This window comes from Aristolochia californica, unplaced genomic scaffold (genome assembly GCF_029961685.1).
Source record: "Aristolochia californica isolate CCGP_79_NKW_82.1479 unplaced genomic scaffold, dmAriCali1.0.hap1 SCAF_3, whole genome shotgun sequence".
Lineage (NCBI taxonomy): Eukaryota > Viridiplantae > Streptophyta > Magnoliopsida > Piperales > Aristolochiaceae > Aristolochia > Aristolochia californica.
This window is the reverse complement of record NW_027181992.1, coordinates 43,526,788-43,670,966: the sequence shown is the minus strand read 5'-3', so window position 1 is coordinate 43,670,966 and position 144,179 is coordinate 43,526,788. Positions and strand designations below refer to the sequence as shown.

The 144,179-nt window shown below is 37.2% G+C and overlaps 6 protein-coding genes and 1 non-coding gene across 13 annotated transcripts; 3 read left to right on the top strand and 4 right to left on the bottom strand.

Moving 5' to 3' along the window:
• The first annotated feature begins 11,042 nt into the window (after positions 1–11,042).
• On the top strand, positions 11,043–12,710 carry LOC137959590 (CASP-like protein 1E2). Its single transcript, XM_068806951.1, has 2 exons — positions 11,043–11,302; positions 12,371–12,710. The coding sequence occupies exons 1-2, from the start codon at positions 11,043–11,045 to the stop codon at positions 12,708–12,710; spliced, it is 600 nt and encodes a 199-aa protein (XP_068663052.1).
• Positions 12,711–38,673: 25,963 nt separating this feature from the next.
• Positions 38,674–41,169, bottom strand: LOC137960368 (zinc finger protein CONSTANS-LIKE 13-like). Of its 2 annotated transcripts, none has more exons than XM_068807971.1 (4): positions 40,436–41,169; positions 39,600–39,827; positions 39,102–39,379; positions 38,674–38,959 (listed from the first exon to the last, which is right to left on the bottom strand). In XM_068807971.1, exons 1-4 carry the CDS (start codon positions 40,988–40,990, stop codon positions 38,833–38,835), a joined length of 1,188 nt encoding a protein of 395 aa, XP_068664072.1. In that variant the 5' UTR covers positions 40,991–41,169; the 3' UTR covers positions 38,674–38,832. The 2 variants fall into 2 exon arrangements, with proteins under 2 accessions (XP_068664072.1, XP_068664073.1); XM_068807972.1 differs by having other exon boundaries at positions 39,603–39,827.
• Positions 41,170–44,118: 2,949 nt separating this feature from the next.
• LOC137958892 (uncharacterized) lies at positions 44,119–66,406 on the bottom strand. 3 transcript variants are annotated; one of them, XM_068806093.1, is made up of 20 exons: positions 66,291–66,406; positions 65,795–65,852; positions 64,315–64,424; positions 64,023–64,181; positions 63,048–63,110; positions 62,861–62,950; positions 62,418–62,726; positions 62,157–62,254; positions 62,000–62,035; positions 61,764–61,884; positions 61,455–61,691; positions 56,656–56,751; positions 56,490–56,555; positions 56,271–56,309; positions 56,051–56,185; positions 55,526–55,893; positions 46,032–46,125; positions 45,126–45,302; positions 44,810–44,954; positions 44,119–44,686 (listed from the first exon to the last, which is right to left on the bottom strand). In XM_068806093.1, the coding sequence occupies exons 3-19, from the start codon at positions 64,411–64,413 to the stop codon at positions 44,856–44,858; spliced, it is 2,286 nt and encodes a 761-aa protein (XP_068662194.1). In that variant the 5' UTR covers positions 64,414–64,424; positions 65,795–65,852; positions 66,291–66,406; the 3' UTR covers positions 44,119–44,686; positions 44,810–44,855. The 3 variants fall into 3 exon arrangements, 2 of the variants coding, with proteins under 2 accessions (XP_068662194.1, XP_068662193.1); XR_011114018.1 differs by lacking the exons at positions 65,795–65,852; positions 66,291–66,406 and having other exon boundaries at positions 44,119–44,564; positions 44,640–44,686; positions 64,315–64,437; XM_068806092.1 differs by lacking the exons at positions 65,795–65,852; positions 66,291–66,406 and having other exon boundaries at positions 64,315–64,437.
• Positions 66,407–83,856: 17,450 nt separating this feature from the next.
• On the bottom strand, positions 83,857–88,883 carry LOC137959745 (protein MAEA homolog). Its single transcript, XM_068807083.1, has 7 exons — positions 88,331–88,883; positions 87,918–88,112; positions 85,840–85,962; positions 84,894–85,079; positions 84,620–84,753; positions 84,273–84,459; positions 83,857–84,150 (listed from the first exon to the last, which is right to left on the bottom strand). The coding sequence occupies exons 1-7, from the start codon at positions 88,610–88,612 to the stop codon at positions 84,049–84,051; spliced, it is 1,209 nt and encodes a 402-aa protein (XP_068663184.1). The 5' UTR covers positions 88,613–88,883; the 3' UTR covers positions 83,857–84,048.
• Positions 88,884–110,738: 21,855 nt separating this feature from the next.
• LOC137959589 (early nodulin-like protein 21) lies at positions 110,739–111,437 on the top strand. The gene is made up of 2 exons (XM_068806950.1): positions 110,739–110,874; positions 110,992–111,437. The coding sequence occupies exons 1-2, from the start codon at positions 110,739–110,741 to the stop codon at positions 111,435–111,437; spliced, it is 582 nt and encodes a 193-aa protein (XP_068663051.1).
• A 6,224-nt stretch (positions 111,438–117,661) lies between these two features.
• LOC137959284 (protein TRANSPORT INHIBITOR RESPONSE 1-like) lies at positions 117,662–123,051 on the bottom strand. 4 transcript variants are annotated; one of them, XR_011114063.1, is made up of 5 exons: positions 122,509–123,051; positions 120,172–120,664; positions 119,263–120,061; positions 118,074–118,182; positions 117,662–117,995 (listed from the first exon to the last, which is right to left on the bottom strand). XR_011114063.1 is itself a non-coding variant. In XM_068806683.1 (4 exons), exons 1-3 carry the CDS (start codon positions 122,994–122,996, stop codon positions 119,291–119,293), a joined length of 1,752 nt encoding a protein of 583 aa, XP_068662784.1. In that variant the 5' UTR covers positions 122,997–123,051; the 3' UTR covers positions 117,662–118,182; positions 119,263–119,290. The 4 variants fall into 4 exon arrangements, 3 of the variants coding, with proteins under 3 accessions (XP_068662784.1, XP_068662783.1, XP_068662782.1); XM_068806683.1 differs by having other exon boundaries at positions 117,662–118,182; XM_068806682.1 differs by lacking the exons at positions 117,662–117,995; positions 118,074–118,182 and adding an exon at positions 118,925–119,142.
• A 4,391-nt stretch (positions 123,052–127,442) lies between these two features.
• On the top strand, positions 127,443–127,522 carry LOC137960724 (small nucleolar RNA Z221/R21b). The gene has a single exon (XR_011114272.1). It is a non-coding gene; the product is annotated as a small nucleolar RNA Z221/R21b (small nucleolar RNA).
• The last annotated feature ends 16,657 nt before the right edge of the window (positions 127,523–144,179 follow it).

Below are 144,179 nucleotides of genomic sequence, written 5' to 3'. Positions count from 1 at the left end.
TTTGCATTGTCTGCATTCTCTATCATTTGAATTGACACACTTGTCTATTTTGGAGGAATGTCTTACCTTGTGATTGGCACACTTGTCTATTTTGGAGGAATGTCTTTTTACTACCCCTTTACCACGATGTTGTTGTTTTGAGTCCTACAATTTGCCTCAAGTTGCTCATCGCAGATATGCATACCATTAATAATACATTTTGAAGAACTATTGCTTGATATAGGAGCCATAGGTGGTAGATATCATTGTTTAATACAAGTTTGCATGACCCACTAAAATTTTGACTTACAATAGATTAGATGACATTAGCAACATTAACATGGAATAAGTCTTGTACTTGAGCCCATATGAACTTAATGGACATGACTGACCTTGTTTTTAAACCAATCAACAAACTTTTATTCGTGTTATTGGTCCATGTTCATCGTATGATTGTTGGAAAACATGTTTATCTTCATTGTTAACGTAAATAATGAATGACAAAAATAATATATTCTATAACTAAACTAACAATAAGAAATCAAAAAATTATTACAAGAGATATTTGTAGATCTTGTTGTAGTACAACCACGATGAATTCAGTACAATCCACAATATTGTTTTATACAAGTTCGGATCAGGAATGAATTTTTTTCCTCCACTTAGTCACGGGTAGTGTGCGCAAAAATTGACATTTTGTCTTTAATACAATCGACATCTCCATCATAATTTCAATCAATCTAGTTAAATATTGTTTCAACTCTATCTAATTCCATAGAGCAAACTGGCAACGATTTATTATCAATATATTCCTCAATAATTGAATCTTTAGGATGAGCTTTATTTATACTAATATTTTCAATTCCAAAGATACCTCTCAATTGGGTACATCGATTGACATAGTATTGGACTACATCATAGTTCTTAATAGGTAGATGAACTGCCAAATAGACTATCACATAAAAAATTATGGTAAAAAAATCTTGTCCAACGTACGCAAGATAACCATGATGTCACCTTGTAATTTCTTTAATAGATCCATTTTGAGTTTTTTTAGCATAACTCTCTAAAAAATAATACCAGCTCAATAATAGGGGTGGATATGCCAATTCCAAAAATTAATGTTGAAAAGCCAAGCACAAAATATTTTTTTCTCTTGATGAGACATTTCTTTCTTCCATGTTTCAACCTCATGAAATCTGTCTGATCTATACATGTTGGGCATGCCAATTTTCTTTTAGTATTTCAACCAAAAAGTGATCCATAAGTCTGAAAATCATTTATGGTCACATCAATACAACTTGCATTTTAAAAACCTCTCTTGTATAGGTATCATAAGTGTGTACACTCTCTTTTCACAACTTTTTCAAATCATCAACCAAGTGGGGCATATAGACATCAATATCATTCCTTGGAGACTTTAGACTTGGAATAAGTGTGATAAAATCCAAATTTGTGTAAAAAAAAACAACACATGTAACAAGCTAGGGTACAGGTACAAATTATAATTTGGGGAGACATTTATTTTTATAAAAGCATAAGGGGGCACTACCTTAAGGGTAAAAGCGGCAATTTGATTTTATTTTCCATAAAATTTAGGGTGCACTACTTTGGACATGTGAAGATGAATTCCTTCTATGATTCTTCGACTTTCAACCTTGAGGACATGGTTGATACTCAAGAAGGGTTGAATGATAGAGACCCAAAATTAACTCCAACAAAGAAGAAAAGAAGAAGAGGAAAAGGAAGAAGAAACAAGAGAAAAAAAGTTGGCACAAATGTGGACCCATGCACAGGCATGAAGGGGTGTAGGAGCTCAAGGGCAAAAGAGGAAAATGATACTCCATAGCAAAAGTGAAAATAAGTTAAAAATCAAGGGTAAATATAGGAGTCCTACCTTCCTTCTTTTGATGGATCCCTAACATTTCTATTGTTCGTTTAAAAAATCTCTAGAAGATAAGATTGTAATTAATTTAGAAGTTATCTAGATCCTCTCTTTTGATTAACGTAATTAGGGAGCCTAATTGATTGAGGAGTGTAATTAGGGAACCTAATTGATTAAGGAGTTTCCCTAAAATGAATCAAGCCTATTCCTCAAGTCTCTCTTGTCTTGTTTTCCTCTCCTTCTCCTAAAGCTCATCTCCCTCTCTCCCATTTTCACCCATTCTCTCTCTCTCTCTCTCTCTCTCTCTCTCTCTCTCTCTCTCTCTCTCTCTTTCTCTCTCACTCTCTCTCTCTCTCTCTCTCTCTCTCTCTCTCTCTCTCTCTCTCTCTCTCTCTCTCTCTCTCTCTCTCTCTCTCTCCCCTTTGTCTAAAAGAGTCATAATTCTTTCTTTGGAAGCTAAGAAGATAAGACCTTAATGAGGTTCTTATCAAAGTGAACTTATCATATAATATTGATCTCTCATTCATTTCCATGGGGGCAAATTATACAACATCAACACTAGTAGCTATATGCGATAAGATGTACTCATATTGGCAAATGGGTTGAAGCAGTCACCTGCTAGGTCTAAACGTACATTTGTGAGTTTGCAATAAACCACGGGTACTCTTTATAAAATGCACACGGAAGTTATGAATTTGTTGCATGTCGATGTGCCACCTCATATCCTTAGTAGTTGTTTTGATCTAAATAGCGGCTAAAGTCATGGCTTGATGTGAAAATATTGTAAGATCTTGTGCAACACTGGTTTCCATTTATTGCTTGATCATACATTCTTCGGTTTGTGACATTGTAGGCATTTATGTTTCTTTTCATATTCCTTAAAAAAAACAAGACACAATAATTTTTTCATGTATCTTCTCATAATGGAATTCCTACTCATGCAAGATATGTTAGCCTCAAAATTTCTGCAAGTCAGTGACTTGTTGAGAGGAAATGCTTCTTTCATAAGTGAAAGTATATTATTCTTACCTTTATTACTCATGTAGCAAGACGTTTTGATATAGCGCAAACAAATGAGAAATTTTGACTTAGAGAAGCTTTAACAACTAGGATATAACGCTCTATTGGCATCCATGAACAAGTGAAAATTTTGTTAAACTCACTTGGTGTAAGTCATGAATATTCGACATGGTTATTATTCCCTGGTTGACTCTCATTGAGAAAGGTCCGCTCAACTTGTACATCATGGATGAGTTCATAGATTCTACTATGCAAACCACCTTCACTTCCCGTTCAAGTCTTTGCCTCGGTAGTAGAATGTTGCCTCATATGAGTTCCCTCATATCTATCAATTTGTTCTCCATAAAATGTCCATTAGGTATAAATTGGTAACATCCCTTAATATATAGGTGGTCCTCTACTTAGCATGTATTTGAAAAAAATCTTATTAGCATACACTCTACAAGGACAACACATTTTGTTATCTAATCCTTTCGCCAATTCGGTTTATGCCATATGAATGAAAGCATGTACCCCTTTTTATATTCTCCACTCAAGAGTCTATTGTGAACTATCTTCATCCAATTCTTATCCATTTCTTGATTAATACCAAAAAATTTCAACACAAATTAGCAATTGATAACAAACATCTACGTGAGACCACATACACATCCAACTTCATTTTTCACTTAAGTTTGTGACTCAACCTTACCTATTTAGGATTCAAAATTGTATACTATTATATATTTTATAACTTGAGACGCTAGTCAAAATTTTGACAACGTCTCTCTACATTCCTCATGATTTATTGGCATAATTTGTTGGCATGCATGCACATACTCTGTCACCAAAGCACAATGCATACTAGTCAAGAAAGTATGCCACATAACACTTGAGAAAATCAAGGAGATGTATCCCAAATGCACTGACAATTCTCTCAAAATTTAACTCCAACTATAATAAATAATTTTTCGAGTCCTGATTTATCCTATAGTATAATTCAAGAGTTGTACGAATATATTTTGTACTTGTGTAATTTGTTTGTAAGATTGGGCATTCCATACACTGCACAAAATTAAAATATATGTTTCAATCTCTTCAATAGGCAATCACATTGTAATCATACAATTTAAATGGATAACATGTGTTGAATTTATGAAAAAGAGAAAAACTTCATTGACTTGATATAGAGGAAAGTAGTAGAGTCCAATTACAATTAAACTACCCTTATCCCAATTCCACCCAAACTCTAACACTTAAAGATAAGTCCTAGCTTAATTAAATAACCCAACCTAAATAGAAGACTAACATAACTAAAACACCTTTAAACTAAAACTCTTCTATGAGACCTCCTTCCATAATAATTGTGGCTCTGTAAGACTTCTTATTGTGAGAGTCATGTAAGACTCTTCCACATTTGCTCTTCAACAATATGATATAGGATTTCACAAATGAAAATTTATTACTATGAAAAACAAAAAAAATCATGTTTGATATCAAGATGGTAAGACATTAAGGATTTTTTCGATCAACCCTATCTTTTACACTAATGTGACTCTCTATCCTAACTCCTCAAAAATTATGCTAACGTTCAACTGACCATTTCATATATTACACATCATATTGTGAATTATTACTTGTTGCAATTATCATTTAGTTAAATTATATTTTCATATTATATACATCATTTGTTTCATTTTATAGGTCAGATTAGGGTGGCATCAAATTGAGCCGGTTTGCAAGCGGCTCGAGTTCAGCTCAGTTCGATTCGATTTACCTAGATCTCAAACCGAGTTCGAGATCTGGGATATGGCTCAGTTAAGTTAATGAGTTGAGCTCGACTGAACTATGATTCATTTCAAAAGCTCGCGAGCAGGCTCGTTAACTTAACAAGCGGCCCGAGATTCAAGGGAGACGGGAACTCAGGAGAAGGGTGCCGCAGGAGCAAGGGTTTCATCCTCTCTTTCAGTTTGTCTCTGGCTTAGGTAACACGCTTTTCTCTCAGGAACCATGGATTAGGGAACAGAAATGTCGTTCGTCAGGCGGCGATTCATCGAAAATGGGGGGTTTTGGTCTTCTTACCCCTCATTCTCCCTCTTCGATTCCTCTCTCTCTGTCTTAGCCATCTTCGATATCTTCATTTCTTATCTTCTTCCTCTTCGATTTCTTCATCCTATGCTCTTCCTCGCCAACGAAAGTACTGGTCCGATGGAAAGAGGTAAGTTGTTTTATCTTAGTCTTCTATCTTTTTTTTTCATCACCGACCTAACACTTGATTTTTTTTTTCATTTTTATCTTATGTATTCCATTATTTATCTTCGATCAGATGAATGCCTCCTATTGATGCTATTTTAGGAGCTCCTTAGATTCATTTTAAGTGTTTTGTATTAATGTTTTAACTCACCTCTCTTTTGCTCCTTAGATTCGACATTGTGCATGTTTCACTCGACCTTTTTCCAGCAAATTAAAAGGTTCAAAGAGCTCTTTCTTGAATCGTATTGTTTGAAGCTAAGATCCATCAAGACTTCGGTACGAAACTCTCCCTTCTGTCTGAATTTTCCTTTTATTCTTATACTTTGGACTCTACCTTGTTTGAAAATTTCTAAAGTCAGTATCAAACTCATGAACTTTCTATATTAACCCTATGAAATCCTATTACTCTTTTTGAGAAGAGAAGACTAAGAGAAAAAGTGAGATTGAGAAGAAAGAAGAGTAAAAGGAGAAGTGTGTACGTGAGAGAGATCAGAAAGGTAGATCACGCATAATGAGATATTTGTCCCTAATTCACTATTAAAAGGTAGTGACTATAATGAACTAAAATATCTAGACTTACTCACTTAAAGGTAAAAACAGTCATTGAAAAATAAATCATCCAAAACTAACAGAATAATGACTACCTGATATGATTTTTTTTTAGAGATATAAGAATGTAAAGGTTAGGGGTGTTTGGGTAATTGGATTTTAGGATATTGTGTTATGAAGTTATAGTTAATGTAGAAACCTCTTTAAGGAGGTACATACAAGTTCCTACTTAAGCATTTTTGATAATCTGGCTTTGTCTTTTCCAATCATTGTCATTAAAGTGTTCCCCCTAGAACTGCTGATCTTTGTAGGCATTGTTCTCCTTAGTGCTGATAAGTATCTTAAATTATGTGTAAGATCTTTGTTATTTGGATTTTTTTTTTCTTTATGTTTTTAATTTGTAATTTATTTTTGGGAAGTAAGAATGTCAACACCTACTCCTCAATTGACATCAATAATTAACACTAGTTCTAATGTGGCCATAAATAGTGACTCAACTCCACCAGAGTCACTACACTCTAGAACTATTAATGTAATAGAAGTGAGCCCAGATGAAGGTACCTAAATGAGGATGAAGGTGACTCGACCCATACTTCAAAAACACAAAAACAAGGTCTCATTTGTGGTTGGAATTCAAAGAAGTCTCAATTAATGTTCATTGTAAAACAAATTTGAGTGTTATTAGTAGTGGAGTGACCACACATATGAGTCGATATTTGAAATACTGTCCAGGTAGAAAAGTGGCAATGAGAAAACAAAAAACCATAAACTTTCAACCAGTGGGATCTAATGTTGGTTAGAGTCCATCTAGACTTCCTTTTTTGGATTTTGGAGGCAAATATGATCAAGATAAAATGAGAGTACTCATTGCTTATTAGTTTCTTATGCATGAGCATCCATTCATTATAGTAAAAGAGGTGGGATATAATTTAGTAATGAAGATGGCAAATGTGAATTATGAGAAAATATTTTGTAAGACCAGTAAGAAGGAATGTATTGAGATGAATAAGGTAGAGAAAAAGAAATTAAAAATTTTATTAAAAAATATTAACAATATTAGTCTTACCACGGATCTTTGGAAGTCCCAAAATCAAAATATTGAATACATGGTTATTACTGGCCATTTTATTAACAATAATTGGAAGCTAAAAAATGAGTATTGAGTTTTGTGCATGTTCCTCCTCCTCGTCGTAGCGTTGACATAGCATATGCTATTTACTAGTGTTTAAAAGATTGGGAAATCAAAAATAAAATATTTAGTGTCTTAGTTGAAAATGTTGCATATAATAATGTTTGTCGGAGAGTTTTGAAAGAAAATTTTTCAAGAAAAAAGAAATTAGTTTGTGGTGAAAAGTTATTTCATGTGGGTTGTTGTGCTCATATTTTGAACTTATTAGTCTAAGATGGTCTTATTCAGATTAAGGATATCATTGAGAATGTGCGTGAGAGTATCAAATTCATAAATATGTCTAAGGCTAGTATCAAATTCTGAAATTGTACAACGACTAGAACTAGGTGAAAAGAGGTTGGTTATTGATTGTCCAACTCGTTGGAATACCACTGACATGTTGTCTTCTGCATTAAGATTCATAGATGCATTCCCTAGATTTCAAGTTAGAGAACCAACTTATGATTGTTTGTCAAGTCTTGATGAATGAAAAAGGGTTGAAATGGTGTATGAGATTCTAGAAGTTTTTAATGTAGTTACTAATATAATTTCTAGGAGTGACTACCCTACTTCTAATTTGTACCTTAGTGAGGTATATAGGGTAAAAGAAGTTCTGAAGTTTCATTCTACAAATAAAAATATTTTTATTAAGACAATGGTTAGTAGAATGAAAGAGAAATTTGAGAAGTATTGTGGTGAATGTAATTTGTTGATGGTAGTTGCTTCAGTTTTGGATCCAAGGGTCAAATTAAGGTTGATCAAAATATGTTTTCCAAAGATATACTATGAGGAGGAAGCTACAATGAATATAAACTTAGTTCAACACACCTTATATGAGATTTACGATGAATATATATCCTTATATAATGTGGATATTAGAAATGAAGGGATTTCTTCAAGTACTAGCTCTATGGGTGTTTCCACAGTTGTATGTCATATTCTTCATCAAGTTTAGGTTGGTCAAAGTTATTGACTTATGTGAAACAAGTGGAAGTAAATTCACCAAGGTCAGAATTGGAAAATTATCTTAAAGAAGGTGTGTATATTTGTGATAAAACTTCACAATATGATTTTGATGTTTTAGAATAGTGGAAAGTGAATCATATGAAATTTTGGGTATTATCTAAGATGGCAACAGACATCCTTATAATCCCTATATCCACGGTAGCTTTCGAGTTTACCTTTAGTGCTGGTGGTAGAGTAATAGACTCATATCGTTCTTACTTGGCACCAAATATAGTTCAAACTTTGTTTTAGAATGGTGAAAAGTAAATCATATGAAATTTTAGGTATTATCTAAGATGGCAACAAACATCCTTATAGTTCCCATATCCACGGTAGCTTCCGAGTCTACCTTTAGTGTTGGTGGTAGAGTAATAGACTCATATAATTCTTACTTGGCACCAAATACAGTTCAAACTTTGATTTGTGGCAGTGATTGGGTTCAGGTTCTTCACGTTGTCAAGAAAATTGAAAGGTGAATTTCTTTTGAATAATTCTTTATTATGATATTTTTTAGTATATTTTTTATTTTTATTTATTAAAATTTTGTTTCATGATTAGTGTCTGAGAAGAAGATTGTGGAGATAATGCTACCAGTTACATGATTTTTCATGTTTTTTTCATCATGGTAATTTTAATATTTTTAACTACATTAAATAACTAGTAGTAGAGGATTATTTTTTTTATCTGACAATAATAAGTTTTTTTTTTTTTTTTTTTGTCATAGGTGGAGATTTTGCTCATGCGGGGTCTTAGTATAAGCTACAATTTATAATGGATTTATAGTTTTTATTTGGGTGATTGCAAATTGATATTGATATTTCATTTAATTTTTTGTGTTTGATTATTGTATGGAGTTTATTCATAATATTATGCAGTGTTTATGGAGTGTATAGACAATTTTATGTAGGTATTATGCACATAGGTTATGCCCAAATTTAAGTAGAGGTCATGCCCAATTTTATACACGTATTATATATATAAGTCATGCCCAATTTTATGCAGGTATTATATATATAGGTTGTGCCCAATTTTAAGTAGAGGTCATGCCCAATTTTTTGTAAATTGTATAAAATATATGCATAATTTTATATACAATTTATTTGTTATATATTTTTTGAAAAGTTTTAAATGTATGTTGGAAAAGTGCTTACAATGAATACAATACCCTTAGGGTATATGTTTCAAAAGTAAAAATATATAAGATGACATACACAACCTTGCATACTTACAATTCTATGTCAACTCTATGAAAAAAAATTATTTATTAATCATATCACCCATACTCTTCTTTTTACTCCATTTTCATGAACTAAAAGTTGTTGCCAATTTGTGGAGCTTTGTGATAACCTATCTTTCCATAGTTAAAACATGCACCAATGGGTTTATTTTGGCAAGGTCTTGAAACTAGGATTGAGGAGACTAAGGTGAGCTTTTAGGATGTGGATAATGGAAGGGTTGTATTAGGTGGTGGATAATGTCTTGTGGATAAATTGGATAAGTGACATGAATTTGGAGACCTACAAGAGGAGGTTTTATCATTGTCTTTTACATATTGAGTTTTTGTTAAAGGCTACTGAGACAAAAGTATGGGTAAGCATACGTAATTTCCAAGATATTGATGGTTTTAGTGAAACCAGGTGATCATGAGCTGCTCACAACCAATTCCTAGCTAGTAATTTATAGAACTCTTCAGTGTATTGGAAAACAAAATTCATAGCTTGTATGAGTTTATGAAGTAGTTAGTACACGACTTGATGGTATTTGAAGAACATAAACTCTTTTCCTATTATTTTTTCATCTATTGCCTGTAACAAACTCGGGCTCAAAAAGTTGGTTTCAATGACATGTCGTGGCTTGCCACTATACAGTAGCTCATCCCTCTGTCATAGAACCACCAAAACAACTCGTATCAGTTAGGACCTCCTTGGACTTAAAAATCTGTTCAACGATAGTTACCCAATCAAGAATCTTCAACATCTAGGCTCTCAACCTCAATTTTAATTCTACTCTCCCATTGGTTATTGTATGTAGGTGAAAGATTATCTAGTAGGTATATAGGATGTTGATTTGAGGTCTTGCAACAAAGCCAAACCTTTGCGATGAAGTTACCATGAAAACTTTATGTTCTTTATAATTCCCAAGTCTCACATTGCCTACTCCCTTATTAGCAATTGAACTCGTAGTGGTTTGTGACAGTGGTTCTATGAGATTCTCACAATTTCTTATGATGTTAGCCTTAAACTCCTTAAAGTCGGATTTTGACATGCTCTCCAAGTTTTTTTTAGGATCTAAATTTTTTACATTAGCGTTGATTAGATGCTAGCTTTGATACCAAAATAAAGATGATAGAGAAAGCTGGGAAGATAGGTAACCCAACTTCTATCTTCTTAACTCTATAAAATTTTCAGTTTTCAAGTTATAGGGAAAGAAGTCGACAATTTAGGTGTTGTTTTGCAGCTAGTAGGAGCTAGCACAAGAGAAAAATACACTAATAATTATTCTCAACAACAAAAAGAAAAAACATTGGTCCTCCACTACTTATTTTTTAACAACTTGTGAAAGTTACAGGCATATCTCCCTATTTATAACCCTAAAACTATTATATCCTAGGCCCCATCACTTTGGTAGAATTTTCATAATAATTGAATTGTTACTAAATTAAAACCTAATTGCTTGAAAAGAATTCCAGTAACGAAGAACACTTTATGACTTTTCTAAATTAGGTCCTGATCATTCCAGAAAATGCCAGATTCCAACCCTCGTATGGACAAAATTTCGTCCTCTTTCACTGTTTGGTGCAAACACGTAACGGTAGTTCTTCTGAGCGTTTTCTCTGAATGTGAAAAGCTTCATAGATTTCCCTTCGGTCCTCTTGGAATGTCCGCACAGTCGACATTACTCCAAAAAACCGTGAAGAGTGCTAATAAGTCTCACTTTCATTCCAAAATCATTAACGCCAAATTACTCATCACTCGCCAAATCAACATTGAGCTTTCCTTTCTTCATAACCATTCAAATTCACTGCCTTTATCTGTATTTAAGTGCTTCCTCTCTTCTCCAGTTCTCCGCTTCTCTCGGGTTTAATTCTCTCTGCTGCTGCTCTTCTTCTGGTGTGCAGATGCTTTGGAGGTTGCAGAAGGAGAGGGTATAAAACTCGTAGTTCAGGTGTTTTGAGGGTGGTAGGGATTTGTTTAGGAGGATATAATGGAAAGCCAGTTAACGGCGAAGGAGGAAGGGGCCCGAAGCACGCCGGGCCAGGAGATTACCGTCAAGGTTGTGAACCAGAAAAGCATCTGGCCTTCAGATTTCCTGCTGCGTCTCCTCGCGGTGCTGACCACTGTTACTGCTTCTATTGTCATGGGCGTCGACAAGGAGACTCGGATGATTCCTTTCTCTTTGAGTCCAAATTTGCCGCCGCTGGAGTTTCCAGTTCCGGCCAGGTGGCACTACGTTTCTGCTCTCAAGTAATTCCTCTTTCTCGCACGAATCTGTTTTAATTTCCTTCTTCATGCACACCAGATCTCTCATTTCCATGGTTTGTTTGTGTTTTCGTCATTACGATCGAGTTACTATTCAGCTCCTGGCATTCATTTTAACCATCCATTTCTCACTAGTATCTAAGTGACATATCAAGATCATGAAGAGGGTATTTTTACGTGGGAATTTCTCACAGCTAAATAGCTTTAACATCGATATGTTTGATCTGAACACTTTGAATTCAAGCTCAGCCTCTAGCCTAAAATTATAATCAAACTCTAGTCTAAAAATTTTAACTGAGTTTGAACCCAAACTTGAACCATGTTCAAACTCCAACTTACATTTAAAATTATAAAAATAATTAAAGAGAATATTATGATAAATTTAGTATCGTTGAATTTCAAACTATCAAGAGGAGTCCAAAACTTTGCAATAGGGTAAAAAGATCATCTTTGAGGTAAATAAGAGTAACTATCAATCAACTAAAAAAGAAAATTGGCAAAAATAATTAGAATCAAAGGATATTTTCATTAAAAAAAACCTATGTTAACTGCTCACAAATTAATAAGTCCTACTTGAAAATTTTAGATTTTGAGCCCCTCTGACCTGTTTTCATGTGCGTGTCACTGTCATAATAATCAGACCTCCAATATCTATATAGTTTCAATCACTAACTACCACGAATTTGATTTGCTTCGTTGTATTCGATCTGGAACACAGAACCATAAAACTGAATATTGGTGGGTATAATTAAGAAACGACAACTTCTAGGAGGAAGATTCAGAATGGCCATTCTGTGCTTACAACAACGACGATTGATCCAACACCGCCATTGTTTCTTTAATAAAAGCTGACAAAGTTGTGTTGTCCTTTCGACACATTCCAATCGTTTGTCAGTGACGTCTTTTTCATTCATTTCGTTAGCAGATTTTTTTTTCCAGTAAATTATTACTACCTTGACTACAACAGTCATCGTCTTCTCCTTGATTGAATGCTCTCAACTAACTAGGCAATGGACGGGTACTGGTACTGTTCTAATTTATCTTCTTGTTCAGATTCTTCGTGGGGGTGAATGCCATAGCATGTGCTTACTCTGCGCTGTCGCTTCTAGTTTCGGTGGCGGGTAAGGCTGGGAAGGGCAGCTTAGAGGTGTCTCTGCTCGTCCTCGACCTGATCGTTCGGGTGCTACTCTCCACCGCCACCGGTGCCGCGGCCGCTGTTGCACTCCTAGCAGTTGACGGCAATTCGTACTTGAACTGGCACAAAATCTGCAACATCTATACTAAATTCTGCAGGCAGGCGGCAGCTGCCATTGTTGTCTCTATTCTCGGCATGCTCGTGTTTATGATCGAGATCTTGTTCTCTGTGTTGAAACTCCGCCGCCGATCTCGTTGATGACAAGACTCGCAATCTTTGGTTCTCGGTATCAGGATCATATAGACCATATAATTGGGATATCTGAACAACGAATAAATGTGTCACGTTGTCACTTTTTTTTTTTATCTGTTTGTCATTTGTGTCTAACTTATCCTTAAATATTATTAATTTGTTGTAGACTTGAAATTATCTCTTTATCGGAGAGAAATGTAGAGTTTGGATCATAAGTGACATTAATGTTCAGATATCCAAACAATAAACAAATACGTGTGAAGTACATTCTCTTTCACATGCCATATGAAATTAGTTTACTCCCCGAATTTCTACTCAAGGGGAGAAAAGGAGAGGGGTGGGGGGGTTAAAAATGTGGACCCCAAGGGAGACAAAGAGGAGGGGGAGGATTAAAGGGAAATATTAGACAAGCACATTGGAGGAGAGAGGGAAAAAGACTTAGGAGAGGGGGAGGGGGTGAGAATAAATGGATAGAAGAAGAGAATAAAGGGGTAGAGGGAGATTGTTGAAATGTATAGTTGTATAGCGTGATCGGAGGAAACTGTATAGCGTGATTGTTTCCTCCGATCCCGTGATTATATTCTTGATTCTATTCCTTAATTTTAGGATCTAAATTGATCCTAAAATCAACTTGTAATGTATTATAAATAGCCTCCTAACGGAGAAGAATAAAATCATCGAAAAACCATTCGTTCAATCTCTGTTATTATTTTTGGTTCTCTCTGTTTTACATGGTATCAGAGCAGGAGAATTATCCTCTCTTTTCCGTCGCAGAAATTCGGAGCTAAGTCTTCCTGTAATCGCCGAAGGAGGAGGCCGGAGGAAGGAAAAAAATCTGTCGGAGTTGCAGAAAAAAAAACAGAGTTCTGCAACTCCATATTCCGGTTGTCCCGATGCCAAAAGAACGTCGCCGACGGCACCACCACCTATTCCGGTTGAAGCCGATGCTCTGCTGCCGTTGCCGACGACGAAGGCTGCCGTTGCCGAAGATGAAGGTTGTCGTTGCAGAAGACGAAGTGATTTATGTAGTCGGAATCACGTCGCTGACGAGTGCCGACGATCGCCGACGACGGCACCACCACCCTGTTCCGACTGAAGCCGATGCTCCGCTGCCGTTGCCGAAGACGACAATATTTTTTTTAAACTTAGTAACTGTTCCTTTATTTTCTTGCCGACCCAGACCGGCGGGTCGACCGAATTGGACCGAACCGGATCGGACCAACACTGGAGCGGACCAGAATTGAATCCGCCCAAATCGTACCGAACCGGACCGGCCTGAACCGAACCGGACCGGATTAGAAAAAGAAAAAAAATTTTAGATCGATGGCCACCACTACAGGCGCATCTACCGAACTTATCCCATCACCACAGATTATAGTCCACCAAGATAATTATGCGTTTCCAACTGGAATTATCCTCGATAAGACCAATTATTCATTATGGTCCCAACTCATGGAGATGCGAATTGGCGCATGCAACAAAGCTGGATACCTCACCGGCGAAACAAAAAAACCAGCATCTGGTGATGCTAATCTTGGAGCATGGATTACTGAAAATCAAAGAGTCAAAAGTTGGCTTATTGACTCCATGAGTCCATTGCTCATGCAGCGATTTATTCACCTCTCCACTGCCAAAGAGATATGGGAAGCAGTATCAAAAACATTCTATGATGGATCCGATGAAACTTGTATATTTGATCTGAACCAGAGATCTTTTTCTACCAAACAAAATGGTAGACTGTTATCCACGTACTACAATGAACTGGTTGCTATTTTCCAAGAGATTGATCATAGAACTATATCTCAGGAAGGAACAGTCGAAGGGCTAATCCAGTTGCACTCTGCAATGGCTAGGCTTTGGGTTCATATTTTTCTCAGTGGGCTTGACTCCGAATTTGATCAATTTCGTGGAGAAATTTTGCGAAAAGATCTTAAACTTGATTTGGAGAGTACATATGCATATGTCAGACGCGAATATCAACAGAGACAGACAATGGGGAGCTATCGCCCAGTCTCCGAGAACTCGGCGATGTTGGTCAACCAAAACCGACAAGGATCATCAAGCAGTCGGAACCCTCAATCCTCTGGAAAAGGTAACAATCGTGTATGTATTCACTACGGAAAAAAAAGGACATTCACAACACCGGTGTTATGAAATTATTGGCTATCCGGAGTGGTGGGATTTCTCAAAAAATCCCCGTAACAAGACTGCTGGGAAAGCTATGGTGACATCCATGGAAGAGAATCAGGAGCTACCTACTGCAAATGTTGCCCATCCAGGTATTTTCGATAATGCATTAGTATTTTCTGTACATTCTAAGAATAGACCTTGGATTATTGATACAGGTGCATCTGATCACATGACAAGGGATCCCAGTCAGTTACAATCCATCCTACCTTCCCCACAATCTGTTATTTTAACAGTCAATGGTAGTACCTCTCCTATTACTGGGGAAGGATCTGTTATATTATCCAATAATCTGACATTAGATACTGTCCTTGTGGTTCCCTCTCTTGAATATAACCTTTTGTCTGTTAGCCAAATTACTTCCACTCTTGCTTGTACTGTAACTTTTTGGCCCTCATTTTGTGTCTTTTAGGACATTCTAACCTGGAAGATTCTTGGTTATGGTATTAGACGGGGCAAACTCTACTATTTGGAGTTGAAAGAGAACGGGGGATCGAAAATCAGTCAGACAAATCGAGCTAGCAGTGAAGATAATACTCAAACAACTGTATGGTTATGGCACCGACGATTAGGCCACCTTTCCTTTGGTTATCCTAAGAAACTGCGACCTCAACTTTTTTCAGGTTTGACTGATGTGCATTTTCATTGTGACACATGTGAATTGGCTAAAAGCCACCGTATTGCTTATTTCCCGAGTTTGAATAAAAGTTTCGAACCTTTTGCGGTTATTCATTCTGATGTTTGGGGTCCAGCCAAGATTCCTCTATTTCTAGAGCTCGTTACTTTGTAACATTTATTGATGAATGCACTAGAATGACTTGGGGTCTCTCTACTTATCCACAAAAGTGATGTGTGTCTAGCATTTCAGAAATTCCATACAATGATACATACTCAATACCAAAAGCAGATTTGTGTTTTGCAATCTGACAATGGTACTGAGTTTGTTAATGCTTCTCTCGAAACGTTTCTGACCACTCATGGAATTCGTCACCTGACTTCTTGCACCTATACTCCCCAACAGAATGGATTGGCAAAAAGAAAGAATAGACAACTTTTGGAAGTAGTGTGTGCCTCTCTCTTTGGCATGAACATGCCTCGATTTTATTGGGGTGAAGCTATCACATCTGCTGCCTACCTCATCAATCGAACACCTTCTAGAGTACTTGATTTTCAAACTCCTCTACATAAGCTGCAATCCCTGATTTTAATTCCCCATCTTCTGAATCTTGAACCCCGAATTTTTGGGTGTACTGCTTATGTTCATATCCCAAAGATCTTGCGAAATAAACTTGATCCATGTGCCAAGCGATGTATATTTGTTGGCTACTCTGATCTTCAAAAAAGATATCGGTGTTATGATCCACACACCAACAAGCTCCATGTGACTTTAGATGTCTCCTTCCATTAATCAGTCCCTTATTATTCAGGGGGAGTTTCTTGGACATCTCTTCAGGGGGAGAGTTCAAATGAAGAGAATGTTCCACATGAAACTAGCGGAGATGTTGAAAGAGGTGCCGAATTTATTAAGTTAGAAGCGGTGAATGAATTTTTTAAGTGTCATGATGTGCAACAAGACTGTGATTCAGTAATTTCACCTGAAGAACCCCCAGAGTTGCCCCCATCTGCACCAACAACTGAAGAATCAACCCAGAATGTTCCTCCTCAGGTAAATACAAATCTTGTGTTTGATGCGTCTAATGAAACATGTCTTCCTACAGAAAACATAACCTCTAGATATCCACAAAGATTGAATAGGGGAGTTCCAAAAAAACAGTATGAACCTGATCTTGAAGCCAAGACCAAATACTCAATCAATAACTATGTGTCCTCCCATAGGTTGACTAAATCATATGCATTTACTGTTGATCAATTATCCAGGGTTTCTATTCCTAGTAATGTGCATGATGCATTAGCTGATCCAAAATGGAAAAAAACGATGAACGAAGAGATGGAGGCTCTACAAAAAAATGTCACTTGGGAACTTGTTCCCCAACCTAAATGTGTAAAAACAATTGGATGTCGATGGGTGTTCACATTGAAACTCAAACCGAATGGAAGCATTAACAGATATAAAGTTCGGCTAGTTGCAAAAGGTTATACGCAAAGGTATGGGATAGACTATCAGGATACTTTTGCACCAGTAGCTAAGATCAATACAATTCGTATTCTTATAACTATAGCAGCAAATCGAGACTGGCCTCTGCAACAATTTGACGTTAAAAATGCCTTCCTCAATGGAGACTTAGAAGAAGAAGTCTACATGGAACTACCACCAGGTGTAAAAAGTGGTTCTTTGTCTCAAGGTAAACTTTGTAAATTGAAGAAGTCATTGCATGGGCTGAAACAGTCACCTAGAGCATGGTTTGGGAGATTCTTGGATACAATGAAGGAGTTTGGTTATAAACAAAGTAACTCAGATCATACTTTGTTTATAAAATACAAAGAAGAAAAGGTAACAGCATTAATTGTATATGTTGATGATATGGTCGTGACAGGAGATAACCTAGGTGAAATGCAAGCTTTACAGGAGTATTTAGCTACTAAATTCGAAATGAAGGATCTCGGATAACTTAAATATTTTTTGGGGATTGAAGTTGCAAGATCGAAACATGGAGTCTTCCTTCACAACGAAAATATGTGTTGGATCTTCTAGCCGAAACCGGAATGCTTGACTATAAACCAATAGAGACGCCCATGGAAATGCATCATAAACTCGGAATTCTTCCAGATCAAATTCCAACAGACAAAGGGCGTTATCAGCGATTAGTTGGAAGATTAATCTACCTATCACACACAAGGCCCGATGTAGCATATGCAGTAAGCGTTGTGAGCCAGTTCATGCATGCACCAAGTGAAGAACATATGGAAGCAGTCTATCAGATCTTGAGATACTTAAAGAGTGCTCCAGGAAAAGGTTTGTTATTCTCAAAAAATGGTATCTCTAGGATTGAAGGGTATACAGACTCTGATTGGGCAGGTGATCAGAAAACTAGAAGATCCACGTCGGGTTACTTTACTTTTATGGAAGGGAATCTTGTCACTTGGAAAAGCAAAAAACAGAAGGTAGTATCAAGATCAAGTGCTAAAGCTGAATTTCGAGGTATGGCTCATGGTGTATGCGAGTTGTTATGGATACGGATATTACTGAGAGACTTAGGGATTGAATACGACAAACCTATGAAACTTCACTGTGATAACAAGGCAGCTATCGCAATTGCACAAGATCTAGTTCAACATGATCGCACTAAACATGTTGAAGTTGATCATCATTTCATCGAAGAGAGCCTTGATGCAAAGATTATACAATTCCCCTTTATTCAATCTACAAGTCAAATGGCTAATATGCTCACGAAGGAAGTATCAGGGAAAATATTTCATGGTATAATTGACAAGTTGGGTTTGACTGATATCTATGCACCAACTTGAGGGGGAGTGTTGAAATGTATAGCTGTATAGCGTGATCGGAGGAAACTGTATAGAGTGATTGTTTCCTCCGATCCCGTGATTATATTCTTGATTCTATTCCTTGATTTTAGGATCTAAATTGATCCTAAAATCAACTTGTAATGTATTATAAATAGCCTCCTAACGGAGAAGAATAAAATCATCGGAAAATCATTCGTTCAATCTCTGTTATTATTTTCGGTTCTCTCTGTTTTACAGAGATAACGTTGGGGCCTCAAGGGGAGAAAAACGAGGGGGAGATAGGGGTTGCTCGGGAGAGGGGGTGGAGAGGGGAGGGAAGCTATGAGAGGGGCAGTAGGAAAAGGGAAGGGAGATGAGGATGGAATGATGGGAGATCCATGGGGAAAGAGGAGATAGAGAGGAGGGGTAGGGGGAAGGGGGAGAGAAGGGCTAGCCATGAGAGAGAGGGGAAAGGGGAAAGGGGAAAGAGAATAGGGGCACTTGAGGGAGAAAGAAGGAGAGGGAATAGGTAGGAAGAGAGGAGGGAGGAAGGAAGGAAGATGATATCGCAAAGTGTGGGGATGGACTATGGACTCAAACTTTATGCTACAGTCTTGAAGTGTTTGTTTCATCAAAAGAAGTTGAGTACAACAAAATGCAACTGACATGTCTTCTTCTTCTGTTGTTGATAATGCAACACAGTTACGCTTCTTAGAGAACCATGAGACTAAACATCCTCCTAGGAATTGACAAGGGCCTGAAGTGCTCTTTCTGTCATCTAGATTTCTATAAAATCAAAATTGAAATATCTTATCCAATAAACAATCACTAGTCATTGGATAAAAAATCTCATGATGTAGTGTACCTCTCAAATATCTTAAAATTAATTTTAATGTCACTACATGGGATTCTTATGGATAAATTTGAAACTTCTCAAATAGGCACACAACAAATTGAATGTTTGGTCTACTAGCTGTGAGGTGAGGAAGCTCTCTATCATTCGTCTATACCTAGTTCAACCTACACTCTTTCCAACCTCATCTTTGCTAAGTTTGGAAGTTGAACTAAGTAGGGTTGCCACACTCCTTGTATCTTCTATTTTGTATTTCTTAAGGAGCTCTCTTATGTATTTTGTTTGGGATATGTAAATTCATTCACTTTTTTTTTTCTTAATTTGCAACCCAAGGGAAAATTTTAACACCCCTATCATACTTATTTTAAACTCACTTTGTGTTAGGTATGAAAATTCTTTGCAAATATCGTCATTCAAAGAACCTATGCCATCCTCATAAATTTGAACATTTAAGATCTAAGAATTTTTGTTTCTTGTGTATAGGTTGGTGTCTATCTTTCCTTGAGTGAAACCATGAGGAAATTGGTTAATTCCTAGAATTTGGAAAGTATGGATTCTTCTACAATTAGAGTTATTTTATTGAATATTTTATGAGTTTTGCTTCTAGTAAAGCATCCTAGAATAATACCTTCATCAGATCTAGAATCCAACTAATCTAAGTGATCTTTTGTGTTTAAGACATAACACTTACATCCAAACACTTTGAAGTGTACTATGGTTTGTGACTTTCCCTTCCATAATTCATATGGGTTTGTTTGGTCTCTAGTAGACTCGGTTAATAATATGGTAGCTTGTATTTAATGATTTTGCCACAAAAAAAAAAAAACACTTACCTAAACTAATTGATTCAACATTGTCCTATACATCTCATAGAGGGTCCTATTTTTCCTCAGGTACCCCATTTTGTTAAAGAGTTATAGGTAAAGATTGATGTTTATAGCCTTTATTTTTCACAAAACTTGTCAACTCCTAGAAACTCACCTCCTTTTTCAATCCTTATTATAGTGATCTTACACTCAATTTCATGAATTCCTTTAGTGCATCACTTTTTCTAGTAAGGAATATGATAAATGCAAACCTAGTGTAGCCATTTTACTATGACAAAGACGTAATTTTTTCCACCTAAGCTTGTTGTTTTCAAGTCCCCATAGAGATCTATATGAATGAACTATAGGGGTTTAGAGATGGAAATTAATTTTCAGCATTAAAACAACATTTTAAATGTTTCCTTCTCATGCTTCACAATTTGTTTTTTTCAAATTTAAGCTCAAATAATCCTAGAACATGATTATTTGAGGAAAGATTTTTCAAGCATGTCTTGCTAACATGTCCTAACCTCCTATGCCATAAAGTAGTGTCATCAAAATTAGCCATTCAGTATGCTGCTTTATTCTTGAGTAAATTTTGTAGCCTTAAGACTTACATGTTCACTTTTCTACATGCATAAAAGACTGGGTTTGAATTCAAAGACACTTGACATCCTTTTTGCCCAAACTTAACTTTGAATCCATTGTCACACAATTGACTTATATTGAACATTTGATATGCCCTTGACCATTTTCAAACTTGACCACTCCCTCCTTGGTCTAGATTAGTGAAGAAGATTTTGTTTCCAGTCACATGCCTTGAACATCCATTGTCTAGGAACCAGGTTCCTCCTCTTCCTTGGTGTTTTTCTTGCATTCATAAATGTCTTCTATTGGTGTGGTCCCCTTTGAAAGAGTTCATAATAGTTAGTCTTTTTCTTTAGCCAAGCATGCTCGCTTTGCCCTTTTCTATACCAACAATCTACATTAGCATGCCCCTTTTGACCACAATAAAATTATGTAATCCTTTTAGAGGTAATAGATTCTCTAGCCTTACCCTTTTCAATTTGGCTAGACATCTTTTTTGACTGAGGTGTTAGGTTGATCTTTTGTAGGATGTGTTTCAACTACGCTAGACTTGACAAAGTTATCTCTTAAATTTTCTAGACTTTCACTGTAACTTAGTCATTTTCTATCATATGCAACTCTTTGAGTTCAATTTGTCCTGACTTCAAAGAAAACTTTCTAGATAATTATTTCAAGCAGAATCTTTCTTTCAACAAGGATGTATTTGTTAATAATTTATGTTCTACTAAAGTTATACATGCATCATTCTCTTTCACATGCTTCTCTAACTTATCAACTACTTCAACATACATGGAATTGATTTTCTCCTTTTCATGAATCTCTGGGCGCCATTGTTTTATTAATTTCTAGTTCTTAACCAACAATTATTCATATTTTTCTAGAAAAATTTCAATATTACATTCATCATCATCAAGTTCAAAGAATACCTCATTTTCTAATGCCCTAAGTGCTAAGTTTGCTACTTCTTCTTGATTTTCAGCTTTTGATCCGGAGATAGTTTTATGCCAAGTTTTAGCTCTCCAAGCTTTCTTCTTGGATGCTTCCCTCTCCTTATTATTCATAAGACATTCAACAATGAAGTAACCTCTACTTCCACACTTGAAACATTTATCCTTTTGAGTTGGTTGGCCTCCTTTTTGTCATTTCTCTTTCATAAACCTAGACAATCTTTTAAATCTTTTGACAAACAAGGCAATCTCATCATCCGGATAGTTTTAGTGAAACTCTTTTAAACTTATTTTATATGTAAGAAGATTTCCATAAGTTCATCAAGAGTAACAACCTTAATTGACCTTGTTTTATTGATGGTTGTTACCTTGGGCATCCACCCCTAGGAAGGCTTTCAAGGACTTTATTTACCTTTTATTTTTCACTATAGGTAGTATCTGACAAGGTTACATTGTTGATAATATCATTGAACCTTTCGTTCATGCCTATTTATTGTCTCTCCTGCTCTCATTTGCAATTTTTATACTTATTTGTGAGTATGTTGACTTTTGCCTCTTTGACTTTAGTTGTCCCTTCATAGGTGGCTTCAACTTTGTCCCAGACTTCTTCCTATTACTCTAGAGTGCTCGGTGACACTTAGCGACAATAACAACAAGTTTAGAGCTCTATAACTAAAAGAGATTTTCTTCTTTTCTTCTATGGTGTGCTCTCTAAGAAACTTTTGTACTTCTATCACCTTCCCATTTCATGAGAGCATAGAAACCTTGAGTATCTCCTATAGATCAAACTCAAAACCTAAAAGTAAGTGTTTCATCCTATACTGCCAATAAGAATATTTTAATGTATTTAAACTCACACGGTTAAGAACATTATACTTAAAATATTCTGATTCAATTGATGATCTCATAAATTGAAGTAAGACATGGGCAACCAATTCAAGCCAAGCTTTTGCATCTCATAGGTTTTAACCAAGTTGATCCTATAGCATGTATGGCCCAAATTCGAATTCACATCAATTTTTTGATACTCTAAAACAAGTTTTTTCTAATATTTTCTTGGAAATTATGCTAATACTATTAGAAAAATCTTATGAAATTCCTAACCAATTTCCTATAAGAGCAATAATAAGATTTTAAATTGAAGAGTTCTAAAAAAATTACACCTAAAAAGAGTATGTCTAGCTTCTTTCCAGATATAATTCCTAGCCAAGAATACTAATGAGGCCTTAAACAAAAATAGGGTGGAAACCATCTGGGCCCCTTTGTTTGACTCCAGGACAAATAGGGTTGAAACACTGTCATTTTTGTGATGGACCTCGACAGTATCTAGTTGTCTTCCTATAAGGCCCACTTATAAATGTCTTCGTATAGGGCTTAGGTCTTTCCTGAGTCTCAAGGTTACTCGATTCTATGAGCTCCTTTAAATAATTTACTGCCTCAAGAAAGGTGTCTTTCAGACTAGTGGCTTGCCCTTTTGACATTATTAATTGTGTTTTTTTAGCCTTTCTCACTACTGTGAAGGCATAGAAGATCAATGCTTGTCGAATTCTAATATCTTAATCCATGAAATTAGTCGGAGAATCATGTAAAGGAAAACAAGTAAGAAAAGGAAAAAAGGATAACTAAAGAAAAAAGAGAGAGACAAGAGAATAAAAGAATGAAAGGAAATTTTTGTCATCCTCTCCTTTGTGATAACCAAAGAAAGTAAAAATTACATGTATAAGACCAATACCCCCTTACAGCTACATAAGTGGAGTTGAAGGAGGAAAAAAACCCAACTCAAATACAAAGCACTTCCCTATGAGATTGATCATCCTGCTTCATTCAAGGTACTCAAGTCACATGGCCTTAAACCTCAATGGTTGGTTTCTTCCATTTTTCCTAGTTTTTTTTTTTTTTGTACTTCTTGACCAATTCCTATTGCACTTGAATGAGAATTTGTTACTAGAACTTCTCCAATATCTTTTTTCCTTAAAATATACAACAAATAGGCTATTTTTGGCATCCACTGTAACCAGATATTCTTCTATTTTTCTACTTTATCAAAGAGTTTGCAGTAAAGACATGTAAGAAGAAAGAGAAATAAGGGGGTTGTTCGATCCATTAGTGGAGCTACATGTTTTCTAACTTTTAAGTTTGTCTAATTAGCCAATTAATTTTAATAAAATAAAACAATTAAGATAATTATCAAAACACCCAATCTCAACAATCAAATGCTGCATTGAAATGGTTAATTTGACACATAATTCTTTAATCATAGAAAAACCTCTGTTTTTCTTTTCGTTTTTCTTTTCTTTTCAGTGGAAGCTACAGAGAACTGGAACTCAACTTCTCACTAGACATTCTATTTATGAATGTGAATTGTAAACTCACTAAAAACTTAAAAAAGGGTTGCGTTCTTGCAATCAGGCACGAATTCTCATTACCTGAACTTTTTTATGTGACGACTTCGATTGTGGCTTCTACAGCAGAAAAAAGGGTCTCTTGACCTCGTCGTTGCCCTTTTTTACCCCCTTCAACGTAACAAGGAACCTCCACTTTTTTTGTACTTAGGTGATTCTTCCGTAACTTCCTCTTTCTCTGATGAAAAATATCACTCATATTGTCTTTAATTTCTCTCTACTTTTCCTATTGCCGTCATCTATACAATTCCTGTTAGATTATCATGAATTTTTAAACGGAAACCCAAAAACTTACCTCCCTATGTACGATCAAATTCCCTAAAATTCACCGGAGTGCTCTGCGTCTGTTTGGCTCTTCTACTCTCTAATCACTCTCAGTGATGGTGTAATCTGAAGGTTTGAATGAGTGAACTAAATTAGGACCAAATACTCTACTTATAAGTCAAACTTCTATCAAGAGTATCGGCTTTTGTAACTGCTGATGGGAGGGATGTTCATAACCTTCCGAGACGGAACCATGTTCTCCATGAAAGACGTTGGCCCATTGCTTCTGAAACTGAAAGTAAATTGGACCAACCAATACTTCCGAACTGAAACGAAGCAACAATTAACAATTCTTCCAACATTTTTTTCCCTCACACAAACAGACTGATTTTGTCATCCAATCTTGAAATTGTTATGTTTCAGTGTTTCATATTACATCAAAGAGTTGCAAAGAGAAAGGGAGAAGAGAGAAGGGTAGAGTTGGAATTAGAAGGAAAAAGAAGTAAAAAAATGGTCAGAAAAAAATCTATTCGCAATGATGAATTGAACATTTCACCTTCCTTTTTCTGTAGACTCTCGACAACAGAATTGGTACAGTTTCCTTAACAGAAACATCGTTAAGAGTACGTACCTCCGCATACCAGAAGAATTTCTTTTATAAACCAGATCTCATTACTCTGATTCTTGGACGAGAGGGGCTGTAACAAAATAATGGACGAAGACGTTGCTGTGGAGGGCTATGGTCGCTGTGCGGTTCCTCCTCCGATGCGCCTTCCTCTTTCTCAGAAACAAATGGCAGAGGAAGCTTCCAAAGCAGCAATGGCGAATGCTAAAGAAAAGGCAAACGTCAGAGACAAATGCAGCGGGATGTCGAGGAAAGTAGTACGAGATGAGAGAGAGAAGAGAAATAAGATGGCGGAGCTCTACACAAAGCTACGAATTATGGTTCCCCATGTTTTACCCAAGGTAAGGTAGCAAAATTGATCGTTATAAGACCTTTGGATCTTTTTCAATATGATTCAGCCGTTTCTGATGTACAGGAAAGCAGAAACCTAGTTTTTTATTTACTTTCTCATTTCCATCTTCTTCCTCGATTGCTGCACTTCGTTTTCGATTTTTCTTTCTTTTTAGTCTCTAAAAGAGATATGGAGGTCGCCCTTCACAGTTATGCTTGTTGCAGCTTGCACCACTGTTTCCGGTTCTTTGCCTCTTCTTCGTGCAGGAACCAAGAGAAAGGATAATCAGCGGGACGATCTCCTACATAAAGGACCTCGAGCAATGCATCAAAGATCTTGAAGCTCAGAAGGAGAAGAAGATCAGAGAGGAGCACGCCGCAAAGTCCAGAACCACCGTACCCTTACATACTACTCGAAGCACCGTCAATGCCACACTTACCGGCAATACGCTATTCTTCGGGATCCAATCCGCAGCAATACCTGGTCTGGCGAGTCAGATTCTGCAAGTGTTCGAGACGCCGAATGCGAACACGCAGGTTTTGGCGTCTAGCACATCGTGTATGGAGCACACTCTGACGGTGGCGGTCACTGCAGTGATTGGAGATGCCGGAGATGCGGAGAGGACGATTGAACAGCTAAAGGCCGATCTCCAGAAATGCTTACCTTGACTCTACTCTACTAACCGCTGCTATATTGTTCTCTACAAACTACACAGAAAGTAAACACTAGCAAAGAAGATTTCCAGATCTGAAATGTTTTACTCGTTAAGAACTGAAAGAGATTTAGATAGTGAACAGGAAATTCTAAAAATGACAGAGAAAGTAAATGATTGAGTATATTGCTCACGAATTCGCCTGCTACTCTTCAATGCTCACAATAAGTTTGCAATTTACGACTTCATTATCAATGGTCGAAGTCGAAGAAGAAGAAAGAAAAGCGAGGAGGAAATGACCTGCCGCGGTTTGACGTACGGCCTGTTACTGTCATAGCTTCGTGGATTTTGCGGCGCGTGATCTTCGTACAGGGCGGGGGTTTCCACTCTTCTGTGCAAAGCGACTCTGCAGTCTGCGTTTCTGCAATTACGGGTCTTTCACACTCAAAGATATTGCATTGAACTAAACGGAGTCTTAATCTCTCTTTTTTTCTTTTTTTTTCTATCTTGATAATTGACAGAAGTTAGGAACAAGATATAACCATGGTTTGGCGACTCGGCATCGGGACCCGATTCGCGGTCGGGCGATCCCGAGTCGCCTCGACAATTGTATAGGGTGACTCGGTTAAAAAAAGTCCAACAAATTAAAAATAAGAAAAAATCTTCAAAATAGTATATAAATTACCTAATAATAATTTTTAGTGCATAAATTTAGTACTTTGTGGACCCTTCATTTGATTTTCACTAAGTACTTGTTTGCCAAAAGAAGAAAGAAACATAAGTATAAATCCTATAGTGTAAAATTGACTCAGCCAAAAATATATTTGAAAGAAAGATAAATAAATAAAAACTAGTATAAAAATTCTCAAAATTTCATATATAATATTAAACCTATTAATGATTTATTGTATGGTAAGGAGCAACGTATTAACCAAAATACATAAAGTCGGGTATGTGTCGTCCTCCAAGTAGGGGTAGCATCGAGTCGAGTCGAGCCCAAACCTGCCTATATTTGATTTAAGTATTTCGAACTCGAGCACGAGCCGAGTCGAGCTTGATTTAAATATTTCGTATTCGAGCATGAGCACGAGCCTAGCCTCGAGCCTAAAATTTTAATCGAGCTCGATTCCAATAATTTTAACCGAGTTCGAGCTCCAAACTATATTTAAAACTTTGTATAAAATACAAGTCAAATGAATTGTATATAAAATTATGCATATATTTTACATAAAATTGGGCATAACCTCTACTTAAAACTGGACATAACCTCTGTATATTAACCCTGCATAAAATTAACTATACACTATGCATAAAATTATTCATAAAAATGCATAATTATGTATAAATTTTATTCGATAATCAAATACAAAAACATTCATTTGAAAAACAACGCTAGTTTTGTCCATTTGTACTCAATCAAATTGTTCTAATTCAAGGACTAGAAAACCAGATCATGGAGATAGAGAAAAAATTTAAGAAAAATAGTTTTGGATGACTTCATCATATGCCCATTTTTGTTTTTTCTTCGGAGCATGGATTCATACAACAACAGTTCTGAAATATTACCAATGTGTTCTTCTAAAAAACTTGAGTGGAGTTAGCATTAAAAGAGTACTTCAGACAATTTGAGACTCTTCAAAGGCCATGAGGAAGAGACAGTCGAAGTTCAAGAAATAGTTTTTTTTTCACACATGTGCGAAATCACATGAGGTTTTCACGCACGCAAGGGGGGGGGGGGGGGGAATTATTTCTCCCCTAACTTAAGTCTTTGGTTTTTCCCCGAGATGACGCGGGGGGCAGGGGGGTCTAGCGGCATATGCGAGGAGTTGTCATTGGGGCTGACGGCTGTGATGGACCGTCAACGACAATGGAAACGGTGGTGAAGGCAAACAAGGGGAGGAAGAAATCGAACCGAGCAGCGGCGAAGGCAGCCAACGAGTAACTGTCGACGACAATGGAGGCAGCCACAACAGCGGATGGGAGGGGCTCGACGGTGATAAGGATCAGCAACGGTAGATGAGGGGAGGAAGAAATCGGAGAGGACTCCCGTTCGATCCCGGCTCTTAGCTCCCGAGCCTAGTTAACGAGCCGACTCGCGAGCTTTCGAACCAAACCATGGTTTGGTCGAGTTCGACTTGTTAACTCAAACAAGCCTTATCTGAATCTCAAACTCATATCGAGATCCAGATAAATTGAATTGAATCGAGCCAGAACTGAGTTGAGCTCAAGTCACTCGTGAACTGGCTCAGTTCAATGCCACCCCTACCTCCAAGTGTAGGTTACATGTATGTTGTCTTTTGGGGGGCTTGGAGTCATTTAAGCAATGAAAACATCCCATGATACTTTGGGAGCTACAAATTAATAATTTTAAGGGTTTTTTAAACCCTAAACCCTCACAATTCATAGTAATTCAAAAAAATTAGATAATTTATGACTAAATAAATAATATGCTCCAATTTTTAACTTAATCACTTATTGAATAATTTTTTTAACTCTTCTATTATTTAATAACTAACTGAATTAAATTATTGAATTATTAATAATAAGTCATTTTAGTTAACCACTACTATAAATCATTATTACTCTAAATTATCTATTACAAATAAATTAATAATTAGTAATTATTTTAACATCTACATTAATTATAATAGTTAGTAATTATTGTTATACACAATTATTATTACTCTATTAGTGCTTAGTAATTAATTATTAATTAGTTATTGTTTTATAGATAGTGTAATATTAGTTCACATACCCCGCTCACATAACCAAACTACCCAAGTTGCATTGCCCAGGGTAGTTCGGGTATGCATGGTGCTTCTGCCTAGGGGTGGCATCGAGCCGAGTCGAGCCTGAACCTACCTATGTTCGAACCGAGCCTGAACCTACTTATGTTCGAGTCGAGCCTAGCCTTGAGCCTAAAATTGTTATCGAGCTCGATCCGAGTTCGAGTTCCAATATACATTTAAAACTTTTCAAAAAATACATGTCTTGAATTCAAACTCCAACATACATTTAAAGCTTTTAAAAAAACACATGTCACATAAATTGTATATAAAATTATGCATACATTTTACATAAAATTGGGCATGACCTCTACTTAAAATTAGGCATGACCTCTACTTAAAATTGGGCATGACCTATGTCCATAAACACTGCATAAAATTGTCTATATACTTGATAAACACTACATAAAATTGTCTATACATTTCATAAACAATGCATAATATTATGAATAAACTTTATTCAATAATCAAACACAAAAACATCATTGAAATATCAATATCAATATCAATTTGCTATCACCCAAATAAAAACTATACATCCAGTATAAATTTATAAACTCTAGCTATTTCTTTTCGTACTAAGGAAACAATATACGAAGTCGCCTTCGCATGAGTAAAATCTCCACCTATTACAAAAAAAAAAAGAATAAAAGTTATTATTGTTTGATAAAAAATACTCTTCCACTACAAATTACTTAATGTAGTTAAAAATATTAAAATTACCAAGATGAGAAAAACATGAAAAATCATGTAACCGGTAGCATTATCTCTACAATCATCTCATCAGGTTGTAATCATAAAACAAAATTTTAATAAATAAAACTAAAAAATATCATAATAAATAATTATTCAAAAGAAGTTCAACTTTTGATTTTTCTTATCACTGTGAAGAGCCCGAACCTATATGTTAATTGTTATATATAATTTAAGGGGTAGTTTGGTTATTTTATAGAGTTTGTATATTTTAGTGAAAGTGTCATTAGATTTAGTATGCTTATATTAGTCTATGGTCCAAGTTTCATAGTGTTTGGACATGTAATTATGAAGATGTAAGGAGATGCATATAAGAGGCATAGAGAAATTATTTTCTCTCTATACACTTAAATGAATAAAAGAGAGATGGGGCTTGTAAGTTTTCCCTATCAAGAGCAGCTCACACTCTCTTCACAACCCTTTCTCCTCCTTCCGTCTTTCTTCTCCTCTCTCCCATACTCCTTTTCTTCATTAATTTACATTAATAAATGATAGAACAGATGCAATAGTCACATGGTCATCATCCTTAATGTGGAAATAGAGGAAAATGTTTATTGCACTGAATCCTTACCGAGAAATTGTAAAAATTGATAACATGTTGACTATTTTGAACCTATGATGGAGGTTAGCTATGTTGAGGAATGACAGAGTTCCATCTTCAAACCATTCTTCAATACCTTCCCTTCTCTTTACAAAGTCAATATTAGCAACTGATGTAGCAACAGTACCTTAGAATGTCAAAATTTATGAAGCAATATTAGCTTCCAAATGAAATAAGTCATACTTTTATGGTACCACTAAAATATATCTTCTTTATGGGGGGTTAGTCCACTATGAACTTGAAATGAAGTGAAGAAATCAATTCATTTTAAATGAATTGATTCAACTTCAACTCATCCTTGGGTGTTAGTATAGACGAGTTTAAGTGCACTGGAAAACAGATTCAAGTATTAGTACCCCCAAAGGAAAAGTATGATATAAACAAGAGAATGAGTAACCTTTTATAATATACTTAAATAGAACATATACCTCAATAGATAATTAACCAAAATAAACACGATTACTACACTTATAAGTGATTTAATGTGTAGTATTAAAATATATTAATATCCTAATTAATAAAAAACTATATTATATTACTTAATGATTATAGTTTATTATAAATTAATACAATAATTACTTGTGTGACTAGAATAAATAAATAAAAAATAATAATAATTAGTGAATATAATAAATAAATAAATTATTTTTTAATAACATAAGATATGTTTTAACATTAAAAAATACTAATTTAATACAATAATAAAAAATAATAATAATATATATATTTATCAATAACATAATATATATTTTTATGTATTATTAATTAATAATATATTGCCATAAAATTTTAAACCATTGGTTTAATTAATTATAGCAATGGGATAATTAAAAAAAACAATTTATCAAATATTTATTTTAACAATATTTTAATTATGACTATTAAATCACTAATTTAATATAGTAATTATAAAATGAATATATTACATAAATAAAAATAAGTATTTTATAAATAAAAAATATAAAGTATTATTTTTATGACGATGGTTTAATTTTTCCTAACTTAGGAAAAATCAAACCATTGTCTTCCTCATGGCGCGCATCATCTTCATCAACGACAGGAGACTACGGCGGGTCAGCGGGCAACGGCGACGGAGGCGGCACTCCGACGGTACGTCGAGAGGGAGAAGAGAAGGAGGCCGAGAGGCTCGACCTCCCGTGCTCTACGATGGAGGTCGAGAGGGAGAGGAAAAGGAGGCCTAGAGGGGGGAAGGCCGACGGAGGGGGGGGAGGCGGGTTGAAGGAGCAACGCACTTCAAGTGATTGATTCGAAAAACAAGTCCGAATCTAAATTCCCCATTTTTTGCCTGAGTGAATGAATTGACATGATTCACTTGAAGTGGAATTCATTCTACACTAACCCCTTAATCTAATTAACTAAGTAATGCAGGAGTAATTCATCTCACTTCATTTCGGACTAACCCCCCTTTTGTGATTGCACAAAGAAAACCATTATAAAAATATGTGCTACTCAATAAACCCAAAAAAGTTACACATAGATTAATTAGAATAGGAAGTGGAAACGGTACTAATGTGTGTACTATTTCGAACAACAAGAGCACCAGTCTAGTAGGATAACCAAATATCTAACCAAGAAAACAAGATGATAAATGGTCACTCTGCCATAAGTAAAATTGTTAGAGCAAAACCATCGCCAAGAAGTACCTTGTGAAAAGAAATAACCACAAAATCAGCCGGAAAATGAGTCAGATTAGGTGGCTGGGTTTTGCATCCTTTCGTAGCATCTATCAAAATCATCCACTGACCCCTGCCTTTCAAACAGTTCAAGAATGTAGAATTTAGGATCTCATGAAAGGAACTTTAGATCAACAAGAAAGAAGAGAGAAGGAGAAGAGAAGAAGAAGAACGTGGAAGAAGAGAGTTTGGATTAAGGGAGAAGAGGGTTGCGTCAAAAAGAAAAATGAGGGCTGGACGAATTTGTGGAAAGAGAGGAGAGTGCTTCAATGCCCTACCTCTTAGCCAATGCCTTTATTTATAGTTTTACAATACCCTTAGGGCTACAACTTGATAAAACAAAAGACATAAAAGGAACACATATTTACACTTCTATGCCATCTTTATGGAAAGTACTATATTTTACATATATGTCACTCCTTTGACGTGTGGGCTTCTTGTCTTGAGCTTGTGGGCTTGAGCCCATCTTCCAACACTCCCCTTCAAGCTGGAGGAGAAAAGACATCATAAATATCCAGTTTGCCACATATAAACGATAGGATTTTAGATGTAACGGGTTTAGTGAGAATATCAACCACTTGCTCTTGAGATGACACATGTTTGAGAGAGATTATTCCTGCTTGAAACTTCTCCCATATAAAATGACAATCCACCTCAATGTGTTTAGTTCTTTCATGAAAAACTGGATTTGAAGTGATATGAATGGCTGCTTGATTATCACAATGCAGATTCATGGACCCCTTTTTATAAAAACCTAGTTCGGTAAGAAGGGTCCTAATCCATAAAAGTTCACTAACGGTATGGGCCATAGCTTTGTATTCTGCTTCGGCACTAGATCTTGCAACCATATTTTGCTTCTTACTTTTCCATGTAACCAAGTTTCCCCCAACCAAAGTACAATATCCTGATGTAGATTTTCTATCATCAGGAGATCCAGCCCAATCTGCATCTGAGAAGCCTTCTATGTTGAAGTGCCCATGTTTTTTATACAACAATCCTCTTCTTGGAGCTCCTTTTAGATAACGTAATATTCTCTTTAAAGCCTGCCAATGGGTAATTTGTGGTTTGTGCATGAATTGACTCACCACACTTACAGCATATGATATGTCTGGCCTAGTTACCATGAGATAAATCAGTTTTCCCACGAGTCTTTGGTATTTGCCAATATCAATATCTTCTTCATTTGTGGCACATAATTTTACATTTGTATCCATAGGTGTGTCAACTGGTCTACAACCCTTCATTCCTGTTTCTTCAAGGAGATCCAAGACATATTTCCTTTGAGACAATATTATCCCATGTTTGGATTGAAGAACTTCTATACCCAAAAAATATTTAAGCATACCAAGGTCTTTAGTCTTGAATTCCTGACATATCATCTGTTTCAACTCTTGTATGCTCAAAGCATCATCACCGGTTAAGATAATATCATCCACATATATGGCCAATAATATTTTCCCTTTGACCGTATCTTTATAATATACGGAATGATCAACTAAGGACCGATGAAAACCAAACTGAAGGAGTGTTTGACTAAATTTATCAAACCATGCCTGAGGGGACTACTTAAGCCCATATAAAGACTTTTTTAACCGGTATACTGACTCCCCCTCAACCACTTAACCAGGTGGTTGAACCATATAAATTTCCTCACTGATATCACCATTTAAAAAAGCATTTTTAACATCCAACTGATAGACGGGCCATGAGGAGTTAGCAGTAATAGATAAGATGATGCGTACCGAACTCAATTTTGCAACAGGAGAGAAGGTCTCCTCATAATCTATCCCATAGCACTGCGTATAGCCCTTAGCAACCAGTCGAGCTTTAAGACGAGCAACCGATCCATCCAGATTATGTTTCACCGAAAAAACCCATCGACAACCAATAGGTCTTTTACCTTTCGGGAGTGATGTTAAGTACCAGGTTTGGTTTTCGTATAAGGCGTGCATTTCTTCATCCATAGCCGCCTTCCATCCTGGATGTCTCAAGGCCTCCTGATACGACTGCGGAACGGAAGTAGAAGAAAGGGATGCAAGAAACTGAAAACAATCAGAAGACAAGCGATGGTGAGACATAAAATTTGAGATAGGATGCGAAGTAGTACAGGAGCGACGTTCTTTTCTTAAAGCAATAGGCCGAGTATCAAATTCAGGCCCATACATAGGAGGAAAGAATTCTGACCCGTCCTACCACCTCTATTTTTAGTCCCTCTCATAGTTTGACCCCCTCTCATATTTCTGCCCTGTCCTCGGAATGAGGAAGATGTTCCCCGATTGCCAGAGAACATCACCGATGGAGCATCAATAGGAGAAGGAGGGGATGGATCTGGTATCCTAAGTAATGTAGCACTAATATCATCAAATGATGGAAGAGCAGAAGAACTTAGAAGTTGAATTTTGGCCACCTCAAGGTATGGTTTAATATTCGATAAGCAAATGGCTGCTGCCAAAGCTTCTCTTTGTCGTTCTTGAACGACAATATCAGTGGAATATGGCTGAGCTAGTTTCCATTCTTGAAGAAGACTGCGAAATCGTGCCAAAAATTCATGAATATTATCTCCATGTTTCGTATGCAGCATGTTTTGTAAGACATCATATTTTTTTGTAATGAAGCAGTGGTTGAGTAAAGCTTGGCACAAGTGTCCCATATGTTCTTGGCGGTTTCCAAGTGGACCACATTGTTGGCCACCTGCTCTTCCATGCTATTAATGAGCCAACTTATCACCATGTTATCATCCTTAACCCACTTGTGGTAGGACACATCTTCTTCATCAATCGGAGGAAAGTTAACAACGTGGCTCAAGAGGTCACGAGTAATAAGAACCCTCTTAACCGATTGTGACCAGCTCATGTAATTGGAGAGACATCTAAGTGGAATTGTAGTAATACGGAGTATATCACTCTTATTACTATTGTATCCAATCTCCATAATGAGGCAAGTAAAATATGGAGGTCAAGGGAAAAAGGCCTTCTTCAACGAACAATTACTCTATGTAATTTTAAGAACCCGTAGACCAAATCAATCACCAACAAAAGAGAACAAGAACCAATTTCTTTCACACGGGCAAACACCAAATTATCAAAAAAATTGTGCCTTTAGAAAGTGATAATAACATCCAACCATCACTCAACTTCTTTTGTATTCATAAGAAAGAGAAGAAAGTAGATGCAACCGATTAGGCCTTAATCCAAACTCCAACACAAACGAGCAATAGACAAAAATTTAGAGAAGATTTAACGACAAACCAAGACACTTGGAAGAGATTTATCTTCAGCTCATGGGAGACTTCAACGTAAGAAAAAATTCAATTGTTGAAGTTAAAAAAAAAAACGGAACTACAAAGGGTAAATGGCTGTTGGCATTTCATCAAACATATAATGGGCATCCAACAACATAACACAAACCCATGAGCAACCTTAAGTAGGAGAAGATACAGCAACATGTGCTAAAATTCTACCTCAAATGAGATGGATCCAAATTACATAAAGGTAATTGAATTTCACCCATCAATCTTAATAAGATGCAAACAGCAAATGATCTTGATCACTCTTGTAATTGATTTACAAGGAGTCAAGGTTATAACATCAATTTAGTCATAGAAATAATCTTTACAACATATAAAGATTTATCTTGACTTGATGTGACTCAAAATTCAGGAAGTAAAGAAAAACAATAAAAGGAGTATGTAGATAAGAAAAGGAAGCAAAAAAAAAACGTAAATAAGAAGATGATGAACTTATCTCTTTATGACTGAACTCTTTTTACAACTTCTTGAACAGATTTCATAATAACTCCATGAAGAGATCCTAAACTCCATGCTCTGATACCATGTAGAATTTAGGATCTCATGAAAGGAACTTTAGATCAATAAGAAAGAAGAACAAGAAAAAGAGAGAAGGAGAAGAGAAGAAGAAGAAGAGAGAAGGAGAAGAGAAGAAGAAGAACGTGGAAGAAGAGAGTTTGGATTAAGGGAGAAGAGGGTTGCGTCAAAAAGAAAAATGAGGGCTGGACGAATTTGTGGAAAGAGAGGAGAGTGCTTCAATGCCCTACCTCTTAGCCAATGCCTTTATTTATAGTTTTACAATACCCTTAGGGCTACAACTTGATAAAACAAAAGACATAAAAGGAACACATATTTACACTTCTTTGCCATCTTTATGTAAAATACCATATTTTACACATATGCCACTCCTTTGACGTGTGGGCTTCTTGTCTTGAGCTTGTGGGCTTGAGCCCATCTTCCAACAAAGAACAAGGCTTAGGATTGACACATTTATAGAATTGAAGTTTTCAAAAGAAAAAAACCAGTCATTCATTCACCAGTAAGAGAACCAACTGCTAGAGTACTTGATTTATATACCAATTCAACATAATGGTTATGAGATCAAAGTAATGAACTACCAGTCAAGTGGAAGACTCTAACTAGTAGACCTAGTTTTGAGAATTCAATGTGAAAAAATGGCATCTTTGACTCTTGCGTAGTAGAATTATTCTATTGGATCCAATTAGCATGTATGGGAAGGAATAATGATGAAAAATTCAATAGTTATGATGCTAAAGTGAAATTACAAAGAAACCATAGCAAGAACTCATATAACTTTTATATACCTACAATAAGGTGAACCTTCCAAAACTCTTCCAGGATATTTCTTGATAACATTCACCAAATTGAGGTCAAATTTCGTGCCAAAGAAATTGCATTATGAAGGAAAGGCAAATGAGTTATATATAGTACCTGCACAAGAAATTTCATTAAAAAAACCCTGTGAAAATATAGCCTCTATACAATAACTAATGTTTCAATTTAAAAGTATAATAACAAGGGCATTTTCTAGTTACGGTGACCTAGGAAGCAAAAATATGCGGTGACCTAAAACAATAAAAATCAACAGTAGGGTGAGAAGCTGAGAGCCATTTGAGAAAAGAGTAGGAAGGAGCTCCTAAAACAGCATCAACATGAGGCATTCGTCTGATCGAAGATAAATAATGGAATACAAAAGATAAAATGAAAAAAAATCAAGTGCTAGGTCGGTGACCAAAAAAAACCTAGAAGAATAAGATAAAACAACTTACCTCTTTTTGTCACTTCCATCGGTGAGGAAGAACTTCGGATGAAGAAATAGAAGAGGAAGAAATCACAAATGAAGATATTGAAGAGGAAAAAATCTGCAACTGAGACAAGGAGTGAGGAATAAGAAAAAAAAAACCCATTTTCACTGAATCGCTATTTCTGATCCCATGATTCCTGTTGAGAGAACGAGCGCAGAGTGCCAATGCCAGAGACAAAAATGGAAGAGAGAAGGCTGAAATCCTACAATGCTCTTCTCCCGACTCCCCGAGTCCCGTCTCCCGACCCGGAATCCGAGCCCACATTAAGTTAACGAGCCGGTTCGCGAGCTTTCGTACCGAACCATGGTTCGGTCGAGCTCGGCTCATTAACTCAAACGAGCCTTACCTAGATCTCGAACTCGGTTCGAGATCCAGGTAAATTGAATTGAACCGAGCCGGAACTGAGCAGAGCTTGAACCATTCGCGAATCGGCTCGGTTCAATGCCACCCCTAGTTCTGCCCTACCATCTCAACTTGCCACTATAAAAATCTAGGTCGAGTTGCTCAAGTTACGAGTCAACCTGATGAATCAACTCAAAAGTGAGTCCTCATCCAATTCCTTGTGGCACCAAGCCAAATCGTTTGAGCTCAGCTCAAAAAAAGTTCAACTCAATTCAGTTTTTACTTGAGTTTTATTCGAGTTCAAACTTGAAATAAGACTCGTTAAGTATAACAAACCAAGCTCGAGATTTTCCAAGTTCGGCTTGTTAGCTCATGAGCAGATTCATTAGCATAAATTTTTTAATGAAAATATCATTTACTATAATTGCTCTCGTCAATTCCCTCTTTAGTTGGTTGATAGTTGTTCTTATTTACCTCAAACCTCAAAGATGAAACCTTTTGGATCCCTCTGTCGGAGTGGTTCCGTCCACTCTTGTTAGAGTTTGTGTTCTGAGTTAGATACTTGGCTTTCCGCACCTTAAACGGCTAGTCTTTTCGGGTTGTATTGGCTATGTATCTGACTCAGAATTTCGTAGTTAAGCGAGCCTGGGCGAGAGTAATTCTAGGATGGGTGACCTCCTGGGAAGTATTCTTGCCTAGGACTTTGAAATGGTATCAGAGCTAGGCACGCCATGGCCAGCGTTCGTATCCCGTGAGAAGCGGCTCCAGAATGGGCGGGGTGGGTGTCAGAGTGGTTCCATCCACTCTTGTTAGAGTTTGTGGTCTGAGTTAGGTACTTGGCTTTCTGCACCTTAAACGGTTAGTTTTTTTGAGTTGTATTGGCTAGGTATCTGACTCAGAATTTTGTAGTTAAGCGAGCCTGGGCGAGAGTAATTCTAGGATGGGTGACCTCCTGGGAAGTATTTTTGCCTAGGATTTTGAAATGGTATCAGAGCTAGGCACGCCACGGCCCGCGTTCGTATCCCGTGAGAAACGGCTCCAGAATGGGCGGGGTGGGTGTCAGAGTGGTTCCGTCTACTCTTGTTAGAGTTTGTGTTCTGAGTTAGATACTTGGCTTTCCGTACCTTAAATGGTTAGTTTTTTCGGGTTGTATTGGCTAGGTATCTGACTCAGAACTTCGTAGTTAAACGAGCCTGGGCGAGAGTAATTCTAGGATGGGTGACCTCTTGGGAAATACTCTTGCCTAGGACTTTGATACCCTCAACATCTAATATTGTTCTTTGTCAAGAGAATATACACTATTGATGAGGGAATTTGAACTTTCTTTTAAGTCTATTAAACTTATTATTATACATTAATATGCTCCATTACAAAGTCTTGGACTTCATTGCGATAGCTTATAATTCAATGGTACTCACAATATTCTCTTTATTTATTTTTGTATTTTTATATTTTTATATTTTAAATATAGGTTAAAACTCGAACCCGGTTAAAAATTTTGGGCTTAAACTCGATTCCAATTTTAGGTTAGAGGCTAGAACTTGAATTCGAATTATTCAAATCAAACCAAAGGTTAAAGGCTAGAACTTGTATTCGAATTATTCAAATCAAACCAAGATGCCACCCCTAGATACAACCAAGCAAAATAATAATAAACATTTATTTCTCTTCTGCCATATGGAATTATAGCCCACATTCCCAATATCATTCGCATTTGAACAGGTTTACAAGTTCTGTATATCCCAGACAATATTAACAAGATATTCACCTCCTGCAGAAGTCATCTGCGGTTCAGAGATGTACCCTCGCCTTGATCCTCCTGAACCGCCTTCGCAAAGCGGCCCCTCACCCGAGCTCTGCTATCTGCTCTAGTTTTCCTTGATTCATACCGGATCTGTTTATCGTACCTGCATCGATTTCCGACCAAATATGTCATCATTATATATTATTACATCCATCGACAACAATCCACAACCACAGAGACTCCTCAGGAAGAAAGAACTAGCAGCGACTCAACAGAAATGGCGGAAAGCAATGGAGATGGTTTACCTCCTGGTTTTCTTCTTCTCCTTGTACCTTGAGATTACTAAATCTCTGTCTTGGGCTAGTAACTCATACACGCTTTTAGGTGGCAAAGATGTGATCTCTCTAATAACTGGTTGTTGGAGGATTCCCTTCTCAACACTGCTATTAATTTCACTAACTCTACCATTCTGTCCATCAATCACCTGTGAAGTGGAGGTTCCTGATAAATGTTCACCAGAAGAAGCAACTTTTTTTTTATTGGTAACCTCACAACCACCACCATTCCATTTGAGAGAATTTTCCTGCACAAAGATAAGTATATTATGAATTAGTTGAGGTTTTGCATCAGGCAGAGCTGCAGAATGACAAAATAAAACAGCAGCAGCAATGAGAGGATTGCTCTGCAATGTTCTTCCTGAAAGTCTTATAAAACTACCTTAAAACTAAAACCTTTTATCCCCAAGGACAAGGATTGCTCTCCAATCAGATGATAAAGAAATTATACAGGAGGCAAGAAACTACCACCTTAGAACCAGGTGTAACAACTGAAGCAGAATCAGGTTCCACATTTATCGAACTGATATTTTGAAAGAAATCATTTTGATCTGGGCCCTCTGGTTGTAAGAAATGTAAGACTCGACTAGATTCAAATTCAAAGTAATCGTTATTCAGGACGGATTCTGACTTGAACAGATCGCGAAGCTGCTCGATGATTTCTTCCTTGTTTCTCCCACAGGCTACGTTCCGGTGCTGATGCAAAGACAACATCCCAGAAAAGTTTAGCTAAGCAAACTAGAACATTATAGACACCTAAAAGCAGCAAGCTGCAACCTTATTTTGAAAGTTTACTTTGAACAAGAAAATCAAAAGAGAAGACACTTCTGAAAGTCTAAGCGTCTACAGAGAAATATTATGCAATTGAAAGAGAATAACCAAAAGCTATTGTCACAACAGTACAAAAGTTTAAACTGAAAAGCCACCAGCAAAGACTCTAAAACCCAAAAAAAAAAAAAAAGCGAAAAGGAATAATAAAAGAAAAAAATTGTACTAGGAAACAGACAAGATCTCAACTTAGGAAGCTTGACGACAACAACCATGGTAGTCCAGAAGGAGATAATTTCTACTTTCTATTTGGAAAACCTGTCTAGACTGGCAAGATCAAGCAAAAACGCACAAACTGAAAAGTAACAGTGGAGAAGCACAGTTGAAGGTCCAGGTCAAGCAGAGGGCATGGAGACAAAGCTATTAACGAGAGAAACAAAAAAGAAAATTTAGGAGAAATCATATTTTCAAACACTAAATTCGACCGACAAAGTGAAGGAGAACGAGAGGGGTGACATAACAAGAATTCTTCTCACCTTCGGCGGTGGCGGAACGCTAAAGGCCTGAAAATCCCAACCACAACCAGACCCATCCCTTGCCTCCACCGGCACAATAAGATCTTGCATAGAAAGGACAGATGGCGCCTCCCATACCAACTCACTCCACAATCCCTCATCTGATCCACCCGAATTATCATCACTCCTCAACCACAGAGACTTGTCGTCATCGAATCCGAATAGGGACGAGAGCTCGGTGGCAGAGGGACAGCCAGAGAAGGGCTCAAGGGGGCGGCGGTTGTGCTGGTGTGCCTCAAGGGAAGGTAGGTGCGCGTCGAAGTCACAGTTGGAGCAAAGGAGTTGTTGGTGGGAAGCACATAGAATCGAAGCCGGCTGGTCTCGGCAGATATTGCAGAGGTGAGCTCTGAAGTGTTTGGAGAAGATGGCATTGGCGGAGTGTACTTGACGGTCGCAGGAGATGCAAAGCTTGGCAGAGTCGGCTCGACAGTAGAGTAAGGCTTTTTTCTCGTTGCAATGGTCACAGAATTGGCTGTTGCTCTCTGGGTGGTCTTCATCCTGGGCATTTGCCGCCATTTTTTAGCCAATCCTGCCGTAAAGCTTCGGTTCAGCCTCGGATCTCCTTTTGTAGTTCCTAGCTACCTTTCTCCTCTCTCTTCCTCTTTCTCAGTTGCCTTCTCTGCTGAGTTGCAGAGAACAGCCTACAGCAAACAGATTACATAAATAAAAACTAAAATCTTTATCAACAAATTAAATCAAGAGTTCTCAACCAAAAAAATTAAACCAAGAGCACTAGTTGTTGGCGGTGAGTTGAGAACTTTTCGGACAGAAAAAGGAGGAGAGAGAAGACAAGATAAAATAGAAGCTTTGAGAAGTATCTCCCCTGATTTTTTTCCAGCAAGGAAGATTTTTCAAAGTGGGTCCAAAATGTATCTTTCAAAATAAATAAGGAACAAGAAGAGATTAAGAAAACAGTGGAGAAACACGACGAACACTCATCTTAGACTCAGGAAATCAAATTTTACTTTTTTCCTGCCAAAACCAATGAGGGAGATGGGTGACTGTTTAGGATTTAAAACTTTTTAATCGTTCGTTAATGCTAGCTGGGGGATGTTTAAGCTGCAGACGAGTGTCATATAGAGCTTTCAGGTGTCTTTCAGAAACTACGACAACACGTCCCTACATAGCACAGCAAAAAAGGGAATTAAAATGGCAACGATGGACGAAGGCAACCCACCTACTTGGGACGCGAAAGTGAGTTCAGCGAGAATTGCTTGTCAACAACCCATTTTTCTAGAAAGTGGCAGCTAGCAGCGAAGCCCGCTGTATGATAACTCTTTAACAGGTTGTCTCCAATCTCTATTCTGGCCAAAGCCTACAGATACTGTTTTTTAAAGGTACCAATCTTCTTTCTTGATCACCATTCCAATGTCTAAACTGGATTAACAGATACAAAGTTATATAACCCAGAAGAACTGTTGTGAATTATATGTTGCCATTGTTGCTGAGAGCTGGTTTTTGATAAACAGATGATGGTTTGTTTTCGTTTCAAGAAAGATGGAAGAAGGGAGTTTGTAACAACTCTGGAGCCCCTCTAGAAACTGGAGCTTGACAGGAGTGGATCCACTCTAGAATTTGATTAAGCTATCCAGTATATGCTCTTCTTGGACAAGTCTTCTTAATCTTCCAGAAGGAGTAGGTCCACATTCTTTTACATTATTTGTGCAAATCAACACTTTATCAAGCGAAAAGGGTAGATAGAGATTGGTGCAAAAGTAGCAAGGAGAACAACTTCAGAAATATTTTAATGTGATATTCTTTTTGTTATTTTTTCATCCTGACCATTTGAGTGCAACTCTTCAAGAAACTAAATTATTTGCTTGCCAAGATTCTGCTTTATCCTTGGGTCATCTTTGTCTTTGCGATTGTGGGAAAGAAAAAGATGTAAAATTTTGTTTGTGTTAAAAATGGAAGTGAAAGTGAATCATTTTTTTATGTTAGTTTAATCAATAGAAAGTATAGTGTAAAATATTTTCTTGTGTTAGTATGCATAATAGAAATGTAGTCGAAAGTGGAGAATGAGTTTATTAATAAAATACTCGATAGATTTAATTTTATTAAGATAGTTTTATTTAAATTTTTAATTAATAAATTAAATTAAATAATTTTAAAATTAAAAATTAAATATTATTTTAATTAAATATAAAAAATGATATTCCTTAACAAACATGATCACTTTTATAATGTCTAGAAATTGTGACTTTTAAAATTTCTTAATTATCACTCTTAAATTATTAATTTAATATAATATTAAAAGTCGGTAATATAATAAATAATTAAATAGGGTATAAAATAATATAGATTTTAGTTTAGTCTAAATTAATACAATAACTACAAGTTAAATAAAATTATTAATTTAATTAATTATAAAATATAATAAATAAAAATATTTACTTTTATAATGTCTAGATACTTTGATCATATTCTTATTTTACAATATCTTAATTATCATTTTTAAATTATTAATTTAATATAATATTAAAAATCATAAATATAATAAATAAAAAATAAATAATTTTATTAATAACATAAGATAAATTTTAGTGTAGTATAAATTAATAAAATAATTAAAAAATAAAATAAAATTATTACATAGAAAGTAAGGTTAAGGCTGAGAAGAAAGTGTCATGGGTGATGGCAAGGATGAGCAACGGTGGCATGGCCGAGTGAGAGGGAAGCAACACGGCGAGAGGCGGAGAAGAAGGCTTCGAAGCTCACCAGTTGTCGGTGAGAGGAGCTTCGAGAGAGACGAGGGTTGAGAGGGAAGTAGAGAGAGGAGCATCGAGAGAGCTGAGGGTTAAGAGGGATGTAGAAAAAAAAATCTTTTTTAAAAAATGTAGGACGAAATGCAAGAAGAGTGAACGGCATCAATCACCCCATTGGACTCCCCATTATGAGAAAGTCCCTGAAGGGTCAAGCTCACCTGTTTCACAATTGAAATTGGATGCATATAGATGAGATAGGGAGATCAGCCTTACTCATCTTTTCTATCAGAAACGAGGTAAGAGCCAATATGACTTTTTTCTCTTTCCCCACTGTTTTTTTCTCTGTGAGCGTATCATACGCAAGAGTAAGCATAAAGTAATGAAAATATGTATTCTATTAGGCCCATTTTTTTTTATTTTGTCTCTGTGTTAGCTCGAAATAAGCGTTCAATCACTTCAGAGAGGACAGTAAGGGACACACCTTCCTTGCGAGAGGAGGTATACAAGGTGGACCTCCAACTCCACCTAACAAAAATGGAGGGGAGGCCATGACAATCACATAGACTGAAGACTCTTTTTCCTCTCTCAATTCGTTCCATTGCTTTCTGATCATTTTAGATATGAGATAAGCCATCGAACAAACTCTGTGCACTGTGCAAAGAAGTGATTGGATGACGCTCCTTTTTTTAAATCTAGAGGGAGAATCATGTGACCGGAGACGAGACGTTTTAAAGGAGACAGATGGTGAGCAACAGCAACCTGCACTGATCGATCACATGATATCCTTGATTCCTTTGGATGAGTAGTGAGGAACTCATAAATTTGTCTTGTTCTTAGAGAAAGAGGAAAAAGATTAAAACAGGACCAAAGCAGAAGCCATACCAAGGCCTCTAATGAAACTCTTCTACATGCATATATTTAGCAAGAAAAATATTCAGCTGCATACTCAATTTTACTGCATTAATTTCTGAAATAACATTCAGCTGTATGAAACAATAACCAAGTCACTATTTTGAATGCAAAATTGGCCAGTAATTCACAAAAAAAAAAAAAAGCAAAAAAAACTAAAACAAAATTTCAGAAACCGATAAGACTGAAACTATTTTATTTCATTGGCAAATTACTTCCTATAGCAGTAAGATACCAGAATTTCACATCTACAACATTCTTTCGACATTATCTCTCAGCTCCCCGACAGCAGATTGCTCTTACTGCCCTCCCAGATACAGCCAGCACTGACTTCTATTTGAGCTCCTTCAGACTGCCACAGATACCCTTCACAAGGGCTGGAAAATAACCTACACCCCCCCTTGTGAACATGTCCAACTGAAATCGGGAAGCAACCTCCAAAGAATATAAGCTTCACTGAAAGATAGAACTTCCGACTTTACAAGAGAAGTACGCAAGAATCAGTAGCAAACTAGCTATTATACATATCAAGCCGAAGACCGAGAGCCCACCTGCTTTAGCTCCGTCACTTGCCCGCTGACCAAGCCAACATTCAGATCTACACACACACACACACACAAAAAAAAAAAAAAAAAATTTAAAGGTAAAGAAAAGAGAATCTCTATTGTAACTTGGAGACACCAAAACAAGGAAAAATAACTCTTTCAATCTAAATTCACACCTAGTAGTTTTGATGGGCAGTTACATATCAAGGTAGTGTCCATGTATCATCTGCTTGGCACCACTCTGTAATTGAGGATCAAGTCATCTGGCTTTTTCCATATATATGCCCGAACTGTGGCCAAGCTCATATCTGGGGATAGGACCTGCAAGAAGTTACATGGATTCTGGTATAAGATAATAAATGTGACAGTTTAAAGAACATGTAGTCCAACATCATTCCAGAATTTACCAAGGACTATTAGAATTAACTCCGGACTTGGAGGAAAGTGCATCACAAAAGCCACACTAACTCAGAAGGGTATAAAAGTACTCGCCTGGTTATTACACAAAATCTCTATGTGAGGCTTTAGCTTCCAAGTCTTCAAGCCAGACCGAAAAGCACCGTCTCCAAGGGATGGAAGTTGTGATTGTCCCGAAGTAAACTGGCCATCTGAGTTTCCCCCATCTACTGTTTTATCCAGAACCATCTTTTCTATAACATAGTTGACAACCTGTAGACCCCACAGTATTGCCACAACAGAACCAGAAAGAAAGTGAACACATGCTGTCAGAGTTTCTCATATACCCACAAAAAAAGAATAATGTCTAATAACATAGATGAAACATGCAGCAAAACTTAACTTGCTAATTTAGTAAAACATAATACAGAGCAAAAGCAAAAAGTGGCAGTCCTAGTTAATACTTCGATGCACCAGTTAAATAGTTTGACCAAATAGCAACAAAACATAAAGCAGGAGATTCTCTATGCTTTATATCCTCCAAACTGATAAGTTTACTAATTTATACAAGAAAACACCCCTACGGATGTAAGTGCTCTACTTGCTTGGCACCAAGAGAAGATCTCCTCCTCTTTCTCTTATTTCTGCAGTACTTCTGGACCAGTGCAATATACTTACATCTCCATACAACTCCACAATGCTCTTTGTAATGGCTGGAACATGAAGATTATTTGCCTCAAATGTCAGAAGATTTTTTTGCCTCAAACATCAGAACATCATTTGCTCAAAAAAATTTCAGTAAAACTTTCACAATTGCAAAGACTATGATTTTCCTCATCTTCTAGATTTAGGATCAAAAGGATCCTCTATCTGCTCCTTTCATGAAACTTATGCTAGTCATTCCAAAAAAGTAGCCAGTGCATGAAAAACTCAGAAAATTGATATAGAATAAGATTTTCAAGGAATTAAGTGCCAGTAAGAATAAAGGCACAGAAGTATTACTTTGTGTATTCTCAATATTCGTGGGGCACTCAATTTTCCTTGTGTGAGGACTTGAACTGTAGAACCTTCACATGGATGCAAATAGAAGCTGCACCTGCAGGAAAGCAAGATTCATTGTGAAAACTGTTTTGCAGATATGTTGAAGTAAATGAACAAAGCTATTGCCGTGAAAGTCCAGCACTAATAAAGCCAGGGAATTCACATTAGTCACCAAGAATCCAACTTGCTAGGGTCGGGCAGAATTACTATTCATCACACTACTGTCTGACAAGACTCAGAACACATGGCTTTCTAGTAAATAGAATTTCTATTTTACTTGGACCCATGACTCCTGTCTACAGATTGGCACCAATTTAAAATGCAATTTTCAATCCCTTAGTGGACATAGCAAAGTTCAACCTGAGACAGCTATATGATCTTGGTTTTGCAAAGAACTGCTAGATCATCAATCACCATAAATATATATTTATGACTTCTGCTAGTGCTGATATTTGTTAGTGGTTGGCAGACCACAGCATGAGTCCAGTATTATTGTTTTTACCCAACATGATTCCTTTTCTTTGATAACTATGAGAAGGAGATATTATAGAATGCTGGTAGAGGAGAAAGTGACCAGGGCTTTTTTCAGGACTGTATATGTCAGGACCCAAACTTTGTCTTCAATAATTTCATTCCAGGACAAAACTTTTTTTTTTTTTTTCTGAAAAAGATTTATATATTTTTTTTTTTAATAATGCTGATTTTTATTAAGGCAAAAGCTCAAGAGAGCATATTACAAAGGAGGGAAACCTTCCCAAACAATGAGAGATTGCTGGGAAGTTCCGAATTTTGCCAATTTATCACCTAAAGAGTTGGTTGATCTAGGAATGAGATTCCAATTACAATGTGTAGAAGATACAATTTCAGTAATACTATCATTGATGGGCTAGTGGTGCCAAGGGGAGAGGTTGTCTTTGGAACACCAACTAATAATTGTCTTCGAGTCACCTTCAATGATTAACTTGTCATGGAGACGATCCCTGAAGATTTGGAGGCTGAACAACAGAGCACTAACTTCAGCAATATTAGAATCGGCAATGCCCATCGAACCAGCATAAGAAAGAATAGGGTCTCCATTGTGACCTCTAAACACACCACCTGCTCCTACTGGCCCAAGACATCCAATAGCACTACCATCAAAATTTAGTTTTATGCAGTCGCAAAGGAGAGGATCCCAGATAGCCATACTCGGAGCTCTGTTGGGGCTAGACATATGAGCAATCAAATTCCAATTTTCCTGAAGGGAAACCCCTGATAGAGTGGCAAAATCCTTCTTTGTATGAAGCCAACTCGAGATGAGGCCAATGGCATGAGAAGCCGTGTTGTCTGGGGTGCTAGCTTTGGAGTTGAATCTTCAGTATTTCCGCTCGAGCCAAATGCACCATGGAACATGCGCAAAACACGCTGAAAGAATTAACTTGCCCAGCCGAGGAAGGAGAATCCCTTGAACCATCTCAAAGGTGCCAAAGAGGTCCTGATGTAGCCCCAATTGGAGCCCAATTTTCTAAAAGATCTTCATCCAAACTTGCCATGAAAATCCAGTGTAAGAGGACATGCTGGACTCTCTTCGCACTCACCGCAAAGGGGACAAGAAAGATCGGGAGCAGTGAAGCCTCTTCTATGAAGGTTGTCTGAAGTAAGAATTTGTTCTCTGATGGCTGACCACACGAAAATTTTGATTTTGCTTGGCGCTGAGAGTTTCCAAGCCAGATTCACCTTGTGCTCATGAGTACTGTAGTCTTGCTTTCTGATATGAGAGTAAGCCGAAGTGACAGTGAATCGGCCATTATTATTGGGCTTCCAAATCAGCTTATCAAGTAAGTGCTCCCGGATAATAGTACTGCTGAGTTTGGTAAGGAGAGAACAAAAAGCCAACGATTCCTCATCATTTAATCCCTGACGGAACGGGAGACTCCACGAGTGATCACTCCATGAATCAGCCACAGAGCAAGAGAGGTCACTTGCCACCCTATGCAGCCCCAGGAAGTCCTCCGAGAGAGATTGGTGGCAACACCATTCGTCCAACCAGAAGAGAAGGGTCTTTCCATTGCCCGTGTGAAACGAGGTAGCATCTCTGAATACTGGAAGAAGCTTGAAAATTGATTTCCATATTAGGGATAGGAGGCAAGCAGCGCCGCCCTCTCTCCACTAGGCACCCGAAAACTGAAGGTAGAATTTCACCATATTCCTCCATAAACTGTTATGCTTGTTGTTGAAATTCCAAATCCATTTGAGCATAAGAGCTTTGTTCATTTCTCTTGTAGGTCGGATGCCCAATCCTCCCCTATTATGAGGCATGCAAATATCCTCAACTGACCAGTTGGTATCTGAATGTGTCTTCTGATCCTCTCCATAGAAATCGTCGACGGATGGCATCAATTTTGGAGCAAACAGAGGATGAACAGTGCATGAATGATAACAGATAATTTGGCAGCCCCGCCAGACAAGACTTGAGGAGAGTGAGACGCCCCGCTGTTGATAAGAGTTTACCCCTCCAAGTGGCTAGCCTCTTTTCAAATTTCTCAATGAGGGGGGACCATAGTGACGCCGAAGGCCGAGAATCAAAAAGTGGGAGCCCAAGATATGTAGTTGACATATTTCCCACAGAGCATCCCAAGTAGTCCGCCATATCCCGAAGCCCAACTGCATCAATGTGATAGCCAAGAAGAGTGGTTTTTCCCCAGTTTATGTTCTGACCAGAAGCCAATTCAAATAAATCCCAGCACGGCACGCAATTTTCTGATCTGATCCATAGTACTAACCCCGAAGCAAATAGTATCATCCGCAAACTGGAGAATCGGAATATCAAAGGTTGTGCAATCAGTCGTGGAAAGGAGCCATCCCATGTTCTTGGCCGAGTAGAACAAGGAGGATAGATATTCTGGCACCACGTTGAAGAGCAGGGGGTCTCCCTATCTGATTCCCCTGGTTCGCTTAAAATACCCACAAATTGTTTCGTTGAGAAGGACGGAGTAGCTTGCATAGGAGATGCAGCTTTGGATCCAGAAGCCCCATTTTTCTCCGAATCCCATCTTCTCCAACAGGGTGTCCAGAAACTTCCAGTTAACTTTGTCAAATGCCTTTTCGAAGTCAAGCTTGAAGATGAATCTAGGGAGCTTTCGGACCTTGAAATGATGACTAAGTTCATGACATGCCATGGCTGAATCAAGAATGTTTCTTCCCTTAATAAAAGCACTTTGGCCATGGTGAATGGCAATAGGAAGGATTGCCCAGAGACGACTAGCAAGGAGGCGCGCAATCACCTTATATGCACTGGTAGTGAGACCGATCGGTCGGAAGTCGGATGGGAGCTTTGCCCCATCTTTTTTAAGGATGAGGGCAATGAAAGAGGCTCTGATACTCCTATATCTAACGTCATGCTGATAAAAGGAGTAGGCCATGCTGGAAATGTTTTCTCTGATGAAGGGCCAGCAACGACGATAAAATTCCCCATTGAATCCATCTGGGCCCGGAGCACGATCCAAAGGAAGACCAAGGGATGCAATTTCAATTTCCCGACTAGAGAAGGGGAGCTCGATGAGACTAGCTGCAGCTGATAGAATAACCTGGAGGTTAACCCTTTGGAAGAAGGGCCGGAATGGCTGGTGATCAGAGTATAAATCTGCAAAAATATTCACCAGTGAGTCGAAAATAATGGCTCGGACCGAAGTGGCCTCACCGTTGACACTAAGCATGGCAATGCGGTTGGCCCTTCTTCGTGCAAAGGCGACTGCAAGGAAGAATTTAGTATTAGCATCCCCATTGGAGAGCCATTTGAATCTTGCACGTTGCTTCCAATGCACTAACTCGTTGTGGGCGAAGGACTGCAATTGCCCTTGAAGGGCATACCTCTGAGAGACTTCCGGAGAAGAGAGACCTCTGACTTCCTCCTCAAAGTCGAAAGCGGCTATCTGAGCAAGGGCATTGGTTCTCACAGCCGAGAAAGAGGCCTTCTTTACGGAGGCCCAAGACCTCAGCAGTGGTTTCAACATCTTGAGCTTGATAGGTCCACCCGCTCAGGCCAGCAACGATCATAATCTTCCAAAAGGATTTGAGAGATAGATCAAAAGAGGGGTCTGCCATCCAATTATTGTTGAATCTGAAAGGGGGGAGGGGCCCCAACTGCCAAAATGGGTATCAACCATAATCGGCCAATGATCAGAGACGACTCTATTGAGCACTTTGTCGAAGACATTGCTGTAGAGCTGAAGCCAATCATTGTTGGCTAAGAATTGGTCCAGCTTTGAGAGGACGGGGCTATCTTCCCAGATAGGGTAATCTCATCAAGGTCCCAGCTGCCAATAAAATGAGCAAATAATCTCATTGAGGTTGTGATTCTCCGGGACGGCGGGGATTTCTCATGGCAGAAGCGAGTGACATTGAAGTCACCCACAAGCATCAAAGTAATAGGCCACATCTGACAAGTCCTTAATAGATCCTCCCAAAATAGGTGGCGCTCATGGTGTCTGGTAGGGCCGTAGACACCAACTAGGCACCAAATGTTCCCCGAACCTTTGTCTCGCAGCTTGATGACAAGGGAGTAAGAGCCGCAGCAACGATCAAGCACCTCAATAGTACCGGTGTCCCACATAGTAGGATACCGCCTGCCGATCCCACTGCATCCACTGAAGCTCAGCTGGGCTCCTTTGGGTCCCACAACTCACGGATGTATCCAAGGGGTAGAGAAGCCACCTTGGTTTCTTGGAGAACAACAACATTTGCCTTAGTAGAGGCAAGGAGGTCCCGAATGGAGGAGCGGCGATGCAAGGACCCAATTCCTTGGACATTCCAGGAGAGGATAATCATTGATCATTATGCATCTTCTTTGATTTCTCATATGGGTGGTTATCTCCCGGGAGAGGTTCCGTGAAGACGGTTCCCATCACCTTGGCAATTGCCACTATCTGGGCCCAGGTTTTTGGGTCGTATTTGTGTTGTTCTGACTGGAGAGCTGCCACAAACACTTGAGCTCGTTCACCCAGCTCTGGAATGATGAAATCTCTCGTCTCTGAGTTGCAGGGGTATCAAGTGGTGGCACTAGGTCCTCCCTGTAGAAGTTGTCTCTGCTGACCTCTAGCTCGGCGCTGGTAGGATACAACGGGAGGGGGAGAATTGTTTTGCATGTGGGCACGAGGAGCGCGCTCACTACTTTCGGACTCTGTATCGGAAGGGTAATTTTCGCATTGGTTGGCTGTGTGATTTCCCGAGGTTTGATTGTGCTTTCGGGGCCCACATCTCTAAAATCATCCATCGCAGCGATGCTGATACAGATCCAATATCGCGCTTTATCCACCATAACGCATCTGAAGTGTTGCCCTTCACATGGGTGAAGAGGATTGATGAGGATCCGGGCCTCATCCAGACAGTGTCAGTGCTCCGTGAGTTGGTCCAAAGCAATGATAGAGCCAAACTCAGATACGACTCTCGAAAAGACCACGTTCTGCCATAGCTCAATAGCCCTGTAACTATGACCCATTGGCCGTACTGGCTGGAGGGTGCCGAGGGGAGCCACTCTGTGACCCCGATGATGCCAGATCTGGTGTGGGGTATGATGGCAAGAGCCGTAGAAGACTCCTCCTAGGTTCCGAAATGAACAAGCCAAGTTTGGGGACTGAGATAGGAGATTCTGGGAGTGTAAGGGAGGTGAAGTTCATCAATCAGCTAGTGAAGAATGCTGGATTTGATGATGTCGGGGGATGTTTGGACAAGAATGGAGCGAGTCAAAATTTAGTGCCTGTCATGGAGAAGGGTTTGGTGGGATTTGGATGATTTTGGGTGTTTTTGTGGGAGCAGGGGGGACTGAGGTATGTTTTTGGGGCAAATCAGGAATTTTCTGGGAGGAGGGGGTGCTGTTAGGAGCAGGAGGGGATGTCGGGAGGGTGTTCTGGTGGCGTTGGGTTTCTGGGAGGAGAGGTGGAAATCTTACTCTGGCATCACCGGGGCGGATTGGCGCTTCTGCTATGGCTAGCACCAGGGAGAGGCTTTGGAGTGCAGCGGCTAGCTCATTCCAGCCAAAACCCGAGTTTGTGGCCTCGGGTATGAATAATCAGGCTAAAATGGAAGTTCCTCTTCTGTGGGTGATCCGACATTCCCGGTGACCACGGAAGGTAGTCACCGAGAAGAGAAAAATTGAGTCACGTGACCAGAGTTCACGGGATTTCTCAATTTCCGTGGTAGCTCTCTGGAACTGAAGCATGAAGTTGTGGATCGCTTCTACTGGGACACAGATGAATAAAAGTTTTAACCCGTCGGCTGAAGAGATAAGGATCACCGGACCTGATTTTCGGACGACTCTCTCGACGATAACTCTGCATTTTCCGTAGCTGAAGCGGAAAAGACTATTTCGTTTCTTCCGGCGAGAGACTGTCGTCCAGCGAGCTTCGTCTTCCTCCGTCAGAGCCTCAGAAAGCTCGTCGGAGCGGTGGTTGGACGGATCCGACCGTTTGTGAGTTTTTCTTCCTCATCGTGAAGAGACATTTCCTTTGTTTCTTCTCGTCGCAGCATCGTCGAGCCTTCTCTCGGCGTCGGAAAGGCTCGCGGTAGCCTTGCCTGGGTAGCGGTGGTCTAGTCACCGGCCGTAGGGACGGTGACCGTCGGGAGAGCTCTCTCTCTCTCTCATTTGGGGTTTTTGGTGCATGATACGATCGCTAACGGCGCAGGTTAAGCGAAAATTCACCCCAAATCACCTAAGTCGCTCCACTCCTCTCTCGTTTTAAAAAAATGTATATAATAACAAAGAGAATTACAAAGAATCGAGGAGCAAATCCCTAACAACAAGAGATTGAAGGGTTGTTCCCAACTTGACTAACACATCTACTACCGAGTTAGCAGATCTCGGAATGTGAGACCAAATACAAGAAAATTGAGAGGCAATTTCAAGAATCTCCCAAAAAGAGTCCCAATGACGCCACAAGCGCGCGGAGGGGGGGGGGGGGGGGGGGGGGGGGGGGTGCTAGGGGATGTGCGCATTTGCACCAACCAATTACCACCTTTGAGTCCCCCTCAATGTGAAGGGGACCACTACAATTATCTCTGAAAACGTGGAGCCCATTGAGAAGACCTTGAAGTTCAGCCGTCGTTGAGTCAACAATGCCTAACGGGCCAGTATACGAGAAGCACTGATTTTTTAAGGGATCCGAGATAACTCCACCAAAGCCAACAATTCCAGGATTGCCGAAAGAAGAACCATCAAAATTTAACTTCAGGAAACCATGCTTTGGGGGGTCCATTCCTACATGATAGGGATCTTGGTTCTAAACTGCATTTTTGCTATGTTGTTCCAATTATCACGAATAGAGGAACCAGCAAAGGAGGAGAAGGGCTTCTTGGTGAGGAGCCAAGCTGAAATCTGGCCCACCACACGATCAGCGACCCTTACTGCAGAGTCACTTCTAGCATCAAAACGCCTGCAGTTGCGCTCATTCCAAAGCACCCACGAGATAAAACTAGTGCAAACAGATATCATAAGCTTTCCAAGCCAAGGAAAGGGAGTACAATGAGCAACTTGCTAAAAGAGGTCAAATCTGCTGGCATACATAATTGCAGCCCCATCTTACTGAGGATGGAAATCCACACATTCCACGAGAAAGAACACTGAAGCAAGATGTAACTAACAGTTTCTACCTCAGAGTTGTAGAAAGGCCAGAGAGGGTCAATAGCTGGGTGTCCTCTTCTTCTGATCACGTTTGCCGTGAGTATCTTTCCTTGGCAAGCGCTCCATAATAAAAAAAAAATTCTTTGGCAGGGCACAAAGACGCCATGTAAAGAAAATCTCATGATCCCTTTCATTTAAGTGCCAGCCATTGATAAATTTGTAAGCAGAGGACAGAGAAAATTCCGCTTTTGTCAGGTCACGGAATCAGCTTGTCTACTGCTGAAGATCTCAATCTGAAAGAGTGCAAAGATTCCATCCACCTGCTTGCCTCCAAAGCCTCAGTATCAGAAAGACCTCTTCTGGGGTGCAAGTTCAAACCATCCCCCTCGAAAGCCTCTGCAACTGATATCTCCCTTCGTAATGATAGGAGGAAAAGATTCCTGAACGATGACTATAAAGGCTCCTGACCCTCCCACCAATCCTCCCAAAATTTTATAGATCTGTCGTTTCCAACAAAGAATCTAACGGCTGAGGAGAATTTGGGGATAAGTAGATATAGTGATCTCCAAATTGAAGATAGACATCTTCGACTGCCTCCTGAAGTCCACCATGGAGAAGGACAACCAAGGTTAACAGTAACCATTTCCTTCCAAAGATTAGAAGAAACTGTGTTGAATTTCCAAATCCATTTTAAGAGCATAACTTGGTTCATATCCTTCAATTTCCGAATCCCTAACCTCCCATATTTTTTGGCAAATAGACTTCCTCCCAATTGATCAAATGGTACTTAAAAAGTATCACTTGATCCTCTCCATAGAAATCTTCTTTTTAACTTATCAATGGCATTAAATATGGAAGCGGGCAAACCATAAAGGACAAATCATAGTTCAGGATGCCTGCAATACAAGATTTTAGGAGAATGAGCCTTCCTACTTTGTTGAGAAAAAGGCCCTTACAAGTTGCCAGACAAGTCTCGATCTTCTCCACCACAAGGTTCCATAGACTTTGGTTCATGCGGTCATTGAAGAGGGGGGGGGGGGGGGACCAAGGTAGGTGGACGGGATGCTAGATGTATTACATCCAAAGATATTCGCCATCTCATCTAGTAACACATGATTGACATTGAAACCCATGAAAGAAGTTTTCCCTCAGTTAACGTTCTGCTCTAAGGCTAGTTCAAATAGTCCCAAGACAACTTTGATCCTTCTAGTTCCTTCCACATTACCGATCCCAAAAATGATGGTATCATCCGCATATTGAAGAATGGAGATATTAAAAACCTGATATGCACATTAGTAAATGAGAGCACTGAGGCAAGCGCCATTAGACCTTGACTAACTAATATGGACATTGATAATGTTCATACATAACATCCAAAAAAGGCAACTTATACCCACAGTGAGGATTGTGGTTTTCTAGTACTAAAAATAGTCAAATAATGCAAGCTAATCAAGTAATAAGGTAACAAAGTTTATCTCACCCAGTAGCCTTATCAAACTAGGAAAAACTCCCTAAACATGCTATTTTGCAAGTGAATTACAAATCAGGTGCTTTGTCTATTTTCCATTTCCCAATCTTTGCAATCTCAGAAGTACACATTAATTACCTATAAACATGAGTGAAACAATAGTCTTGAAAAATTTGACAATACAACGATGCAATAACACATAAGAAAATTATGAAATAGATAGTGACTGCAAGAAAAAGAAAATCAGATTAGAGAGCATCAAAATTAGCTTCTCTTGATGACGTTTGACAACGAAAGTATTATCAACCAACACAAAGAAAGGATAAATATGGAATACATAAAGAATAAAAGCAACAGTTCCAAAAGCAGAAAATGCATAAAAACTGATCTTACTTGGAATTTTCTCTCGGTGGCATTCGGCCATTCAATACACAATCCAGACACCACCATGGAAGATCCTTTTCATCTTCAGTCCCATCCAATTCAGTGATTTTCTTTCTCCAGGGACCACCCTGAGAACCCTCAGTAATGATGGAAGGAGGAGAGACCGTAGAAAACTCAAAAGAAGGGAGCACCAGACCACTGTGGTTATCAGCACCATCCTCCACCTCAGTTCTTGAATGGGAATGACTTCGAATAGGAATGTCTTTTCCTATTGAGGGAATATCACCATTAGCAGAAGCTTGAGATCCACTTTTCTGTCTTCTTTTGGCTAACCAATGAACCAGTAAACCACGAAGAGTCTCCTGGGCTAGATTAATCTGCACAATTAACTCATGCTGCAGTAAATGCCAATAGTAATTTAAGCAAAACAAATAATTATCTTCTATCATTTGTCACCTCATATAACCATACTTCTTTTCATTTCAGCGAACAAATTGATCCAACTTGTACTGGCAAATGAAAACAGAAAATTACCTTGACTTCCTCAGACGCCCCTGTAATGTTTAAGTCAACAGCATACATTTCTGCTGAAAAGCACTGAGGGGTATCCAAATGCACAGACAAGCTCCCAAGCCGTGTGTCCATGGTAAACCATGCCGGAATGCTAACCTGAATAGTTAGGCAGTGGGATATTTTCAGCAAGAGGAGCAAATATGCAAACATACAGATTATGATACAGTTCAAACCAAGATACCATTTCGAACAGTTCTTCCTTCTTCTCTTCAAATGAAACCTATAAGATCCATTTAAAAAGAGATAATTATGGTCTCTTCACAGAAAATAAAGATAGATCCAAATAAAAAAAGCTTATAAACTATTAAAATACCATGTAATAAGTAAATAAATCCTAAAAGTTCAAAATAATCAAAAATAATAATTGAAAGCGCATAAAAAAAAAATTGAAACATTTTACTTTGCCATAGTCCTCAACCACAGCACCCCTAGTGATCTCCCACAGTTTTACCGTGCCAGCAGCATCCTATTGAAGACATCATCAAAATCATTCAGGATAATCGTTCAAAAAATAGAAAAAATAATTACAGAAAATAGTATAAAGCAGTGGCAGCTAGAATACTCACTTTAGTAAGGACCTGCCTTCTATTGTTCAAGATCTCATGTTGAACTATGGCTGGAGTTCCAGGAATAGTTAATAATGGTTCATTATAAACGGGAACCTGCAGTAATGTAATGGTTCAGTAAATGGACCTGTCAATCAAATAAAAGCAACCATAAAAAAATACAAGGTCTATAGAAACCACAACCAGCTTATAGCTCAATGAGGGGTAAAAGTAGTCTCAGACTCCTAAAGTCCAAATTTAACAAAAGCACATTTTAATTTTTTATTAAAACCATGTTCAAAAATTTTTTTTACTAAAATTTATATTACAATTATTGAATGAACTAATAGAATTTATTTTATAATAATTTCACATATACAGCACAATGTTTCTTCGGGAGGATAACATATAGTTCTATCAGCCACCTTCTCCTATCATGCCCCTTCTCTTGGTCAGTTTGGATGAGTACTCTCAGTCAGGTGGGCCTTCAATTATATTTGCCTTGGGATCTCCTGTCGGTCTGCAGCATCTTTTTTGGGGTCTCTCTCCCCAAATTGGGAAAGATGCTCATATCTGTTTGTATTGCGTTCATACCTCAGGGTATCTGGAAGGAGGGCAACAATAGGCAATTCAATGTTAAATGTCTCTTTTCGGAAAGGGTCACCTCCTCTATCATTGGCTTCATCTCCTCATGGCTTCATTCTAGGAAGGAGTTTTCATCTCTCATGAGTCGCCCTCTCAAAGACAGTTGGCGTGCCCTTGCTCAAATGGGCTCCCCAACTAGGCCTCCCACTATGCAGGAGTGGCAAACCCCTCAGCCGTGCTACATCAAACTAAATTTTGATGGCAATTCTCTTGGCAACCCCGACATGGCCGGCTTTGGTGATGTTTTTAGAGATTCAGGCAGTAACCAGCTCATGCCATACTCTGGCCCTGTGGGCATCTCTTACTCCACTTCTATCGAGCTTCAAGCCCTCCTGAGCAGCCTCACCATCTTCCTTGATCATCTTTCCAGTTCGCTCCATATTGAGGGAGACTCTGCTGTGATTATTATTGGATGGTTCTCCTCTTCCTCCACCCCGTCGTGGTGAAATTGGGATACTTTCTATGCTATTATGAACATTCTACCCCGCATTACTTGTATTTGGTCTCATGTTCCTAGATCTGCCAATTATGTAGTTGATGCTCTTGCTAAATAGGGAGTCTCCTCTCGGTGAAACTCAAGCTTCTCAATCCCCTTTTGCGTTCTGCGGTCCTTGAGCATCAATCCACCCGTGCAGCGGAGAAAGCTTCCGCCCTTGCTCAGGTGGCCATCATTGACACTGATAAGGAGTCTAGAAAAGCTTGACCTCTACTAAATCGGCTTGGCATTATGCTCTCAAGGGGCAACTGCAAGCCTTCGATCATCGCTAGGTTGTACATTGGAAGCAGAGAGCCCTATTCAATTGGCTTTCAGAGGGAGATGCCAATACTAAATTTTTTCATATCGTGGCCACTGCCAAGAGAAGAGCCAATCGCATCATATCACTCTATGTCAATGGTGATATTACCTCAGACAGAGGCTTTATTTCTAACAATCTGGTGAGATTTTTTGCAGATCTCTACACTGAAGGTCAGTCAATTTGGCCCTTCTTTCAACGAGTTAATCTTATGGTTATCCCTACTGCAGCCGCCAATCTTATTGAGCTCCCCTTCTCTAGTTGAGAAATCGAGAAAGCAACTATGGGGCTCCCTCTAGATTGTGCTTCGGGCCCGGACGAATTCAATGGTGAATTCTATCAACACTGCTGGCCTCTCATTGGTGAAGACATAGCCCACATGGTTCACTCGTTCTACCATTGTGACATTGCTTTGAAGAGTATAGGGGCTTCAGTCATCGCCCTTATTCCCAAAAAATACAGGCAAAGCTTCCTTCAGAATTTTGGCCTATCAGCCTCACCACCAGCACCTATAAAGTAATTGCACGTCTCTTTGCCAATCATCTCCGAGCAGTTCTTTTGATTACTATCCACAAGGGGCAGAATGCCTTCATCAAAAGGAGGAATATCCTAGACTCAGCTATGGGTTGTCATGAGCTTCTTCATCATTTCAAGACCTTGAAGCTTCCCAGATTTATTCTCAAACTAGATTTTGAAAAGGCAATCAATAGTCAATTGGAAGCTTCTTGATATTCTTCTGGAAAAAAAAGGGATTAGGTGATAAGTGGAGGTTCTGGATTCAAAGTTGTATCTCCTTGGCCAATTATTCGGTGCTTCTGAATGGTACGATGTGTGGATATTTTAAAGACACTCGAGGCATCCGTCAGGGGGACCTCCTGTCCCCTTTACTTTTCAATGTGGTGGCGAAATATCTTTCCTCTCTGATTTATTCACTTAAGGGCTTTGGGTGGCTTCTCCCCACAGCGGATACAACAGCTTTTGATATTCCAATTCTTCAGTTTGCGAATGATAACATTTGTTTCGGTGTGGGCACTATGGATCAGATCAAGAAGTTGAGAGTTGTTCTTGGTCTATTTGAGTTGGCTTCGGGTCAAAATATAAATTGGAGGAAAACCACTCCTGGGATACTACATTGATGGAGTTGAGCTTAGAGATATGGCTGATTTCCTAGGATGCACTCTGGAGAACACGCCAACTACATATTTGGGTCTTCCCCTTTTTTATTCTTGACCCACGACTGGGCTCTGGTCCCCTCTAATCGAGAAATTGGAAAACTTGCAACTTGGCGGGGCAAGCTCCTATCCACAGCAGGTCGACTCACTCAGTTAAAATTTTGCTTGGTTGGCTTGCCAAATTACCTCCTGTCTTTTATTAAGTGTCCAGCCTCCGTGTGATCAAAGATTGATGTTATTTGTTGTCGCTTCCTTTGGAGAGGTCCAGAAGACACGTTCAGATATCATTTGGTCAGTTGGAAGGAGATTTGTCAGCCTCATGATAGGGGTGGGATGGGCATAAGACCTATAATGGATATGAATAATGCCCACCTGCTTAAGTGGATTTGGAACCTTTATGCCAACCATAGAAATTCGTGGAGAAATATGGTATACTACTATCTTCAGATTCCAGGGCGTTAGTGGAGAAAGGTAGGCGCTCCCCGCCGTCTATTCCTGATATAGAAATCCGTTTATATGTTGCTTCCAACCTTCAAGGCCACAACCTCCTTCTACCCAGAAAATGGGAGGACTCTCTTGTTCTGGCCCGATGAGTGGTGCGGTTCCCAACCCCATTCTAAAGAGTACTCGGGGCTTTCCAGGATTTCTATGGACCTATCATGCTCAGTAGCAGAATCTTGGAGTAATCATTCGAGTCTTCTCTTCCGTCAAAGCTTGAATGATGATGAAGCTATAGCCTTCTCGCTTCTATCCAGTCTCAGTAGTACCATCATCCAAGAGCGAGTGCCAGATAAATTGATTAGGAAGCCTAGCATCAGTGGTATATTCATAGTCGCTTCAACCTATTCCCGCATCAAGGAAGATGTCCCCAGTCTGCCAGAGCAAAAGGCGAATCTCACCTGGAGACTTTTAGCTTCCAACAAAATAAAATTCTTTATTTTGACAGCCATCAAAGAGTAAATCCTCACTGGAGACAACCTTCACAGGAGAGGCTTCACTGCCCCCAGATAGTACCTGCCCCCTCTGTGGCATATGTGAGGAGTGAATTCAACATGTTCATCTACGCTATGGTGGAGAGTTTGGATGGCAGTCTGCCAAAAAATTGGTATTCAAGTGGGCCTCCATCAAGATCTATTCGGCACTTTTCAGATGGTGTTGGGGAACTCACATGCCTAAAATTGGCAAGCTACTGCTCTCTACATGCTTTGCTCACACCCCTTGGTGTCTATGGCTCGAGAGAAATAATCGGAGATTCAATTCCAAATTCAGCAATCTGGATAGTACGGTCTCTTGCGCCGAGGGTATGGTTTCCAATTGGCTCCACACCAAAAAGGAATTTGCTTCCCAGGCTGGTGTCCCCCTTCGATGGAATTGGTATCTTCTAGAGGGTCCCCAATCATGGCAAAGTGGGAGCCTCCCCCTAGTGATTTCATTAAGTTGAACTTAGAGGTGAATGCTCTTCATTTTGGTTTGAAGATTTTCAAAGACTGTCTCAAGGGAAGTTGATGATTGAAGGGGACTCTAAAGTGGTCATCAGCACACACCCCCCCCCCCCCCTGGCAGCATTGGCCAATTATTTCATCTATGTAGATATTGTATCTTCAATTACTTGTACTTGGAATCACATTCCTAGGTCAACCAATTTTTTGGCTGATAGGCTAGCTAAATTTGGAACTTCCCACAAATCTCTCATTGTTTGGGACGGTTCCCCTTGCTTTTAATATAAGTCAGCACTATTTTTAAAAAAAAAGGCTTAAGAAAAAGATCATTCCGTTACATACTTGCCAAGAATGGTCATTGTGAAGTACACAAGCTTTAAAATCAAGTTAGCATTTCAAATAGAATTACACAGGAAGAAGAAAGTCAACAGACACTGAATTCATGATATCAGTTGACAAGGCAATGCCTAGGAAACTTGACGAACAGCTACCTTTTAATGAGAGAGAACTTGTTTATGATGTCATTAAACCAGGACACCATATCAACAAACATAAAATGTGGCCACTTGCTCCATGTCCCAACCTCAGATTCATGATTTCCTTTCCTTTCTTATAATTTTTTTAAAGTGCTTTTATTTTAAATTTGAATGATAAAAAATAAATTTACAAGACAGAAAAAGATTGTACAGCTGAAATGAAATTCGACCTAGAGGCTTTAAATGTACCACTGACACCTCATAACATTTAGGATTCTTTAGATATACACTTACTGGAGTAGATCCTTCTAAGCAAGCCCTTGCTCTTGTAAAAGACAAGTTGCCAGCTAAAAATGAACCACCCTTTTGAAAAACCTTCTGAGGATTCTGCCCTTCGGCTGGCCACTTATGCACAGATGTATCAGTAGTTGCAACCCATATGCTATCATCTTGCAGGGCTATCTGCAAGATAGGATGTTCTTTGGTGCAAAGCAAAATACTCTCTCTCGTTGCCAAGTCAGTAAGGTACAACTGAGACAACAAAGTACAGCAGGCTATCAGATGCCAGAACATTGTGGCAACACAAAATACAAGAAAACTTACAGAGAGGTCCCTGCCACCACTATAAACATGGCTAAATGAGGGAGTGCTAGCAAGTGCCCAGACAGAGTCTGTATGAACAGCATAAGAGTGTATACATCGCTGTTGACCAAGATCCCATAGGCTACATATGGAAATGAAAATAAAAAAATTAGAAGAAAATACAATGCAGCCACTAGAACACACTGAGATCAAGAATTGACAGTCTCACTGCTGACAAAAATGATAAACTAACTTACCGAATCATAGAATCTGAAGATCCTGATAAACAATATCTGCATTCAAAAGAAAGTAAGGCAAAACTCAGATTAATCAAGCTCATAAACAGTTTCTTTTTTTTAACTGTTAGAATTTTATGTAATGCACAACAAAGAGTGAGAGGCAAAGCCAACCAACCTGCCAGTAGAATCCAGAAGGAGAGCCCTAATATTATCAGTATGACCTCTAAGCTTCATATTCTTTGAACCAGTTCTAGGATCCCAAACACGCACAACCTATGGAAAAAGGAAGTGATTAAAATAATCAAATACTGTGTGTTCCATGAGTACAAGAGAAAAGAAGCAGAGTAATATACAATTGTTTCAGAGTTCTATAGAGATCCACATCATAAAAGAGATACCAAAAAAAAAGGCACCAACAGAGAGCATAATAACTCACCTTCTCGGTTCCACCTGAAACAAGTAGGGTTCCACTATCATTCATCGCTAAGGCATAAACTGAATCTTTATGGCCTTTGGCAGCAATTGGGCTGTAAGCATGTGACTGCACCGTATGCACAGAAATGCTACTATTAGAACTAATGGATCGCAAACTCGCGATAGGAAGCCCAGAGTTTCCTGAAGCAACTATTCCATTAGAACTTTCATCTTCTACTGGCTCGCTTGACTTTGCAATTGGAAGAAGAGCTGCCTCGATGTCCCATATAAAAACTTCTCCTCCAAGGCCCCCAGAGGTAACAATATTGCTCTAAAATGCAAGTCACTACAAAAAGATCAGAGATTCAAAGTAACCAATAACAGAAAGCATCCAACATAAAATACTCATTCTTTAAATAATCAGAGAGAGAGAAAGAGAGAGGGAGACAGAATGAGAGAAATTACATTTTTTTCAGCAGCAGCAAGGCATGTAATGTAATCAGAATGTTGCCGTAAAGTTCTGGTACAAATCCCATCAGAAAAGCAGTTCCATGTCTGGGAGTCACCCAATAGATCAGTAGCTAAAATGTCATATAATACTCAATGCAACAGAGTTTAAACAACAAAGATGAAAAACTAAAACTTGACAAACCTTGAGGGTGGTATCTGACGAACAGGAGACAAGAGTCTCACCAGCAAAAACAACATCATTAACCTGTGTGGAACAAGGTGGAAATTCAACAATCTATTCCAAATTTAAACTAATCCATCAAGATGAAGCACTGGGAGTTCATCATTTTAGACATAAAATAGCCGGAAATAACTGAACAGGCTCTTATGGATGAAGCATCAACAAAGATCACTAGAGTTTTCAATGCTGTTACAAATATTAAAAGAGATCTCCTTTATCTAAATAAGACTTGTAAAGTTGGGTCCAAGACCCATCCCAAAATGACTAGCCAATTTAGGAAACCTCTTTCCTAAGTAATAAACTCAAGATCTTTGTAATCACTAATCCATGTGGGACTATTCCTTAACACTCCCCCTCACGTGTAGGCCATTTTATGTGACTCTACAAGTGGATAGTTTAGGTGTAGGCCTCTTTAGTGGCTCTACAGGTGAATAATTTTAGGTGTAGGCCCTCTTTTGTGGCTCTAAAAGTGGATAGTTTAGGTGTAGGCCCTCTTTTGTGGCTCTACAAGCGAATAGTTTAGGTGTAGGTCCTCTTTTGTGGCTCTACAAGTGTATAGTTTAGGTGTAGGCCCACATATGAGTACCTGCTCTGATACCATGTAAAGTTGGGTCCAAGACCCATCCCAAAATGACTAGCCAATTTAAGAAACTTCTTTTCCAACTAATAAACTCAAGATCTGTGTACTCACTAATCTATGTGGGACTATTCTTTAACAAGCCTTACCATCATTTTCTGATTCACAGCCTAGAACTAAAAGGTCTTATAAAACAATGCCTGCATTGAAGTGTTTAAGTATTGGTAAAATTGCAGTCAAGACGAATCTCACACAGTTGAATTACCAAATTCAAAAAACCCAGGGTTGTTATCTATGTTAATTCATGTACATTCCTCCACAGTTTTGTACAACACAAAAAATTGGCACAAGGCAAATACCCAATCAACATGTGACTCAAATGTTGCAGAGCAAGTTGCTGCATCCTCAGAAAGGGCCCATCTCTTTAGTGTACCGTCTCGGCTTCCAGTAAAGAGATAATCGCAACTATCAGGTCCAGATGACTTTAGAACAGAAAGGCAATTGATGCCCGCACAATGCTGAAAACAATGTAAACAACAGAATCTTATACATAACTGTTTAAACCTATAGAAAATCTGGACAAAAAAATAACAACACTAGAAGGAAGCAGATGAGAAGAAAGACCACAAAAGATGAAGGCTTGCCTCCAACCTTAGTGTCATCTGCATCATTCAGCACATAAGTTAACCGCTTCTCTTTGCGAGGACGGGTTGAATTGCTGGTGTTCCCTGCACTGCCCACTCGGTGCATTGCAGATGTTCCTGAAACAGTCATCAAACATATAACACAATAAGCCACTAATTCATTCCATTTTTGCTTTCCTGCCAAGGCATTGCTAAAGCATTAGCATTCCTAGCAATAAAATATAACCCACAAGAAATATTCCCTCCCTAACTCACAGACTTCCATCCGGTTCAACTTAAAATTTTCAAAGCCACAACTCTAATATCTAGAGAAACAAAAATATTCAATCAACAGTTGGAAGACATCACCTAATTGTGCAAACTTGAAAAATTGTAAGAAATTATAATGGTCTTCTTGAATGACTATTCCAAGTGACTGTTGATTCTTCTAATGTTATTTTTCATAATATTCCAGACAGAAGGAAAGACAAGAGAAGATAACATGCCTGATTTCTTGATCTAAATAAATGATAGAAAAGCTCCCAAAGCATCAATGTCCCCTCAAATTATCATAGGACTCGTATTTACAGATTTCAAACTCAAAGCATTAGTTGTCTTTGCTCTAATAAAGTTCCTAACACCACCAATGATTGAAGTTCCTAAAGTTCTTAGGCTAGAAACTTCAAACAAAGCAACGGGTAAACGATAAGCAAGCCAAATATGCCATTTGCCAAAAAGAATCCCTTTTGACTGTTATGTTTTGAGAGTTCTTCCATTGTCTCCCAAAACTAACTTTTAAATTCTCGCTAGATAAACGATGCAATTATCACTGAGAAGCAGATAACAAAAGTCAATGATTTTCTCGATTTAGTAATGTGGATATAAATACATGTAAACTTTTTCTTCCCCAGAACATGGTTTCTTGTCCCCTTCCCCTTTGGCAAGACATAGTTTGTTGTTCACTTTCCTCCTTGGGAATACATGGTTTCTCATCCTCTTAAGAGCCAAAAGCTATCAACTCGTCGCCCAGAAACCAAGCCCACCGCAAGAATGGAATCACCGGTTCCAAAGAGGCCAAAAATCAGCAACAGATTACAATTATCACAGACACTAAAAACAAATCTGGACTCTGAAGCACATTTTACTACATAATCAAAATCCTAAGAGTAAGCAATCTCCACCAAATAAAATATAACAGGCCGCTTTAGTTCTAAACAAAACCAAGAATGGTATACGAGGCCTAATGAAAAAACATCTTTGTGCTTTCATAAAACCAACAACTAAACCATATGCATATGCATTTGCGACATGAGGCCTATTGCTAAAGCATTTTCGTTCTTTCAAAAAGCCAAAAACTTACGCATATGCTTATGCATTTGCACAATGCATTAAATGACAAAGCTCGTTAGTGACATCTTGTTTCCAATGAAGGATCCTCTCCCTCGTCAAATATCAATAAGGATAAAATAACAAAACCAAATTTCAATTTCACAGAGAAAATTTCCTACCTGGAGATAATACCACTTTAGATCACCTTGTTCAGGAACAAAAACAGATGAAATGGCTCTGCATATAAAATAAAAACGCAAATTTTGTCAGAAATTGTACTAAACCACAGTCAGATACTTCAGTTAAACGAATACAGCCCCCCACAACCTCCGGTCAAAACAAAATCTCGAGACTGCTGCCACAGAAGTCAAACAGCAATAACAAAGCAGTACAAATGGAAGAAAGAAATAGGAAAATTCACTGCTAATAAAATAATCTTTAATCAATTCCATCAACACAAAGCGACTCGATAGAAACAAAGAAAGACAGACTCTCCAACCAATTGCACTTGATCCAACACCCTCGAAGTTCGAAAAAAAATCCAAACAATCGACAGATATAAAAAAAGAACAGAAGCTATCCGGGGGAAAAAAAAGCCCACCGATTTCAAAACGGAAGCAACAGAACTTAGGGTTAAGATATCGGCAGCGGGGGGAATCGAAACTCGAAACTAACCTGAGAAAACGGACTTGCGAACAGATTAAATCGTCCGCTACAGTCAGTATCTACGGACGTCAATTCTGAGAATTGCCGGACGACGAGGATGAAGTTCGGAAGCAAAACCAGGACATCTCTCCAGCTTGGCTTCTGAGATAGATAGAGAAGGAAGAGGAGATTTTATTTAGATGACCAGTTTTAGCAGAAATCGTTCAGAAGCACCCGCGAGATCTGATCCCTACACGTAGTAGTTCGGCGTAACTAAAAATGATCTCGACCATCAAGTGACACAGAAGTTATAGTTGGACGAGCAGGTGAGGGGATAGAAAGGTTGAAATGAGAAAAGGCGAGGAACAGACCGAGTTCCAAAATTAAGCAGGGTGGCAGGTGGGCCACAGCGAATGTAGAGTCAACTGATCAGCCCACAAAAGTTTAAGGGACTCGATTATTCCAATTGGTTTGAGGGAAAAATGGAGGTCCGAATTAGCAGTGGCGCATCCGACTAAATGGAAAAATGGGGGCTGTGCACTAACCTCCGCTGGCTTTTGGTGGATTAATTTTGTAAGGATAATTTTTAAATATAAAGTCAAACAAATATTGTACCTATTCTTAAATATACCTAGTTTTAAAATTTTATTACACTCATGTCTTTCAAGGTAGTGGAATAGGGGTGGCATCGAACCGAGCCAGTTTGCGAATAGCTCGAACTTGGCTCGGATCCGACTCAGTTTAGTTCGAATAAATCCGGTCTCAAAATCTGACTCATTTAAGTAAACAAGCCAAACTCGAACAAGCAGTGGTTCAGTTCGCGAGCTCGTGAACCGGCTCATTTAATTAAACTAGTCTGTAGTATTTCTTCGAAAATATGGGTCAAGAGTCGGGAGTCAAGATCGAAGGACAAAACCTCTCTTGTTTCCAGAATATGTGGGTTTTCGACTTCAAACATATCCTGCAGAGTCGTTTTTTCGAGACAAAAGAGTAGGTGATTCTGATCTAGAATGCGATTTTCTGTCTATAGCAACCAGAAATCTTGGTGTGTTTCCTATTTCAACCGCCATGTTGATCTTCAACTCCTTTAGTCTCTTACTCATTTTGCCGGATTTGGGTATTATTGACCTAGACATTGCCTACGGAAGCCATGGAAAAGACCATACCCACAGTAAGTCATCTTTCCCAAGTTGATTCTTTCATCTTTATTCTTTACCCGTTTCTTCTCAATTTTTTGTTGTCTATATTCATAATTTCTGCCCTAAATGCAAATTGCGAAATTTATAGAAGTTATGTGAGTTGTTCAAAAAAGTAATTTCTCCATGATTAGCAAAGGGGAGAAATGGCAAAAGGGAGAAATAGCCCTTTGTTCAAAATTTTCTCCATTCACCATTTCTCCCTTTCTACGAGTTGTGAAAAAATTGGTATCGTTTGGTATTGCGATGTCTCCATTGAGTGCTAAATATCATCTTTGTTATTATTTTTTCTATTTTTATATTAGAATTTATTTTTTTACCTAATTTCTTCTTAATATTTGGGAGGGAGGCTCAATCATCTATGCTACTGCCTTGTTTAAATATATATGACCTCCAATGAATTTGCTTTTCTAGTGTTTGATATTACCTTTTGCCTTCAATCATCATTTGTCTATTTGTGCTCTAACGTTTGCTAGTTACCTAGCTAGATTTACTCTACTTTAGGTATTTCCTCACTCCTTCAACCCGTGCTAGAGCCTCTATTTTTTCACAGCCCTCTCAACTAGCACCAACAAAACTTGTTCAACGGGCCACTATCATACTATTTGATTAATTTGCATGGAAAACCAAATGTTACTCGTTTACATCTAGTGATCTGCTAAGTTATTGCACATTTCTTAGTCTTCATTTCTTATTTCCCTTTCTGATGCTCTGTCATGCATAAAGTTCTTCAATTTAGTGAGTTTGTTTCTTAAAACCGTAAGTGAACTAGCTAAAGCCATTTAATTGTATGGACAATATGCCACATTAGTAATGAGAGTAAAATTATGAGGTATCATTAATGTTTAGGGTTCTACTTGAGATTCGCCTGAGACATAAACTTGAAACAAGAGTAAACGAAAATATGTTATACTGATGGGAAAGAAGGATAGGGTTGTAGTCTTGGTTGCGGCATATGATGTATATCCCTTATGCCAAATAGTGTTAAATAGTGTCTATTGAAGTTTGAATTAATTTAGGTGCATTCATTTCAACTTGTGGGCGATGATTTATTTGCTTTTGTTTACCCTTTCATCTATTTGTCTACATTTATTAGTTAATCTTTATTTTTTTGGATTTATTGTTTAAATTATTTTTTTCTTTATGCTTTTAATTTGTAATTTTTTTTTTATAGAAGTAAGAATGTCAGCACCTCTTGCTCAATTGACATCAGTAGTTAACACTAGTTCTATTGTGCCTATAATCAACTCCACCAGAGTCAAGTGCCCCTAAAATTACTAATGTAACAGAAGTGAGCTTAGATGAAAGAACCCTAAATGAGGAAGAAGGTGATTCTATCCAAAGTTCAAAAAGACAAAAAATGTCTCATGTGTGGTTAGAATTCAAAGAAATCTCACTTATAGATGGTACAAAAAAGGCTCAATGTGTTCAATGTAAAACTAATTTGAGTATTATTAGTAGTGGAGTGACCTCACATATGAGTCAACATTTGAAACATTGTCCTAGTAAAAAAGTGGCAATGAGAAAACAAAAAACCATAAATTTTCAACCAGTCGGATCTAATTTTGATCAAAGTCCATTTGACCTTCCTTTTATGGATTTTAGAGGCAGATATGATCAAGCTAGAATGAGAGTACTCATTGCTCATTGGATTCTTATGCATGAACATTAATTCAAGATAATAGAAGATGAGGGATTTAATTTTGTATTGAAGATGGCAAATGTGAATTATGAAAAAATATCCCATAAGACCATTAAGAAGGAGTGTAAGGAGTACGAGGCAAAGAAAAAGAAATTGAAAATTTTATTAAAAGAGATTAAAAAGATTAGTCTTACCATGGATCTTTGAAATTCCCAAAATCAAAAGATTTAATACATAGTTATTACTGGGCATTTTATTGATAGAAATTGGAAGTTACAAAAATGAGTCTTGAGTTTTGTGCATGTTCCTCCTCTTCGTCGTGGTGTTGACATAACAGATGCTATTTACAAATGTTTCAAAGATTGGAAAATAAAAAATAAAATATTTAGTATCTCAGTTGATAATGCTACATATAATAATGTTTGTCTGAGAATTTTAAAAGATGATTTTTCAAGAAATAGGAAAATTAGTTTTGTCATGGGAAGTTATGTCATGTATGTTGTTGTGCTCATAATCTGAACTTATTAGTCCAAGATAGTCTTGTTCAAATTAAGGATATCATTGAGAATGTGCGTGATAGTGTCAAATTCATAAATTTATTGATGCTAGACTTCACACTTTTTTTGAAATTGTGCAACAACTACAACAAGGTGCAAAAAGGTTGGCTACTGATTGTACAACTCATTGGAACTCTGTTTATGACATGTTGTCTTCTGCATTAAAATTCAAAGATGCATTTCCTAGATTTCAAGATAGAGATTCAACTTATTGTTTACCAAGTCTTGATGAATGGAAAAAGGATGAAATGGTGTGGGGGATTCTAGAAGTTTTTAATGTAGTCACTAATATAATTTTTTGGAGTGACTACCATACTTCCAATTTGTACCTTAGTGAGATATATAGGGTAAAAGAAGTTTTGAATTTTTATTCTACAAATGAAAATGTTTTCATTTGGACAATGGTTAGTAGAATGCAAGAGAAGTTTGAGAAGTACTGGGGGTGAATGCATTTTGTTGATGGTTGTTATTTCATTTTTGGATACAAAGGTCAAATTAAGATTGATCGAGATTTGTTTTCCAGAGATATATTTTGAGGTGGAAGCTAGAATGAATATAAACTTAGTTCGACGAACCTTATGTGAGTTTTATGATGAATAAATGTGCATATATAATGTGGATATTAGTAATAAAGGCATTGTTTCAAATATTAGTTCCACAGGTGTTTCCACAAGTCGTAGGTCACATTCTTCATCAAGTTCAAGTTGGTCAAAGTTAATGACTTATGTGAAACAAGTGGAAGTAGTGAATTCACTAAAGTCATAATTGGAAAAGTATCTTGAAGAAGCTGCGTATATTTGTAAGGAAACTTCACAATATGATTTTGATGTTTTAGAATGGTGGAAAGTGAATAATTTAAAATTTTGGATATTATCTAAGATGGCAGTAAACATCGTTGTAATTCCTTTATCTACAGTAACCTTAGAGTCTACCTTTAGTGCTGGTGTTAGAGTAATATACAAATACAGTTCAAGTTTTGATTTGTAGCAATGATTGGGTTCGAGCTCTTCATGGTGTCAAGAAAAATCAAAAGGTGAACTACTTTTGAATAATTATTTATTATGATATTTTTGAGTAAATTTTGAAGTTTTATTTATTAAATTTTTGTCTTATGATTACAACCTATGGAAAAACTGTGAGATAACGCTACCAATTATTAGGCTCCAGCTCAGTTCCAATTTTAGGCTCGAGGCTAGGTTCGGCTCAAGCTCGAGTTCAAAGTATTTAAATCTAGCCCAACACGAGCATATGCAGGTTCAAGCTCAACTTGACTTGATGCCAGTCCTATATTGGAGGAATGTTTTCTTAATTAAGCAGATATAACTGTTACCAAAGTTGTAGGGAAAGCTAGAGAGCGGTTCATTTCTAAAATCCAATTCATTTCATTTGCAATAATCACTTACAACCACTTACCACCTCCATTTGAACCACATGATAGCATAAAGCGACCATCTTTTTAGAGCATCATGGTGTTGAATCTCTTGAACCCCTCCTTTTCTAAACTTCAAATAATGACTTGCAAGTTTAGACACTACTCTATAAGACCACACCCTCCTCTATGATACACACAAGAAAAACTGATATCTAATATTTATACAAAAAAAAAACTCCAAATAATAAACTCTCCAACATAAGTATTAAACTTAATATCAATCCAGATACATCAAAGAAAACATCATGTAAATTCATAGCATGTGATCTTTTAAAAGTAAGAAAAAATCATGAAAAGTTTCCACTCATGCATTGCATACCAATTGTAATAGATGGCATAGGACAATAGCAAGGGCCCAAAGAAACCATTTATAAGAAGAACCAAAAAAACCTATACATATATATACATGGATGATCTAATACAAAAATCCATTTGGTGCGAAACATGCAAAACGGCTATCTCAACTGTCTGATCATGATCGGACAACTGAGATAGTCGTTGATTGGACTATTGAGATAACCATTGATCATGATCATATGGGTGGGGTAGTGTTTCACATGTTTCGTACAAAATAGTTTTTCGTATTGGATAAGCTCTTTATATATATAGGCACACACACACAAAAAGGCATTTGGTGCGAAGCATGTGAAATGGCTATCTCAGCTGTCCGAGATGAGATAGTTGTTGATCATGATCAAACGGCTGAGATAGCCGTTTCTCACCAAATGGATTTTCGTATCGGATCAACCATCTATATATGTTATTTATTTATGATCAAATTTACTAATAATATATAATAAAAACTAACATTAATTACGAATGAGTGTCAAACAAGTAAAATGCATTTTAATAGGAAAACACATTGGCTCATAAGTGATAAGTCTCTTTTCATTGTTTGTACTAAAATAATTATATATATATATATATATATATATATATATATATATAGTAATCATGGCTATTCCTATAGAATCTTTTTAGAATTTTATTAATTTTTAACTAGAAAGTTTTGAGTCCTCTTTAAAAAAAATTATGTAAACCTATTACCAAATATTTAAATTATTCATTTTATTAAGTATAAATTTTTGTACCTACTTTTTTTTATATAGAATTGATTTCCTTTCTTTGTTATTAATCATTCTTGTATTTCTTTTTCATTTATTAATGTTTTATAATTTTTTAATCCAAGGACAGGCTCATCTAAGCTTATTTTATCGATACGCTATAAGAACTAGTTCAGACAGTTCAATATCAAAACATTCGGGGTGGGCATCATGTCGGGTTTCACAGGGAACCCAATGCGACTCGACCTGAAACCCCGTATTTAGGTTTCGGGTTTCACCCTTTGGGTTAGGGACAGGGCAGGAAAAAAAACCCATTGGGTTTAAACCCATCCCCGACCTGTGGGAATGAGGCAAGGGTATAAAATGGAGTAGGTGTAGGTCAGGTTTACAGGAATGGGTGGGGTTTATGGGGATAGGGAAGAGATGGGTTGGGTTTATGTTAAAGTCGGTGTTTGTGGGAATGGTGATCAAGGTGGGATGGGTTTGACATTTTGAGTTTTTTTTTTTTTTGGTTTTTTTTGTGTTTGGGTTTTGGGTTTTGGGACCCTACTCAGATTCATCATAACTAACCCCCATCTTGGGCTGCAATAAGTAGATCAATAGGTCATTCTGCCCCATCATAACTTTTCATTGATTCATCAACTCTTTCTGTAGCTTTTTTAAAACAATAAAAAAAGGACTATTTTGGCTAGGATATATAAGCTCCCAAATTCATAGAGGAGAGTTTATTGAGTATTAATTGGCATATAAAAGTTTTCATTAAATATTTTAGATTGAAATTCTGATTTTACCCCTTTTGAGAGAAAAAAGGCTAAATCTGCCTCTATTCTTCAAAAACTCTCAAATTTCTTCACACTCCTAGTTTAATCAATGTTCCACATATTTTATTCACTTGATCTTGAGATTAGAAACTTGGATCTCACTAGGAGAAGGCTCTCACCAAAAGGGTGTAATTTTTTCATTTTTCTTTTGTATTTTCACATAAAAGAGGTTTTCTAGAACCTTAAATCTAAAAGGAGAGTGTTTACTACAACTAGAATCTACTTTTAAGAAGTTCTCTTCGGGAGAGAGTGGATAAATATAATTTGGTATTAGGATTGACTTAAAGAGAGTTAGTTAATCTCTGTAATTTTTGCTACTAGAGCAAAATTAGTGAATTTCTGGAAAAGAGAAAAAATTTCACTAACTTGTTATAATTTGAGTACAATGAGCCTTTATTTATAATAGAGGAAACATATAGAATCCAATTATAGTTAAACTACCTTTATCTTAGTTACACCCAAAGTTAAACACTAAAAGATAAGTCCTAGAACAATTGAACAAAAATAGGAAACTAACATAACTAAAACACCTTTAACATAAACTCTTTTGAGAGACCTACTATGAGACTCATATAAGACTCCACCATAATAATTATGGTTCAATGAGACTTCTTACTGTGAGTGTCACATAATACTCTTCCATATATGCTCTTCAACACTCCCCCTCAAGTTGGAATTTATAACTTCAACTTGCAATGAAAATGATTCTTAGTATTCAATTTTCTTTTGCAAAAAACAATTCTTCATAAATGCAGGAACTCCATCTTTATGCAAAAACTTCATCTTTTGTGCTCCCCCTTTCTTGAAAATTTTGGTCGCATAAAAATTATCACAATATGTGAAACAAAATACCTCTTTATTATACTTCTTCTTCTACTTGTCCCCCTCAAGTTAGGGATGAAAAGGACATAGAGACCCAACTTTGACAAACACAATATGGGAGAAGAAAATCACTCATAGTCGTACAACAAAGCACCATACATAAGTGAAAAGTGGTCATAGTCTAAAACACATTCTACTCAATTTTAAAGGTAGAAAAATAACCCAACTTTAGGGCACAACAAAGACACTACTCACTTTTTAAGGATAACTCAAATACAAATCACCTCTTGGGTAAAAAACAAAAGACTTGACTCAAGCTGAATAGTGGACACCCTCCTATACTTTTTAGGTAGTGGGTATAAGTATTGCTTTGAAGTGATAAAAATACAAGATGATAAACTCAAGAAATACTAGAGGAAAACAATTTTAACTGGAAGGAGGCGACTATGCAAGACTCATAATTCCAAAATAACTTTAAAAAAAAAAACTATGGGAGACTATAATGGTAGAACTTAGTAAAATTGACTATAATTTTTTGAAGTTTACAAAGTGGAAAATACACAACCAAGTAACAAAAACCCAAAACTTGAAAACAACATCGAAGCAAGATATTGCATATCTAATGAGTATATCATAGAGTGATTAAGTCTGACCAAAAATCTCTAATTAGAAGATTTTTTGGCGAAAAAACTCATATTTTAGCACAAAAAGAAACTCATATTTTAGCACAAAAAGAAACTCAATTCACGTCAATACATGGAGAGATAATAGGAGAGAAAATAGGAAAAATTGAGAAATATTTGACAGAATGGACCTTTGATACATCTGATATCAATATCTCCAAAAATATAGCTCAAAATCACAAACTGTTGGTTTTTTTTAAATAGACTCAAATATATTTAAATTGATACTTAATTTAACATAAAAACCTTTGGTTTTTATCTTTTATGACCTGTTGATTTTCTTCGTTCTGTAGCTTGACCCTTGTCGACTACAATGCTAATATCTCCTTAAATATAAATCAGATGACATGAAATTTTCTCTTTTTAAAACTAGACTCAGATAACTTTCATCTAAGTATAAATTTTATTCATAAAAATATAATTATTTTGAAAGAAAGAATCTGATATATTTCAGACTCTTTAATTTGACCGAACTGAATACTCTTTCTTCTTTGGCCAACATGACCATTAACTCTTCCGAGATTGATATCTCTCTCTAGAAAACTCAGATTGAGAATTGGTTAGATAGATAAGAAAATAGACTGAAGTATATTTCTATTAATATAAAATTCGGCATATAAAGCCTCGTTCTTGATGGTATAAGACAACTCGACAATTGAATCTTTTTGACCTCTCTTGCAGTCTGATATTTGCTGCTTCAAATATCAATTTCTCTTTGTAGAAAACTTTGATTCCAAATTTTGTTTTGCGTTGAAAAGTAGACTTGAAGATATTTCATTCAAAATATAATTTTAAATATTAACATTTCAGTACGAAGGTGCCAATTCCAAGAAAACAACAGGTACTCGGACAAGAAAGAAAAAAAAAGATAGAATACGAACCTAAACTACTAGAGATGATAGGTTAGAAATGATTATATTATCTTTGTGGGTTGACCGAGTCAACTCATAAAACCTGCGCTGGTACCATGTTTAATTTGTAGAAAAGAGGAAAAGTTCACTAACTTATTGTAATTTGAGTACAATGAACCTCTATTTATAATAGAGAAAACAAGTATAATCCAATTACAATAAAACTACCCTTGTCCGAGTTATATCCAAAGTTATACACTAAAAGATAAATCCCAAAATAATTGAATAACTAAACATAAGTAGAAGACTAATATAACTAAAATACCTTTAACTGAGACTCTGTGAAACCTCCTCCTGTAAGAATTCACCATATTATTTCTGGCTTTATGAGACTTCTTACTATGAGAGTCACGTAAGACTCTTTCATATATTCTCTTCAACATTACTGGAGAAAAATTAGTAAATTTTTTCCAACTTGGGTGTTGATTACCACTAGAGGAGCATCGATAACAAAAACTCTTGGCCTCCTCATGGTTGTGCATTTGATCATATTTTTACTTAATTGCTTACTTTGAATTGCACTACAAACTCTTAAATTTTAATTTTATATTCAATTCTCCCCCTCTTGAGACATCACTTAGGCCCACACTACCACCCTACCTTTTTCTCTCCCTTATCTTCTTTGTCTACTCTTAACTAGCTTTACATGCAAAGGAAGAGAGACATGTGGCAAAACTCATTCCTCTTCTAATGAGAGTATGACATCTCATGCATTTTGAAATACCACTTATGACCCTTAAGTGGAGCTTTCCTACTACGCCATATATCATCCATGTGCCACTTCCTTTGTTTGGGTGGAACCATCTTGGGATACCATGTGGCACCCATTTGCCAACTCCTTTGCTTATATGGCATAAAGGTGGTACTTAGATGGGCTCCTTCTTTAATTTTTTCTTGGTGATCATTGATTAGGATTTGATCACAGTAATTGATTCCAATTTTGACTAAAACTCTATGTTTGACAATTGGTAAACTATTTAACAAACTCTCAATGCTTTGTTAGACAAGAAGTTTGATTTTAACCTTTGGTCAATTGATGATTAGGTTTCTGTAATCTTGATTGTTGATCACCGTTGATTGGGGTTCTAATTTTGACGATTAAATTTTGATGTCTATAGATGCCCCCCTTCAATACTTTGCTTATCAGGTGGGCAGACAGGGTTTGAAGTACCCTTTTTAATGCCTCGATTACCCATTTATGTAAGTTTAGGCTAAGAATGGATACATCTTCGTACCACAATCTTCTTCCACCGCTTTTGACTAAGCTCCTACTAATATTCCATCAATAAGGTACTTGTGTTAGGAGTTTGGCTGACTAAACTAAACATAGACCTACTGAACAAATTGGGCTCCATGCAAGTTTTAATAGGTAGAGAGTTGATGCATCTTGAGACAATGTGGAGCTCTTCTGCATTAGTAGGACACTTCTGCCATCTAAATTTTTTGAAAGAAAGCAAGTAGAGGGAAATCTGATAAGTCCCATGAAGGTCAGATGTAGAGAAAGGATAACTGTTCAGGTGGAGAGTGATTGATCCTCGATAGAAGTTCGAATTAAACTCCGAGACGACATATCCTCAACAGTTTCTATATTCCATGCAAGGTTGTCGCCCACGAGGGACTCTTGACTTCCCTTTCCAAGCAACGATCATTCCTATCTCCATTAACAACTTCGTTGTTTATCGAATCTTTTGCGACAACCAGTGTTGTAAGCTGCTATTCGTCCATTCGAGAGAGTTGTTCTTGTCGAGAGTTCAAGTTTGTCGGGTTCCTGAGTTGCGGAGGAACACCGCCATGAACTGTTGCTATCGGGAGTTCAAGTTTGCTGGTTCTAAGTTCTTGATATGTTGTTTCATGAGAAAGTTAGAGGTTCAGCTCGTGTCTGGTTGAAACCTTTCTTCATTGACTCGTTCGTGGCTATTCAGAGCTCTAACAGTCGAGTAAACTTTTTTTTTTCTTTTCTTCTCTTCTCTTAGGTCAGTGGTTGACATAGAGCCGCTTGAATACTTTTTGGTGGAGGAATAGTCGTTGCTCCTCCTCTTTTTTTCCCTTCAATTTCATCTTCTTCCATTTTCGTTTTCTTTTTTTCTTTTTTGGGTATTCCAGTGGTTGGACTTGATTCCACAGCCGCCAGACCTCCATCCAGAGGCCGCTTCACTGGCGGGAAGGCCACCGCAGGAGAAATGGAAGACGAGCCAGAAGGCTTGCGCGCGGGAGGTGTGAACGGGTTCGGATCCATTTTTCGGACACTTAACCTGATTAGGTTGCTCCAGCTATCACGTGTGCCTAACTCCGCAGCCTTGGTTTTGGGGTCCACACTAGTGCGGGTGGGACCCAATTCTACGTCTGGGTTTGATTTCTGGGTCCACGTTAGTTTTATTTTCCTCCTTTTTTCCTTTATCTCTTTTTTCTACATTTTCTTTTTCATGATGCCTAAACCCAAGGATTTTTCTTTTCTTTTCCACCGGTATCTTTTTTTTTTTGTTTTATTGTGGTTGAGTTGTAAGCACAAAACTTCGTTCTTGAATTTGTTATGACTGTTTGATTTGTTTCATTGTGTACATGACCCTTGTTAACTCCAATGAGAATATCTTCTTACATATAGATTAGATCAGATTGACATTAAAGATACTTCTTTTGAAACTAGACTTTGATATCTTTCATTTAAGTATAATTTTCATCATGAAATATATTTCATTTAAGAAAAATATTCATGAATATAAATTTTTTGTAATCTGGCTGAATTGGGTACTCTTTCTTCTTTGGCCAGTATAACCATGGACTCTTCCATTATTGATATTACCCTCTAGAAAACTCATATTTGGAATTGGTTTGATAGGTAAAAAAATAGATTTACAAATATTTTGTTTGACATATAATTCTTCATATTAAGTCTCGTTCGTGATGGCATAAAATCTTAAAATATTGAAACTTTCGGTTACTGCTTGAACCTCTCTTATAATCCGACCTTTGCTGCTACAAATATTAATTTCTCTTTGTAAAAAAATTTGATTGCCATAATCCATTTTGTGTTAGAAAGTAGACTACAGATATTTCTTCAATATATAATTTTTAATATAAAAATTTCAGTATGGAGGTGCAAATGCCAAAGAAACAATGGGTACTGGGACAAGAAAAAAAGAAAAAAAGGTTGAATACGAACTTAAATTACTAGAGATGATAAATTAGAAAAAGATTACATTATTTCTTTGTGTTGACCAAGTTAACTCATAGAACCCACTCTGATACCATGTTAAATTTCTGAAAAAGATAAATACTTCATTGACTTATTATAATTTGAGTACAATAAGTTTCTATTTATAATAGGGGGAACAAGTAGAATCGGATTATAAATAAACTATACTTGTCCCAGTTACACCCAAAGTCTAACACTTAAAGACAAGTCCTAGTATAATTAAACAACTGAAAATAAATAGAAAATTGAAATAACTAAAACACCTTTTAACGAGACATCTTTCGATGAATCTTTTATAAGATTCTGTCATATTACTCAATGCTCTGTGAGTCATGTAAGATTCTTCCATACATGCTCTTAAACATAGCTCAAATTTGAAGGACAACTTTTACCACCCGATTTGCTAGAAGCTTGAGATTTGTGGAGGAGACTTGCCCAAAGTTTCCTTGAAGCTTGGATTTTGGATTTTAAAGACAACTTTTTACCCTCAATTTGCTTGAAAATGGTTAAGCGAGACCACTACTTGATTATTCCTTCTTCTTCTTCTTTTGGTGGGTTGGTGACAATCAGGGTTCATGGTTTGACTACCAATGGGCCACGTACATCTATTTGAAGCTTGATCCTTCATTTCATTCTAGGTTGCCTTAGACTTTGAGGTTTTTTCTTCTTTCACATGTTTGCTTCTTCCCCTTAGCCTTTGGTATACAATTTTTCTAATCGCCAGTTTGTCTTGATCTTGACTCTACTGTCTTTTTCCAAGTCGTCAAAAAGTAGTCTTTCAGGTCATTAAAGTATTTTGCTACTCTTGATAGCTATTGGATGGTCAAGAATTTTCTAGGTTCCCAAATCTCTGGAACACAATTTTCATGGCCAAAGAGGTTTTGAGTGAACTTGATCACTTAGTTTTTATAAATGCCGAAGGACATGCTTTTGGAGTGCCAACCCAATCCAATTATGAACCTTGACGCTTTGGCGTAGAGTTATCATCTATTTCACGTTTATCCCTTTTAATGGGCACTTAGTGTACATTTGCTACCTTCCTAAAATTTGAATTGGTTCTTTCACCTGATAGCCTATATTGTGCTGATTGTTTGGTTGACATACTATTTCTTTCTCAATTTATCATGAATTGGTGTTAGTGTTGGAACTCTAACCAAAGTTGTTTCATGAAGTTTGTCTTAAGTAAAACTAGACCTAGCTTCTGCCATGACTTGATATGCATTTAGATCATACCCTTCTTTTGTATGAGTTGAAGGCAATGATTGCAACGGTTTAGAGTCACTTTGTTTGAGCTCAATAATACTTCGATTTTCAAGCTTTGGGAGTGGGATTGTGACTTTGCCTCTTAACAAATTCAAACTTTCTCCTTATGACTTCAACCCTATTCTTTTGCATGTGAGGACAGGGAATTGTCCCTCTTATCTTAAGATTGATTGTTTTGTATCCTCTATTTTCAATGAGGAATGAGGGTCTTCTCGCTTTGCATTTGATAATGGCTTCCATATGGTTATGACTTTAAGCACATGGTTCATGCCAGCTGGTTCAACTCGTGATATCGTAACTCCAATTACTTCTATCAATGATAAGTACAACTAGGACTTTCATCAATAAGCTTATTTTCTCTTTCCCATCGTTGCAATACTGAAAGCATTGATGGAGAGTTAAAAAAACAACCTTGTTACCATGCTGCTTAGGCCTTCCAAGTAACAAGTTGTACGACGTTTTAACATCTATAACATATTTAGAGCACTAGAGACCATCTCTCTGACATAGAGTTCAAGAAGGATCATCCCCAACACCCTTTGCCCCTCGTGATTGAAACCCTGGATCATCAAAGAGCTCATGGCATGGTTATTTATTGTAGCCCCAATATTCTTCAAGGTTCAGATATGGAGAATATTGACCATAGACTCACAATCAAGAAGGGTAATTTACTGGTCGCTCTCTTATGTGCCCGAAAATGAAGAGAGATCTATTATGTAATTTTGAGCCAAACTATAGGTTTTCCTCCCTGAAGGAGATGCACGACACGCATGGAGTGACAGTAGTTGATGGATCACCATGGAGCATATTGAATTGCTAGACTTCTACAACTAACCTTTTCGCCAAAGAGTGGACAATAGGTGTTTACCTTGATCAAATTGATAGTTCAAACACGTCATGAACAACCATTGTTGTGTTTGTGTGTGCTTGCTTCTCTCAATATTTGGTATAGATGGGGGTAAAGCTAGTTTGCCATTTTTTTCCCAACTTTGTCTAACAAGGTTGTGAAATTACGATTACCCATGCCCATGCTATGAACCACTCAAACATATATTCTACAACATTGGTTCCTCTCTTATGCTTGCACTCCTCTTTTTTGTTCGAAGAGGTTTCATGGTCTCATCTTCACAATGCCTCCTTCCTCAGACACTTCCTTAAAGTCACCTAACTTTGTGAGATTTTTTTGTAATCACTTCCTTGTAACTTTTTCTTGTGTGTCACTAATGTTCATTTTGCAATCTCATCATTCTTTAAAAAAAAATGTTCTAAGAATTCAAATTTATGCAAAGGTGAGAGCTTCCTATTTAGCCCCCAATGATCAATACGTCAAACAATCCAAAATTCACCAAGGACTTCACTTCTTTGGCAAAATTCTTTTTATTTGCATCACTCTATTTGGTTTTTCCATAAATTTTCTTTGATGCCTTCATGAATACTGACTTTGAAGCAATTGGCTCTTCTTCGATATCAATGATGATGCACTTTGATGTTGTCGATTCTAGAATCTTGTCTTTCAATACAAAACATTGTTTTTATTGGGATGGCCAATTATCTGATGAAATTTATAATAATTTAGATCATCTGTCTTCCCAACATCTTCTATCCTCTTTGGCTCTGACAAGTGTACCATCTGCTTCACTAGTAGTTGCTCCAACATCACAGGAACATTGGTGTCAGGCCCCATTATTTAATTTATAAATATCGAGCATGATCTCTGATTTTTCTACACCAAAAATACCTTGAAACATAACTAACATTGGCAAATATGAATTAACATTCTCCTGTACATCCACCCATTAGTAACCTTCGACATTCCTGCTTATCATGAAATACCAAAATCACTCCAAAAAAAAAGTAATTACATTTATATGTTTACAAAACCTTCGACAACAACTCAACCTTTCATATCTATAAACACATACTAACACCTCTCAATCCAAGGACAAGATACCTCTTTAGTCAACCTATCCAAATTGTCATAGGATTTGCCTTCAAAATACTTTTGCATCCAACGTACTACACAAATCTAAGCACTTTCTTTTATTCCTCTTAAAATATATATAAAAGGGTGAGGTAATTGCCGGGTAAGTCCTATGCATGGTCAATTAGGAATTAAAGTGTATCAATCCATCATGAACATTAAGGAAGGAACAATAATAATTAAAACATAAAGCAATTGTATAAACTTTAACCAAACCACACTAGGTCATAAATTTCTTAGTAAAAGGACACAAGAATTGTCATCTCACAAGTCAACATGTACTATTCATAATGGAAGTTGCCAACATAAGTTCTCTTATGTGATCATTAAGCAAACAACTCTAAGTAGCGATTACTAGCAACGTGGTACATTGACGTTACAAGTCGATGTATATTTACTTAATCATGGAAAGCACTAGTTGAATTTAGTTGTCCACCAAACCTACTCACACTTAGTAGATATTCACTCTAAAAAACATAATTGTAAGACTAGCACTCGGTGCATGCAAGATTCAATTAACACATGCTTGTGGATTTCTATGAATATGTGCAAAGAATCAAGATTTATCATTGTGTTATATGCCTCGAGTTTTTCTTCACATTTCACATTATAGTAACCATGTTTGTGAGTCCAAGGGCTTAACCCCACAAAACATACTCTGATAGCACAACCATCACAATTTATTACCTTGTAAAGTCCACATTTAATATGTTCATCCATCTTACCATTTGTGATTTCATTACATGAGACGCATATACCGTTTGAATACGAGCATCCCCTCATCGGTCACCCGAATGATGTCCTTATACCTCACTATAGATGAGGCATAATACTTTCCAATCTAGGACTTGAATATCAAAACTTCAAATCCCTGTCCATCAATCGATGTTTTGGGCAGGGGTCCATAACATCCCACTTGGTATCCTAAGAGAGGTCCATATCATCTTACCAGTATCTCTGACAAGGTCCATATAATCCTCCTTTGGTCAACAAGTTGAGGCCTAAACTCCCCAATGTAGATGTCATGCTACCACATTTTGATCTACAAGTCCATATGATTCTTTTCTTGTCCCCAAGTTGAGGCCCAAATTCCCCATTGTAGATGGGGCACAAACATGATACAGAGGTCCACAAGTGTCCATAAATACTGAAGACCTAAATACTCAGTAATTACCAAATTGGTAAGGTCCATATCCCTCACCTCTACATGAGGCAAGGGTAATGATTCTATTCACTCAAGTCTTGTAGTAATTCCTTCTTTAGGTTCATATCCCATACGGATCACCAATGTCCTATCTACATACAACTCATCCGACTCCCTCATATTTCTCATCCATCTCAACCGCTCTTCTTCCTCCCCAAACAAATCCTTTCTACCAAACTATTAATCTAATCACCCTCCCTACAATGATCCCCACCCTATTCCTTCCATAAACCACAACTCAAAACACTTTCCAAAACCAAACCTTAATTGCCCTTTCTACAGAAATTCAAATCGACATAATATCAAACTCCCATTAAGAAGCTGTAGGTCTCCAAAATATTTAAATGACCTGACACTAGGTTCAACAACAAAAAATGGGATTTAATGAAGAGTGGAAACCCTTACGTTTGTAAACCAATCAAGACTTAAATAAGTTGATTAGTGGCTGTTGAAAATCCATTCCTGAGTCTAGGTGTCTATGCCGAGTAGTTATTGACAATAAATCCCAAGTGTTGGACAAGTACTGTACCTTTGACCCATTGGGTCTGTGTAGATGTTGTTTGACCTTCTCATTTAGTTAATTGAATTTCACGGTGCAAAATAAGTTGGGAGTGGACATAATAACCCTCTGAGAGGGATTAGAAAATGCCTAGATTAGAAAACTGTTTGGATTTTATTAGAAAATTCATAGTACTTGCAGTCGGGTTATGAGAGTAATTATAGCACTTAAAACTACTTCCCTTGCATATCAAATCAAACCATAGTTGGGCACAGCAACAGAACTTTGTACTGCAACTGTTATGCACTCATGTAGTACAATGATCAGATGGATTTCAAATGGGTTAGCTTTATTAGGGGAAGGAATCGTGTACACAAGCAAGCCAAGCCCATAGAAACCGTCTCTTCTAACACATGGAAACATGATGTATGTCTGAACACAAGATTACAAGGTAACACAGGTGAAGGAAGCTTATAACACACCTGAACACAGAAATGTGACTTGATCTCTGTATTGTGGATTAAGAAATAAATGCCTTCACAAGCTCAGAGAAGTTGCAAACCAAACCTGTCCTTGGGCAGGTTACTTTACCGTCATTTTTCTGGGCCATCTCTTCAAGAGCCTGAAATGATATATTAATATCATTAATCAACCAAAAAAAGAGGCTAGTTTCTCCAGAGCATCCAGATTTTTTAGCTAACTCACTAACCGACACAAAAAACTTAGTTCTGGGATTTAACTGACCTTGGTGCTGTACACATACCCATTGGGTAATACAAGAGGTGGATTCTCAGTATCCATGAGCTCTTTAGTGATGTAGCAAACAAGCTTTGAATGATGCTGCTTTGAGAATGGTAATGGCTGTGCCAACTTGCGAAAATTCTCCTGTGATAATGGATCTTCTTTGGAGCAATCGTCTTCATAACAGAATCTTACAGTCATTCAACAAGGGTTAGGTTAAGGAAAAGAAGAAAAAATTGGTTAAATGGCAACTGAAGCTGATAACTTAATGTGACTAATGCAACTAGAAGAAGAAAATACAATTGATAAAGCAAGACAATTTCTAGGCTTGTTCTTGAAGTAGAGGATACGGAGTCTTAAGCGCTGATAATCCAGCTTGCAAGAAAATATTCAGCAAGGGCTCAAGGGTCATGCCATAGAGCTTGCAGAACTCCTGTTTAAACTGTTCAACAAGGTAGTCCCACTGCTTTGCGTCAAATAATACCTGAAGTCGCGAGTATAAATATCCAAGATCACAATTCTAATGCTTTCCCCAGTGAATGAAATATGATGAACCCAATATGAGACAGGAAAATTTTTTAGAAAATAAGACTGTCAAAAACATAGAGAATGATATATTATAACCTTGTAAGTGTCACATTCAGTATTGCTCTTGAAGGCCAAGGTTGCCATTACGCGCTGCAATTCTTTCATATGAGTAGCTCCCCATGGAGCTAGATACTTCCTAGCATATGTGATAGCTCGAAGGTTGTTATCAGCTCGTACAAGTTCTATGAACTCCTGAAGCCTCAATTGGAGTTCAAACTTACTCTGTTACAAACAATATGTCAGAGGAAAAACACATGCATAGTTATTTATTAAAGGAAATAACTATCTCAAACCATTAACATCTAAACAAGAGTAAGGTACTGGTGATAAATTTAAGCTACCAGTTAACAAGCCCAAGAGTTCACTTTCCACAGAGATGCATTGTACCAAAGAAATCTCATCCTAGTTTGACATCCTGCAGGATGAAGCAGGAAGAAGCAGGATGAACAGTTTTTTTTTTTTTTTTAAATAATTTTTTTGAAGATGAAAACACTACCTTCGGTTCATTGGCCAAATCTTCAGTTTTGCTTGGCCAACAATATGTCTAGTCTTGAAGCTTTGTTTAAGCTTACAGATCTATCATTTTCTTTGTTTATTGACCACCTACCCCTGCCCACACTCACTCTGTAATAAATTGGTGATGCGAAATAAAACATCAACTATGTGCTTGCTGTCTTTGCTATCAGTACCTTACTCTTGCGTTTACATGACTACAACTTAGCAAAGACATGAATCATGATGCATCAATAATGTGCTCACTTTCTTTATTATTGCTAAGTTAGTCTAGGTTTAGTTGATGGCAGCTCAACTTCCAAGCCAATTACCTCTTTCACTTGACTAACAGAGCCACAATATAGTAACCAAACCCTGTCCTTCACTAGCTTGAATTTTCAATTAGAATTCATTAATCTTCCATCATCTTTCTTTGATTTTCATTACTTCGAAACTGATAGTGCATCAAGGCTTTGAAGTATGAACTCACCTTAGATTTTTTCAATCTAGACTTGTTTTCTGCACACCAAGCTAGGGCAGGAGCAACTTCCTTGTTTTGCAAAGCATCAACGACCTTTTTTGCATCAAGGAAAACATCGATGTCCACAAGATCCTGATAAACAAAGATTGATTTAGCACATTCTAGAAAGGAATCAGTGGAAAATATGTACAAAAAGAAAAAGAAAAAAACAATATAAGAAAAACTAAAAAGCCATTGACACTATAAGGAATGTCCAACTTATAATCCAAATCTGCCATGATGGCAATTCATTCAGATAAGTATTACAGGAGCTGGAAAAGTATCAAAGTATTGGATTGCAGTATCATACAACCCTAGTCTCCTAATATCTTATAATCAAACAAGAAACGCGTCCACCCTCTGCAATTTCACCTTGTCCTCTAAGCAACTCCATGATAAACCTATTGATCACATTATGATTCACTATAACTATTCCTGGCAGGTTTTGTGTTGCTTCCAGGCTGGATTTAGGCTTCATCTTTGCCCTCCCCTAACCTTCTTGGACTCGCTCAGCATTGGTTCTTCATGCCCCTGCCCAGGAATCGCCTTATCATGTCAAAGGTCTGTTTAGCCTTCATTCTTTGGTATATCTGGTTTAAGGAAAGCAGCAGCACTTCAATCAAAAGAGTAGCAGCCTTGAAACGGTGGCTGATAAAGCCACTCATAAGATTGTTAGCTGGCTTACCCTAATTGAGGAGTTTTCAAGACCAGAACGGAAGCTCTGTTCAAAGCAGCTGGCAGTCCATTGCGAACCTCTCAAGCCACTGACATTTTACCTCCATCCCTGGTCCCTCCTTGTGGATTTCAATTATGCTGAATTTCGGTTGGTCCTCCTTTGCAAATCCTGGTCCAGCCGTTTATGATTGTGTCTATCGGAATCAAGAAGATATATCATCCTCTCTTACTTGAGGCTTCTCAGCATTTCAGATTTGACTCCAGCTGGAGCTCCATGCTTGACTCCACAAATTGAGAATTTTCAAGTCTGGTCTTACTGGCCTTCTCAAAGTCGAAGGTGATTCCAAAAAGGTGATTAGTTGGTGCTCTAATGACAATGAACCTCCTTGCAGAAATGAGAACATGTTCTCTGGTATAAGTGATTTGATCAAGGAGCTTACTCTTAAATATACTCAAGTTCATCATTCAGGACATTGTATACCAATGGTTTGTTTTTAGAGAGGCCTCTCTTTGAGGCTATTGTATTGCATTTGTTTGGCTTCAACCTTTGTTAGGAAAACCTCACAACTTCAAAAAGAATAAAAGTACTATTTTCCTCAAGATACTGGTTGAGAAAGAAAATCCTAAATTTGATATGTTATCAATTGTAAAAGCATCCTGATGTCAAACGGTAGTATACATTCAAGAACCAAGAGCTGATCTATTCGGTCAAACATGCATTTTATTGTTAAGTTGAAGAGCCTAATTATTGCCTTACACAGGTCCATGATATATTGACTGTTGTTTCATTAAGGGTAGTTTAATGATTTCACACTTGTATTGCGGTTGCCCTAGTTTTCTCTTTATATTTGGGGGCATCGTTGTTATGGTTATTATCAAGGATCCTGAGTTGCAAGAGAAAAAGGTTATTTCTCTTGTAAACTACTTAATCATTATAGTGAGTTATTGCAGCGGTGAAAGACAAGACGTAGTATCACCTTGAGGCAAACCTATATAAATCTTGTGTTCTCGTGTTTGATTTCTTTACTTCTTCTGCGATTATTATTGCTCTCGTTAGTATTGAATTAGGGCATCTAATTCCTAACATTTATAAGTGCTCACCTATTCTATAAATGCATTTTATATATTCGGCCAAGAGAAATTATCCACTCACATTGTAAAAGCTGAATGGTAACAATATGAATGCTTTCATAGTAAATTGCGAGACATATTTGGGCTTTTTGTTCATCAGTTGAAGGAAATAGAAGAAAACAAAGATTCATTGTGGATTTGCTCCCGTCCAGATGGGATAACATGAAAAAAGAAAAAGAAAAAAAAAGAAAGGTATGCATCAGGATGAATCCATAGAATAATAGTACTGATAGAGACATTACCTGTATGTTGCTGCTCTGTGCAAGCTTCAGTGCAGTATCATAATATGATAAACGCAGCATATAATCAACAAGAATCCGCTTGACCCTTGTGTTACTCCAGTCGGAGTGGCTTTCAATGTCCACAGCCTCAAGGTGATCCAGCCTGGCCCGACACCTTTGTGCTTGCAAATGCTCAGCCCTGCTACCTTCTTCAAGCTGATAAGTCAGAACGGACATAGGGTCAAGGTAATAAACGAAAAACAGTTCATATGCAGCGTCATAACAAACTAAAACAGCTTCCCGTGCTCAGAGCGGGCCAGGATGGCAAACTATGCAGGCACATTTACATGACCAAGACCACGTAGCAGTAATAAATTAGAGAATGAATCAGAAAAGAAATCTGACAGATGGGGAAAACGGGAGGTATATAATACCTTCCTCTTGAGGCCCTGGAGCCTGGAGACCAGAGAGGTTAGGTGGTGCACTGCCTCTTCTTTGGACATATCTCGTTCGGCAGCTTCGGTGACGCTGGATATGACGGCGGTCATCTCCTTATCCACAATTCGGTGGTTAGCCCTCATCGATTTTTTTAAGTGCTCGAAAGGAACCCTCAACAATTGACGTTCCAACTTCAGAGACTCTGACAGAGAGGGTGCAACCATGGTCGGGCTCACCGACCCAGGCTCTCCGTTCGGCAGCGACGACTCCATTTCCATTGTGGCGCCCCTTTTTGCCACCCAAAAAAAGCAGTCGAGATTAATCAGATGGTACTGGGTAGTTTTATACTCTATGTTCTGGATACGGAAGATGTTAAGGAGGTAGCCAGAAAAGAGAAGGCTCCCTCGCCGGCGGGTGAAAGACGAAGGGATCAAACTCTTCAGTCAATATACCGTCGTCTATGAATCAGTGGATTTTGCCCAACGCCTCCGCGGAGGAAAAGCGATCGATTGCCCGAGTACCGTCCTGTAAGCGATCCAACTTTCGAGCAGATACTCGCTGGATAGATATTACTTTGCGAATATAATAATAAATGTTCCGTGCTCTCTACCCGAGTGTGGCACTGTCCATGACTCTAGAAGTGCCCAAAATGATGTACTAAGTAAAAATTAATTGAGTAAAAAAGTTGTTTAAGAGAAGAATTTTACTTTTTCTTAGAAAATAGTTAATTAAGATATATAAAATCAAAAAATTAATTTCTATTATATTTTTCATTGCGCACACTAACACAAAAAAATATTTTATTTTTACTTTCAATTTCACCTTTATTAGGTAATTCACTTTTACTAGGTAATTCACTTACAAAGTGCAATAACACCCCTTAATTGTAGCTTTAGCCTCTACAAGTACACAACAAAAGCAGGAAATAAAGTAAATTTTCTTGTTTAAAATCCATTGATGCACATAAAATATTTTCTTTTGTTAGTGCACCATGGGTTCAAGTTCAAGTTCAAGTTCATATGATTATATGCTTAATTGATTTGAACTCGTTAGTCGTGTACCTCCTTTGGGTTCAAGTAAATGAAGCAGATCATTCACTTGAACGGGCTATAATATTAAGAATGTGAATAAGGATTCTCACCGAAATCCTAATTCATCCACTTAAACTCATCGGTAGTGTTGGGGACGACAGGAGGAAGAGAGGTTCAATGAGTCATGTTGCCAGGGAGAGGTTGCAAAAGGGGGGAGTGAAATCATGGAAAGTCGCAAGAGAATTTTGACAGCCCAATGTAATTGAGAGAGTGAAAGTGAATTCACACGTCAAATGGAGTGAACTTACTATCACTACGGTTACGAGTAAACAGAGTGAAAGTGAATTATCTATCACTCCTACCTTCCAAGTGCACTAAGGCCCTATTAGTGCCCTCTGTAAGTGAAATGTATTTCACTTACGCTGGGTACAAGGAGCCAAAAGTCATTAATGCCCAGCGTAAGTGCAGGGGGAAAGTAAAATATAATTGTATTTCACTTTCCCCCGTTTTAGGCATAATGGGAGGGAAAGTGAATTCAGAGGGGTCGAGCTTTGAATATTCACTTTCCCTCCCTCAATTACATCGGGCTCGGGCTGTCGGTAGGGCTCTGTCGAACGAGGGTCTCGGAGAAAAAAATTTTCTCTCTCGCTCGCTTGCAACCTTCGGCCATTTCAATCGCCCTCTGTGCGACCTGTCTCCGGCGATCGATTCTCTTCCTCTCGCCGTCCCCAGCACTGATGACCTTTGGCGACTTCTCTCCCCTCTCTGCAACCTCTTCGACTCCTCTCTCGCTCGACTCTCTTCCTCTCGCCATCCCTAGCACCGACGACCATTGACGACTTCTCTCCTCTCTCTACAACCTCTCCGACTCGATTTAAAAAGAACTAGGTAAACCATTCTTCTTGGAAATTGATGGTTATTCTTCTTATTGTTTCTGAATCGTTTGTTTGCTTCTCATTTTAATTTTTGGCTCCATTGTTGAAATTTATGGTGTGGGAATGGCTAATTACTTCGGTTATCAATCAACTTTTGTAGATCGCTCGGTTTGAGTAATGTAAGTACTGCTTTTCTTATTAACATAATACCTTTCGATTTTATCATATAGGTTTTGACTGCGAAAAGTAGTCTCCAATGTGATGGTCACAGTAACCTTATTCTGCAATGAATTGTAACGTAGTTTTACGTATAGAAGAGGGGTTTGCCACCAGAAATTATTTCAAGACCATTTCATCATAATTAGGTTAATATAGGCAGTGGCATTAATGACTGGCCTGGGTTGGGGTGAAGTTGTGTTGTCTATGAGGTGCACGAAGGGTGACCACACCAGGTGTTTGATCAAGTGGTTGTGAGAAATTGTGTTGTTTGTGTTGTATGCAAAAGGTGAGCATGCTAGTATTTGAGTAAGTACTCGTGTGAGTATCACAGATTTTAGAATGACTGGAATTGCTGAGTTACTGCCAACATGTAGTCTTTTCTTCTTGAGCCATATATGTAATCATGAGTTCAAATGAGGGTCCATCATAGGGAGACAAGGCTAAACAACTAACCCTTTCTATATTCAATTTTCAGTTCATGTGTTATGATATAGTAGATGGCATTGTCCTTAATACCCTATTAATTGTTTGATATGTGTTATTTTGATTGTTCCTTGGCCTCTTGTCTATTTATTTGATGCTTTTTAAGTGTGTTAAGTATTAGGGCATCGACATGGGTCTTGTAAAAATTTGTGCAATGTCTATGGATCATATCAGAGGGTACTTATTATTTATTTAGCATGAAAAACCAACATTTGAGTAATTCCTTCACATATCAGAGGGTACTTATTATTTTCTGGTTATGGTTAATTTCTTGAGATGAAATTGGTATCTCCTCCTTCATTTTCTCTTTAAGAAACATGACAGATCTTTAGAGATATAATGATGTCTATCTCCTCCTTCACAAGACTTCAAAAAATTTTCTAACTTTACTGATGAAATTGTGTATCTGGTAAGGTAAGGAGGAGTGGTGGATTTCCCCATCCTTTTTTCTTCTCCCCCTCTCATTTTTTTTTTTCAGAACAATTTATTTTTTATTCATTGTCTACTTGTTATGAGTATTAGATGGCTGGAAGGAGGAAAGGTAAAGATAATATGGATAACACTACAAAGAGATCATACGACATATGGACGTATGACAAAAACAATAAAATGTTTGATTTGCTCATTGAGCAAGTCAATTTGAGTAACAAATTACCCAATGGAGTTTGGAAACACGAAGTTTTCAACGATTGTGTAAGTACATGCCTCAATACTAGCGGCTTTGGGTGGGATCCAACAACCCAGAAAGTCACTGCTAGTAAGACAGTATGGCAAGACTACATAAAGGTTTGTAAATGTAACTTAGAATGTTTTGTTTCTTTCTTTATTAATTAGGTTTTTTAGTATTTTAAATGATACCTTTTCATGTAGGTGCATAGACAAGCTGATAAGTATAGGCGGGAAGGTTGTCCACTATGAAAAATTGGCCATAGTGGTTGGAAATTTTATTCCCGTGGGGAAAGCGAGTCACACAAGCATTGAGTCAGAAGATAACCTTTCAAATATTGTAGAAGGGACAATGATTGAGGACATTGATGAAGATGATGCAATTAGGGAGAACCCAACACCTAACAATATAGAGTCTCCAAGTGATGCTCCCCCGGAAAGCAAAGCACCAAGAAATGATGGGGATAGAACTTCTTCTACTCGGCGTAGGAGGAGATCCGAACCATTAGTTGAAAATACTAACATGATCGTTGAGGCTATTAACAATATGTCATCAACACTTTTGCAAATCTTTTGTCCCGAAGAAGCTCCATGGTTCAAAGCTATCGAGGCATTACCTAACTTGCCCAGATAAGTCAAATTTTGTGCCACAGAGTTGCTCGACACCAAAGCTAAGAAGGATATGTTTATCAAGATGAAATAAGAAGATTAGTATGACTGGTTGATGGCTAAATTCAATGCAATGTAATAGACTCAGATGTTGACAGTTTTAACCTATATTTACGAGACACATTTGATTTTGTATGAATGACGTTGATTATTGAGTATTTTTGGTAAATAGTGAATGTGTATTATTGAATGTGTTTGAACCATGTTTTCATTATTGGATGTCTAGTATTGCAGGTACCCATGGATAATCTACCAGATAGGGAGAAAATATGTATTTGTATTGCAACTTACATAGTTGTACGTGTCCTTGTCAATTCATACTTCAATGATTGTAATAGGCAAGTACAACATTCTTATCATATGGGTGGTCCACGATATTTAAAGAAAACATTAGAAAGATCACCTATTAAATTTCGAAAAGTGTATAGGATGAATCAAACTATTTTTCTCAAGTTGGTTGGAATTTTGAAAAGTAGAGGACTTTTATTTGATACAAGGACAATATCTGTGGAAGAACAACTTGCATATTTTTGTATAATTGTTGGTCAACAACAATCTTACAGTGTCACCTTAGAGATGTTTGAAATATCAAATTGGACAATTAGTAAGTATTTTAACAAGGTGTTAAATGCTATTCTCAAACTACAATTTGATTACATCAAGTGACCTTCAAGACGTACTCATTCAAAGATCTTGAACAGTGATATCTATTATCCATATTTTAAGGTAAATATAAAGTTGTTTGATGAAAAATTTTCAGTTACTATAAAAATATATATTTGTATTAATGATTCTTTTTATTAGGATTGTATTGGTGTCATTGATGGTACTCATATTAAAGCACATATCCCATTTGATCAACAAGCAAGATTCTGGAACATGAAAGGTTTCTCTCACAAAACGTAATGGCAACATGTACATTTGACATGCAATTCATATATATAATTGCTGGATGGGAGGGATTAGCAACCAATTCACATGTATTGAAGTCAACATTAACCAGAAGAGATAAACTTTATATTCCTGAAGGTAAATATAGCTTCTCTCTATATAGTCTATTTAAATTTACAATTTTTTATTAGATTATAATAGATACATATCTTATTATAGGCAAATATTATTTGGTAGATGCTGGATATGCAAATCTTCCAGGGTTCTTGGTTCCCTATCGAACTACTCGTTATCACTTGCAAGAATTTGGAAATAATACTCCTACGGATGAAAGAGAATTATTTAACTGAAGATACTCATCTTTATGGAACACTATCGAGCATACATTTGGGGCTTTAAAAACTCGTTTCAAGATATTAAAGTATGCTCCTCTTTTTTATTTTGGTGTCTAGGTAAAAATTGTGATTGGTTGTTGTGTATTGCATAATCATATATGCATGGAAGATTACATGGATTTATTTGAAGATGAAGAAGATGATTCAAGTGATGATTCTGGTGGAGAACATTGTGAAGATAACAATGAAAGTGAAAATGAAGACAATGATAGTAGTGATGATATTGAGGATGATGTGGACACTCAAAGAAGTACTCAGAGGGAGTCCGTAGTGTAATTTGCAAGAGCATCATATTATCGATATGTTTTAGCAATTCAGATGTGACAAAATTATTAACTATTATGTTTTAATGCCACTAAATATTTTTTGTGTTGTACTTTTGTATGAACAAATATAATTTTTTATATTAAAAGGGTGATTGAGTTATATTTGTATTATTTTTTATATTATTACGATATTTGTGTAGTATGCTAAGTAGTACAATATTTGTATAATTATTTTATATTTAGATATTACAAAATTAAAATTTGATTACAATTTTAATAATATAAAAATAAGCATTTGTTTAATTATTATATTTAATATATTTTATTTATTAACTAATATTAATTTAATTTTTTAAAAGTCAGATATATCAAAATATTTTATTTAATAAATAATCTATCTGCACTTTACAACACACTAATACAAATAAGTACTTTACACTGCACTTTCCATTACACACACTAACACAAATAAGTATTTTATATTCTATCTCACTTTCCCTAGGAAAAATACTTTACATTCCGTCTCACTTTTCCCCTTCTCTTCTATTACATTGTGCACTAACCCCCCTGACGTATGTTTGTGCATTTAACCTTTGTAAGTGAAATACATGTCACTCACAAACAGGGCATATTTTCTCACTTCCTCTCGCTCTCTGCTCTCCCTCGTGCACTGTAATTTTTTTCCAATTAAGCTTTTGGACTTTACGAATTCACGGCGTCTTCGTCTAATTCACGGCGTCTTCGTCTGATTTCTCTCACGCTCTACTGTGCGCAATTTTTATAAGTCTCGCCTCAGTCCTGACGCCATTTTTGGCTCGCCGTGGTTGAATCGGGAAGACGAGGCCAGAGAATGAAAGCGATAAAGGTTTTCGGAAGGGAGAAGAAAGAGAACGTGATGGTGGTTAACTCAAAGCTTGCGGTAAATTTTTCTTTCCTTTTTTTTTTTTTTTTTTTTTGTATGTACTTTAACACCTGCAAAATTGGCGGTCAAAGTTGGATTCACAAGTTAAAATCTATCGTGGTGTAATTTTTAATCATTTCTTCTCTGGAATTTCTTTTCTTTTGGGGTTTTTAATTGGGTTAGTTCCAGTCTAGTTATCACAGTTGAGGAGATGAGTGATTAAAAGAATTAGTGCAAACTCGTTAAGCAATTATGCTTGCCAAAAGCAGAAGATTAAGTTAAATTTGTCTCCTTGATGTCTGCTAGCTTTGTTATTTTCTGAATTATTTTCCATGTTTTTAGGGTAATGTATGAAAGTTTAGCCGGTTTGTGAGGAAAATTTTCAACTTTTCAGTTGTTGCTAATATGTGTTGCAGAATGCTATGGCATTTACTGAAAAAAGGTTCACTTGATAGTGTGTTATCTGCTAATGACTTTTCTTTTTTTTTTTTTTTTTTTTTTTTTTTGTGGAATGTTCTTGTAAGCATAATGCAAAATATTTTGGAGCTTCAAAGGCACGCAAGATGTATTCTGTTGTTGTTTTCTACCAATCTACTGTGATGAGAGATATGCTAAATGTTTGCTTAAAATCAACTTAATTTACCCAACTCTGCCAAGTTCAGTCAACTCTATTTAATCGTTCTGAAAATAATGTATAAGTGGTGCTTAGTAATAGTGAAATGATTATAGTTATAAAAAGAGTATAGCTGTTCTTGTTATCCCTTGGAAGGCATGTTGACTATGATCCTACTGAGCTTGAGGAGGATAAGTGGTACCAAGTAATGATATATAGGTAGGAAAATGTATCTTTTTTCCCCTTGGAAGGCATGTTGACTATGATCCTACTGAGCTTGAGGAGGATAAGTGGTACCAAGTAATGATATATAGGTAGGAAAGTGTATCTTTTTTCCCCTTGGAAGGCATGTTGACTATGATCCTACTGAGCTTCAGGAGGATAAGTGGTACCAAGTAATGATATATAGGTAGGAAATTGTATCTTTTTCCCCCTTGGAAGGCATGCTGACTATGATCCTACCGAGCTTCAGGAGGATAAGTGGTACCAAGTAATGATATATAGGTAGGAAAATGTATCTTTTTTACCCTCCAATTAAAAAATTGTTAAATATTTTAGAATTAAGACTGCAGACATCGTGCTTCTCTTATAACCAGTTTATATGTGTGGAGGCGGGTGGTACGGTATGAACAGGGAGCAATAGTTTTTGGTTTACCTGAGGTTGTTGCACTGAACTATCTATTCATTTAGATCAATGCCTCTGGTAGTGAAACTACATGTTGTTGAAAGGAATTTTGTTTCTGCAATATCTTCTTTTGTCAAGTTTACCACTACTTAACCATTTTTGTCAATTGTCCTGGCTTGTGTGGAATACTAGTTTCATTTCTCTATCCTGTGCTGCAATTTTTTTTTTTTTTTTTTTGTTTGTCTTCACAATTTTTCAGCCCTGAAAATAAAACATTTCATACTAATATCAGAATATACATTCAGGAGCTTTCTGAGCTGAAGCAGCCTCTCAATGTTGAGGTGGAACAACTGAGCTCAGTCAGCCTTATAAACTTAAAGATTAATTATCTCTTCAGTTGCACTGTCTTTAACATAGCTTTAACATAGCTTTTCAGTTGGTGAACTGCATGTTTCATTAGGCTTTTCAGTTGGTGAACCATGTTTGTATTTTTTTTTGCCGACGATGGCTCCTGAACCTTAAATTAGCAGATAATATGACATATGAAAATTTTGATATCCATAATTTTGAATACAATCTATAATTTTTGGGTTTATTGATTTCTCTTTCAATTACAATTTCCCCCCTAGGATGAGTACTCAGTTTTGCCCTTAGGAGATCTATAGTTTTTAGTACAATAAAAAAAACAAAAAGAGTTTATTGCCATTTCTCTTTAAATTACAATTCTCTATAGTACAATGCAAAAAATCTATTTATGTCATGGTTACCGCTTCAAAAGAATCACAAATCTCTCATAAAAGTTGATCCAATTTATAATATAAAAGGAAGTGAAATAAGAACATGTTCAGGATCATTGGCTTAAGGCCCAATTACCCATTCAAGTTGTTTTAATACAATATTGTAGGGTGATGTTATATCTTATCGGTGTATGGCCCAACCACCAAGGCTTCATAAGTTATTAATTTATATTATGTAAAAATCTATCTTCTGTTATTAATAAAATAATATATTTATTTATTTATTATATTCATTGTTTTATTACTGCATTAAATTAGTGTTTTAAGAGTGGTAATTAAAATATTGTTAAAGTAAGCATTTGATCAAGTATTTTTGTTTAATTATTTTATTTTTGTGTTAAAATATATTTTATGTTATTAGTAAAATAATATATTTATTTATTATATTCATTTATGTTATTTTTTTAAATTTTAATTATCTTTTTTTTATAATTAATTAGTGCACAATTAATTTCACACATAGTTATTGTATTAATTTACAATAGATTGCAATCATTTATTAATGTAATATCTTATTTAATTAATTATTATATTAATATATTTTAATTCTACATTAAATTATTTATTAGTGTAGTAACCATGTTTGTTTTTGTTAATTATTTTTTTAGGTATATTATAAAAAGTTACTCATTCTCTTGTTTACATTATATTATTCATTTTGGGCATTAACATTGAAAACTATTTTCCAGTGCACTTGAACTCGTCCACACTAACACTAGCTTTCACTTGAACTTAAATTAGATCATTCACTTGAATTTGAATTTAAACTTGAACTGGACCAGAACCAAAGGTGCACTAAGACAATTTGACTTTCTCTTTCTTTTGATAGTCCACTTTCTCTTAGTGTTAATTATTTGTTTAGGTATATTATAAAAAGTTATTTATTCTCTTGTTTACATTATAATATTCATTTTGGGCATTAACATTGAAAACTATTTTCCAGTGCACTTGAACTCGTCCACACTAACACTAACTTTCACTTGAACTTAAATTAGATCATTCACTTGAATTTGAATTTAAACTTGAACTTGACCAGAACCAAAGGTGCACTAAGACAATTTGACTTTCTCTTTCTTTTGATAGTCCACTTTCTCTTAGTGTTACTCCCACCTCTAACTCAAACTACTCATGACTCAAGCAAGTTTGTAATTTTTTACTTAATTGATTTATAATAAGGGTTATTAACTTTCGTCACCCTTAGAAATATGAAAACTATTCCCACACTTGACAAAAGCCAGTTTACTTCTATTCTAGTAGACTTAAAGAACATTTTTATACTCAGCTGCCTTAGCTTGATTATGCTAAAAAAAAAAAAAGGATAAAGTTGTTCACCTTTGTTTATAAAAAGAGAGGTGTAGGGACGCCCCTCTCCCCCCAATTCTAACATCCCTTCTAGTGAAACTTGAATCCGAAACCAAACATTAGAAACTCTTCCATGACCCAAAGGCTTAACATCAAGTAAATTCATTTATGAAGCACTTATATTAGGTAATTTGAAATTTGCTCAAAGTTGTGGAGATTTTAAGACATGAAGAATTGCTGAAGTCTTAAGATGCCTCACATTTTAGTGGAAAACAAAGGTCTTTGTAAAACCAACTTGCAAATAATAGGGGCTGAAATAAGTTGAGGTAAGTCCTAGCTTGTCTATAGCTTCAAGCTTGGTTTGGACTTGGCAAACATCATAGATCGGCTCAACAAAAATCATGGCTCTTTTCAGCCTTTGAGGTTTGCCATTTACACAAAATTATAATTTTGTAAAAAAAAAATTATAATTTCGAGCCAACTTGCAAACTAGAAAACTTAATAAAGGTCGAGTTGGCTCAACTCAGTGCCACACCTAAAGAATAGCACAAGGGAACTCCAAGTAAAAGCATTCAAGTTACATGTGGTGCGGGTCAAGCAGCTCATGACCTAGGAATTTGACTCACCCTTTGGACCAGGAATCTTTTTTGAAGTCTAATTTATGCAAGCAACATTTGTAAGTGATAAGCTAACTTGCCAATAGACGAGCTGACTACACTTTGCATTGGCACCAAAAAAAATAAAAATAATAAGATTATTTTTTTAGCTTCCAAGTTCCTAACTCAAGTTACTATATTTATTCCAAATTCCAAGTCCAAAAGTTACAACTCTTATTTGCTCATAATTATTCAAATTGGAAGGACTTGTATGTTCTCAATTGTTTGATTATCTGTGTATTTTACTAGATGCACATCAACATCTAATATGGAAAGTATGTCATATATTGTCAAGTGATCATCATCAAACATTGCTCCTATAATCAAATACTAAATTAATTTCATATAAAAAGAAAAATCAAGCAAAACTAATCAAATGCAAGCATGTACTCTAGTTTTTCTATTTTAAGCAAGAGTTTCTTTACGATGGAAACTTCACTTGCTTCTAATTCCCCCTTACCCATAGACTTCATGCTATAAACAAATAGAGACAAAACAATATGTCAAAGAATAATGCAATTAAACTTATATAAATTTAATTAAAACAATCATTATCTTTAAACTAGATCTTTGCTTCTCTTGTACATCACCATAAGAACAAATGGACAGATGAGGCAAGGGTTTAGGCCTTATCGATTTTTTTATAGTATGGGATGGAATCTCTAGTGCACTTCTATTGGTTCACTTGAAGCACAATGATCCAAATTTGATACCACCTGTAGACTAAAATTATCTTCTCCTAGAACCACACTTTTTGCATCCTCATCCATCCTAGCCTACCACCACAGACATTCACCATCATTTGTAACTTCTTCATCTCTTTACATCTCCATTCTCTCCCATATCCAACCTACGAGGCCTTCCAACTTTGCGACCTTGCCTTTCAATAAAGAATTCTCATCGCCCAACCTTTCTACCTCATCTTTCACAACCTTTGTACCTCGACTTTCAAAGTGTCCATCTCCATTGACTTACCTTTCACCATTTCTTCTATTTTATGTAGACGAACACTCATAGTTTCAGTTGATCGAGAACTGTTGGAAGATGGGTCCAAGCCTACACCACCAAGGAAGACCCACAAGTCCAAGTGTGTTAGAAGATGGGCTCAAGCCCATAAGACCAAAGAAGAACTACATATCCAAGAGACGTAAAAGATGGGCTCAAGGCCCACAGATCAAGGAGAAGACCCACGGACCTACACAGTGTTGACATTATGGTATATAAAGAGTCATCTCATAAAGATGATATTGATGCAATTAGTTTAAGTTTTAGGGGTATTATTATAATATTATAATCTTATTCGGCTATAAATTGAGCCTCAAAGGGAGGGTTAGGATACAACTCCATAACCTTTTTCTTCCTCCTGTTTTCTCCCAATATAGCATATAACATCTCTCCTTTTGTCCATGACCTAAATCCATGGAGTCTTGAAAATCAACCTGGTATCAGAGCACTGATTTTCAGGACTCGTAGTGATGGTTGTTTAGAATTCCTATCTTGTTGTCTCAGTTGATCATTCAAAGTTGGCCTACCCATTTCTTTTTTTACTTCTTCTAATTACTAGTATTTTGATATTAGATTCTCAATGGCGACCTTCTTGAGAGAATGTTCGTCTTTACAACATTTTTTGACGGCCATCCATTTATCTTATCCACCCAAGAAGAACAGAAGCACAAGGAGAAAGAGCTGAGAAGGAAGAAAGAGCATCCAGGAAAATTTTGATTTCTTTTTTTGATGATTTCGAGATTTTTTCCTTCTTGTTCTTCCCATTTCAAAAGCAATCGAGTTTGTCCTTTGTCGGGGAAGCCAAAGGGTCTTGTGGTGGAGTGCTCATCGTGGCCAAGAAGAAGACTACTTTGCACCAAATGAAGACTTGGACGAAGAAGACACAGCCGCGGGACATCAGGTGCCAACCGACTGTGTATCCAACCTCGCCGCTGCTCCCACCAGATTGGACGCTTCTTGAGAGTTCACAGGAAGTTAAGGATGGTTTTGTGATGGCGCCCCCTGTTATGGTACAAGAAGAATGAGAAAGATGGATAGAGCTTTGTCATCCTCGACGAGTTTCTAGTAATTCAATTCTTCTATTTTCATCACTTGAAACTGAACAGTAGATAGCTGGAGAATTTGTGTCTCAACTGGATCGACATGATCTTTCTTGTTCATGTTGGCGAGCATTGCAAGCATTGTGAATGTCAAAAACGGTCCTAAAACTTGCTTCGAATTGGCGGCCATTTCACAGAGTTTTTGGTTGTGGGGAGAACCTTCGACTGGATCTGCGTTGCCTTCGTCATCTTCCTCTCTGGCTCAATCCTCGCGTGTCTGACTCTGTCTTACTCACTGCTATCTTCAATAGTTTATTTAGTCGACTATCATCCCGAACTTTCCTGTTGTTAGACATTATCTGCATATCTGCCATCTCTGGCGAGAAAACTCAGCCAAAAAACCCTCTGTGATAAATATTCTCCCAAGTCGTAGAAGCAAATAACAATCAATATCTTGTACTATCCGTCTTCATGGAATTAATCTTCGTTGCAGTCAGAGCTGCTATTGTTTGCCTGATAGGAAATTCCAATTCCAATATGGAATGGCGTCGAGTTTATTTCTGGAATGGTTCTCGATTCTAATCTTTGAGTTCTGTTATTGTCTTTTTTTTCCAGAAATTCTTTGGCTATCACTTCCCTGGCAGTTTCTGTGAACGTAACCCATTTGAAATCAAAGTACAGATCCGTTATTTTTGGATCGTAAGACCTGTTATTTTTGGATCTTTAACACTTTTCCTCAAGTTGGAGTGTGTGTCAATGATACCCAACTTGTCGAGTAATGCCTCAAATTGGGATGAACTCAATGCCTTAGTAAATAAGTTTGCAATTTGGTCGTTGGTTCGTATGTGGGTTGTCTTAATCATCCCTGCTTGAATATTTTCACGAACTAAGTGACAATCAATTTGGATGTGCTTGGTTCGCTCATGAAAGACAGTATTTGAGGCGATGTATAGAGCAACTTGGTTGTCACAATATAACATGGCTGGTTGAGTATGTACGATTTTCAAGTCTTTCAAAATGTTCTTCAACCAAGTAATTTCACAACATTTAGTAACCATTGAACGATACTCTGCCTCGGCAGTTGATCGAGCCACCATTGTTTGCTTCTTTGTTTTCTATGAAATGAGTGATTGTCCAAGAAATATACAATATCCTGTTACTGACCTTCTTGTGTCCCTGTAGTGAGCCCAATCTGCATCACAAAATACATTTAATTGAAGTGTACGTGCAAAGGATAATAGAATACCCTATCCTGGAGTTTGTTTCACGTATCGAAGAACTCTATATACTGCCTCAAGGTGTGGTGTACGTGGTTTTTTCATAAAATGGCTTAGAACATGGGCGACATAGACCATATCTGGTTTAGTAATGGTCAAGTAGATCACTTTTCCCGCAAGGCTCCTGTATGATGAAGGATCATTTAGGAGTTCACCATCGGATTGTGTAAGAGCCAAGTTTTACGCCATTGGGAACCTTGTAGGTTTTGCTCCTAGAAATCCTACATCTTCTAATATCTCCAAGGCATATTTCCTTTGGGAGAAGGAAATCCCCTTGGAAGACCTTGCTACTTCTATGCTCAAGAAGTATTTTATCTGACCAAGATCCTTAAGTTTGAACTACTTGGATAATAACTATTTCACATATGTTGTAGATTGTAACTTTCCAAAACCATGTCATCAACATACACAAGTATTGTTGTAAAACTGCCTTTTTGGGATTGGATGAATAAAGAATAATTTTCCTTTGACTGATGAAACCCAACATTCTTGAGAGCTGTGGAAAATTTCAAAAACCACTATCTAGAAGCTTGTTTCAAGCCCATATAGAGACTTGTTTAGTTTGTACACTCGAGTCTCCCCCTTTCATCCAAAACCGGGGGGTAGAGACATTTAGATATCTTCATCAAGATCACCATGTAAGAACGCATTGTTGACATCGAGTTGGTGAAAATGTCATCCTTGAATAGCAGAAACACTCAGTACGACACGAATAGTAACCAACTTGGCAACTGGGGCGAACGTCTCTTAATAGTTAAGTCCTTCAATCTGGTTGTAACCTTTGGCGACTAGGCGAGTTTTGTAACGCTCGACGGTGCCATAATATTTGAGCTTGACTTTGTATACCCATTTACATCCAATGGGTTTCTTGCCAGGTGGAAGAGAGATGAACGTCCATGTGTGGTTAGCCTAGAGGGTTTGAATTTCATCATGCACTGCTTGACACCATTTAGGATCCCTCATGGACTGTAAGAAACTAGTTGATTCTTTTGTAATGGTTAATGAAGTGGTAAAAACTTTATGAGATGGGAATAATCAGGCATAAGAAAGAATGTGAGAGAGGGCATAAGGTGTACTTGATGTGACCACATTGGAGGCAAAAGATTGTTCAGGTCATGATGGTAGGGTGGCTTCCACATGAAAATTCTGAAGGAAACTGGGTCGCTTAATTGGTCTGGTAGAGGGGCGACAAGCAGGAGGTGGTATGGGAGTGGGAGAAGGGATTTGGGGGGAAGAAGTATGATCAACACTTGCAATATCATGACTTGTTAACTGAGGAGGTGTGTTTGATAGAGGGTTAATATAAGGTGTGTCTGGTAGAGGGTCATCATAAAAGGCAAACATTATAGGAGAAGCAAACATGAGACTCTTATTTGTAGCGAAAATATACTTAAGAGGGAATTCCTTTTCAAAGAAAGTAACATCTTGGGAGATGAATACTATCATAAACCCTATATCCCTTTTGTCCATAAGGGTGCCCCAGAAAAATACAACATATGGCACACACATCAAATTTGAATGGCTTGTGGGCATGAGAGGTGGCAAAGCATAAATATCCAAAAACTCGTAAATGGGAGTAAGTGGGGATAATATTAAATAACTGCTCATAAGGTGTTTTACTTTGCAAGACTAGGGTAGTTGTTCGATTGATGAGATAAGCAGCCGTTAAAATGGCATCCCCCCAAAATCATTTAGGAAGATGGGTTTGAAAAGTAAACTCGGGCCATGTTTAGCAGATGTCGACGTTTGCGTTCGGCTACCCCATTTTGTTGCGGAGTGTGAACATAACTTGTTTGGTGGACAATGCCTTTGGAAAAGTAGTGAATGGCAAGGGTGAATTCAGGGTCATTATCACTACGCACAACTTTCACCTTGGAATCAAATTGTGTTTCTTTTATACTAATGAAATTAATTAGGTGAGTTTGAGTTTCAGATTTGTGACGCATCAAATAAATCCATGTGCATCTAGTAAAGTCATCATTTATAATAAGGAAAAACGGGCTCTAGAAATGGATGCAATATGCTAACCCCCCCAGATATCAACATGCAATTCTTCAAAAGATGATGTGTTAGAGATTGTGCTCAAAGGAAATGACAATCTAGTTTGTTTAGCCAAGGGGCAAACTAGACAATTATTTGAACTACAAGAGTTTTTATTAAAAAAAAATTAAAAGAGGCAAATACTTTATTTGATGGATGCCCGAGATGTTGATGCCAAATACCAAATGGAGAATGTACAGAATAACATTATGATGATTGTGGATGTCGTTCAATTCCTGTCCCAATCAACTTCCTCGAGTATAGTCTTGTATGACACAAAAATGGGTAATGAACACGGTGATGCAAAGAGAATGATGAAGAAACTTGCTAATGGAAATGAGATTTAATTGAAAAATTGGGACACATAAAACATTGTGAAGAACCAAATTCGAAGAGAAAACTACTTGACCAACATGTGTAACATTAGCATGAGAACCATTTGGTAATTCCACTATTTTGTTTGTAACAGCTCTCCAAGACGTAAGCAATGTATGACAACAAACAATATGGTCTATGGCTCTACTATCTAGGATCCATGTGGCTTGCTTGTTGGGAGAGGAGAAGTAAAGGGCTTTACTTGAAAGTTCGTCATGAGTGGAGGAGTTACCCACATGATTTGCCATAGATGGCTTGTTATGACTGAGCATTTATAATATTTGTTGGCATTGTTCTTGAGTAAAAGGAAAGGAGTTGGGGATGTTCTTATTCTCTGTGGGTTTAGTTGATTCGGCAAACTTGAGTATTCGACAACAACCAACGGTGTGACTCTTCAAACCGCAATAAGTGCATTTTAAATGTGCTCGACAATTTCCAACATTGTGACTGTCTTTGTGACATTTTGTACAGGTGGAGGGGCCACCTTTCTTGCTTGAATTTTTTACAGCGAAAGATACTGCCTCAGGTTGAATGATGCTCTGTTTATCATATACGTCTTTCTACCGTTCATATCTGAGCACTAGAGAATAAACCTTGTCGATCTTAGGCAAAGGGTCCATTGTCAATATTTGCCCACGTACAGTAGTAAAGGATTCACTTAATCCTATGAGAAACTTGATGATTTTTTGTGTTTCTCTATAGGATAGTTCCTCTTGCACAGAGCCACAACAACAGTGTGAGATAGAACAAAGAGAATCTCTCTCATTCCACAGTCTTATGAGCATGGTGAAATATGAGCTAATAGACATGGTATTCTGTACTCAATCATGTATTTCATTTTCAACGTGAAATAAGTGGACACCATTTACCTGAGAAAAACGGTCGGACAATTTAATCCAAACTGCTTGTGTTCCATCACAAGAGAATACGCTTGTTGTAATATTTGTGGAGATCGAACTCAATAACCAAGTTTTGACAAGGTTATCACAACAAATCCACTGTTGTAATTCATTGTTGGTATCACTGTCTGGTCACTATATAGATCCATTAACAAAACTAATTTCTTTTTTTTGACAGTGAGGGCCATAGTCATGGAATGACGCCATGTGCTATAATTCTTCTCAGTGAGAAGTTGTCGTACGAGAACCAATCCAGGTTGATTTGAATGGTAAAGATACAATGGGTGATTCAGATTAGCAAAGGTGGATGTCATACTTTGCGATATCCTTGTAGGAATGTAATTCCCGTAGCAACTTTTTTTTGGGCTGCGTGATCTTATCTAGGCGTTGGTGTGTGCGGGTTGCGAATCAGTCTTTGGGCTAGACGCCTCGACGACTATGCGCCAGAGGGGAGCTTCGGATCGAACTTCAAGCTAGACGCCTCAGCGTCTGTGGGCGTTGGCTCAAACTATGGTTCGGGCTGCGAGGAGCATCTTGGGCCAGAGAGGACGCCGATCTCGCAATTCCTCCTTTATATCGAGGATTGTTCAATTGGAGAGCTTCAGCTCTACAATTTGCTTACGATCCTTCCTCCTCCGACCACCTCAGCTTGGCGGGTCTGTACGGTGCAAACCAGTTGGGACTGGGAGGTCGAGCTGGTTCCTCGTTTTTTGGTCAGTAGAGCGATGTAGGTAATATGACTGCTCAGGAGATCATGGATGCTGCCAAGAAGAGAGCTTTGTGCGGAAGAGGTAGGCCGGAAGGCTCAGCAGCGGGACAGTGCCGGGAGGTGGAAGGCTCAGCTACGAATCTGAAAACCAGGCGAAACTGGAAAGTGCATCGACGAAGATGGTCGGTATGGTGAAACCTCGATGCTGTCGTTGTCGAATCTGGGAGATTGGTGAAGATGTCTCCGTCCATCGAACCAGGGTTTGGACCTCGACAAAAATGTCACCAGAACAGGAAGAGGCAACGAGACAGGCGGGAAAAAAAATATGAGAGCGAATTCAGGATTGTCGCTCCCACATACTGAGTGGTTGCTCTAATACCATGTGAAAATCTTTATTTCCGATTAAGAAATACATATCAGATTGCATTTACATATAAGAGAATGTATCCCGTTTGAAATCAAAATATAGATCCATTATTTTTGAATCGTAAGACCAATTATTTTCGGATCGTAAGACCCGTCATTTTGAATCTTCAATAGTTTCCTTCTCTGGCGTTGCCTCTCAGCGCTTGATTTAGATATCGTCTTGGGTGCCTGCTGGTGCATTATATTATTTCTCTACCCAAATTATTTCTGTTGTTCTAGCCTACTATTGTGTCCGATCTTTTTTGAGATCTCTTGTCGTGATTGCCATCCGAGATCTCTCATTCTTGTCCTACTCTATTCGGAAGCGAGACAGGAAGAAGTAGGATTATTTCTGGATTTAAACACTACCAAGTTAGGAAGCGCTTGATTTTAATCCAGTGTGACGTGGGTGTTTATGTTTCGCCTAGGTTAACTCAAACTCTCTCTCAAGTAACTGCTTATGTTATTCCGAATTAAATCGGTCCAACTCATACCGAGTCAACTCAGTTCGGGTCAACTCGAACTCAGGTTAACTTGACTCGGCACTCTTGCTTATTGCCTCGGTTCTACAGGTCCAACTCCCAAGTTCTCTACCGATTCCTCCAATGACTCAGCTATATTGGTTTGATACCTTACTCGGTTCGACTTGGGCCTTGTCTCCGGTTGGATTTATTTCTTGAAGTATTGGCACCTTATTACTTGGTTCCAACATATTATTTGGTGAAACGTCCTTATTTAGTGATGAACTATCTGCAGATTATTTTATGGGTCATTTTAAAGGATTTTCATTACTTGGTACATGATATTTGGGCCCAGGCCCATTTTGTTTGCTGTCTATCTGATTGAGACATTATTATTGAAGAAGGACTTCACAGTTGTTGATTGTTGTCAGCATTGGTTATTCTGATGAAGAAGAAAACACATAGTGGTCCTAGAATATTATATTCCAGTGATTACCTTTTACCCCTTATTTGACATATTTACTCCTAGCATTTGAGAGTCAGTGCCCCGTGGAGGGACACCGTGATGAAGAAATTTATTACTATACTTCTGAGCAATGCCTATAGACCTCTACCTACAAAGGATACGAGTGCCTAACATCCAACGTGAGTCAAATCTATTATTCACCCAAGAGATATTTTTTTAGCTACTCTGAGAAAGGGGGTGGACTTTGTGGCCCACACTAGGGCTACTTTTTCGCCCGTGAAATTAAGCGGAGAGTTTTTTTTACTATGACCATTTGACTGGAGTATGGAGTGATGTCTTATGACTAGGATTGATTTTACTCTCTCATATTATGCCAGTTGGGTCTCTAAGAGACTACTAGCTTGAGGGGGAGTATTGGAAGATATCATGGACTACCATTTTATAAATGAAGATCCTATACACCATTTGCACCAAGCTGAATATTCATAATGTTCTCTCACCCAAAGCTAGAGGGGGAGTGTTGGAAGATGGGCCCAAACCCACACGACCAAGGAAGGCCTACAAGTCTAAGTGTGTTAGAAGATGGGCTTAAGCATACAAGACCAAGGAAGATCCACATATCCTAGAGAAGTGGAAGATGGGCTCAAGGCCCATAGACCAAGGAGAAGGCCCACAAGCCCATAAAGAGTCATCTTATAAAGATGGCATTGGTGTAATTAGTTTAAGTTTGAGGGGTATTATTAAAATATTGTAATCTTATTCATCTATAAATTGAGACTTAGGGGAGGGTTAGGATACAAGTCCATAACCCTTTTCTTCCTTCTGTATTCTCCCAATATGGCGTCTCTCCTTTTCTCCATGAGCTAAATCCACGGAGTCATGAAAATGAACAAGAACTTTCCCGCTCAACTTCTTTTACTCTTCCAATATCTCCTCCTTTGCATTCAGATTGTAGCTGATATTTGACCTACTCAACAAAGATAAAAATAATAAATAATAACTACAATAATTCATGCAAGCCTCAAAAGAAAAACACTTGAACTTTGTAAAACTGACACAAACTTCTAAATTTCCATGGGGTTTTACATTAGGTTGACTAATTTGGACAAATATAATGAAGTTGATCTTGTTCTTGAATTTAACTGATAGTACAATACCTACAATAACACCACAAATGCAAGTTAATCTGTAACTGTGAAACAATCAAGTTCATAACCTTAAATCTCTAATAAAGTGAAAACTTATGATCAATGCATGCCATACCCACAACCACTAAATTATCCAATTCTCCAACCCTTCTTTTTCCTTAACTATTGAACAACGTGCCTATATAATGTGTCCCCCCAAGTATACTTTGGTAAAGCTTCGAAATCATCTATATACTTATATAAACTATAGGGGTATCCCGTAGTTTGTTGAGGGTAGAGAAGATAGACAAAGATGAACAAAACTACTATTGAACAAAGTGCCTATATAATGTGTCCCCCCAAGTATACTTTGGTAAAGCTTCTAAATCATCTATATACTTATATAAACTATAGGGGTATCCCATAGTTTGTTGAGGGGAGAGAAGATGGACAAAGATGAACAAAACTGTTAGTTTGGTGATGTTGCCAACATCACCATCATTTTTAACTAACTGTTGTAGTTTCTTTGATTTTGTTCCTAGTAGGCACCTTCCCACCAAAGTAGTTCCTTACAATATCTGATTCTCCATTAATGGTTTTTCCAATTTCCACATGTTCACCTTCAAAACTTGGACCCTATAATATCTAAAACTTCCTTAGCTTGAAACTCAATGTACCAATCTCCTTTAAATGAATGTGTTGCAATCTTTATCATAATTTCAAGACAAGCAATGCACCAACTTAGCCTCAATGTTTCAATTATTAATAGCAAAGAAAGGCCTAAAGGGGGTCTTTTTTTATAGCTTCTTCTTGATCATCATTAAAATTCAACTTCTCCAATAATTCCACAAAATGAGGGGCTACACCTTGTTGTGGGAACCTCTTTATTCATTTCACTCCTTTCCTTTAGTCTCTTTGAACTCTTTAACTTTATTGTTGTATATTTAACCATATTAAAATGGTATACCTCATCCACTTGTAACTAAATAAACAAGTCACAAACTGATAATGATAAATTAGTGTAATGTTATTAATGTAATTAAATACCACCAAAAGCACCCAACTAAAATGACAGGTCAAACAATTTTTTTTTTCAACTTAAACACCATAAAAAATATGTCAATAACAAGTAGGAAACTACAAAAGATTAAATAAAAAAATACAGATATGTTTATAAATGGTTGCCGCCATGTGAGAAGAAATCTAGGCTTTAGAGCAAAACTTTAGGGAAATAAAAAAGGAAAGAGTCGATGATAGAATAGAAGATCGACAAGGAATCATCCACTCACCGACAAAACATAGAAACTTGAGATCCTTGATGAGAAAGTATCCAACAATTTGACCTTCACAAGTTATTAAAAACCAACATTTGGCAATAAAACAATACTATGTATTCGAAGTTAAAAATATGTAATTCGACCTTAAAAACCGGCATTTCAAGTACTCACTAACTTTAAAAAAAACTACAATTTGACCTTTACAAAATGGTTCACTAACACTAGTTCACAATTTGAAGTACCAAACAAATGGAGTAAATACACTTCCAAAAATGTTCTAAATCAATGAGTCAACAACTACCTAAGAACAACATGGTAGTAGATAAATAGTTTGAAAAAAGTTCATGGAGTCTAATGATCATGAAAATCTTCCTTCTTGGTACATTTTGCCATATATGAGCTACTAGATCACTAAATCTAATAATTCAGATAGAAAAGATCAGGAAATTGGTGTTGCTAATGATGGAAGCATTTCTACAAGCCTAGATTGAAGGGCTGACCATTGACCATTTCAACGGGCTCAACCGTTGTGACCCGTGACCGCTCGTGGGATTTCCTGAACCAAATGGTACAACCCATCTCGGTTTGAGCTGCTCTGGCGGTTAACTGCTCTCGACTTCATCTAACCGCCTTCTTATTAGTGATGCCCAGAATGCTCAGGGACCGAATAAGCGATCTCCGCGTCGCAGTCCTTCGTAACCGTCTCTCTCCCTCAACTCACCCACTCTCTCCTCAGTTCACTCGCCAACTTGTTCACCCAGTGCTTTATAAAGATCCAACTGCCTTCCCTCCTTTCATCCCATTCAAAAATCTCAGTCAACCCCTAACCACAGAGTGTGTGTTCTTCCGTGTGACTGCTCCTCCTTCAATGGCTTCTTTCTCTTCTAACCCCGTTTTCAAGTTTCTTTTCTTATGCTGCGGCTTGGTCATCTCCATGGCGGACCTCCGCTCATCTACTCACCAGTTTGCCGTCGGTGGCTCCGAAGGCTGGATTGAACCCAGTGGAAACGAGAACGAAACCTACAATGAATGGGCTGTCAAGAACAGATTCCAAGTGGGAGATTCACTGTGTAAGCTCTCTACTTCTCTCTGACCGGTGATTCTGGATATTAATCTTGAGATTATTTAAGATTTTGTTTCTTTACTTAAAAGAGGGTCTCTTCTTTCTGTTTCTTTCCTTTCTTTAGATTTCAAATACAGTAACGACACGGTGCTAATCGTGGAATCCGAAGAGTACGAGAAATGTGATACGTCCGACCCAGTGTCGAAGTACCAAGATGGGAATACAGTCTTCGTGTTTGATCACTATGGCTTCTTTTACTTTATCAGCGGAACCCCTGGCCACTGCGAGGCCGGCCAGAAGTTGACCGTTCAAGTCATGGGACAGTCGGAGGCCTCAAGCCCAGAAGCGTCCCCCGCACCCTCTTCCGGAGGCGAAGTGGTTACCTCGCCACCACTCAGCGGCGACGGAGAAGATGAGCCACCATCGGGAGGTGGTGAAGCCTCAGGTCAAGATGACGGAAAAGGCGGAGAAGACAATAAAAGTGGGGCGAGTCAGAATCCTAGTTCGAGCACTAAATGGACCTTCGCTTTCGCTTCTGTTTTGACAGCCCTCGTCTGCATGGTTGTTTGAACAGATCAGAAGCAGAAGCAGATTATCTTTTTCCACCCTATTCCGAATCGTTAGAGATATATGCAGCAGTTGTTTTCCATGAATGTTTCATATGAGGATTAATATGAGAAGATCTATTTAATTATCCCCTTAATTTACATATCAGATAGTGAGATTTTGTTCCTCTGTGCATAATTTTTCTATGAATGATGTAAACCGGTATGCCTCTGGAACAAAAGGGCTAACAAAAGGGTGAACACAATTTTCATTTTAGTTATTAAATTAAATTTAATTAAAAAATGGTTTTCTATTATTCTATATTTAATTATTATTTTATGTTATTCATGTTGGTATTCATTTGAGTTTTTTTTAATTATTTTTCCACTTTTTAAACATAAATGATGCATAAATTGAGCTGGGTATACGTTTTGCTTTGATGCCATGTTAAAGTTTGCTCTGGATATATTCAAATGAGACAAGTCAAAGTTAGGAAACATTTTCTCTATTAATACCCAATTAACAAGATTAATTTTAGTGGGACTATTGCCACTAATTTTTTAAATGAAAAATAAAATTTTAATAAAGAGAAGGAATAGAGAACAATAATCTCATATTAATTGGAGTTTGGGAAGCACGAAGGTTAGACTTTGGACCAATTACATTATGACTAACCAAAGTTAAGAGACCTTTCTCCCAAGCCAAAAGAGAGAGAAAGAGAGAGAGAGAGAGAGAGAGAGAGGGTGAAAAAAATAGATAGAGACTTTGGAGGGAAAGAAAAAAGGAGGAAGAAGAAGGGGAGAGAGGGAGCGAAAGACATAGAGGGAAAGAAAGAGGAGGCGACAAGGAAGGAGAAAGGGAGAAAAAGAGGAAGGGCATCAGGGAGAAAGGAAGAGGAGATGGCGAGGAGGAAGGAGAGAGAGAGAGAGCAAGTGAGAAAGGGAGAGAGGGAAAGGAAGATAAGATGGCGAGGAGGAAGGAGAGAGAGAGAGCAAGAGAGGGAAAGAGAGAGGGAAAGGAAGAGGAGGTGACGAGGAAGGAGAAAGAGAGGAAAAGAGGAAGGGTAAGTCAACTTGCTGCAATTCTAGGTTCTTATTTTGTTTAACATGGAGAAACCTAAGAACTCAACTTAAATCCAAAATGAGCTTTTGCCCTTAGTCTCCTCGCAATGTTATACAAAGACATCGATGACAATCTAGAGGTTATTCCCTTGTTGAGAAATCTTGGCTAAAGTTATGAGGAATAATACAATGTTCTAGGAATTTGGGATTGGAATCTCAATGAGTCAGTTTATAAGTCTTATTGAATAACTAGAAAGGTTGATTAGTCATATTAAAGTATAGTTATGGACCAATTAGTGAATTTGTGAGTAATAATAGTAGATAAAATATTTACAATTTAGATTAAGAGTCTCATACTAGACTTGAGTAAATTGTCATAATTGACCTTACTTAGTTATAAGAGAGAGGAATTGTGAATTCCTTTAAAATATCTATCTATCTATCTATATATATATATATATAAGTAAAAAAATAAATAATAAAGTAAATAAACAAACAAATCAAACCTTGGCATATAGGATTAAACATATGCTTACAAGGGAATGTGTGCCCTAACTGTTGTGGGGAATCTAGGCCTCAACTCGATGATCAGGAGAGGAAAAATATCGGTCATATATGCATATAAGAGTTTGGGCCTTGCTTGGTTGTCTAGATGAGGATTATATGGACCTTGTCAGGATACTGATAAAATGATGTGGACCATATTGGAAAACTGATATAAGTATGTGTGTGCAAGTGGAACTACTACTACACAAGAAATAAGGACCTTATTAGGAAAACCAATAAGGGTGTGTGTGTGTGTGTAGAACAATCACTATATGAGGAATACGGATCATTTTAGAAACCGATACGGGTATGTGTGTGTGTAAGTGGAGCTATTATTACACGAGAGATAAAGACTTTATTGGAAGACCAATATGGGTATGCGTGTGTGTAAAACCTTTATTTGAAGAATAAGAACCTTACTTGGAAATCAATAAGGCGATGTGTGTGTGAGTAAAATGAAATAAGGATCTCATTGGGAAACCGATAGGGGTAAACAAGTATGAGTAGAATAACTCCTACTATATAACTAAGGACCCTAGTTGAGAAGTCAGCAAGGGTGTGGATGTGTCAATAAAATGATGCTATGTGAAGTCTGAAAAGTTTGTGTTTTACTAGTATTGAGGGGTAAGGATTCTATTTGTACGTTTAACAAAGACATGCCCTTAGGTAGTGTTATATAAGGAATACCCGAATAGCGTAATTTACTAATGTGTGAATTCATTCGATTGAAATAGATTCATGTCTATACTAAATGTCTTTACAAGCTTCAATGTTAAATTGATGTCATTATTATTAGACATTCTTCATGATATTTGTGGAATGGGATATGCATAAGGATACATATACAAGGTGTTAATAGTAGATTCAGATATGCAGGAATCCGTAGGTAACCACACATAAGTTTTGAATTTGATTATGCTTTGTACTCTTTTATATGGTTTCGTAGTTTTATATTGACTAGGAGTAGAGCTTACTGAATTCACTCACACACATGATGAAACATTTTCATAGGATCGGAGAACTTACTAAGAGCTGTCAGCTACTAGTGCCAGTTAGGAGAGCCTTCTTTAGGTAGGAACTGGTAGATTGAATAATTTTCTTTTGTCACAAAGTTGTTCATGTAATCTCTTTAGGAGACCTTCCTCTTATAAGGGAAGACAAATGGGGTTGTACCCCTAATTCTTTTAGTAGATTGTATAAAATTATGTGGTGAAGTCTTATTTTATGCAAGAGGTCGATGCCGATGTAATGGTCATCAACGGTAGGCTCAAAGGAGCGATTATTCAATATTGTCATGTGTATATATATACAAAAAAATATTTCACATGGTTGCGGTGAATGTGATTTCACAAATCTGTTGATGTGCGGCAAGTTATCTATGTGATTTTTTTTCTTCGCTAATACACTTTCCCTTGTGTCCTAGATTACACAAACAAACAACAAGCTTGATACATGGACAACACAAAGGATACAAACTAAATAGGACAAACAATAAAATTAAGCCCAACAAGGTAACCTTCTTATTCTAATACCATGTTAAAGCTAAGTAGGATCTCAACTAGTAATCACACAACATTTCTAGACATTAGCCTGTGTGGGATGAAAAATAAAATTTTATTCAATAGAAAGAAAAGAGAACAATGCTCACATACAAAGAAGGAGATAATGAAGCACCAAGATCAACTTGAGGACTCACCACATCTTTCATTATTTATTATAATGCATGATTCTTGTCTTCTTAAAGCATAGGTTGAGAGACAACCCTTCTTTTTTGTTTGACTTCTTAAGTGAAGATGCTAGGCAACATTTAGTTAGCACTTTTGTTGTATAGCATCCTATTGTCTGGGGTGCTTCTACATTATCGGCAGATATACAAATGCAAAATTCTCCTAATGACGGTGTAGTGAGCATCAGAGCAAGATCGAGACATGTAAATGGCCTGTTATCGATATGACATATTTGTTCAAAGGTAGCACAAATGATTATGAATAATAGGAAGATGATACAGAACCTTCAACAGGTCATTTCGAAGGTTAAGATAGAAAATTTTAAATGGAGTATAAATGGACTCACCAAAGCATGATCTTGCTCTTATATTATATTGAAGTTGTTTTGTAGTTCATCCCTATATAACTAGCTCAAGTGAACTGTCAAACCAAAGAGAGGAGAGAGGAGGGGAGCACAATCCCTCCTTCCAAGGTCAGCAATTGGAGAGAAAAGAAAAGAGGGAGACACGTTAAAGCTTAACAAGATCTAAATGTAAGCCAAATTTTTTAAAATAATATGAAATTTATCAAAAGAAAAGCAAAAGTCCGAGATACATACCTCCACCCATGGCAGACAAAATTCTAGAAATTTGCAAAGAAGCGTCTAGTCTATCCAAAATCTTGTTGATGGAGAAGAGAAAACCTATGTTTTTTGCTAGATCAAATCCCATTTGATGTACGTTTCTCATTAAAAGAGGAAGTTGTACATGACCATTATCCCTACATCTAAGAGAAACTACCTAATAATGGGTCAAACCTAAACAAGAGGAAAATGATTAACATCCTCCCATTTGACCCATTCAATACTTAATATGGACCATTCAATATTGATACATTCTCAAAAAAATTTCCCATAGATATAATATCCTTATTCCCAAACAAAAGAATTCAAATTGCATGAATCGTGACGATAAGTCCTTTAGAGCAAATACTACCTTCCACGTATCACAATGCAACTTTCTCCTTTGAATGAGAACCATATGTGACACATATATTTATGAATGAACTTCTAAATGCTCACTCAAAATCACCAAAATTTAAATATACATTGTCATTCTCTAAACTTCATATATACAACTAAATATGAGAAGACAATATGAAATTAATAGAGTTTTTCAATTGACGAAATGCGAGACAAACATAAAGGGTATCTCAATCACATAAAAACTATATAGTAGAAACATGTCCCCTATAAGCAATAGGAGGTAGACCTTTTGGCAACGGATCAACAATCATCAATCCAGTGATGATGTGCTCCATAACCACTTTGTTTGCTTTAACATGTTCTCAAATAACTAAATACTTAATGTCAATGTGTTCAGTATGACTTCTGCTCTTACTGTTCTTAGCCAAAAATATTGTGGCGGAATTATTGCAATAAATCCACAATGGCTTGGAAATTGGTTTTTTGCCATGAGTCGTCAAATGTGCACTTTCAACCCTCTCTTGATCTAGCCTCCCTTCCTCTTGTACACACATGGTAGAAGTTCATTAATTTACCATTTTCCTTATGTGTGTTGTAAGATATCTTGAAGGGTTCGTATTCATACAGAAGTGAGTAAAGGATTAAGTGAACTAGAAATTACTCGGACATCTCAATCTCCAACGATTTCAGTATTGCTGCTATGTCCTGCATCTGCATGATGTGCTCACACACACCTTTGGTGCCAGTAAATTTTATGGAACACATTTCCATTATCACAGTGCTCGCTAATGCCTTGTCCGAAGTCTTAACTGATCCTGAGTAGTTTGAAGATATTTTTTTGCTTTGGCACAATCAGGGATGGATCCACGTATACTTTTCCCAATGTGGGACTTGATAAACATCAAACTTAAGCGATTGGATCACTCCCAAAGATTATATGATGTTTTCTCAACTTGGATAGTTGATTCCATGGGCTTTAGAGGTTTATCCACTCGAAGTGCCAAATCAAGGTCTATACACCCCAATGCAAGGAGAATTTTCTCCTTCCAATCAGCATAATCATTACCATTCAGAGGAATAATATTGGAGGAATCAAAATTCGGAACAAATAAAGTTTGAACGACAACAAAATAAACAACAACGCTTACTAAAACATGCAACGAGGCCAAATATTGAATATTTATCCATGTAAATAAAATTCAAACAAATAAATCAACAATTGATTATAATAATCTTTCTTGTGGGTTTAAATTATAATACATAAATGAATTATATCCCTTTATAATGGGATAAAAAATTATCTCTAAAGGGATTTTATAGGCTTATGGGCAACTAGAATTTTTTTTTTAAATGTTTCTTTCCCATTCCAATTAATCACTTAAATATAAAAATTATCATGTGGGGTTGAATTGTTATATTTCCAAGATTAATCATATTTTTTATGTCATTAACTCTATGTGACTAAATTTAACGTCACTAGACATTTTCATAATTAAGAATGATGTGGCTATTATTTAATTATCCAAACGTAAACCAAAATATGACATCAAAATAAATGACTAAAATTTATGTTAATTCTTTATATTTAGTTAAACCAAAAATATGCATAAAACCTTAAAAAAAATCACAATAAAAAAATTAACAAAAATATACATATTATACATTCACATATGCATGTACAATTATTTAATTCACATATATTAAATGAAACAATCATAAAAACCAAATATATTGATTTTCTAGTTATTCATATAAGATTAAATGTCTTCAATTATAACAATCGTGTTGAGCGGGCCGAGTTGGTCTAATCAAGTAAACCCATGAAATATTTACTGAACCATTATCAAAGATTGTCTTTTCAGGGACCCCTTTTTATGGAGGTGTAGGTGACATCTGAATTCTGAGCTTTATCACTGAAAGTCAGTTTCTCGTCAAACTTTTTTCCCATTAGGTCACCTCTGTAGTCAATTTCGTTGATGAATTTTCTCCATCCATTATCGTTTTGATCTGCATCACCCGATTTATGTAAGAAATTCCTTTGCAGTCTTTTCACACATTATTCTCATCATTGCATATACAATCAGAAGAGGATTTACAGCACAATATGCCGATTTCTCTGAAACAAGGTGATTCTGACATCATCTTCCGGTCAACCACTCGATTTTGATTGTCAAGCAATTTCTTGATAATATGGGGGTAAAAGGGTGCTCAAGGCCAAACAAATCAACCAAAGCTCTAACTCTGTGCTGAAGGTGTACAATCAAAGCTTGTAAGTCTCTCTCCTCTGCAAAAGATAAGGATAGGAAAGTAAGTAGTAATACTCTCGAGAAAAGAGAGAAGAAAACATCATTTGCTTCAGTGCCTCAAGATTGTTTGGTCTCTGTCAAGATATTGAAAGATGATAAAGCCGAAAAGCCATCAAACGAGTGCGCTTCGGGTATCCAGGCTTCCCTTCCGATGCAACGTCAAACCTGAAAAATCACTGAAAAGATCAGATAAAGGACATACACTTCAGAGTTCAGAATTTACTAAAAAAACGAACAAGGAAAACTGAAAACTTGTATAGGAAAGATTACGGAATGCTTCCCAGCATCTAATTTATCTACCACTGGCAATCATAGCTTTCGTAACAAGCTCTGCTATTCGCAGAACAACTCTGGCTACCAGTAATCACGTTCATGAAAAATAAGAACGTTCATTGCATATGTTGACTGTTCAGGGGGAGGAAGGCTGCCATGGTGAAAAAGAACAAACGTAGAGCAGAAGGAAATTATAGCTTAAATTGCGAGCTCTTTTGTTTGGATAAATAAATTTCATAACAAAATGATGAGGAAGCTCAATTATGATAGAGATGAACATCGAAAATATCCAGAGCAAGAGAAATAAAGATTTGACGCTTTGATGACACTAATGATGCATTGGGTGGAAGATTCGCATTGTCCCCGATAACAGTCAAGTTCACATTATACCCAGTAATACTTGTTGTCGTCGCCATAATGAAATCTTTGCTTTAAAATGATGAAATCATTTGAGAACAACCCCCTCTAGATATGATCATTGTGCAGGGGAATATGAGTAACGATTGAGATCCATAGTACAGTAACAGGATGAGAAAGCACTCTTAAGCCTCCATTCTTTGCAGACCCACTTGGATGCCATCATCCATGGATGAACATTAAAGAGAATACTTTGGATGGATGCCAAATTGCCAACTAATAAAAGTAGAGTACTGCTACTAAGAAACAGGAGCAACCCAGTTAAGCCTTAGATTACAAATTTAATATTCTAAAGAGGAAAAAAAAAAAGAATCCCCACATATCCAAGTATACAGAAACCTTACCAACAAAAAACTAATCTCCCTGCTAGGAAGTTCTCAATGAACCCACATTCACCACCTTATTAACTATGAACTCATGCTTGCTGTTCCACCACTGAGAAAAATGAAACCACAGCCAAATCAATTGGTCCCATCTCAATTGCCACACTTGTCATTGCAGTTCAATCGTTCTTTACTCAATTGGATTGAGAAGAAATGAAAACTAAACTCTTACCTGCACAAGAATGCTTTGGTTTAAGAAGTTACATGGTTCGAACAAATTCTGGCATATCAGACCTTGGCCCAGCAATACTTCTGTAGACATAGAGCTTCTCAACATGACAATTGTCTGGCCGTGACTCTGGCTGTCCTCTCTCGTCAATAACCTCTACGTTGAGCCTGGGCATCTTTTCTGCCAGCAATTTACAAGCTTGTAAGCTCACAGAGCAAGAAGACATCCAAAGGGATCGCATTGTCTCAAATTTGGCAGCATTGGCCAATAAGGCCTTATCACCAAATGGGCAATCCCTAATCTCCAACTTCCGGAGACTCTTGCAGCCGGACAATATATGATGAAGAGCCAAGTCGCTGTCCCCAGCAAAAGCCACAGAAAGCATCTCAAGTTTCTTAGCATGAGCTCCAATGTACTCAAATACACGGTCCGTCAGGAGCCCTGAGAGTGACAGGCGCCGGAGATCTTTAGAGAACTTTACAATCGCACCAAACCCTGTGTCAAGTGGTTCTTGAGTGAGGTAATCCGGTGTTCTTGGCTCAATAATGCATAGGCGGAATCTGGTGAGATTAGGAGAATTTCGAGCAACAGTATGAAGAGCAGCATTGGACATCTGGTGGCAGAAATACAGGACAGAGTTGAGCTTAGGACAGCCGTCAGAAATGGCAACTAGGCCTCGCTCTGTCAAAGATACATGCTGTTCTGTACCAAAAGGGTCAGACGGGAATACACGCAGCTCTTGAAGATCTTTACAGCATGCAGCCACGGCTTCGAGCCCAGCATCCTCAATGTAGTCTAAGACCTGCATTTGCAATGAAGGGAACAAACAAACTGTTAAATGTTGTTATTATACAAATCCGAGCACACCTTATAACTTCACATACAGGGTATCAGCGGAGTCGAGGGCAATACCAATAATCGCTGCAAGTTCCGGCACTTGGTAATGAGCTTGGTGAGTTCAGGACACTGGACAGTGGCATAACTCATGTTCAAGGATGTTAGACCTGCACAGATGGGGTACAAGGCTGGAAGATATGTTGGAGTCACTGACCAGAACCCAGAAAGGCTCTTCAGCTCCTTGCTACCCTCAAAGGCACTTGCTAACTTAAAAAAGAGTTGTGGCCGAGGTTCAGCAGAAAAGGATCCAGTGCCAATATCAACCAGTTGGGGAGCCCGTCGAAGGAGGTTAGCCAGCTTATCAAGAGGTATGTCATGATTGAGCCCAAGGGTCTTTAGATTGGGAGACCTCGCAACCAGGCGCTCAAGGGCCGAAAAGCTCACTTCCCCAGCAAGGCATGCAATATTAAGTGAAACCAGGGAAGTAAATGACTCTGGGAAACAATTGAGCCACTGACCACTCCGATCCTCGACATCATTCTCCTGTAAATCAAGTTCCCTCAGATTCCTGCATAAGCAAATGGCAGAGAAAGAATCTAAGCAACTTCTAGTCAACAAAATTTTACAGCTGTAGCACCAGAAAAGGATCACTACATTCAAAAGATATCATTTCATGAGAACTACCTATTATTTTCTTGTTGGCTTTAGCAGAACATGAGATCTAAAACCATGAAAAAGAAAATGACATAAACTTACAGAAGCACATTAATTGAAGAAAACAAATTAAAATCGGACATCAGCAAAATTGAAAAAGAGACAATTTATGTTCTTCATAAGTTTTTGATTGTTCAAGGAGGCCTATTACTAACTTTATAATAGGACTTTTTCCTACTCAATACTCCCCTCGCGTCTAGCTATTACACATAACAAGCCTGAGATATGGGTACAAACCCTCAATGGGGGATATAGATTCCTACTTCAAGGAGCCCACAACACACAAATTCCTACCTCTTGAGTCTGCAACATAGATAACCTAGGCCTCAGCCCACAGTCACAACGTGCTCTGATACCATGTTAAGTTGGGCCCGATTCCATACCAAAATAACCAGTTACTTAAGATGCCAATTGCTCAACCTTTTAACTTTTCTTCCCATTTTTCAATGTGAGATTTTTTCCCACTCAACAAAGTTGACCAGAAGCAGGCATAGAGAAGAACCACAATATCAATGCCTACTCCGGCAACCAACCATAACTTCCAAGCAGCCCAAATCAACAATAGGAAAAAAAGAAAGCAACTAAAAGAAGAAGAAGAAGAAGACAAAAAAAAAAAACACAAGATAAGCGAGATTAATTTCGTGTTAGCCATTGACAAATATCTATGCACAAATATCTGCTATTACATAGCAGTGATCCTATACCATAAAGTAAAACCAAAAAAAAAAAAAAAAAAAAAAAAGAAAAAAGAAGAAAAAAGTAAAGCTACTGAAGATGGAAACGCCAAAGTCATAAGCATCACCAAATACTGGTGGAAGCAAGTCAAAACCAAACCCCAAATATAACAATAGCATAAACTCCAAACATAAATTGTAAATGGAGACGCTGTAAAAACGAATACCATAAGCTTAGAAACAATATAAACCATATAAGGCAAGACACTGGAAATGGACCTCATCTATAATTGCCACTCTGCACAACAAAAAGTTCCCCAAATACAAAACCTAGCAAGCGAGATATAAGCCACCATAACTTAACATATCTACCGTTCCCCATGTTGACAGCTCAAAGTTGCTGTTCACTCGAAGGCAGCACCAGAAGGGCAAAAAGAATCTGTTGCTAAACGTGGTCAAAACCAAAACAGAAACTATGGAAGACCAAATTATTCTTTTCTAAGATAAAACCATAGTAACTCAAATCAAATAACTCTAACAACATAACCATGACCAAAATGTTTTAACAGCACGAAAAAATAAGACGTTCCTGTAAAGCAGAAGTAGACATTTAATCACATTTCATTTGAAATCACAAAAGACAGTTCACATTACAAATTTTTGCACAAGTTTCCAGTCAAAATCTTGTAAAAGATTAGCTAAAATGAACGAGGTTTTAAGAAAGAGAATATATTTTTCTCATATTCCATAGATTATACAGTATGAAGACTGCCGCGTAAATGGAAAGACAACGGAAGAAACTAAACAGCTAGTAAAAAAATAGTCTTTACAATAATACTACCAAGAACTTAAAATTCTTTGGAAGTTATCAGCCCAAATCATTTCCTTCACAACACAAGTGCAAAGGCGTAAAGGTTCTAGCTAGCCGAATACCTCTCATCAGTGAGCCCAAAGCAACGAGAGCAAGAAATAGAAACATGAACAGAACACAAAAAAGTCAGAGAGTAAGTAATAGAGAAAACACCTGCAATTCGAAGCAATAGCAGCCAGGCCATCAGTGCTGAAGCCCTCGCAAGAGACCAGAACCAAAACTTTAAAATTCTTAAACGCCTGCGACAGCAGCTCCAAGCTATCATCGGTAACCACCATTCTCTTCAGCCTCAGCTCCTCAAGCCATGGGTACGCCGCCTCCATCTCCTTGATCCAGGGATAAACGTTCCCTCCCCAGTTGTAGGGAACGAGGTTGAAGTCCGCAAAATGCGGCTTCCCCTTAAGCGCCACGGATCGGACCTCCGGGAACCGCCGGATCACGATCTGGGGACTGACGGCGTAGCAGTTCCCCACAAAGATCCGGCGGCGACAACACCGCTCGATTCGGTACCATGACTTGCAGACGAGGGATATGGCGTTTCGGTCTCGGTCCGAGTCGACAAACGAGAAAACGTGCTCGAGGACTTCGTCGGGGAAGGATGTCGCCATTAAAGAGCTCGCACAAGCACTACGAGTCACCATTATTAACAAAACATGGGGAATCCGCTGCCATGAGAGAGATCTCCGAAGCCATGAAAGGGAGGAGCAGCAAGGAAGAGACGCGAGCGCCTGAAGAGATAAGGTTTTAGTTGGTGACTAGAACGGGGTTAGAAATCTAACCGGAGTTAGACTCAATGGCTTCACAACGTGACACGTGTTAGCTAAGAATGATCTTCACCGTTAGTTTTTACGGTGGTCGGGGACCGTGCCCTTGTCCACTCACGAGGCTGCCCGACTACGTATACAAAAGTATAATACCTTTGTATCTACAGTAAAAGCGTGTACATACGAAGGAATTTTCACGTACGCATGTACTATGATTTCACATCTACATCGTCTGATTGACCGAATTATTGAACCCCTACGCCGCTTTATCGAAATGACGAAAACACCCCTTCTTCTGACCAACTCCTGCAGTTAAAAAAGCAAAAACAAAGAAAAAGGCAGATAACTGACAGTGGGACCCACCACAAGCATCGGACGGCTGCGGTTTCCAAAATCCGGCAAAAGTTCCGGTACCCCGAGTACAAGCAAATGATGAAATCATTCCCGTTATTTCAATTTTGTTCGTGACAAAGAAGCGAAAGGGTGGGTAACTCCAATCTTCACTCACTCTTCTCTTCCCTGCTGTCTTTAATTATCCGAATCGATGGGCTTGTTTAAACTGGTTTTGGCTTCCGAGTGATGGTTACGGGATTCATGGACCACAAAGCAGGATCTGATCAATGTCTCCTCTCGCGCGGAAGAGTTCCAGGGAACCGCAGCAGCAGCAGCGAAGTTTAATCGATTTTTTGTGGCCGAGGAGGTGGTGAGGGAGAAAGGACAGAGCAGGTTACAGAGAAGGGGCGGTGGAGATTGAGGAAAATTCAAAGCAAGCGCGGCGAGGATCTTGACCGTCGCAGGCGCCCGTCCTTGTCGACAGCAACGCCTCTCTTTGTCCCTATCTCTGCTCGCCAAGCACGCCATCGTGAGCCTGAGCGCCCAGAAAAGAACAGCAGGAAGCAGCGCGCGGACGCCCGGGCCCGCACGTCCCCCACCAATCAAATCCCTCTTTTAATCGCTCCGTAACCCGGCATTAGTCAAGCCAGAGAATCGTATGGGCCCACCCACGTGATGCGATTGCACATTGGTTCTTGCCAGTCACTTATTCTATGTGTACACGCTCGGCTTTCCGGGATTCTCTCGCTTCCTTTTTGCTCCCTCTCTTTTTTACTTTTTTCTCCCCGAAGCTTATATTATTAATTAAAGTAAATGAAATTAAATTAAATTAAATTAACTAATGGTCTTAATTAAAACCCAGACGTCGACCCTCTTGGAATTAAACTCGATGCACGTGATAAAAATTACGCAAATCCTCACACACACACACACAAGGACGACTCGTGTGCCTGACCAGTCACCGCCCGTAGAAAATAGTTGGGTGCGCCCACGCCCCGTCAGCTTGTCAACTTTATGTAAAGGGTCACCGTGGTGATTAAAAGATGCCGCTTACGCACGTGTCGAACTCCCACGCGTCAATCCAATTACGTTGACCAGGGCGATCGGTGGCCCACTCATTATGAGACGAGGCCCGCTCGCACGAGTTCACCGGTTTGGAAGTAATGGAAGGAGAGGAGAGTTGGATGATGAATGGATGATTAGGCGGATCGTATGGGGACATTAGTTAGATTTTATGAGGTGGCCGTACAGTAGTCACTCTGAAGGCAGGCTGCCGGGGGGGCTGGCGTTTTCCGGTTTGAGGAAGTGAAAGAAGCTCTTACGTTGATTGATTTGGTCAAAAGTCGTACCGAGCCTGTTGCAGGGCCGTTTCTACTATTCTTCGTTTCTTGTCTTCGCAAGAGGCCACCCCTCCCCTTGTGTATTTTTAAGTAATAGGAGAGGGTAGGGGATCCCTCCACCATCAATTGCCAATAAGTTCCAAAAAGGGTTATACACTCCCCCACCCCTATGCATTTTCAGTAAAAGGATAGGGTAGGGGATCCCTCCACTATCAATTGCAAATAATTTCCAAAAGGGGCTATTCACTAAGCCTCTCGAGTCTGATGCAACTCATCCTCAACATGTGACAAATGATAAGAAGATGGGCTAGCCATCTTGGTTGTAGGTGACCGAGCTAAACCCAACCCCTTGATGTAATCCCAAACTTAAGACCACATACACTCTGCACTATGGCATGTTCATCAATCAACCCGTATTGAGACTGAAGAGTAATCCTAAATTGCTCAATCTCAATGAAAATTTAAAAAACATAAAGATGAATGTGTTGTATTAACTATGAAATTGTTAAAAAAACTTAATTCAAATTAAACATAGTTTATCAGACCATTTGTTTTCGAATGTTTTCGATATTTACTTAGGAGTATCTCCACAATTTAGAAATAAACATGAGAAAACCAAACAATAATTGATACTTTTAAACACACCCTTTAATTCTAATTACCTGATACCTCTCCCTCTGAAAGACAGTCTCAAACAATCATTGCCAGTCCTAAATGGAAACCCCTTTATAAAAGATTGATAGTGTTGCAGGGTGACCCTAATGCTCCTTGTACATGACAAAAAGAAAAACGGAAGTGTAATTTACAATATTGCCTCACTATTAAAAGGGTACCCATACGACAAGTGATAATTAGTATAGGCCTTGAAATTTTGCTCCTTCACATCCATATGATTCCTAAGGACAACTTCTACCCAATGGGTGAAGGGTGGAATGTAAATCCTTGATACCCTCTATGAGTCCTTGAACTCCATAGGTATCTTCCTACTCGGTTCTCTCAAATGTAAATCCTTGATACCCTCTATGAGTCCTTGGACAACATGATGATTATCATTTGACAACTCCTAATGGTAGGCTTTTTTTTTGTCGATTGAAGTGAGAGGAGCTAACCCATCTAAGGGTGAAGCTCTCTCTACACTCATTTTCATCTCTTCCTCCTCCTAGGATCATCCTACGTTGATGCAAGACATGGGGGTGGTAGCCTAGGTGGACAAGGAGGCATGACTACTAGTTGACCAATGTAGTATCTTTATAATATTAAAAATGCTACTAATAAAAAGATAATAACACCAGCGAATTTGAAATAAGTAATTTGACATAAACAAACGGCATTAACTATAGAAAACTATTCAAATTTATCATCATCAAATTGCGTTACTTCTTTTTCTTCTTCCATTTTTTCTTCTTCTTCTTCTTCTTCCTCATACTCATCTTCTACCTCTACCTCATTTATAATGTCGTCATTCTTTGCCATTTGAATTTGCAAACTTATATGTTCTTGAGGAATATCTGACCTAGCCTATGGCCTCACATCATCATCCACTTGGACAACATGATGATTATCATTTGACAACTCCTAATGGTAGGCTTTTGTTTTGTCGATTGAAGTGAGAGGAGCTAACCCATCTAAGGGTGAAGCTCTCTCTACACTCGTTTTCATCTCTTCCTCCTCCTACATCTCCTTTCTTTCTTCACACTAAGTCACATCTTCTCTTCCCCCTTTCTATTCTTATTCTTCGTTTCTTCTCTTCTCTTCTTACCACTAAGGACTATAATGGATTAAACCTTAGAATCTAACATCGTATCAGAGTAGAGATTTTAGAATTGACACTACTAAAAAATCTCATGCAAGGATAAAAAGGTTGACCTTAGGCAAGGAGTGACTCATCATAGGATAGATTATGGCCACTTCATGCCATGCATCCAATTAAGGTTGAAGCTGGATAATCTAAAAAGCATCATGCAACAAGAGTTAAAAAAACTGCCCAAGGGGCTTATTTGTAGTCCCTCAAATGCAGAACGCATCTCTGCTTGGTGGTTTAATTTTGGACCAATGTGCAAGCCGGTGGATTGTTAAAGTCGGCCCGGCCCCCAGGTACGGTTCAAGAAAGGCAAACCACGGCGACTAACCCGTTCAATCTGTACGAAACCCTAATCTTCTTCAACAGTGTTGGCAGCGACTTTCGGCTTTAAAACGACGTCTTCTCTGACTCTTGCACCGACTTGACAACTGACCCACTGACTGAGTCGGTGACTGGTGACTGGTGACCTTTTCTAAGATTGATCTTTTTCATGGTCGTTTCAGTGGAAGACTTTTGCATTTCTTATTTGACCTAATCGCGCATTAGCAGTAGCAAAATGTTGAATCTGAGTCACCTCTACCCGGCTTATTCACTTTTGTTTTTGTACATTGGTTTTGTTGGCTTTTTCTGGTTTTGCTTATCTTGAGTAGGTTGATGCGCTGGTTTGATGGGATGCTTCTTCTTCTGTTTTATAGATTTGTTGGTCTTAGTTGTTTTTGTTTATCTCAAGAAGATGGTGCTCATGTGGGGAATACAATGCTGGGAACAAGGACGATTCAGTCCCTTATGTTCGAAGTACCTCTTGTATCTCCGTTTTGCTTGTTGATTTGAATGAATGAGATTACCGAAATGCAGTGATGAGGAGATATGTCATGCACCACTCTGATGTTTATAGTGCTGATAACTGACATACCCAAACATCTGAGCCTGGTGTTCGATCATAAGTTTGTCTTTTCTGTGGTTTGATCGGGTGTTTTTCTCTTTTTAAGTTGGCTACTGGTTCGCATGGTTCTCTTCTCTTCTTGCTGCGTTTTGGTTTTCTGTATCCCTCTACATTTTAGGAGTTTATATGTTTTATCTGCTCTTCAGTTTTCAATCTGAAGTTGCAGTTGGAAATGGCTGTTGTTTTTCCAATGTCAAATCTTATTAGGAAAAATTGAATGGGCGTTCTTATACAGATGTGTTCTTTGGTTTTTACTCTCTGTGTAGTGCATCTTTTTTTAAAAAATCGGTTCAATGGTGCAAAGAAAAGAGCCAGGTGATGTGGTCTTGTTTAGAACAATGGCCAGCCATGATGCGGACCGTAAAGCACAATGCTCTGGGGAGAAAAATGGTGTCTGATGGCTTCTCTGCTTTGGTATAAAAAATCTTGGAAAATTTAACATTTTGGGGATTCTTCTCTTTGGAGGGAGCTAATGGCCATTGATGACAGTATGGATCATTAGCCTCAACAACTAATGCGCACCAAGGAGGAGATTCCTACCTGGGTTGTTGGTAACAAGGATTAATGTGCCAAAATGCTAATCTGAGACCAAGGTTGCACAAAATGATTTTCTGTATTTTTCACATTGCTTTTCTCTCTCGTAAACGTCTGTTTTCTGTGCCATTTCCTGACTTTCGCTGAAGCAACTTCTGCTATCCATTTCTATGTTGGACATCGATTGCAGGTTAATTTACAGGGAACACAATACTCCATCGATTACACGTTAAGTTGCAGAGAATTCATTTTAAGCTCTGAATATAGTGCTCTGGACCAAGTTCCCATCTGTTTCAATCATGACATTAAGCGTTTTTCTGAGATGTTAGCTACTGTAAGAACTGTATATCGTGAAGTTCTACAATCTGGATTTTACAAGTTCATCCGGGAAGTTTCACCCAAGAGACTATTAGATATCTACACCGATGATCAGATATCCTCTGTAATCTCTGTTCTTTTGTTTTGCCTGTCATGGTATTGAAGCGCGATCGCCTCTTTGAAGCGCCATCATCTCTGTAGCCTCTGTTCTCTCGATTTTTCCTTGTATTGAAGTGCGACTTTTCACCGGTGGCATCCTCGGCAACGGCGAGTTTTTTTGCCATCGTGCTTCACACAGTCGTACGAAAGTGTAGTACAAAGTATTTATTTGTGTCCGTATGCATAACGGAAAATGGGGTGTAAAGTGTAGAAAGAATTTTTATTAATAAAATATTTTAATAATTTGAATTTTATAATTTTTACTTAATTTTGTATTAATAAACTAAAATATAAAATTTAACTTGTGATAAATTACTAAATACTTAAAAAATTAAATTAATATTAGTTAATTAATTAAATATAAAAATAATAATTAAACAATGACTACTTTAATAATATTAAAATACTTAATCAAATTATTATTTTATAATATCTAAATTCTCACTCCTAAACTAGTAATTAAATGTAATATAAACCCATTAATTTTTTTTAAAAATTATTATATAAAGTTAGTCTATTAACTTTTATGAATAAACTAAGATATATATTAATTTATGATAAATTAATAAATAAATATTAAATTAAATTATTTTTTTATTAAATTAATATATAAAAATAAAATAATTAAATAAATACTTACTTTTATAATATTAAAATAGCTAATCAAATGTTTGATGGTGGCATCAAACTTGTAAATTTTTGGTATATATGACACATGCAAACGGAGTATGAGATTTCTTCTGCTTCTCATATACCTCGACAACATCAATCTAATTTTCCAATTTAATACTCATCATTATGGATTGATAAATCATTCAGTGACAAATTCTCAAGAACAAAGTAAATGCACATCATATAAATCTTCGACATTGCATTATAGGAAAATCATTTTTTTTATGAGGGCCTAAATTTGTAATCAAGCTCGAGCTCAATAATTTTAACCGAGTTCGAGCTTGAGCTCTAACCTACATTTAAAACTTTGCATAAAATACATGTCAAATAAATTATATATAAAATTATGCATACATTTTACATAAAATTGGGCTTGATCTCTACTTAAAATTGGGCATAACCTCTATATATTAACCTTGCATAAAATTATCTATATACTATGCATACAATTATTCATAAAAACTGCATAATTATGCATAAACTTTATTCAATAATCAAACAAAAAAATATTCATTTGAAAAGCAACGCTAGTTTTGCCCATTTGTACTCAATTAGATCGTTCTGATTTAAGGACGGGAAAACCAGATCATCGAGACAGAAAAAAAAAGTTTAAGAAAAATAGTTTTGGATTTCATGCCCATTGTCATTTTTTCTTCAGAGTATGGATTCATACAACAGCAGTTCTGAAACGCTACCAATTTGTTCTTCTGAACAACTTGAGTGAATGTAGCATTAATAGAGTACCTGAAACAATAATAGGAGTTACAAATTACAGCTGCATCCAACATCATGCAATTTTTTCATAATCCTTATACTCTTTAATTTTTTTATGTAACAATTGCCGATTTGTAAAATGCTGACCAGCTCTGAGAAGAAGGGGAAGATTACTTTTCTTTCTCTTTTTTTTTTTTCTTCTAAAAAGCAAGGAATGAATCTGTTGACATCAATGGATAGCATAGTCTCACTTGTAACTCTTAGTGGCCGAAACATATGCTTATTATCTACCATTCCATTTTCTTGAGAGGGAAAGAAATCGAGAGGGAAAATGGCTAGGGAAAACAAAGAAAAGAGAGACAATAGGAAAAGAAGTCGGTTGAAGCAGAGAGGAAGAGAAGCCTAGGAGGGACGAGGACATTGAGGAGAACCGTCAACTGAAGAGTGGAGAGCAAGGGTAGGTAAGAGAAGAGAGGAGAGCGAGAGCCAGAAAAAAAAGTGGAGCGTCAAGTGAAACAGTGAGTGAAAGTGAATTACTTACAGAGTGCGCTAACGATTTTTGGGGCACTTTCCCTAGTGAAAGTAAATTACATTTTACTTACAAAGTGCATTAACAGGTCCTTTGTGTTAGTGTGTGCAATGTAAAGTATTTGTTTGTGTTAGTTTGTACAGTAGAAAGTGCGGTGTAAAATGTAGAGAAATTTTTTATTAATAAAATATTTTGATAAATCTAACTTTTATAACTTTTACTTAACTTTTTTATTAATAAACTAAAAGATAGATTTTAACTTGTGAAAAATTAAGAAATACTTAAATAATTAAATTAATATTAGTTAATTAATTAAATATACTAAATATAATAATTAAACAAATGATTACTTTTATAATATTAAAATTGTAATTTTGTAATATTTAAATATCATATAATTATATAAAAATGATATTTTATTATATAAAATTAGTCTATTAACTCTTACGAAAAACTAAAAGAAGATAGATTTTAATTTGCGAAAAAATTAATTAATTATTTTTATTAATTAAAGATATAAAAATAAAATAATACAACACAAAATTAGTCTATTAACTCTTATAAGATAGTTGTACTTTAATTTTTATAAATAAATTAAGATAAAATTTTACTTTCTAGGAATTAATAAATAATTAAAATATTAATTTAATATTACTATATTTAAATATAAAAAAATAAAATAATTACACAAACGCTTACCATAGAACTGTCCAGCCTGAAATAACATCCATAAGTTCTCTTTCCGTCAAAGACTAGCACTTTCCCATTTCATTTCTACTTCACAGCCGCCCCTCTCCTTTGACACAAGAAGATCATCATCATCTAGTGCCCATGTTTTAATGGAAAACTTCAATAATCCAATAGCTACGGAAGTTTAATCCATCAACAGCTCTTATGTTCCAGATTTTGAGCTCTCCAGTTGAAACAGCCTAAACACCAGCTGCACAGGAACATATAGGCAACTGGCCGAGGAGCAATTAATGATTAAACTGTTGTTGTTGTCTTGTGTTGGAGAGAGAGAAACTGATGTGGTCAGTGGCTTTGGATTCTCTGATGCAAACTTCCCATCAGCATTAAGTTTAAGACATGTAGTTGCCATTCCATAATAAAACGAGAAAAAAAATTCACCATCTAAGACTAAAGGAACTGAATCAACTGCTGTTTGTACAAGATGAGTCAAATCCTACCTAAAACATAACCATTACGTGTCTTGACTATTGCATCCATTACAGCATCTCCATGCCCAGATTCATGTGGGGCTCTCAGCTCTTCCAGACAAGATCAGTAGTCGTTGGCCTTCATGCACTGTTACGATCTAATATAACACAAAAATGAAAATGTCTTTCATTTTACTATTGGTATTTTAATATCAGAATTCTATAGTTACCTTCTCAAATATGCAGTAAAGCCAACAATTCTTCATCCACAAGAAATTTCCTAAAATGAAACTGTGAATGAAAACAAGTATAGACAAGGGAAATATTACTTACAGGGATAGTGAAGAATCGTCCAGGAAGCAATCTAATGCTCCATTTCATGGCTTGAACCTCTGGTCTACGATGCAATCAAGTTTTGAAAGTCATTTTAGATTCACCTTGTCCACAGAAACCATCAAATGCAGAACAACCAAGATAGGCTGCAAATGCAATCAAACGAAAGTAACGTTCCAAGTACTCTGCCCCACGGTTCAATGCAACTCTCCATACCCTGGGCTCAACATGCTGTTGATTGAATACCAAGATTGAATACTACTCGAAATTCAAAAAACTTTCCAATTAAATTAATCAATACCTGGTCTTCAATCTTATTTTTCATGCTTGAAACCAATTTCTGAACTTGGCCGGAGTTAAATTTTTGCTGATGGAAATGAACACGAAACCACCCAATAGGATCCTATACGGAGGACTTGAGATAGCGAAATTGCTGTGTAAGGCTGTCGTAAACCACTTCAGCAACCATGCGGACTGCTTTAGTGATAACATTGAGATGGAGGTCTGACATAATCAAAGATTCTACTTTTTTTTTTTTTGGACGGAATCAATCGAACGTAGTGACACTCCCACGTCGAAATTGTCAGTCTGGAGTGACAGAGCTAGGGTATCGATGCGGAAACGGATGGATATGATATCACTCGATCTTTTGCTAGGAACCAGGTTTTGACAAGCGGCCAAGAGAATAGGCGGGGTAGAATTTGGAAAGTGCAGTTCTATTACAATTATTCTTATCAAACAACTGCAATCGCAGTTAGTTCCAAACTCTCATTTAATGTTAGTTTACTTAGTTTTTAGGAAGGAATTGGAGGAAGAGGTTTACTTCGGAACTTAACTTCTCTATCTTCTCCAACATAGCAGTGGTGTGTGCGAGGATACTAATGGAGGTTGTGGCGATAAGACTTGCTCGAGTTGCCATTGCTCTCTTGATGGGAGTGGTGTTTGCTGGATAGATGCTTTTGTGGGTAATATACCCAACAAGCTTCGATTCTACATATTTTGGGATAGAAGGTATTATTCTTCTGCAGAGATACTACTTTTTTCGTTCTGGTTTCTCTAAAAAATTTCTTTTCTTTTCTTTCCTGAACAATTTTTATTTGTTGGTGCAAGGGCAAACCTATTGACGTTGGTGTTACGTGTTCTGATCATGTTTGTTTTGGGGTGATCTATCTCCATCTTGGCAAGAATATTAAATCCTATTAGAAGAATAGGTACTTAATTCATCTTTGCCTTCCCTTTCTTTTTTTTTCTTCCTCTGTGGATCGATAGCTGTATTGAATGGAAAATAAATCCATAGCGGAATATTGTTTGATGGAATCTAAATGTATTCTCATGATTTAATTGCAGTATTGGGGATTAGAGTGGAGCCAACCGTCTTCTTGCTCTATGGAGATGACTAGTGCTAGTGAAGGGTCCTCTTGGAAATGGAGCTGACGTTCTTCGCCATGTTTCTTGCACGACTTATCTGGGTTTTGACAATGTATTTAGACAACAGCTATGCCAAGATGATTGCTACATATGCTGACCATCAAGGTCAGAAATTTTAAGAGATCTAGATCAGTATCATATTGTGTTATTTATTTTAAACTGTAAGAGAAGTTGTAAGATGATAGGTTTTGGAACGTATGATCAGGTGGGAAGCGAAGCTAGAAAGTGCAAGTCTTCGATTAGGCCTCGTTGGAACTATCTTTTTCTCCTTTATCTTCTTCCCCATCACTCAAGGATTGTCTCTGTTGCCATTGGTGGGACTCACCTCAGAGGCCAACGTCAAGTATCACATATGACTTGGACATGTCATCATGGCACTCTTCACTGCTCATGGATTGTGTCACATTGTCTATTGGGCTTCAAAAAAATAGATTTTGCAGGTATGTACATCATCTGACATCTCGATTTATTCGTTTGAATTTTTGCACAAATTCTATTGATCAAGTCGACACCATGATGATTCCTGACTTTTTTTTTTGTTGCAATGGAGTTGATGCTGAAGTGGGATATGATTGGTGTGTCGAATGTTGCAGGCGAGTTAGCATTGATTTGTGGGTTGCTCATGTGGGTTACCAGTTCTGGAAGGGTGAGACGAAAGATGTTCGAGGTCTTCTACTACATGCACCATCTCTACTTTCTCTTCTTCTTCTTTTCATAGTCCATGTCAACGCCTATGTAACTAGATAAGGACCCAATAGTGAGAACAACAAGCAAAAACAACTCCAGCTAACCTTGTGGTTCAAGACTAACCCATGTCATGCCCTGGTCTCAACTCTTTCTGGGTCCCAATGGGTAGCTCTGGCTTGTTATAATCATCTCCAACTCCTTTGTGATGTTCCTGATATTTCTAGGGATCTCCATACGTTATTACTTCTACCCAATTGAACACGACACTAACAAGATCTTCCCTCACATCTCAAGATCGTTGCGCAACATGTTCATCTATGTCTCAATAGTTGTTGCAGCTATCGTTGCAGTTATATGGAAAAAGAAGTGAAGTGCCATGGAAGCGATGGTTGTCGAGGATGAGTCGTGCTTCAATAATGGTGACATATAGTTGGAGAGTAAGCCTCAACAGTCACTTAGTCAATCCATCAGAGTTCACTACGGCAAGAGACCGAATATTGAAAGTAAGCATATACATAACCAAACTTTAATTTGCCATTTATTTTCTAATCCTCTCATGGTAATGACTACTGGAGTTTGGGTTTAATTTCCATGGTAGAAATACTATTGGAGTCATGTGATGAATCAAGCGTTGGAGTATTAGCCCGCAGGCTTAAGGGGATGCGGCAATGTGTGGCAACGATCTGTTCTGCTGGTTTGGCTGATAACCTGCATTTTGAATCCATCAACTTTAGCTGGTAACGATGGATCAAAGGGGCCCCATTGATGAGATGAAAATGCTAAGTAAACGTTGAAGTGAAGTTGGATTACTTTGGAAGAGCATGTTAACAAAATGTGAAAAAAATTGGTTCTATTTTGTAGGATTAAAAGGCTATGGCACCAATCTATGAACACTCTCTGGTAGCGGCATGTCGGAGCGGGAAGTATCATTTCCATGCTTTGATTTTTTTATCCCTCTCCACCTCCCAACTTAGAATGAGTTTAGGAGAGATGTCGTAACTATTTTTTTTTTTTTTTTTTTTGGTGAATATAGGCAAGGTTTACAAACTTTTCATTATTAATCTTGTTCCTCTCTCTCTCTCTCTCTCTCTCTCTCTCTCAAAGCAAGCTTTTATACATTAATATCCCATTAACCAATATATATATATATATATATATATATATATATATATATTAATTCTGTCAATGAAAAATATATATTTGAAACTATAAATTAAGAAGAAACTAATAAGTGGTTGAGGGTGTTTTTTCATAAAAAAACATTATCTAATTTTATATTATTTAATTAACATTATTATTAATGTTATAAAACCCAATAATACATTTATCTAATCTTATCCCAATCAACCGTGTTTGATTGGAAGTTAAACTAGTGTTGATGTTAGATTTCAAAAAAATAAAAAATTATAATTAAATCGTCCCCCCCCCCCCCCCCCCCCCCCCCCCCCCCACTGACTCGACTGCCTGACTAGAGCAATCAGGTTTTTCCTTAATTGAAGGAATTTTTTCGTTAAACTTCCATGGTTCAACGCTTAAAATCCAACCCAATAACATCGTTGGATCTGACATAACCCTAATCAATTGGGATGGATTTTTATTAAATTAACCAATACTAACATTACTTAAAAAAATAGAAAATATATAATTAAAATGATAGAAGTTTTTCCTATTGTTCTATGGTTCAACCCATATAAGCTCCACATAATAGTGGAGAAGGTGAGGACCCTTCCCTGCCATTTGAAGGAGAGGGAAGAGGTAGGGGAAAGTCAATGAACTAGATTTTGGCAATGTTATGAATTGCCTCTTTGTTTTAGGTTATTGAGAGAGACCGATCATGATTGAGAGAGAATTTGTCTTAACATCCTCAATGTCCTTATCCATATCCTCTTGAGTCATGTTTCTTTTTCTATTGAGATTCTCTTTATCTCTTTGAATAGGACTAGCTGAATTGTAGGAAGGATAACTATCTATATTCAGATTATTATCTTTGTGGAAGATTTTCTTGGCTTGGAGAGATTACCTTGTCTTTAGCTGGTTGTATGAGTGCATTTTTTTCCCTATACATATATTTAGTTTAACAATATCCCCCCTTAAGCTGACGGAGAGATACGCTGCATACCTACCTTAATAGTAATGCATCTAAGATGACTTTGAGGTAGGGCATTTGTGAAAATGTGTGCAAGCACTAGTCAGATCCTATGTGTTTATTGTGAGAATGTAAAATCGGATTGTGAGATAAGTATGTGGCACCAAGATTGTCACAAAATTGTTAAGTTCTGAAGCCTAATTAACGCCTTACGCTGCACGGTTAGGTCGTTGTGGGGGTTGGAAGGGGGGGGGGGGGGGGGGGGGGGTGGGACCCCCGTCCGATCCATGATATATTGATTGTTGTTTAATTAAGGGTAGTTTGGGAATTTTACTCTTGTTTCGCAGTTTTTCTAATTTTCTCTTTATAATTGAGGGGCATCACTATTAGGGTTTTTAATCATCTTAATCTGAGGAGCGTCTCGAGTTGCAGCCCAAGAGGTTAGAGAGAAACACCTTTAAATGTGCGATTTCTTTTGTAAACTATTTTATCTTCATAATGGATTACTGCAGTGGCGGAAGACAGGACGTACTCTCACCTTGAGGCAAACCTGTATAAATCTTGTTGTCTTTATTTTGTGTTTGTTTTTCCCTTATTCCGCTTTTATTATTATTGTTCTTGTTAGTTTGGAATTAGGGCATCTAATTCTTAACAAAAATAAAATTGGAGGTCAAGATGTACAAATGTGAAGATCTCATAATAGATGTTGAATATAGGTTATTTCAGCACAATGTGGCCCTGGCATGGTATTCGGCCTCAGTGGTAGATCGGGAAATGGTTAGTTGTTTCTTTGTTGACTAAGAGACAAGGTTGGGACCAAGAGAAATAGTGTCACCTGTGGTAGACCTCTAGTAAAGGGACAACCTCCCCAATCCAAGTCAAAGTAGGCTATAGTTTTTTTGTGAGGATTAAGGCTTGTTCAGATGTCCCTTGTACCTAATTATTCTTTAGATTAAGGTGAAGTGAAACTGAATTGGAGCATGCATAGCATGGGAAACTAGATTGACTGAGTAGGCTATATCAAGTCGAGTGAGAGTTAAGTATTGGAGTGCTCCAACAATGCTTTTTTATTGCGTAAGATTATCATAGAGAGGATACTTTAGTGTTAGGAACAATAGGTGGTACTACGGGTGTACAAGATTCCATTCTAACTTGATGGAGAATATCCTAAAGATATTTTGTTTGATGAAGAAAAACTCCCTGTAGTAGATAAAGAACTTGTATTCGTAGAAAAATGTCTAAAGTTCTTAATGATGTAAAGAAGAAAGCTTAATTTTAAATCTTTTTAATATTGAGCAATTTTAGAGCTATTCTTCATGTTGAGTATTTTGTCATTAACGTAGAGTCATAAGTACAAGCGGTTATATCTTGAGAAATAACAAAAAAAAAGATGAGTTATTTTTACTAGAAACAAAACTAAATTGAAGTAGAAAATTTTTAAAATAAGAAAACCATCCATGTGTGCTTGTTTTAGGCTATAAATGCCTTTTTTAAGCTGACAAACATGAGTTGGTTGAGAGGTGTCCTCAAAACCAAGGAGTTGGCACATGTAGACTTCTTCTTGAAGGATTCCATTTAAGAAAGCATTGTTAATGTGAAACTGATGCAAGGACCAATTATTGGAAGAGGGCAAAGAGTAAGGACTACTCTAATGGTTTGAATGCGAACAACATGACAAAATGTTGGTCAAAATTTATTTTACGCAATCAATGTTGTCCTTGTGCGACAATGCGAGTTTTGTACGGAACCCTACAATTTGCATGTCTTGTTTTTGAGGGACTAGATCCCAAGTGTGATTTTTAATACATTACAAGAAAAAAAAAACATCTCTACAAATAAAAAAATCTCATTTATTTTTCTTGGGAAAAACTCCTCTCCCAATGAATTTCAAAATTCATTGAGACAAGTTTTGAATTCGCTAGTAGAGATCACCTTTTGCTTATGAATTTCTAGAATTCCCTAGGAGAGAGCTTCCTAGGAATTTTCCTTAGTTTATCTTAGTGAATTTATAAATTATATTTTTAAAAAAATATTTTTCTTTTCTTTGAATAAAATATTTTTGGAGAACCTTCCCAAATTTATAGATAAAATTGAAAAATAATCAATATTGATATCACTAAAATAAAATAAAAAATTAAGTTTTTCGACCATGAATTTGAGGTCGACCTCTCCCAACTAATTTAAAATTTTTTTGGGGGAAGTTGGCCTTTACCAATGAATTTATAAATTTGTTGGGAAAGATAGTTTCCTTCTCCTCCTATTTTTCATTTCCCCCTTTTTTCCTTTTATTCCTCTTTCTCCTTTTCTTATTTTCTTTTATCCTCTTTTTCCTTCTCCTCCTTTTTCCTTGTCAAAGAAGAGAACAAAATTGGAAAAGAAATTGTATTTCTCCCAACATATTTCCCAAATTTTATTAGAATTTTTTTTCTCCTTTCTCTTTTTTCCTTTTCTTCCTGTTTTCCTTATTCTCCTTTTCCCTTCTTCCCCCTTTTTCCCCTTCTTCTACCTTCTTTCTTTTTCTCTATTTTCCTTTTTTCTCTTTTTTTTCTTCTACTCCTTTTTTTTTCCTTTTCTTTTTTTCTCTTTTTCCCTTTCCTCCTTTTTCCTTGTGGAAGAAGAGAAATGCCTACAACTTCACATATATTTATAAGAGCATTCTCTTAATTAACCAATCATGGCTCTGATACCATCAGTTGCCAAAAAAATAGAAGACAATAAAATAGCCATGTAGGCAAATAAAATATGCAAACTTATTTCATAAAAGGAAAAATTACAAGAACAACACGAGGAGGTGAGTTTCTAGCAACCTTAGCCACACACTAAAATTCTGCTATGTGATGCCCAATAAACCCAACTACTTTTGCTTATATAGACAGAGAAGAATGAAAGATAAAGGTGGAATACAAACTTCTTACTAGTCCACCAATAGAGAGATAACAACAAACCTCTATTATTGAGGTGCTTTACACCTATCCTCTTGAATTGAGGATCCAAAGATAGGGACGGACCAACTGTCCATCATTGTGTCAAAATTTTCATTTAGAGATGCGTCATTATCCTGGAAGGATGACATCATGATATGCAATCTACTTTTCCCAAATTTGGCCTGTCAAAATTTTCATTTAGAGATGCTTCATTATCCTGGAAGGATGACATCATGATATGCAATCTACTTTTCCCAAATTTGGCCCACCAATTAAATACCCAATTGGGTAGAGGTAAAGACCTTTTGAAGACTTCAATGCCAAAGGTTGTAAACCACGAGTGACTATGTCTGGGATTTTGGTAATAGAAAGTGTTAGACTAGGCATCATCATAATCCCAATAATTGTATTCCTTTTCATTAGGAAGAGTTTTTCCCGAGATAATTCAAACTGGCCCCATCCTGATGGGGGTGTAAATTTCAGAATAGTACATTTACTATAAGCTTGTGGGCTATCTTATTTCTTTGGGTTTGTCAATGTATGATTTACTGACACCGAATTTGAGTTTACTAGGATGGATTCATATGTGAACCATCTTTTTCCCCATCTGATGAGGGTAAAGGCTCTGCCAAACCATTTACCCTACATTTCCCAAAAATCAAGGGTGTCATCTAATTCTTCATTATTGAGGACCAAAATATCTTCTGTTTTTGGAAGGGTTGTGAATTCTGGTTCACTAATAAAACATCCTTTATTGATGTTGGAATTTTTTCTTTTCTTTTATAATTTGAGGGATTTCCTCTACCTTTACCTCTTCCTCTCCTAGTGGAGAGGGATGAATCCCTATTGGGGTTGGTCATTATTTTGAGAACCATACAAAAATTTACAGGTTAAGAAATCAAGAAGGGAGTTGTTTTTTCCTATCATATGTTCAATCACAAAATCAAAGGAACACAATTCCGCTTGCCATCTAGCAAAGATTTGTTCGGAGGCCAAATTTTGAACATCCTTTTTAAGAATTTTTTTAGCAGCAGAGCAATCTACTCTAAGTAAATTTTTTTTATTTAACAAATCATCTTCAAAATTTGTAGATGTATTCTATAATGCCAAGATTTCCTGTTTAACAGTATAATAATGTTACTGTGCTTTTTCCCATGCGCCAAAAGTAAATCTAACAAGTTCTTCCTTGTTATTTGCCAGGTTAAGTTGTTTAAGAATGTCTCCGTAGCCTTGGTGTGAGGTATCGATTTTGATAATTTTCATATACCCTAGGTTGGAATGGTTAAGACAAGGGAGTTGTTTGACCCTTACTTTAATAATTCCGATTACTTGTATATGTAAGTCAGTCCAAGGCTTAGTTTTCTTTCAGAGTCTTTTGTATAGAATTTTCAAATCCTGTGCAATGTTAGGATAATAATATGCAACGTAATTTAGACTTCCTAGGAATCTCTAGAGTTGGGTTTTATCCCTAATTTAGAGGCAAATTCTATGCTTCTTTCAATAGGGACAATTTTCCCCTTAGAAATATTATGGCCTAGAAATCTTATTGAGGTCTAAAAGATTTTCATTTTTGAGGTTGAAATTACTAACTCATGCCTTTTTATTATATTTTTGAAAATATTCAAGTGTTTCATGTGAGAATCTATTGATTTAGAATATACTAGAATATCATCAATATAAACAATTGTGAAATCTAAGTAATTTGAAAAGATATCATTCATGATATTTTAAAATTTTGAAGGTGCATTCTTCAGAACGAATGACATAACATTTCATTCAAAATGTCCAAATGGGACAGTAAAGGCAGTTTTATAATTATCCTTTTCTTCTATCTGGATTTGCTAGTATCCAGATTTAAGATTAAATTTAGAGAATATTTTTGCTGGATAAAGTATTTCAAGCAAATCTTTATTATTTTGTATTGAATATCTTATCCATTTCAAACAATCATTGAGGGGTTTGTAATTGACTACAAGTCTTGGTTCTCCTCTATCTTTTTTGGCACTTTTATTTATATTAAAATGTAGTACAACTCCACGTTTCTAATCAATTTTTGTCCATTAAATTCTCGATTTCTTGTTTACAAAGTTCTAAATAGTCTTTGTTCATTTGGCTAGGTCTTGCCTTAGTCGGAATTTTTCTTTCATCGAACCCTTCTATGTAGGGTAAAGCAATAATATGTTTTTTTTTCTTTCCCAAAAAGCATTGGGGATATCACTACAAATTTCTCTTTATAAAATTTTATAGAGAGTTTCAATTTTCTTTTTTATTTCTGGAAATTCCAAGTTTAGCTCTAAAGTTAGGAACATTACTTCCTTTCTAAGGATGTTTTTTTTGAATTACCTAATTCTTTGATGGCATTTACAAACCTCAGTTTAGGTTTAGATTCAAATGAGAAAAAGATTGGTTTATGATTTTTTTCACCAAGGATTCCTTGGTTGTTGATGCCCTTTATAGGCATAATTTCTTGCAAAAAACGAGTATGGCTTGATTTGTCATTATTTTTACTAGTAATAAATCAATTAATAGGCACTTATTTTTATTGCAAATTTTTGCATTATTTAATTTTTATTTTATTCTCATCTTTTGACAACTAACATTGGCTAGGTTTTGAGTAGTTTTCTCAAAGTATTTTGTAGGAATTAATCCTTCCTGAATGCAGTTTAAATCTGCTCTGCTATCATTAAGGGCTGTCAAATTTTCTATGACATGGTTTTGCTTAATTACTAAACTTATCTTAGTATGCCACTTTTGATGAGTGACTTGAGTTATTTGGTGAAATTCAGAGTCATCTCCATTAGGTATCTTTTCTATTTTATTTTTTATTTTATTATATAGGGATATCAATTGTTTGAGTTCTTTTTTTTGCTTGAATTTCTCTTTGTAATTCTTGAAGAGAAATAAGGGTTTTTATTTCTTTGGAAGCATCATCCTCTAATCTTCCAACAACTTTTAAGGAATAAGGTTGAATTCCTTGAATTGTCTTTTTGCTTTTTTCTAGACATTCTTCTGTTAAATATCTTTATATTTGAGGGTCTTCTTCTTCATTGATTTCCTCTAAGGCTTCTTCTTGGTCTTTTGTTAGAACATGTAGCTGGTTCATTTTTGCTACTAATTTTAAATAATCATGCTTTGAAAAACTATGTTCTATGTTTCCTTCTGATTCGTTGGTTGAGGAGTAATATTCCTCTGAATCAGAGTTTAATAATACTTTAGCTACTTGGATTCTTAATCCTTCATCTATTTCTAGTTGATTTAATTTCTCTTTTATTTTCCTTTGGCTATTTTTTTTTTTTATTTTCTTGCAACTGATGGTATCAGAGCCATGATTGTTTAATTTAGAGAATACTCTTATAAGTATATGTGAGATTGTATGCATTTTATGTTATAATGAGAATAAGTTCTAGTTTGTTATCCTTGTTCTAGGTCTACTGTTCTTCTTCTTCTTGATAAAGTATGGGATGTCACCCAAGTCGCGTTGGAGGTAGGTTGTGTAGTTAGGATGACGTTGAAGGTCAAGAGTACCTGTAAATCGTTGACAGATATGTACTATCTCAAGAAAAAGAAAACAATGGAAAAAGAATTGTTTGGTTGAGTTGTCTTATGCAACTACTGTTTATTTTATAACCTTCCTACCACAATCATAGATTCTTATAGAGCATTTCCCCTTATTTAGACAATTATATGTTTCAGAAGTGGGAGCACAGTGAAGAATTCACAATTAGTTGAATATAATATTCATAAAAAATTAAATGATTGGACAATTCCATCCATCAAACCAACTTCAATCTATAAAAAGGGAATTTTTGCCCTTACTAGTACTAAGGGAATAAAAACCATTGAACAAACTATAAACCTTGAAAGTGAAGATACCACTCTAAAATTATTAGAGTTAAACAACACAAATCAATATATAAATCACAATAAAAAACATAAATATATCCATATTGGATGCATACAAATTGCATTCAAACCCTTGACCTTACTTGGCATAAATACATGGCTACAAGCAATTCTTAGAGACGACAGGTGTTTAGATTGGAAATCATCACTAATGGAAGAACATAAACTAGTCTCAGTAGAGGACCAATCTACATTAATGTTCATCCTAATTTGACCCTATCCTTAACAAATAGAAATCTATTAGAGGTAATTCAACTTAGGATCCTAACTAAAGGATATAATTTTATCTGGGAATAGAAACTATAGCAATAATTGCTAGAATTCTTTTTAAGGACAAGTAGACCTTAGCTCCTAAAGTGATTAATTTATTAGATGCTGGTAAAACAGTTTTAATAGAAATCGATTTAATGAGTGGCAATATTTCAATTCCTCTCTATACCCTAGGTTCAACATGTTGTTGATTGAATACTCTTCGTACCCTGGAGCATGAGTTTCATGAAAGAGGGGTTCTGGAGTTTAAGACAAAAGATAGAGGGGGATCCGTTGTTTGTTTGAATCCAAATGTTAGATCCCTATAGGCAAATATGCTGGGCTCAATAAATAATTTAGCTAAGAGGAGAGCAGATAGTAGGCAAAGAGAGAACACGACGTCGACCCAAAAACGATTGTTTTTAAGAGGATATACTACTGCCATGGTAGGGTATTTGGGGTTGAGTATATTTAAGAAGATGACCGCGAAATTAATTCCAGGAATACAAAAGTACAAAAGTGAATAAGCATATTTGCCGAATCGAGAGGGAGTAGGAAACAATGCTCATGGAAGGTCGTCCCTGTCAAGAATCGTTGGGGGCGATTAGAGAAAGAGAGGATCAGCGAGAGAAGATCACTGGGGAGAGGTTGCAGAGAGGAGGAAAATCGCATGGGTTGAAGAGAGAAGGGTCATCTCATGAGGGGAGAGCAATGTCTTCTTTCTTTCGACGAGGGAATTGAACGAGTGAGTAAATTCACTTTCACTCAAGTTATGACTAAAACAAGTGAAAGTGAATTACCTATGTAATTTACTTTCACACCTAACTTAGAAAGTGCACTAACGTTTTTTTTTTTTTTTGGCACTTTACCTAGTAAAAGTGAAATTCATTTCACTTACATATAAGGGTGGCATCGAACCGAGCCGGTTCGCGAGTGTCTTGAGCTCGACC

What these genes read in the sequence shown, in the direction of transcription:
- LOC137959284 (XM_068806683.1), bottom strand. Translation starts at nt 122,996, where the DNA reads ATGGTGACTCGTAGTGCTTGTGCGAGCTCTTTAATGGCGACATCCTTC. An exon ending in GCTATTGCTTCGAATTGCAG is followed by an intron (nt 120,665 to 122,508) that starts GTGTTTTCTCTA and finishes TTGCTTATGCAG; the next exon opens with GAATCTGAGGGAACTTGATT. An exon ending in GGAACTTGCAGCGATTATTG is followed by an intron (nt 120,062 to 120,171) that starts GTATTGCCCTCG and finishes TTGCAAATGCAG; the next exon opens with GTCTTAGACTACATTGAGGA.
- LOC137958892 (XM_068806092.1), bottom strand. Translation starts at nt 64,437, where the DNA reads ATGACTGTTTCAGGAACATCTGCAATGCACCGAGTGGGCAGTGCAGGG. An exon ending in TCTTCAGATTCTATGATTCG is followed by an intron (nt 61,885 to 61,999) that starts GTAAGTTAGTTT and finishes TTCCATATGTAG; the next exon opens with CCTATGGGATCTTGGTCAAC. An exon ending in GAATATTGAGAATACACAAA is followed by an intron (nt 45,303 to 46,031) that starts GTAATACTTCTG and finishes TGGGGTCTACAG; the next exon opens with GTTGTCAACTATGTTATAGA.
- LOC137959745 (XM_068807083.1), bottom strand. Translation starts at nt 88,612, where the DNA reads ATGGAAATGGAGTCGTCGCTGCCGAACGGAGAGCCTGGGTCGGTGAGC. An exon ending in CACAGAGCAGCAACATACAG is followed by an intron (nt 85,963 to 87,917) that starts GTAATGTCTCTA and finishes TTTGTTTATCAG; the next exon opens with GATCTTGTGGACATCGATGT. An exon ending in CTGAATGTGACACTTACAAG is followed by an intron (nt 84,754 to 84,893) that starts GTTATAATATAT and finishes TCGCGACTTCAG; the next exon opens with GTATTATTTGACGCAAAGCA.
- LOC137959589 (XM_068806950.1), top strand. Translation starts at nt 110,739, where the DNA reads ATGGCGGACCTCCGCTCATCTACTCACCAGTTTGCCGTCGGTGGCTCC. An exon ending in CCAAGTGGGAGATTCACTGT is followed by an intron (nt 110,875 to 110,991) that starts GTAAGCTCTCTA and finishes TCCTTTCTTTAG; the next exon opens with ATTTCAAATACAGTAACGAC.
- LOC137959590 (XM_068806951.1), top strand. Translation starts at nt 11,043, where the DNA reads ATGGAAAGCCAGTTAACGGCGAAGGAGGAAGGGGCCCGAAGCACGCCG. An exon ending in CACTACGTTTCTGCTCTCAA is followed by an intron (nt 11,303 to 12,370) that starts GTAATTCCTCTT and finishes CTTCTTGTTCAG; the next exon opens with ATTCTTCGTGGGGGTGAATG.
- LOC137960368 (XM_068807971.1), bottom strand. Translation starts at nt 40,990, where the DNA reads ATGGCGGCAAATGCCCAGGATGAAGACCACCCAGAGAGCAACAGCCAA. An exon ending in GCGTTCCGCCACCGCCGAAG is followed by an intron (nt 39,828 to 40,435) that starts GTGAGAAGAATT and finishes TCTTTGCATCAG; the next exon opens with CACCGGAACGTAGCCTGTGG. An exon ending in GAGAAGAAGAAAACCAGGAG is followed by an intron (nt 38,960 to 39,101) that starts GTAAACCATCTC and finishes AAATCGATGCAG; the next exon opens with GTACGATAAACAGATCCGGT.